This window comes from Numenius arquata, chromosome 1, assembly GCF_964106895.1.
Source record: "Numenius arquata chromosome 1, bNumArq3.hap1.1, whole genome shotgun sequence".
In the NCBI taxonomy this organism is placed as follows: domain Eukaryota; kingdom Metazoa; phylum Chordata; class Aves; order Charadriiformes; family Scolopacidae; genus Numenius; species Numenius arquata.
In genome coordinates, this window is record NC_133576.1 from 73,233,069 (window position 1) to 73,377,247 (window position 144,179).

Sequence of the window (144,179 nt, forward strand, 5' to 3'; positions counted from 1 at the left end):
ATGGTCAGTGGAGAAATGACCTGGGCACTGGGCTGTGCTTGCAGACCTGGTCTCAGACTGCTAAATTTTAGTCAGCTGAATCCCATCCAGGGAGTAAATATCCTTTTACAAGCACTGTAAACATGAACTCCTAATATCTCTTTAAGAATGCAGAATGTATGTGACTGTATAAAAGGCCTACATGTTATTATTTATATTTTGAGCTTAACTTTAATGTAATGTTAGTCATATTTGCTAAAGTGATTATAACCTTTGGCTTTGTCTAACACCAAGGCCGTCATGATACTTTAACAATAATAATACTCAGACTCTGCCTGTGATTGTTCTGGTGAAGTTAATTCCCACATAGAAACATTTATGGTGGCATACTATAATCTTTGCTATAGATTATCTAGGTGTAACTAGTTCAGCTTGGAAAAAAAAATTATTGCATCTGTAACTGAAATTAATCCGCATGTAAATCAGCCTTAAGTCTCTTCAGATTTTGAAGCCAGATTCTGCAATATGGTTTGCAGAAGGGAGGAGCAGATAGGACTGACCTTAGTTGTATTCCTCAGTAAACAGTCACATGCGATCAGAGTAGACAAAACTGTCTTCAAAGTGATGGAAAAAGAATAGATTAGTTTGGTAGAAGCTAGGGTATAACCAAAATTGTTAAAAAAACCCACCACTGCTTACTTACTGAGTTTATTTCACTGTACATTCTCGCTTTCCTATGAATTCTTCCTTCCGAAGCTCTCCTTCAGCACAATGCCAACATGCTTTCTATCCTAGCAAAAAAGTGCAGCTGTTTGCCTTTTCAGTCACACAATTAGTGACTGAGAAAGACTCAGCAGCATATTTTTTAAGCAGTTGTTCATTGTTTGTGTTTTGTTCCACTGAATTTTAACTCTGTTCCTTTAAACACAATTATGAGTAAATTTAAAGTATATTGACAGTTAGTCCCAGTTAGTTTCCTTCTATAACCTGCAACCAGAATTGGACAGGGGATATTTTTTTTTCAAAATAGTAGAAAGAGGATTTCAAATGTTCTTTCTCCTAGCTGTACTACCTGAGGCCCTTACCAATCTAAATTACTGTGTATGTCCTAAATAGGGAAAAAAGCAGAAAGCATCAGTGTTTAAGATTGTCAATGACCAAACAGTAGGAGGTCTGCAAAGTGTACATGATTTACTCATCAGAAGAGAAAGTAAAGACAGATTGTATGCATTAGAGTTCAAAATCACTGCAACAATGAGATGTATTTAGCACAATGAGTTTGTGGAAGTAAAGAAGTAGTAAGAAGAAATGCTTCCTATAAATGTTTACCATGACACAAAGATGTGATAAAAGAAAAAAGCAAATAACCTCTGCATCTCCGGTAAACTCCAAACTCTCATTTTCCCAGTTGGTCAACACATCTTTTCCTACAAGACAATTTTCAAAAATCAGTGGTCAGGAGTAATACAGAAGGTGCTCCATTCTGAAATGCATGTAATCATTCTAGGAGTATACAGCTCCTGAAAGAAAAGTTTTCATACTTTTTAGTTCAGCGGGCCATGGGTATCATGCATTTTGCACCAAGGAATGGAAATTCCTGCATATATATATCTATATATAGGGAAGGGATGCCATCCAGAGGGACCTGGACAGGCTTGAGAGGTGGGCCCGTGCAAATCGTATGAAGTTCAACCAAGCCAACTGCAAGGTTCTGTACCTGGGACATGGCAATCCCAGGCACAAATACAGGTTGGGCAGAGAATGGCTGGAGAGCAGCCCTGAGGAGAAGGACTTGGGAGCGCTCATGGATGAGAAGCTCCACATGAGCTTGCAATGTGCACTGGCAGTCCAGAAAGCCAACCACATCCTGAGCTGCATCAAAAGAAGCGTGGCCAGCAGGTCAAGGGAGGTGATTCTGCCCCTCTACTCTGCTCTAGTGAGACCCCACATGGAGTACTGTGTCCAGCTCTGGAGTCCTCAACACAGGAAGGACATGGACCTGTTGGAGTGGGTCCAGCAGAGGGCCATGAAAATGATCAGAGGGCTAGAGTACCTCTCCTATGAAGACAGGCTGAGAGAGCTGGGTTGTTCAGCCTGGAGAAGAGAAGGCCCTGGGGAGACCTTATAACAGACTTCCAGTACCTGAAGGGAGCCTACAGGAAAGGTGGGAAGGACTCTTTATCAGGGAGTGTAGTGATAGAACTAGGGGTAATGGTTTTAAACCAAAAGAGGGGAGATTTAGATTGGATACAAGAAAGAAATTCTTTACTGTGAGGGTGGTGAGACACTGGAACAGGTTGCCCAGAGAAGCTGTGGGTGCCCTATCTCTGGAAGTGTTCAAGACCAGGCTGGATGGGGCTTTGAGCGACCTGGTCTAGTGGGAGGTGTCCCTGCCCATGGCAAAGGGGTTGGAACTCGATGGTCTTTAAGGTCCCTTCCAACCTAAACCATTCTGTGATTCTATTCTATGATTTTATGTATCTCCATCTTTGTTTTTATAGAAATGTCTGTGCGGAATTTGCCTGCAACCATGCAGAAGGCCGTCTAAGCAGTTCCGCATCCCCTTCAAGCACTCTGCTATTGCTTCACAACATACACACACACACATTGTAGTCACTGCGTGTGGGTATACAAATTCATGTCTGCGGTGGGAGAGAGATGTGAGGCTCTGGGTGTTTGGCTGCTTTATAAATAATGAAGGAGAACATCTGTCCACTGGTAAATGTGGGAGAAGTGAAATTGATATCATAGCTCTGCCAACCTTTTAAGCACACCAGAGCCTCAGGGGCTGCGCTTGAAATTATTCTCTCTGGGTAAAGAAATACTTTCTCCTTCTCCTAAAATTTTTGTCATTTTATATAAGGTCTAGCCAAGACTGAAGCTTTGCTTGGTGTTGATTGGCTTAATGTGGAGGAAGATACAGTTCTTCCTCTGGGAAGCTGTTGCAAAAGATCTCTTACCATGCCTTTTCTCACCTGGGGAACTTTGCTAGGAAGGTGCAAATAGCCTTGTCCATGCTAAACTATGAGCTAGGGAAAAACTGTTTAGAACAGCCAAGGAAATATCAAAAAAATGATTTTTCTGCTGAAAATCAGAGAGAAAACTGAAAAGACAGAGAAATATTTGTCACAGTTCAAAAAGGGAGGAACTTTTATAAAATTACGTACCTACTTTGGTCTTGGTATGGAAAGGGTTGGGTTTTTTTTACCATTTGTTTTCTTCTCTACTTTCAGAAAGACAACCATTGTCAAAAGAAACAACAGTAGCTGCCCGCTTATAGAAGGGTTGCCCTTTTGCTTTGAAGGAAGTGACCATGCTGAAGCGCCTTTTTAAGACATCTTCCATTCTGAGCCTCAAAAAAGACCTTCTAACATGATCCTGGGTTTAAATAACAAAGATGAATTTGAGGTGATTGTTTGCTTGGTTTTGCTGCCCTGGAGTTAGCTGCAGAGCTGACCACTGGAAAGGCACAGTGCTGGAAAACATTCCTGTGCAGCAATACAGCGTTTCACACCTGCATAACTGTCCAAGAGATATCTCAGCTGAGTGAAGATCGCAAGAATCCTGAGATGATTTGACCTGTAATGGAGGGACGTTTCTGGGAAACTGCGGGAGGACTTCAGCACAGGGCACCTGGTGTCTCTGACCTTGCCTATCCGTGTGAAAGTCCGAAATGAACCACACTTGGACATACAACCTGAGCTTTGGTGCACCTACAGATCCTGTTGAGCCAAGGCCTGGACTGTCACGAAATGGGCACACAATAGTGGCTGTTTTTCTTGGATTTATTTTGTTTTTTGGTTTCTTGAACAACTTGATTGTCCTCATCCTCTTCTGCAAGTTTAAAACCCTCCGTAACCCAGTCAATATGCTCCTCCTGAACATCAGTATCAGTGACATGTTAGTGTGCATCTCAGGCACTACCCTCAGTTTTGCATCTAACATCCATGGCAAATGGATTGGAGGGGAGCATGGTTGTAGATGGTATGGCTTTGTCAATTCCTGCTTTGGTAAGAGTTCAATGATAATTCTCTTATCCTATTCTTTTTAACACTGGTGCGTGAAGCAACTCGATGAGCTAGCTGATTGCTGCTCAGTGGTAAACAGGAAGATGCTTAGATTGCCTTGTTATGGTGAAACACAAATGAAATGCATGGTTTAAAACACTTTATGAAAGAGTAGCACAGATCTGATAAATATTTCCTGACATAGCCTGGTTTTTTTGAAAGTAGTTGTTTTTAAGAGCTAAAAATGGCACCTAGAAAATCACTGAAAAGAGTTTAAGTATATGGACATATATAATACTTCCCTCTTTTTCAGGAAAATCTGTGCCGACACTGACCTACAGGCCCCTCAGTGCTGCTCCTGTCATGAACAAAGCCTCCTGAAAGTATTCCATTTACCATTTGTAATTATCTGTCAATCTATAATATGAATTCCCTCATGTCCCAGATAATGACAGTTTTCATCATTACATGCTTTCTGTTCTCCCCTAAAGCAAAATCTTTATTTTAAAATTACATGCTTGCAGATTCAATAACAAATTAAGTCATAGGAATAGGTTTGTCGGAAACAGTCAGAAGTGTGCATCAAAGTCACGGTAAAGTAGTGTTCAGCATTCTTCTCCTATTCAGACAAAACTTTTCCTGCAACCAGTATTTGCACTGCTAGATTTAGGTGTTATAACTAAAAATTATTTTAATTATTAAAAAAAAGATAAAAAAAAGCACAGTCAGAGGACTTCATTCCTCCAAGGTGCCCCGTCACTTTAAGAATTGCATCACCAAGGAATGACCCTTTCTGCATTTATTTCTACATTCAAAAAAAAGGTCCACTAAAGCATAAACTGGCCTGCGGGTGCACATCTAAATGTGTGATCCTTATCTTACCCACAATGGGGGATCTGGTGCAGCTCCCTCTTGCTGTAGGTCCTTGCTTTGCTGCCTCCAAGCCACCAGGACAGGATCAAGCGTATCCCTGGCTCTTCTTCCACCCTGGAGTTGCGGTGTGTCTCGGGCAGGCACTTTGGCATGGGAAGTGCTCCCACAACCCTTGATGTAGAGTCAGGCTGTGGATCTAAACCCACGTTTTCTACTTGAATTATAAGCTCTCGCTGTTTCCAATGATGTCGTCTCTGGTACCTTTCCATGCCGCAATGGCATGCTCCACTACTGACAGCTATCTCAGCCTGGCAGCAGCCAGCCCCTGGTAAACTGCTGCTTTGCCCAAAGTGAGCTCTCAGGAGTTAGCAGTGTTGTATAATATAAAACCACTGGCTTTAGCCATCCAAGAATAGATCCCTTTACCAACAATGCCTTGGCTTGTTTTGGTTTGGTCTGTGCAGAGCAGAACAACATGTCTTTTTCTTCCACGTTTCCTTTCCATTTTGGTGAATTTTATGAATTCCAGTATTTCAGTAACTAGTCTTCTCAGGGAGGAAAATTTTAGGACTATTTTTTCTCCATCATTTGATATAGCCTCTTTTTTATTATTTAGGGGTGGGATGGGAGAATAACATTTGAAGGGAGGGGAAAAAAGTTATGTGTTTAAATCATTAGAAAAAAAGTATGTTGAAGGTGCCCATTGACCCTGCTGGCTTCTGTCAGGATATCTGTGTGTTACTACCCTGGAAACTATGGAATTAAACCAGCAAATGGGTAAGTTTCTCCAGGGGTGACTTGCTTATGGAATAATTCTTCTAAGTCAGGTCTAAATCAGATGGATGGCAGGAGTGAAGATTTCTGTGCTATTATGATACCCGTGTTCATGTGAGAGTTTCTGGGATAATTCTTCAAATTGATTAGATCATCAAGGAACAAGCCAGCAAACAAAAGCACAAAACCCAGAATGCCAAAGGTGACCTCAGCTCCTCTGAGTGGTATTGGTGCTGTCAGCAGGGTGTCCTGGGTGGCTGAGGCAGCCTAAATGCAAGTTGTTATTGAACTGCTGGCATGGAAACTTCTCATGACAGTGTTAAAAAAATTCTTTTGCAATTATTTTCTCAAGGTCTTGCAGCACTCACAGCGTTTTTTCTTTCACTAGTGTGTATAAAGGGCATGCTGAAGAAGTTTGCTTACAGATTTATAATTAAAAAATGTTCACTCGAAAATAACATGAGTAAAAGAAAATAATCGTAAATGGTAGCATGTTGCCTAACATTTATGTCTATGGACAGATTATATCTGTCGATAAATACTATTATCCAGCAGGTTTTTTGCATTTTTTTTTTTTATTCCAAAGTGTGCTTAAAAAAGAGCTACTGTAGGTGTGCAGTGTGGTGATGGCTTTTCCAGGTCTTATAGCACTCGAAAACAAAATGCTTATATATAGAACTATTTAAATTTTTTTGCATTCAGTAAGCAACTGTTCACTCTGTGCTGTAAGCATCAGAGTGAACATGGATCCATTGAGTGGAATGGTTAATGTTTTTTTATGGCAATTGGGAAGTGATGTGAGCATTTTATTGAGACTTGCAGGTACTATAGCTAAAAGAAAAAAACAAATAGCATCTCATTCATTGTAGGATTATTTTCCTTGTCTTCTGTGGACTTCAGAAGAACTGTGTAAAACTTATCAAAGTCATTCAAAAACTCAAGAGGCATAAAATCAAGTATATTCTGTATCATAAGGTGATGGTTTAAGACCTTGCTGATTGATGCAGTGTAGTTATTGAGGGTAAGGAAGCTTCTTATCAGCAAGAGGATTTTTGACACCTAAGTAGTCCAGGCCTTTGGCCTGATCACTGTGACTACCTTGTGAGTCGCAAAGCTGATTAGATTTATAAACATAAATGCAAATCTACAAAGACTACAAAATACTGTATGAGGCTATGGTATAAAAGGAGCATGTAAGAACACAGAAATGGCATAACTATATAGACTGGGAGGATAACATTGTGTTGTTTACACTTTCTTTCAGTCCCTTAGCTATTCTTAAAAAAAAGATAAAATATCTTCTATTTGCTAAAAGTTAGCTTACCCTCCCTTGTGCCTCATGTCTCATTTTGGCTTGTCAAGGCTAAGAGGAGTGGTCCTAATGCTTGGGGTCCAGAACAGAGATGTGTAGTAGGAAAGGTAATTGAGAAGAAATGAAGTTCAACGTCAAGCTTGGTAAGAACAAACACTTCAATATTCTTATCTGTTCCTTTTTTTTCTCATGGGATAGATCCTATCCTAGCAGGATAAACACCAGTATAGGGTCAGGATTTTGGATGCTGTTACAGTAAGTTCACTGGCTTTGGTAGAATTGCACTCTCTTGTACCAAATGAAAGTATATACCTTTTTTTTTTTTATTATTTTATTTTAACTGCATTATTTTCCTAAATCATGAAGAAATTTCAAGTGGACAACTAATCTTAATGTATTAGGGAGTATTTGGTGATGTGTAAAACACACCTAAGCCAACTTCAAATTGTTAAAATATTTTAAAATGCAATTCATTCTTAAAAGGCTTCAGAGAAGGACTATATTTTAGTGGCTATTTTTTCCCCTCCAACTTCATTTTGTGATGCTATGAAAGCTTCCTTGTCCCTGTTTAAAACTAAACAGAGACTGAAGGTATTATCCCCCACGTCTGTGGCCTGGATGAAATCTGAGCCAGTGAAAGTAGGAAACTGAGATTTGTTTCAAATGTAAATGGATGATGAGACATCACTCTATTTTTTTTTCTCTAAAGTGTTTTACTTTTTTTTTTTAAATCACATAACTGCTGCCCTGGGAGGTGATCTGGAAAGCAGATCTGATTGTCCTCCCAGCAAAATCGACAGTGTAACATACATTGATGTCGCTTACTATGGAACTGAACTGTAGGTTCTTTACTAGGCAATCCACTGCCTACCCCAGGCACTTAAAAACCATGAGCCAAGAACCAGCACCAGGGGGTTGCCGTGGGTACAATGGAAAAAAATATGGACAAAGTGTAGGGTTTGGTTTATTTACTTGCTGCTTTCCACACATCTGCTTTGTGATTTCAAACCACTTACTGAAAGCAGAAGGTTTAGAAGCTGATGGGAAGTGCAGCTTCTGATCAATAAGCACATAATGGGGATTTTAAAGGGAACATTAAATATCCTGGGATATAGACCTGCTATGGAAGTGTAAGAGCTGTTGGGTCTTAATCTGAGGGAACGTTAGGGAGGGAGCTAGAGGAGGAACAGCATGGTCTGTTCCCATTGTAGATGATTTTACCCTGGTGCTTGTGCATGTTTGCAGCTCCGTCAACTAGGTCACTGCAGTGGAAACTGCACATGTCGCTGAGTTGGAGAAATGGATGGATTTGCTAAATTTGTTCCCATTACCCACCACTTAGCCACGGTTTGACAAGCTCATGGTGATACATTTAAGCAAACATAGAAGGGGACACAGGGACAGGACACATTTTCCCAGCTGAACTTTGAGTAAACTTTGCAAGCAAGCTGAAGTAAGAATTGTTAAATATATAAAGAAATTATTAACCATTAGATTTTAATTTAGGAAAAATACATTATTTAGTAACACACTCCCATAGAGACCATATATACACAAAGTGATATGCAGTCCTAAGATGAAGATTGTCATGCAGCTTTGACCATCTTGCATGGAATCTCTCCAGTGCCCTATTAAACTCTTCAAATCTCTGGACAAATGGAAACTTTCAGAAACATTTTATCTTTTTCCAAGCTAATTGCACTAATGTAGACTTCCCCAAGATGTAGGACAGGCAAAATTCAGGCTCAAATGACTTCTGGAGTTCATTTTCAGAATCTCTATTCCATGCCATATCAGGATTAAATATTAAATAGATTAATTCACATGGGAAAGATGAAGCTTTTTCTGGCTCAGGAAATCCACCACTAGATTCTGATGCTGGAAAAGTTTCAAGGCACATCACTAGCAAGGATATTTTTGTGACTGTTGAACTCTTAGCTCATGTTTTCAAGTGTCTCCTGGTTGTTTTTTCTTCCTTCATGGATCTGGCATTTTGCCTGAGAAGTTGATTCCAATATTTCATTTTTAGAAATGAATGAAGATTAGTGTTGTGATAGTGAACATCACTATGCAGGAGGACACAGAGATGGCTACGCCATGTGAAAGCTGCGTGATTCAAGACCATGTCTTCCTGCACAGTGTGCCATTTTTGTCCTGGATGTAGGGTAGGGCTACGTTCTTAAACCTGTTTTAATTGAAGTAAGGCACGTATATGTGTCTTTATGTCTGTTGATAAACCAAGGTCCTATCTAAATGAGAACTTTAATCTTTTTAGAAACCCCATAGTACTCAGCTACGTGGGTAGATAATCTTTTCAGTCATATTAAAGCAATTGTTGATTTATTCCCTTATAAACTGCCAGAGAACACACTGAATGAGAAATGGAGCTGCTCACAATTTTGTTTTACAGTTCAGCTGCCTTGTGACCTTAAAAAAAATAATTTTCTTCTTAATCTTTTGCCTTGATTTTATATGCTGGGGCTTAGACTCATTGCACTAAACTAAGGTACTTAGATTTAGAGTACAGACTTCTAACACTGGAAATGCTCTGCTTACGAGATGCAGTTGAGACCTCAAGTGAAATGAATGGCTCTTCTGTGGGAAGATACCTTTATTTCAAGGAGTAAAGACATAATCTCCCTTGGCTTGATCCTGCAAGAGCTCAAGCCTGAAGTTTTCTGAGCCTTGATACAGCAACTGCACACCTCCCAGGGCAACACCACTGTTAGCAGCTCCTCACCTGCTTACTGGACATGGATAGCTTCTTTTCCAGTGGCTTGGGATGAGATTAAAAGTGGTATTGCTATAAATAAAGCTGATAGCAAGCACAACTAATCAGTAATGTTTAAGAAAAATTAGATCTGCGTCAGGACCCAAAAATATTCTCTGTTTGAAGTGCATAGGCTTCGTTACACCTGCAGTCAACATGACCCACGCAAGCTTTCCTAGGTAGTTGTTCAGTATCAGAAATACTCTGCAACGGCAGAGGGAGGGGGGGAGGAGTCTGACTAATGGGAATAGGTCAAAGGTGCTTACAATTCCTTTATCTAAAAAAGGAGAAATTTTGTCATTGCCTAGAGGGCTTTACTTCTTCTAGTACAGTGTTACAACTGATGGTTTGTCATGAATTTTTCCGCTTTATTTCAAGCACCCAAGCACCTGGTATGTGTTAGATTGTATAGTAAATGACAACACAAAAGTACTTATTCAGGAGACATGTAATCTGAATTCCTCTTTGGCATCCCCTCTTTAGGGAAGCTGAAGTTCTTTTTATTTAAATAATTAATCAGTTAGATAGTGGTGGATTATTAAATACACTTCTGAGGGCAATATTTACATGGAAAAATGAAATGCTGAACCCTTTTGAGACAGATGAGAATCATCTGACTAGAACCAGACATTTTCCAATCCCCCAGGCTCTTTTATAATCAATAGAAAAACAAATTTGTACTGCCAGCATGCAAATTGTCTGACGTATTTGAGGTATTCTCCTGAGGGTGATACAAGCTATGCCCTACAAGTGCCCCTTTATCTCCACTGGCTACAAAAGGAGCCAAAGCTCAGGGGTAGATATTTGTGCTGTATCTTTCTGGGGTCATGAGATGTCCCTCACAAGTAGGGTGCTTATTGCTCTTTTTCTTATTCTGTCTTTTTCTTACTTTTGCTTATAATTCCCTCCCCGCTTCAGTATCCTCTTCCTGAATGTTGGGTTTATCATAGAATTGTAAAATAGTTTGGGTTGGAAGGCACCTTTAAAGGTCATCTAGTCCAACCACCCTGCAATGAGCAGTGACATCTTCAACTAGATCACGTTGCTCAGAGCCCCGTCCAACCTGACCTTGAATGTTTCCAGGGCATCTGCCACTTCTCTGGGCAATGCCTCTGCCAGTGTTTCACCACCCTCATCGTAAAAAATGTCTTCCTTATACTTATTCTGAATCTACCCTCTTTTAATTTAAAACCATCACCCCTTGTCCTATCACAACAGGGCCTGCTAAAAATTTTGTCCCCATCTTTCTTATAAGCCCCCTTTAAGTACTGAAAGGCCTCAAAGCCTTCTCTTCTCCAGCCTCCAACTCTCTCAGCCTGTCCTAGTAGGAGACAACAGTGTTCTATCACTCTCATCATTTTTGTGGCCCTCTTCTGGACCCACTCCAACAGGTCCATGTTTTTCTTGTGCTGAGGATCCCAGAGCTGGACACAGTATTCCAGGTGGTGTCTTACCAGAGCAGAGTAGAGGGGTAGAATCACCTTCTTCAACCTGTTGGCCACGCTTCTTTTGATGTAGCCCAGGATATGGTTGGCTTTCTGGGCTGCAAGCTTTTCATACACAGGTACCCCCAAGTCCTCCTCAGGGCTGCACTGAATGCCCTCAGCCTTCAGCCTGTATTGATACAGGCACCCACCCAGATGGCCTTTTTAACCTCTTGAGGTTCTTCAGTTTATTTCTAGTTCTTATAGGCATTAAATGTGGTACAATGTTGAAATCACTCAGAATAGTTGTCCAAGAGTGAGTATTTGGAAGACACTTGTGTTTCATGAAGAGGTGCCCAAGTCTTCCTTCAGAGTTTACAATCCCACACTCATCGTGTAGGGAAAATGCTGTCTATTCTTTTTACGGATAATTTGTAGTGCACAAGTGCTTGAAGCAGGGAATCAGCTTGGGCAAAAGTTTTGGAAAACCTGATGAAGAAGGAATCATGCTATCCAGAGAAAGCGGAAGTGGAAGATCTAATGTCGTACTTTGAACATTATTCCTGAAATCACAGACTTCACTCCGGTAGGTGCTTTAATACCAGTTTAGGATAGGAGAAGGTTTTGCCGTTGTTATGGCAGAGCATCACCTAACATCCATTCAATTTGCCTGTGTTTTTAAGTCATTGCAGACCATGGGTGTTGATGCTAGCAGTATTAGGTCAGATCCTATGGTGTGCAGTCGGTGTCTGTATCACCAGGCATGGTTGCTTCTCCTTTCCCTGGTCTGGGCAGCCCCAGCTGAGTCCCATCTCCATGCCATACTGCAGTGGGACTGTGGGGTGCACCAGAAACCCCCCATTTCCCTCCTCCTCACCCCTCCCAGCTTTCAGCACAGCTGAAATACAATCACATGGCTCAAACAGGAGCTGGAGCATGCTCTGAACAGGTTGCTGATCCCCATGTGCCCTCAGCTTAAACCAGCAGCCACGTGTAGGTTAAGTCATTGCATTTTCCCTTGGCTGCCATCCTTAACATTTTCTGCTGTGTTTTCTTGTATGACAATCTAGAGTCTATTTTCCTAATGCCTGACCAAAAGAAAACAGCAAAAAAGTGCAGAGATATCAACAGGGAGGGGTGGACAGCAGCTTGTGTACTTGTCACTGGAAAGAGGGATAGAAGGACTGAAGAATTCTGTAAGGTATTTGATAACTTCTTCAGCATTTTTTGTGCATAGCTGTCAGCTGTCCATGTAAAAAAAATATTCTGCCCATGCACAAAGTCTGTTTGTGTGCAAGTGACTACAAATTTCTGCCAGTGTTTTATGCTTCCTTACTGAGCAGCCATGCTTGCAGTTCAGTCACATACGTTTGGTTCTGGGACATCGCTCTAGGTTATGGCCACGTGTTGCGGAACACTAAGGGCTTTATGGAAGGAAGTACACAAATAACATCACTTAACATAGAGGCCTGGAATAGGAGCTTAAAGGCAAAGACCACATCGGATTTCTTGCAAAATTATCCTGACAGTGAATTGAGTCTAAAAGGTCATGGCTGTAAGCTGTGTTCGAGATGATGGAACAACATTTCTGTCGGAGTTAAGTTTAATCATTTGCATTTGCAGGGCCTTTTCCCTAATCCTGGGTCACAGCATTAACGCAGGCAAAGCTATGCCTGATGTTGGTTTTTCTATTACTTTAGGAAAAAGCGGAAACCAGCTGTGCCAGTAGTCAGGCCAAATACATGTGAAGAAATATGTTATTACAATGTAACTGGCTTTCTGGTCCCTCAGTGAGTAAAATGAAATAAACTAGAGCCCAGTAAAGAAGCAATATTTAGTCCAAAGAAGTATATTAGAGAACAATGGACTTTGCTTGTGAAAGTCTATTAAATCATGTTCAATTTAATGGTGTGTTTAATGATCTCTAGTAACTCTTAAGACCATCTGTGTGCTGGCACACCTGATCAGAATTTAATAATTTTTTGGAAAACTTTTAAATTTTCCTTGTAGTCCCTTGCGAGCGGGACTCTGAGGGAGAGAGGATATTACCTCTGGCTACTTAAATCCAAGTTATATACCTAGTGGCTTTTTCTTAACTCATGGTGTTCGTTTTCTATGTCCATGTCTTTTTAGGAAGCATTTAAGCAGAATGCTACATCTTCCAGTCCAGTAAGCAAATGAATAATTACAGGCTTTTCAGTGATAAAAGGGATCGATATAGTTTCAAATAATGACATAATAGTAGGTAATAACTGGCAATTCCATTTTCCCCCTTTTTCTCAGCCATGTCCAATACTTCACACTTAAAGTAATCACTAGGGGTGGTTTTTGTTTGGGGTTTTTTGTTTTTGTTTCTCTGTTAGTGTGTCTGCTACTTTTCTGATTAGAAATGCCTATTAAGATGAGAAAATAATTTGCAGTAGTTTGTTAAAGGAGTGTGCTGACATGGAAAAATAAGTTTCTTCAAAAACTGGAGCTATTCTGTTTACATTTATATTTTTCTAGGTATCAACACTAGCTGAGAAACTGTTTCTGAAGCCCGAGATTCAGTAAAAGTCTAATAAGTTAATAAACTACAGCCTCCACAGATTCACAGGCCACTTACTTACTGTTCCTGTTGACTTCACAGCTAACATAATTCACCACTTAAGTGACCCAGATGCCTCCTGTTCCTGGAAGGTTTGTGGGTTTGGTTTTGTTGGGGTTTTTTTATGGTTCTTTTTTTGATAGTAAGTCAAAATAACCTCTGGCTGCTGTAAATTTTTCCATAACTGATACAGGCAGGATGAACATTTGGTACCCGCGGACAGCAAATGCAAGGGAGCACTGCTCCGGGTAGATGGTTCCTTTCCCAGACATCCCAGCATTACTCTTCTGTGAAGTGTCCCTGTGCTTTGACTCCCGAGTGGTTTGGGACCTGGTTACCCCTCTCTCTCCCTGTGCCCTGCTGGCCCAGCGTGGATCAGAGGAGGCAGATGAGCCAGTGTTCACCCCATCCAAGGCTGAAGCTCCAGATTCCCTGGGGGTGCCTAACTCCCCTCTCATCTCTTGATGCTTCAGAGGGTAAAGCCTCTAATCAGGGTCACCTGGGCACCACCTTTAAAACTGCTGTGCCAGACTTCATGGCCTTTGGCTAGAGGTTTCTCGTGTCAGCTATCAGCATCAGGCTCAATTGCTGTGGGCAATTTCAGCCAATAACTCCTCCCAAAATGTAGCAAAATTACATTACTTCTCCTGTTCGTGGTATCTTAAGCCTATTTCACAGGCAGACACCTATATATTGGAAGTACAATCTCCTCCTATGGCCAGATAACAAACTTTTACTGTCCCTTATGCAAGTATAGCAGCCACAGTGCAGAAGGTTAGTAACTCACTGGGGTAAGCTATAAATCTTTGCATATGTTTCATAGTGTTTTATTAGAGGCAGATGTTTACTATGTGTTAATTTTCTAGTGTTGTTTTTCATTTGTATTTTCTATCCTGATTCTTCCCCCCCCACCCCACCCCCATTGTTTCTACTGGTTTCACTAATGCAATCCAGAGTAGAAATAGTAGATAACTATTGGAGGAAGGGATCAAAGGGAACAGGCTTCAGATGAGTCAATAGATGGAAACTGTTTTATGCTGAATTATTTTTGTAGTGATTTATAACAATAGAAGTTTGTTCAGGACCAAATAACAATCAGAAAAAAAGGCGAGAAAAAAGAAGACTTGATTATGAAATTTTTTTATAAGGAATAGTTTGATCATCTTTAAAATTCAACAACAATGTAAAACTTTGCTTAGATTTTGAATCTTAGAAATTATTAGAGTCCTAATCATTACTTAATTCACATACATGGCATTTTATTGCTGGATATCCAAGTGTTGTCTGAGTCTGGTACAGACCTCTGAGATAGTACTGAAATAGCACACTAACATCTGGCAAGATTTGCTTTGAGCTAAGGAATGTATGAATTTTGCAAAAACATAGATAATCCCCTTTAATTTGTCCTTATGAAAACTTAAGAACACACAGTGGGTGAATACGGTTCAGTCTGCATTAGACTTAATTCTTTGGTGCATATGCACACTGAAGCATTATTGTTTGCCAAATTTACAGTTTGTGGGTAATTTCTGTTCTGCGTTCAGGCTGTTCATGAAGTTACCAGGGGACCTCTTTACACTGAGACATTTAATCACCCTAATGAAATTATGCAAGCTGCTCGTTTGCAGCAGGCAGCACAAGGCGGAGTCTCCTGGAGCAGGGAATCTCGTGGGGTGGTCGGGAGTGTGAGCACCGCGTGGGAGCCTAATCGAGCTGTCTGCCTCGGTGGGAGTTCGGCAGGACTTAATTAGGAACAGTTCTTGGGTAGGAAGTAATATTGTAGGATGAGGAGTTACCAATTCTGCCTCTTAATGAGAAGGTGAAATGTCAACGTGGCATGTGGGTGTGTATTATGTATGTTTTCTACACTGACCACCATGCACAAAGAAGCTCTTCTCCATGCAAGTCTTTCTAAAAAGTCCCTGTGGTTTGCCTTAATTTATCTAAACTGCCAAATTTTGTCCAGTTTTGGTCTGCTCAGTTTTCAGAGAAAGGGTGTGTGGCAGCACAAGAGGGCAGAGGTCCAGCAATGACTGTATGAGGATGTTGAGAATTCCTTTACTGTGTGCATTTCCTAAAACTGAAAGTGTATTTCTATTTAATATCCTTGTGAGAGGCAAAGATTGCATCAGAGGAGTAGGTTGAAAGGCTGCCAGATAAATATGCCAGTCAGGATTTAAACGGACATTTTCTAATGGGTAGAAAGCAGGTTATGAGGCAAGACAAAGCCATAGCTTAATATTCTTTGTGATAAGAGCAGTAGACATGCCACCATCTGGTTTGCTCCATATAACAGTTTTTCTCTATTGGTTAGTGGATCAAGGGGTGTTTAACAAGGAATTTGAGGATGAGAATGAGTAGGAGTTCTACAAATGTTAATACCTTTCCTGGGGTTGCGGGCACTCGGATCTTTGGGAAAGAAATATTAATGGTAGATACAAGTAGGTAATGGCCTCTTACTGTGCTGTAATTGTTTCTTCTTAACATTTTAATAATAAAATAGTAGTTGTGCCTTGCAAAGTGTTGTGTATATCTGTACTAAGTTTTTGCCATTCAAAAATTTTGCGCAGCTAAGCTTCTAAAATGCTAAATTTAACATTAGGATAATGTTAGGATAACTCAGTGTTAGAATAACTATGGGTAAGCAGCATCCAATGATATTTTTCCAGTATATAGTCCCAGCAGCCTGTGATTTGTGGTGTGGGGACTTCACCCCTGAAGTAGTGCTCTTGAGTCTCATAGGTCTTCCTGGATTTATCTCCCAGGCTGCTTGCTTTCAGGAAAACTGCAAAAATTTGGTATGCACAATAATATGCTAAGGGGGTCCACTTATTAACTAAGTACTGTGCAAAAAAGAGTACCTTCCTGTTTGTTAATTCTAAGTCTGCAACCTGATGATTTAATTTGAAAACCCAGTTCTTGTATTATGAGAAATACTAAATAATCTTCCCCCATTTGCCTTTTCACATTTTCTCTTATTTTCTCTGTTTTCTTTTTCTAGTAATCCCTGATGTTTGCTTTTCTAAATGCTGCTGAGCGTTGCTGCTTAGTGGAAGTGGTTTGCATAAAGCTATCTATCCTAACTCTCTTTGCAGAGCAGTAAGTCAATCAGAAACAATTGCTGTGTATTTAAAGCTAGGACTGTTTTCCTCCACATATGGCAGTTTACACCGGTATTATATTTCATCTGCTCAGTGACTCAGTTTCATGCGGTTGTTCTGCAGTACTTTGCAGTCAGCTTCTGTTGATTTTGAGTTATTCATCGTAGTATAATGAGCAAACTTCACTCTTTACCATCTTTTCCAGACCATTTATTAATGTGATGAATAACCCAGGGCCTAGCACAGATCCATAGGGGACTTTGCTGGCCGCTGAGAAAACTAATTATTTTCTCCTGGTCTTTATTTCCTGCCTCTAATAAATTATTTATCCATGTGAAGATCTCTGTTATTGCGAGGCAGCTTACTATCCTTAAGAGCCTTTGGGCTAGTCAAAGCTGTTCAGAAATCTAAGTAGACTTTATCGAATGCATCACCCCTGGCTGCATGGCACTGCCAAGGACCTCTAATGAATTAGTGAGGGATGGCTTCCCTCCACGATAGCTATGCTGGCTTGTCCCAAAACATTGTACCTCCTTATATATCCACTGCTCTATTCTCTAGTGTAATTTCTATCCAGTGTTGCAGATTAGTCTCAACTGGATGAAATGTACTGCAAAGGATTTCTGTCTGCCTCAGTTACAAACCATTTCTTAATGGACATAGCAAAAGATTTCCTCTTCTGTGGTCCTTCTGAGGGGTTAAGGAACGGAGAATACCACTTCTTCTCATTGCACTGTCCTTTAGCCAGCAAAGTCATCTTGGATAGAGATAGGAGCAGCCTTCTCCAGTCTGTCATCCCACCATAGCATGTGAGGTTGTTGGGTTGGAAAACTGCTCAAGAAACTCTTGGCCCAAGGGCAGTGTAAAGACTGGTCTACATATTTTGACGTTGCATTCATATTATTAGTTTTATGGCTGGATGGGGCTTTGAGCAACCTGCTCTAGTGAGAGGTGTCCCTGTCCATGGCAGGGGGGTTGGAACTAGATGATCTTTAAGGTCCTTTCCAACTCTAGCCATTCTATGATTCTATGATATCGTTTATCACCAGTTAATAGTTAGTTATTTTAAAATGCAATTTGACCTCTAGACCTTATGGCAGAAACTTGACTCAGAAGAGTAGATATTTGTAGTGTGTTCCATCTCTAGGAATGGTAACTGCCAAAAAAACCCCAGATTATAGAATTTAAAAATCTCTAGAAACATACCTTTATTATTAAAAATGAGTAGTTGCATTCAGTGGAAAAGCAGAGGCTCATAGGAATGAAGTTAACTAGGTGTACTCTGGTGGAAGATTGGCTCCCTGGCTGGCAGATGATAATACATTGTAATTTCACCTCTTAGTTTGCTTGGTGCTAAATCCCGTATGTAGATAAACTCTGAGACTGTGTGCTACGTGTTACATCTGTGCAGATGCTCAGCGTGAAGGAAGGTCCTGGGAATCTCCCTCCAATTGGAAAGCAAAGGAGCAGTCCTGGCAGGAGATGGGGGTCCTGCAGGACAGCGTGGGCAGACCTGGGGATGCTGCCCTGTACCTGACCACCCTGAGCGCGTCCTCCTGCTATACCAGCACTGTACATCCATCTCTGCTTTCCACGTGCACACAAGCCCCTAAAACTTCTCCTGAGATGTTGCTGTACAGGAGCTCCATCTAGTGCTGATATTATTTCTTATTCTGACTCCTAAAGCAGCTGGATAAATACGCTGATATGGAGGCAGCCAGATTAGGAGGCTGAATTTACAAGTGCTAGCCTGCTTTCCAGAATGCAAAGGGATCCTGCATAACATATGGAAAGTGAGATTGAAATGAATATTCGGGGTTTTTTTGTACTGTACTGGTGTCATTGAGATGCAAAATAGAATTCTTTGCTATATTTATGCCACTGGGAGTAGTTGTTGGTTGGTTGGTTGGTTGATGGATAGGCATATTAATAACATAGCAGAAAAGCATAGTACTACTCAGTGGTGCACATTAAGTCACAAGATACACCTAAGAATTAAAATTGCCCTTAAAGCACAATGCATACACATTTAAAAATTCAGCGGGAGGGAGTTGGAGGGGAGGGGGAAAGAAAAAAAAACCACAACCCAATAATTCTTTACTATTTAAAGTAATACCTAGTGTCTGTATTAAAGATATCACCCAACACAAAAGGAAGGGTATGTCATACAAAGGAGGAAACAGATAAATGACTGTTGAGAAAAGAGTAAGAAAGATTTACCGAACGGGACCAGTAATGTTTGCTGACTGTTTTGTCCCAGCAGGCTTGGATGCAACAGTGATTTTGCAGTGATTTCCCTTTCAAGTGTAAAGTTAAACTGTGACTCCCATTAGAATTAAGCAGGAATAAAATTCTTTAGGGAAAGGAGTGATTGCCTGCTCTAATGGACTCATGACTACAAGTCATCTAAACAAAAGAAAGCAAATAATTACAGGCATTAGGTACATAGCGATTGGTGTATTTACTTCTATTCAAAGTGAATTGTTGATATTTGAAGTAGCTTGTGTTTTGAAAGCCTAGGATGCTAGCATTTAAAAACTGGTTGTAACTGCTAATGTGTAGCAAATGATAGTGGGAAATATTTTCTCAATTTCAAATCCATAGAAGTGCTTTTAATGCTTTAAAAATCAAAAGGAAATGGTTATCTGATCACTAACGTGGGAGCATTCAACTAGAATAAGATTCACCAAATGCAAGAATATTTGATTGATTTGACCATTTATTCTATGTTTATTATATAAATATTTAATAGGCATATCCAAATACAGCCAATAACATTTTGGAAGCACATTCCGTTCTCAGCTGCTTCTGCCAGTTATTGAGACATCCATTCATTCCTCTGCAGTTCATATAATTTATATTAGCCCTGAACTTATCAGGAGTTGTTATATTCACATTGTGATTTTGCTGTATCCTAAAATGATTTATTGTGATTTGTTTATTTGCTGAAGTATAGATACTGAGCTGTAAAGTTCAAGCAAGTCAGGCTAGTGCTGGTTGGTTGTCCACCGAGGCCAGTGCTCACTTTGAGTCTGTTCATCTGAACCCTGGAAAGTCTTCTAGGTTCAGTGGGCTTTCTTTTTAACCCTGGAAATGTTTGGGGTCTTCTGTCAAAATTTATTGGCAGCTGGATTTTGGCCACAAAAAAAAAAAGTATCTCTTTTTTGTTTGGGAGAGGAAAGGAAAAAGTGGATAATATTCTGGGGGCTAGGGAGGAAGGAACAGCAGCCACACATGTCTGCTACTGTCCAGACCTGATTGCATCCCTTCTGAATACTAATTTGTGGATCTCTTCTCAAAAAAATGAAAAAAAAAAAAAGTGCAAACCCAAAAACCTTGATAAAAATGGTTTTGTGAAATTCCGTATTCACAGTCTCTTACTTCTTTGTCTCTTGGACTTGCTCATTTGATGCTACTTTCCCACTAGCACCAGTGGCTGTGGAAGCAATTAACTAACTTAACAAACTTGACTGTGTTCTGTTAGTTTAGCTGAGTTTTTCTCATTCTGGGTTGCCTATCCCAGATTTTGCAGGCTGATCAACATTCTTATTGCCACTTGTGGCAATTCAGGTATTATGCAAGAAGAGGAGATGTAACCTGCAGAACCTCACTGGAGACAATATGAGAGAGGTTTTTCTCTATCTTGACTATAGGAGTGGAATGTATGTTATAATACTCAGAGCTAGAAAGCAAAATGGCGTAAGTTTGTTTTTTCTTTTTAAACAATTAATAAGTTTTGTTCGTTCTTCCCCCGTGATGCTGTGCCTCAGTAATTTCTCAGTAGTTTTTTGCAAAAGTGCATATTCTGTGGCGAGGTCAGTGATCAGGTCAACAAATCATAGAAATGCTCCCCACCTTCTGCACAGTTAGTCAGCTTTTGAAAGTTTCTGCTTTTATCATTATAATATTCTTACCTCCTCACCTGCAAGGAAGTCTCTGATGGCATCAACTGCTGTGGTGGAAATTACTGTATTTTTTGTGAAAGAAATGCTTTGACTTTAAGGTAAGCAGAGCTCAGGAGTTTTCCTTACTAGTATTATCGTGAACTAGTACATGAAAATGGAATCAAAGCTGATGATAGAACAAATTGTTCCATGTGCACTCTCATAAAGTCTCTGATGCTGTGGCAGGTGTTAGGTAAGGTGCTTTGGCCCAGAGCTGACAAAATTTTGCCTGAAGATTAAGCTACCATTAGAAAGAGAGCGTGTTGCTTTTTTCCTCTTGCTGCTTCCAAACCTCTCTTGTGAATACTAGACTTACAAATTGTATTTCATGCACAGTCCCTGAGGGGTGATATTAGGATATGTTTTCAGAAAGACTTCTAAGGAGATATAGAAGTGCAAATATGTTGGAAAGGTCATGTCTTTTAAGTTGTTTAAAATGTTTGTGTTTCATTTCCATGTGTGGAATGTTTTATTTCTGTAGAGAACTAATAGAAATGCTCTCATTTAAATTCAGGAAAGTTATTTCCCCTAAAATGGCACTGAGTCACTGATCAAACTAGTTTTGTATAACTCAATAACGTATTTATGTAATACCATTCAGTAACACAACTTGGAATTAAACTTGAAACCTTAAAATTGAGGTAGTAAAAGCCTTCATTTGAAGAGGGCTGTGTCTTACTGCTGCTGTTCTGTGTTTACGTCTAAGTTTACCTCAGCACAGGATTCCCCAATATTCCCAACTTGGGGTGCATTTAATCACAAAACCCTTTTCCTCCTGTTACATCTTACTTATCTCCATCTCATAGTGCTCATTTTAGCATATTCTCTAGCAGATTTACAATCTGAAACCTGGGGGATTAGAGAGAAGGGATCGCAGCTATGTTACATACAACACATAACATCATTGGTGCTGATGTTACGGACAACCTACCTGCTGCTGGCATTAGTTATTTACCAACACAGCATTTTTAGGCAGAGACCAGAGCATGCTTCTTCCTTCCCTGCAAATGTGCTTACCGCACTGTGCTCTTTCTTGTTTGCTGTCGCTCCGACTTCACTGTTCACTGTGGCATGGTGGCCTGTCTTCAACAGGAGGGTAGCAAGGGTAGCAAGTCTGTGATCTCCTTAACCACACATATACATGTATGGAGTGTTTTAAATATATGGAGCATCACCATTTTCTCTTCCTTCAGCAAGCCATTTGGAGCAGTGGTGGCCAGAGTTGCTGTTGGTTAACCTCTGCTGCTGGCAGGTTCCTCTGATGTTAGCACAGGGTTTGTAGATGGTATGTGGGAACCCCAGCACTTGCTATCCCCTTTATTTCTCCCCTGTGTTTTGTACATGGCTGGCAGATGGTCTGGTGCTCGCCTGGTGTGCACAGCCGGTTCCATCATGCCTTGAGTCTCAGTAGCATCAGCACGGCCAGGTGGACTCTGGTTCCCTGCCTTGCACCAGCCTTGCAGCCAGGTCTCACCGCGGCTTGGTCTCGACGGCCGGGGTTGGCCTGGCTGTGGGCTGTGGTGGCATCATGGACTTACTGTGGAGTTGCTGAGGTTGGTACAGGTGTAGTGTGCAAAGGGAAACAGGTGTAAACAGCAGAAGAAACTGCAGAAGAAGAGTTAGGTGAATGGCCTATGCAGGTAACGAAGAAAACTGCTCCCAACTGATAAGAGCAGAACACAACAGCCTGTGGATGGAGGAGTCTGTACCCCACTGAGGAGCATAGCATCGAGGGTACAGCATGTCACATCTGCCATTTCTTTCCCTGGTAGCTCACTGTGAAAGAGATGGTGCTGATGCAGGTGAGTATGTTCCAGGCAGATGTGCTTTCCACACGAGAAAATGCAAACAGGGAGCAGCAGCCTCGCCTGAGGCATACCAAGGTTCTTGTGGGCAGGATTTGTAAGCAGTGGACCACTTCATAACAACTGTGGGCTCCTAAAGTGTATGAAAGCTCTGTCCAAAACCCACTTTGTTGCCAGGGAGGTACCTACAAGTAAGAGGTTTGACGCAGTGATAGCCGGAATCCCTGGTTCTCCCTGTTGCACAAGAGATCCCAGACAGACTTCTTGAACACAGCCCTTTGTGGTTGTGAGAGTGTGAGGGGATGACAGCTTTGAGAGAATGACTGGTAGTGGGGTAAAATCAACCTGTGTGGAGATTGAGTGTGATAAAATCATCTTGACCTTTTGTGAGAGCTTGGATTTAGTTTTGCTCCATTAATATCTTGTTGAAGAAGGTGCTATCACATTCCTCCAAGGTAAGCCTAAGCTAAGCTAACCTCCTCCCTAAGCTTACCTGTGGCTTCTTTTCCTTGCACCTGGTCCTTGATAAGCCAAATACAGTGCAGGATGTACATTACGTCATGCAACTGTGACGCTCCAGGACTCTAATCAAGATGTAGGATGATGGCCTTCAAGAGCTTTAAGAGGGCAAATAAGTTAATAGTGAAAACGTTTACCCAGTGTAGACTGAATCTCTGGGATTCTCAGTTTTTTATAACCTACAGACCATCAGCAAGTTGTACCCCATTTCCAATTACTACATCAGTGAGCAGCGCAAACCAGCAAAAACTGGTACAAAAATGTAACTCTTAGTTGAGACTCAAGGGAGCAAAACAGTGATTTGCTTTGTCCTTCACCTAGAGCTGTACTCTGTGCTGTGCTGCCAGGAAGAAATGTACAGATCTTTAAATAAAGTAAATAATAGATAGTGCCTCAGATGGTGGTCCTATAAATGGATGCCTGCCCTGGTTTATGACTTCAAATTAAATTTCTTGCACTCTGCCCAATGCTACTAATTGCTGTGTAGAAAAGGCTCATGCCTCAGATGCGGCTTGTCTCAAAGTCACTTATTTCTGTGGTTAATTTTTGAATAATTATTTGTTCCTGTAATGCAATCTGAGTGGATTTTTGTGTCATCTTTCAGGACTGTTCAGTAAGAACCTCAGCTTTGTTCCTGTGTATGCATGATATGTTGGGGGAACAAATTACATTTCTTACTGTTATTGACTCCCATGGAGTTATTTGGCTAGGTACCAGCTTGAGGCCCTAAATATTTGGTGGAGGCAAATTCTATTTAGATGTGCAATTCCTGAATTTAATTTTGTTGCAATTTTAGAAAACATTACTCATTTGAAATTAATATATGCAGTCTACCCAGTCATAAATGTTGCTGCAAAATAAGAATGAAATGTTGGCATAAAGCATTGTGATTAGCTTTAAAATGATAATTATTTTCTTCTTTTTATAACTTACATTAATTTTTAAAATTCATTTTCTGGTTATTAAGACTACAGAGATTACGTTCAAGTCTTTCCCTCAGCCATAATTCTAAAGTATTTAATCGCTTTCTGTTTTAAAGCTGAGATTCTCACTAATTCCTGACTGAATTCCGCACTGACTGCAATAGGTGGGGTGTGAAATAGAGTACCAGATAACTGCAGGATTCCTGGCAAAGGCCACAAAACTTAAGTGCATATGACATTGAGATAATTCTATATACAAAAATAGGAGGCACAATGAAAAGTGAGAAATTTTATTCTATTTTATCCAAACCAGATTTCAAGAAGGGCATGAGGGAAGACTGAGGAAACTATGGACTTGTTGGTCTAACCTCAGTACCTGGAAAAATCATGGAGAAGATCATGCTGGGTGCTATTGAAAGGTGTATAAAGGGCGAGGCAATCATGAGGTTTTTTCTGGAAGCTCATTCGCTTACTGTTACACACCTGATCCCTGTTTTTCACTTCCACCCAGTGTCAAACTAAATACTGACACAAAACCTGGTTTTGCCTTTATTATGAAATGATGTTGTTTCAGTCCAACAAACTAGACCTGTGAATCTGCTATAATTGATCAAACGATAGCGGTATCTTCCCAGGATTCAACTATTGAACTGATAAAGGAGAGAGATTTTTTTAAAAAAATTACTTTTTAAATTAAAAACCTGAGGATGTTCTTAGCAGAGACATTGGAGCTGATAATCTATGACAATATTGGAATAGGCTTATTTCTTGATGTGCATTCTATATTGGTTTTTGTCCAGTCTTGGCTTCTGTGTTAAGGTGAAGGCCCTTCATCAGCAAGGTTGGACGTAGCTGCAGTGTTGGGGTGTAGAGGGTCAGGGCACATCTTGTGCCTTTGTGTACACTGCGCAAGGTCACACTAAGTAGACTGAGAGAGGGTTGCCACGGCCTCTTTTGGTTTTGTCTCTTCCTCACCTGGGTAATAGGTGTTTTCATCACTTGCAGCCAATTCAGTTAAATATATCTCACTGTTGGGAAAAAAAAAAAAAAAGTGTTTTTATTTTTAATGGCTCTTAATTTTCTGTCTTTCAAAGCAGAAGTTTCATTATTCCAAAGTACTGTAATTTTTTCTAAATAGTTAGCCTGGTTTAGTTTATTTTAACCACTGAACCACATTAAATTCTTTTGTTTTTTAGTATCTTTTATGAACTGCCCCTTCAGTCCTTTCCTCTTTTTCCCTTGTTGTTTTGAAAGCATTAGAAGTCAGTGCACAGTGGTGTTAATTTCAGTGTACTAAAAAGCTCAGGTATAGCATAGACCTTAAAGTCTTACTGTAACAAAAAGAAAAAGATAAATATTGATTTTTTTTTCTGAACTTTTTTGGTTTGGGATTCCATAAATTGCACTTCTTGTCCTCCAGAGAAAAATGTAGTTTGTGTCATGTCAGTGGAACTCAATAATAAAAGGTGAGTAAAGATGAAAAGGCTCCTGCCAAGATGTGTAATTAAGAATCTCCAGTGGTGTTCTGTGTAGAGAAGAAAAACGATTTGCTGTAATTTAAACGAAACTTTTGTGGTTTGTGTGCAATATATTCTTTACTGACATTGCTGTGGTCCTAGTTTAATAACTGAACATTAATTCTGTGCCAGTTAAAGACAGAACTCTTCTTTGGCTCAAAGCAACCAGTCCTGCATTCATGGCCAGTTATCTTCAGAGCCGCTCCATAAAGCTGTCTGTCATAAATACCAGCGTGAGAAAAGCTGAGTGTCTTTCTCGTATTAGGTAGTAGGGGAAAATGTGAAGAAGTGTGAACAAATGCTGTAAATCGTGACAATATGCACTGTAAGAAGCTGCCAGGCAGTAGCACAGCCACGGGGATGAGCAGGCGGAGCTGGCAGCGAGGCTCGACCTGAGATCCCAATGGCTAAAGTCTTAGCACGGCGCTTTGCTGAAGTTTGAACACCGCATTTGGGTTTTTGTAGGCAACACCGCACCCACAGGACTGTAGGATGTTCTCAACAAAAGTACACCTTGCCTGCTATCTCTTCAAAAGAGGAACATCATGCCATCAGAGGTAGAGCAAGGGTAATATAACCCTGCTGTAGACCACTCAGCTGGGAGGGGAGAGATTTCTTGTTCCCAAGACTGTTTTCTGTTAGTTTGTGATGCTGTAATCTGAAATCCAGAAAAAGATCTATATCACCTTAGTGAGGCCTAAGTTTCAAATATAAAATCTGTATTTTTGCATTAGGTACATACACAAGCTAAATGTTTTCAATAGCAAGAAGCTCTTTAATCAAACAGGTAAAAGCATGGAAAGAGGCAATACTAAGAAAGTGAAGATAAATAAGTGTGGGCTGGAAGCGAGAAGAGAGTGGTAGATTCTTTGTTCCCGAGTCTGTAATTCAGAACCTGCTACTTTTTTTCTATATTGAGATATGTGTTTAATGCAGGAATTGTGGCCAAGGGCTTTCAAGAGCTGTGTTCTGTAGGAAATCAGATTAGATGAGGGATGATCAGAAAGTCACCACTGCCTCTAAAATGGTGCGGCCTTAAAACAGGTTTAAAGTTAGACTCTTAAACTGTATAATTCAGCTGAATTTAGTGGAGCTGTGTCTTTTTACAGCTGCAAGTGTATCTACTTTTTTTAGGTCTGACTTCCTAGTAATATACAGAAAATAATTTAGTAGGTTCTTTTACCAAGAATTATGTTTTCTTCATCAAAAGTTGCCTTCTCCTCACACCCTTTTGCCTTCTCTTCCCCTGAGAAATAAGGCATCCTATTGCAGCCAGCAGAGCTTGCATTCCCCCTGGGTCCTTTGCCCATACCCAGCTCTGCACAAAGTGATTGCAAATTGTTGTCAGGATGGCAGGAATAGCTGCACCTGCATCCAGCTGTTAGGAAATGAGTTACTGAGTTTTAGGAGAAAGAGAAGCAAAATGCTGTGCCTGGGGAGAATATCCTACCATGCTCTGCGTGGGTATGTGTGTGGGGTGTTTTGCCCAGGTATAGGATATACTAGTACTATCCCCAGGGGAGTCTCTGACTCACCCCCATTCCACCCCTGGGAAGCAGCTACACGAGAAGCTGACAGTTAAATGGAGGAAAATGGATTGCAGCTGTGGATTCCCTGAACATCACCTTTTCTGTTAACAGGTTTGCTGGAAGTGGGTACAGCTTAAAACCAGAGAATTTTGGCAGGGTGTCTCTCAATGCTACTGTATAGTTGGCTGTTACTAATGGCAAGGATCAAGAAAGAAAGGAGGAAGGAGCTGGACCGACATAGGTCTATTCGGGTTTTTCATTTCACAGGACCAAAAGAAGGGGCCAGGAGATCATGGGAAAAGATGGTGTTAAATTTCTTCCAACAAACTACTTCTGTCATAAATTCTGGGAAGTGGCATCCAGTGTTCTGTCACCAAGAACTGTAAGGAAGCTTCAAGGAGAATAAAAACATAGGAAACAGCAAAAAAACCCCAAACCCATTGAATCATTGACTAAGAACCTGCCATGCAAATCCATAAAGATTTGAGAGGGGGTTGGGACCCCAAACCTTGATAAAGAGAGTGGAGATGTCCTACAACCCAGATTTTTCAGTCTTCCACTGGAAGATATAACTGATCTCTGACACCTAGGGCTCCATATTAACCTAAATCACTTTTAAACTTGATTATGTGATGTATATTTAAATAAAGTTACGACCTGCCATATCACATTCATGCCAAGGTTTTCTGTTGTTTCTATATACGAGTGGTCAGAACTGAAGCTATGTCTAGCAAAAGTGCAAAAGCTTCTTTCATTTTGAGGCTCCAAATATTTAATGTAAAGCTTTTTGCACGTATAATAGTCAATGCAATATTTAAAAATGCTCATGGATGTTAAAAATTGAATATTTCTTAGCAAGGGAATCTTTCAACATTTTATTAGGTCATGTAGAAAATGGCTTTCCCCTGGGTAATACTAAAACAGCTAAATCTGAAAACCTGCCTAGGAGAGGAATAGCTCTCAAGTATGAAATCTTCCAATGTAAGATAAATACAAGCTTAATAAAATTTGACATGGTGGACAGAGCAACCAGGTCCAGTGAGGATTTAAGCATAGAGAATAATGGAAATAATTTTCACTGTTGCTTCCAATAATATAATAAACAGAAAAGCACCTAATTTCTTGGGTTTTAATGGATACCGCACAAAATAATGAAAGTAATCATTTAAATTGCTTGGTTCATTGCAGGCATTGTGTCCCTGATTTCCCTGGCTGTTCTGTCCTATGAACGCTACAGCACTCTCACCCTGTGCAACAAGCGCAGCGCTGACTATCGGAAGGCATTGCTGGCAGTCGGCGGTTCATGGATTTATTCCCTGATCTGGACTGTGCCACCTCTGATCGGCTGGAGCAGTTACGGGATAGAAGGTGCGGGCACAAGCTGTTCAGTACGCTGGTCCTCTGAGTCAGCTGAGTCCACATCCTACATCATCTGTCTCTTCATATTCTGCTTGGTCATCCCTGTGATGGTCATGATGTACTGCTACGGTCGCCTCCTTTACGCTGTTAAACAGGTAAGCTAACCACTGTGTGCTAGTGATAGTGCAAATTCCTCGGAGACCTATGTTGCATTTCTCTTCTATCGAGTTTGGAAGCACTGGTGATAGAGAGCAAAACAACAAAGCAAAATGCAATTGAAAAGACCACAGAAATCCTCAAGGAAGGGGCGGGAGACCTTCACCAAGCTTTTTCATACTCCTGAAGCTCCAGTCAGAACAACCAGATAATATCCATATAAGTATGGACTTTGTGGTTTAGAAACACTGTGCTCCAGGAAAAACAGCATATCTGAGTGAAGGTTGTGTTTGTAATCATACCAACACTTACCTGTCTGTAAGACATGTTTACCTGTCTATAAATAAGACATCTCTGCAAACATTTCTTCCTGGTTTTGCATCATGACATTTTAGTAATTTCTGCTTCTTAATCTGTGGACACTTAACTCTATAGTAATGCAATTCTTCTACAATTTTCAGAATTATCCCTGGGATCAGCTTCTCCTTGTAATTCTAGGCCGCATTTAAAATTTTCCTTAAATGCTACTACCGCTACTACTACAGGTGCTACTACGCTGACACTCTGACTGGTTCAAGGGTTACTGCAGGTGTTCCAAAGCAAATGTTTCAAAAGACCCTGCCAGAGGGTGCGGTATTGTGAAGTTTGAATACTCTTGGGACAGTAATGAAATGGTTTAATGATGAGTGATGAGAAAGGGATAAGTATATAGGTGTTCTCTAAAAAGCAATTCTCTAAAGTGTTCAGATGAATTAACTAAAGGTGTTAAATGGGGGGGGGGGGGAAGCAGTAATTCCCTGAACAGAGGCTCTCATACAGAATTAAAGCGGATGCAGTTTACTTTTGATTAGTTGTAAGGAGTTAAGGTTGTGCCTTTTACAGAATTTGTCAAAACTTTCAGAACACTTGAAGCCCAGATGGGAAATCTTTCCCTAGTTGAGTGCTGAGCAGGCCATTAAAATCCCTTTGATGAATTCAAAGTAGTCCTCTTAATGGTATGCAATAGTAATATGGAAAAAATTTCTCTTGATTGTAAACCATTAAATTGAGTTGCAGACCATATTTAGTCCCTGGGCAGCAGTATCCTTTACCATCACCTTAAAAAAAGGAGCAGGATCTTGTGTGTGCTACTAGATGTGCTACTACTAATATGCAGAAGATACAACTTTCTTAAACTTTTGGCTCTTCTTTCCTTCAGCTCTCACTGACATTCTTGACAGCAGACATCACCCACAACATACAAATACTTATATGGATGACGCTTCTGTAGCGTGTGGTTTAGCTTCTAGGTCTACATATAGACTTGTGTTATTTTGTTCACCTTTTTAAAAATTCAGTTATATTAAAAGTAGTAGTAGATCTCACTGATAAGCCTGCTGGGTCTCAAGAAGTTGTGGCAAACATGCTGAGGGAACAAAGTATCATAGAAAAGATACGTGCGATCTATAGCCATTTTGTATTTAGACGTGGAGATTGGTAGACCGGGTGGAAGACTAGGGTGATTGAGGAAAAAATGGGAGAAAGAATAGCATTTTCTGCAATCCTCTCTCCTCCATCCTCCCTGCGCTTTCAAGAATGATCAGGAAGCCTCTGGGATGTTGAGGTTAGGGAAGCCTGAGAAATTTTGTGAGTGGTGGAAGTGAGAAAGAATCAAACCTGATTTCCCATAATGTGTTGGAGGGCAGGTCTCAGGAAACTAATGCTTGTGAGATGCAAAGGAACTCCAATGAGGATTAGGTCGTATCTCCTCTCTAAAGTTGTTATGACTCAGGGTCATAACAGCTGCCCGAGCATTTGTGAAGTCTTGACTAGCTAATCCCTAATTTTTTACACAAAGTATGTAATGTTTTTCTGGCATTTATAAAATATTTCCTTGATAGTTTATATTTCAGCATAAAGAATCTCAATCAGAAAACGCATCAGTCCTCAGCTTTCTGTGATGTATAAACCTCCAGTACCACAATCCTAAAATCTTGCATTTTATACATTTTCTGTGATGTATATATACATTCCCAAAGACCATATCATGACACAGTCCCTGAAATACAGACTTTTTTCCTCCGGTCTGAGGTCCTCTAACCTATTACTCCAGAATAAAACCTCTACTATTCTGTAGTAAACAGGGTAGATCATGACACACTTTAGCATTTCATATTTTAAACTGGAGGAGGAGATGAGCAAATAAATAAAAAATAAAAGTATAGTAGTTCTTACATAAAACTAGAAAAAGTAGGTAGGATAATAAAAAAAAAAAGAGAGGTAAGAGAGGTTATTACATCCATTGTAATGATGTTACTTTCTGCTGTGGGCAAAAAATTCATTATCTTGCAATATTCTGGCCTCATAGATTAAAGTCCTTCTATGACCCTCTGTGTAATATATTAGAAGAAATGTGGGAGCATTGCAAAAATACTAAGTGCATTATCCTAGCTTCAGCTGCTTGATAAATTTTCTAAAATATGCTTTTCATATTTTTGGAAGATACATAGAAGTTTTTATGTTAGAACATTGTAGCATTCGTGGTATTGCACCCAAGATCAAGAGTGCAGAAGTTATGCAGTTATTAATACTGCAATGTAAATTAATTGAAGCGGAAGAAATATCTTAATAGATTTGGGATAGTTAATGCAAGAATTGGCACAGTGCCTGCACTTTCTCTTTGCAGGGACAGTAATTATAGGTTTGCTTTTTCTCTTTTTCATCTCTAAATTTAGTCAGGTGCTGTAGCATTCTGTCACTTGAGGCCTTAATAGATTCTATGAATTCATCTGCAATCTGTGTAATGGTAAAAAACACAAGGATTTCAGTAATGCAGGTTTTATAAAAGATTGTCTTTTCAAGGAATTACAAGTCAATAGCATCCCTGTATGAATAATGTTAACAGCAAATGCCATTAAACAGTATTGCAACATGACTGTACTATTATCTCAGAGCTCTTGCCATTTATCAGGCTTGAAGCCCCTTCGGAATTGCTCAAGATATTTTCTTTAAAGGGTTTTTTCCAGAATGGCTTGTTCTGGAGGGTTGAGTTTGGTTCTGCAGATGGCCTTTGCTGTTGTCCTTGTGCGACACGCTTGGAGGACCCGAGTTCAGCCTGGCCCAAGAGGTGGGGCAGATTGAGCAAATCCCAGGAAAATGTTAGTTCTGAATAGTGAGAGCATTTCAGAGGTGCTAAGCAAAATAACGCTCAAAACAGAGAGCTGAGGAAAACCTGTGGTTTCAGAATCTGCTAGGGAACTTGGCAATGCATCAGAATTTAAGACATAGAGAAACACAAATATTTTATTAGACTTTTCTTCCCTTTGAGTCCATATTTTCACTCATGCTGATCTTGTTTCTTGTCTTTATGAAACCTGTTCTTCCATTCCTGCAGATGCTGAAATTCAGTTTCTTCTTTAAGTTAATTCAGTTTCTTCTTTAAGTTTTCCTTTAGAGATGATACATCTAATACCTGTTAATAGAAAGGAGCAAAGTTTTCTCCATCACAAAATATTATTCACATATATTTTATTCATGCACATTCTACAGAACAAGGGAAGGAACCTGAGAATAGTTTATTTCTCCTAGTGCAATTAGATTATTTTTTTCAGTTTTTGGCTTATAATGCTTCTCTGTGACTCTACCATTGTGTTCCCTCTGGAGAAATGTTCTTTATGAAGTCAGTGTCAGTTGTTTACACTTTGAAAAGTGGGCTCCCAAGTGTGGAATTACAGAGATTAGCATATGATCACTGTAGCGCAGAAGGCACAATATGATTAAAATCCTCCACTAAGGGGCCCAGAGAACTCATGAACCAGCCTAATGAAAATTAGTAAAACTTTTAAAAGGGATCTCTTCAGTCTGCATTATCTCCCACTTGCACATAAAAATCCTTCCTAAGGACAAGAAGAATCCCAGAACATTGTTTCAAGGTAAGTTTTCAGATTGGTTTTGTGGAGACTCTCATCTTGGCTCATCTCGTTGCCAGTCTTCTTTCATCAAAAGCTGTGCCTGAACAAAGCTCAGCATCTAGTTATGGGATGCAGCTAGGACATGGAAAACAATAAAAAGGATTGTAAGCAGAGCACAAAGAGTTAAACACATAGTGTAATACACATCTGACCATGTAGTTTTTGCTCAGTGCAATAGACCATGTGTTAAAGTGGGCAAAGGGTCAGCGGTCACACGGTCTCATGTGTGTTCTGAGTTCTGGAGTAGACTGACTTGTGACCAGACTTGATAGTACTACTGTGTTGGGTTTTTTTCTTTTTACTTGAGAACAGTGAGGAAAAAGTAGTTGGAAAACATTTATTACGTTTTTTCAAATCATTACCCTAGTCCTACTTTGACTTTGTTTTTTGACAAAAATCCAAGAAAAAAGTACTTGATGAAGATTTTAAGACTAACCCATATGAGACAGAGGTTGGCCTTGCCAGCATGTCTTGTCCTCCACCCTGTGGTGCACCTACTAATGCTTAATTCCTCATACACTGCTAGTTTAGCTACTGACCAAAATGTGGGTTCAGGTAGGGGAATTACCTATTTCCAGCTTGTGTTATTTCTTTTGAAAAGTGCCACGTGATTTCTGACTTCCATGTGTCATAGGAGAACCAAATCACCTTTTTATCCCATCCCCTGAACCTTTCTGAGTCTTGTCACCTTGTAGGGGAATGGGGACAGTGAGGGTTATGCTGCAGAGAGCTGCCTCTCTTTTACTTCTCTTCCAGACTTCAAATTACCAAATTTTTTAGTGGAGGAAAAGTGCTTCTGTCTCTTATTTAAGAAGTAATGCCCCAGCGTGAAATTGTGACTCAATTATAAGCCTGAAGAAACTAATTTTGAATTCTGTGTGGTGAGATTTCAACTCCAATATATTTTTAAAGTATTGGATATAAATGACAGTGGTGGTTTTAAAATCTCCCTTACCCACAAAGAAAGTCTGAGCGAAAAAGGAAAGAATCACAGAATCACCTAGGTTGGAAGGGACCCTTTAGGATCATCTAGTCCAACCAATGAAAAAAAAAAAACAAAAACAAAAAAACCACACACACACAACACACCACACACAACCCCCACACACACCACCACACCACCCAACACTAATCCATATCCCCAAGCACCATGTCAAATCCTCTCTTGAATACCTCCAGGGATGGTATGGATGGTATAACAAGATGAGATGTAGATTTTTATGACTTCTGATTTCTTAATCATGCTTTATGTCTGTACTATCTGGAACAGTTAAAAATATCTGTAAAAGCAATTATTGCATCATTATTCATTAAAGTAGTCAGGAAAAGATTATAAAGTAGAAGGATCACTCCTGTGACTGTTTCCAGTTCGCCAGCTCATTTGGAAATGATTGTTTGTAGGAAGACAACACATTAGGGCAGAATGCTTAGTGATTTAAACTGAAAAGAAATTATCTTCACATAATACAAAGAGTAGGATGGAAAAGTAATAATCGTTCCATCTCTCCTTCATATGCTTCATGCGTCTATTTATAGAGAAACTCAATTTTCTGAAACTTTATCTTTGATGGTACTGAAGTTATGACTTATGTTGAGAAAACTGATAAAGCAATTACATACCATTAACTGTATCTTCTAAAAGCCCTAAATAAAAACAGGTTTGTAGTCATAGGCCTCCTTTTAGAAGCAAAGCTTAAAATCTTTCTAGTTATTTAATGAAACAAAGCAGTCCTAAGAAATGTAATTCTGGTGAAGATGATGTAGACATGGTCCTATGATTCCTGTAGCTCATCTCTTTCAAATGTAAGTACATTTGGGATTTGACTTAACTTTAAATATATTTGACCCTAACTGCATCTATGCCCAGACAGCCAGCTATTCTCATTAGATAACTATATCTTGTTGGTTTTCAGCCCATGTTCATAAATTTCATTTCTTCCCTTTGGGTCTTCATGTATACTTCCTCTCCTAACTTCTGGTGGTATAGAGAACGAAAGATAAATAACTTTGCCTTTCCTTTATAAACCTTGCTGTAAAGATATAATAATTACATAGAATTCGCAAGCAAAAAAGGGATTCAATTTGCATATGAATGGATAGATGTTTTCTGTCACATCATAATGAGCATATGGGAACTTAATTGAAATGTAAGTCTCGTTACACTGAAAGAATTGGAATAAATCTTAGCAAAATGTAATGAAAGAGGTCTGCTGTATTATCAAATGTTAAAAAGTAATGTAATCACATAGCTTATAATCAGCATCATCACAAAAATCATCAAAATGGATATTTCCAGGTTTTCTGTACAGCCTCCAACTGTCACACAGTAGTCAATATTCAATATCTGCTTACTGAGCAGTTGTTTGACCTTTGCGAAATTCTACGCAGCTAAAACACAAAGCTGGTAACAGGCCGTTGGTTTTTTTCTTTTATTCTGTGATAACAACACTCAGGACATGCAGTTTTGTTGTTTGATTTGGGATTTTTGGTAGAAGAATGGGCTTTAAATTATGAGAGCAATTAGCATTCCTATATAATAGTATGTTTTCTCTGAATTTCTAGATAACTTCTCAAGTAGAAAAGCAAAGCAGCTGATTTTTGTTGTTGTTTCAAAGCAGAGGAGCACTGAAATCCATTGGGCTGCATATATTATGTATCAGTGATCAGCTCTTTGAAGACCTGGTTATTCTCAAGTTTCCTTGGCTTCTGCCATGATGAAATTTCTCAGAATCCTGTAGGTGAGGTGATATCTGGGACAGCTATTTTGAAAATTAGTAATAAAAAAGTCATGGAATACTTGAAAAAAGAAAAAAAAGGCAAAAAAAAAATGTTTTTCTTGCTATTTTGCATTAAGTTAGTTAATTCTGTTGAATATGTAATTTGTTTATAATCAGGTCACAATCTGTAAATGGTCTTGCATAAATATAAACTTCTTAGCATATCAACTCTTTTTCTGTTTAAATTTTTTCTGGTCACTTCTGTAACCACTCTTGTCTTCCACAGACCATGAGTCTTACTGCTTCCTTTTTCTCCTTTACCCTGATACCATTTTTTTTGCATACATAGATTTCTTCCTTCCACCTTTCAGGGAAGAGGTTTCCATAATTTTTTTCTTTTGATGGTTCTAAAATGCTGTGAATATACACAGATTTTTCCATTGCTTTGTAAATATGTTGCTACTATTCCTACTCTACAGAAGGAAAATTTGTAGTATTGAGAACTGTCGGAATTTAAGGCATTTTCAGCATCCATGTAGTCTAACGTTATTGACTACATCCCTCTGTGGTGAATAGAGAAAGTAAGTCACATCCAAGGAGGTTTTTCACGAAGTGGAAAACTTTTGTCAGCAGCAGACGTGTAAGATGAGTCCCACTAAAAGAAGTAAATTGTTGTATTACAACAAAACAAGGAAACAAGAAAATTATTTATTTTTGGAAAAAATTGTACCTGTTTTCAATGATTTAAAAAAAATGATATGATAGTTAAATGGTTATGCCATTATGTCCTTGTTATTTAATGCCAGGTCATAACATAAAATACAAGCGTAATGTAACTATCAAAACAAAATCTGTAGCATTTTGACACTGAATTTTGTCCCCATTTCATGAAGACTTTAAAAATACTTGTTTTCACTTTCATAAGCAATTTTCAGATGTCAGCATTCCGTATGTCAGAGAGTTCTATCATTACATTTCTGTTCAAGGACATTACAATGAAGCAAACACTGATTATTCCTGTTAGCTGCTTTTTTTACTTTTTATTTTAAATGGGAAGCCTTCTGGAATAAAAAGTTGCTTTGATTAGCTCAGAAGAAGATTTACAAGCACGCTTAATTTTTAAAGAGCTAACTTATTCTCTTTCATAACTATTAAGATTTGCCCAAGAGGTGAAAAGATTGTTATGTAGCTATCATGAAGACACAACAAATATAGCATTGATTTTGGGGGTTCACTGCTTTCTACTGGAAAAAGATTTCAGTTTTGTGCACTACATTTATACTGATTTTTATTGAAGGACTCTGTCCCAAGAGCACAAAATCCAGTGTTTTCTGTAACAGCAGAGAAAATGTGAAACCCTGAGAAATAAAGGAGATACCTAACATTTTTTTTTTTCTTTGTGTATAGCTGCAAGGCTTGTAATTTCAGCATCTCAGCTTTTAGGAGAATAAAGGTATGGTGAGTCAATCCAATATAAAATACTTTTCAAAGTGTTCAGATGACTTCAGCTGCTGTCAGGTCTTGCATAGACACGTCTACCCATGGGTTACAGATATGTTCACTCAGGGTTGTTCTCTGTATTTCTAATTAAAAAGTGTCGACTGACTGTTAAAGCACATGTGAACAGATCAGTCTTCATTTTTTGAGGACTGAGCAAACTGGAAGGGAAACAGGCATGAGAAAAGATTATGATCTTCTTTCCCTTGTGCTTGCATAAGCATAAATCATTAGTTAATTGTTTGTATTTTGCAGAGAAGCAGTAATACAACGTTGGCATAAATCAGGCACTGTACAAATTCATTGTAAATCAAGTTAATGGCTGGTCAGAAAATAGGATTTCATTGGGTTTGCCATTTTTCATTCTTTAGATAAACTAGGGAGGAAATAAGCCTGTCACAATCTTTAATAACAAGCTAATAGAAATTTAAGATCTGATGCTTTAATCTCTGGATGCATTATGTCCTCAAAGAACAGGCTGTGGTCTCACAAGTCTTTCAGTTTACAGCAAGTGGTGTACATCAATACTGAGCACTCACGATGTCTCAGCTCGGGGGGTGGTTTGGTAAAGGTTTCTCCTGATAAGTAAAAGCATAAGATATTTGTTTGCTCACCAGTTATAAAACTGGAAAGGTTAAGTGTACAGAAGGGTGTTCAGCAGGGTAAAGAATGTGATTTTTTGTACTTAACGTTTCAGCACTGAGAACTGAGCCGCACTTGCTTACTTTTTTGTATTTTAACTCCACTTAAGAGACCAACTTGTGACCACAGGCAGAATCCCTGGCAGAAGTATTGGAGCAAAGTAAATTGTCCTACGTGTAGCACCGTGCCCTGCTCAACCTGCATGTTTCCCCGAGAGAAACAGTTCTGAGGGTGTATCTGCAAAGGGATGTTGCTGTGCAGTGAAAAAGAACAAATGTGCAATGTTGAAGGGCTTCCTTCTCTGTTGACCACTACGCACTTGATATCACATTAACCATGCCATTGCGTGAGAGTACTTACGCCTGTCCCCAGCCAGTGCTGTCCAGGTGGGAAGTCAAAGCAGAAGGTGTTGGTTCAATGCACATAAACCATAATGTATATAGCAAAGTTTTCAGTCACAGTCCAAAATGTGTTCTGCTTTTTTTCCTGGTGATGCAAAGAGTATTAACAAGGGTGTTAGCTTTGACTTTTTCCACCCTTATTCCACCTCCACGTTAGAGCTGTGTTACTTGCAACTACAGGATTTGGCCACGGACATTTGTAATAGCTATTACCATTCATTAGTTCCTTGGTTTAGCCCCCCTTTCACTGCTGAAAATCCTGAGAGCTCAAGCTATAGTGCCTGAGGCTGTATAAGTTGGCACTAATACAGGGAAAGAATTTTACCTGAGAACTTAATCATGTAGTGAGGAACGATGGCATGCCTGTATGATATAACAAATCCACATGCTACAGAGATATGAAATGGATGCAAATGATGATTATGTGCTTAGAGAATGAAAATCAAAAGCAAGTAAAGGAAGAAAGGTAAATACATAAAATCTAGAACAAATATTGTTTCAAAGTTTCTAATCCATTGTTTCATTAGTTTATAATCCTACCGGCTAGATAGGATTTTTTGGCTAGCTCACTTGAATAACTTGCACATCTGCATAAGAACCTCTGCTTAAATACAGATTCAAGGTTTATGGCCAGAGGAATGCAATTGAGCTGTCAAGCTTTTATTATCTCAATAATAGAAATGTATTAAACTATATAAAGTTATGAGATTGATTGTACTTTTTTACCACAAATTTAGATTCACTAGCTACTTGGCACTAGAGCTGTTTCATCCCCAAGCAAAAGGTGAGAAAGCCCCGTTCATCTCTGTCCTAGATCTCTGATGTTTTCTGATCCTATAGCTTCAGCTTAACCTGACTAAAGCTAAGGTGGCCTAACCTACCTGTAATAGATACTGATTTTGCTCAACTTCTATTCATAATCTAATATTTGTATCACCTACTATATATTATATTTTATGGTGTATTCACCATTATGCCCTGCTAAAGAGTTACATGGTACATGTATGGTTCCTCTATGAAACCTACATTTACTTTCAATGGAGGCAAACCAATGAGTAACATGAATATAACAGACTAAATGAGAATAAGTACAACATTTTGGCAGTGATGCGAGGTTATGTTGTCTTCACAGTGTATACTTTAATACTTAACATTTACGTGAAGTGGGCAGGTCACTTTTTCAATTTGTACACACTTTAGAAGCAGAAGAAATTTTTTTGTGTGGTTTCTGCACCCAGGAGCATGCATGCAGATAACTATGCATGTTCGATGTTGCCATGTTTTCACATGGTCAGGGACCGTCCTTGGCCTTGAAGCAAATGGTACAAGCCTCCTTTAGCATCCTCTGGATCTTACATAGTGTCCCTGTGGACCTCAAGCATGGTAGTTCATATTCTATTTATTTTCCCGAATCAAAGTTTCTGAAATGACATGAGGGCTGCCTTCCAGCTCTTACAGCGTGGAGCTCTTACAGTGTGGAGCTGAGAGTTGATATGCTATGCCCTGATCTATATAACAGAGGTGTCGGTGAGTGCAAGTTTGCTGCACAAGTCAGAGGACTATGTAGAAAGGAGGGACCCAAACCTGATGCGGACTTGTCAATGCCAGCTACGGGGAGTTGTCACTAATGCTTTCTGTCTTTCACATAGTGGCTTGAGGGCATCCTCTTAGCGAGTGCTAAGGCAAATCTCTGCTGAGGAGCCAAGGATGCCAACAGTTAGGCAGGATGGATGATTGGGGACAAGAGCTTTATCTCACTTTGTGGAATGGTTTTATTTAGTAGTATAGAGATAGCTATTCATGCTTTTAAAAATATGTGCCTGCTCCATGTCTTTCTTTTCCATGGAGTTCTAATTTTCATTTTAATTTTAATGTGCATGTGAAGAAAACTAGAATTTTCTTCCTTAAAAGCAGGTTGTATAAAAAAGTTGATTGTGTGCACATGAATCTAAGTTTCTGGCTTTCTTCCTTGACTTCAGACAATTGTGGATACTATTTTAAATAGAGCTGATTAGCAAATAGACTTTCTGGTCTTATACCCAGTTTGAGATTTTTGATGGAGAGATTTCTTGTCTTGAGCAGGGTGGGGGAAGTACACAAAATCTTAACCTCACAATTTTTCACAGATCATGAAATCAGCAGTATTTTATTCTGACATAATCCTCCACTGGGACATTTTGATGTTGAAAATAAAATAATCTCCTCTTGACCCTGAAAGCACTGGTGCCTTTGTACAGTAGTTGCTTAGCCAAAATGATGTGGAACAAAAGGGCCTGGAAATCCTTGGAGCTGATGAGCTAAAATGCCTATGAGATCCAGCGTCCTGAATAAAATTGCTCTGTGAGGTAACTAGGCACTAAAAGCCCAGGCATTTTAGATCTCTGTCAGGCGCATTGTCAAGGAACAAGAGAGAGGCCCAGAGAAACCTGGGTACCACCAGAAATGTCTCAAATTTGCGTTTTTTCTGAATGCAGTTTCTGAATGAAGCTTCCCGGTGCAAAAATGTCACAGTAGGAGTAATTTTGACCTTAACTGATCCGTAATTTACTTCTTTGCAAATGAAACATTTCTATTGTTGCAGTGCAGTCTGCTTTTAAAATGCCAAGAAAGCTTCTGTGGTTCTACCTAAACCTTTTTCCACCTTCTCCACCTTCACTGCCTTGTTCAGTATGCATGATGTGATGAGGTAATAAATGTGCAGCTCTCACATAGTTCGTTGCCCTTGGGGTTTAACAAAGGTAAAGGTGAAAATACTGGTATTCAGCTTACTGAGCCTCATCAGTGTGGCAAAGAAATGCTGAAAAGTCACACTAATTTTCACATTATAATTATGCCTTCTGTCATGTTCATACAGTCAGTCCGAATAAGTATTACCACAGGGTGTTTTTTTTCCTTTGCTCTATAGTTGTTTTTTCCTTTGTTATTAAAATAAACAGCCGGGATATTTTCCTGAAATTCTTCCCCTTTACTAAGTCGTTGCTGCTTTGCACAGTACTTGGCTCTGTCTCACAGTGAGTCAGTGGAAATTAGCTTCTGTGTTCTGTAGTAAATCAAAACTGGGGTCATACTTCAATTTACAAGTATCTTACTGTGCAGCTGGCTCTACTTATTTCAGTGGGCCTGATGGTAAAGTGAGAGCCACTGTCACAAGTGAAAAATGATGGCAGAAATAGGGCCAATAATCTTTCAGACACACAGACTTATATTTCAGGTAGCATTTTATTAATCTGAGTCAATGAGAATAGATTGGCAATAGTCTGAGGGCCTTTAATTACTAGCCTTGATGGAATATAATCCTGCAGGACTCAATACCCAGTGTAACTCAGTTGGATTAAACACTGGGGCAATCAGCTGGCTGAAAATTAATATTGTTTTGGGACACGTGGTGGGGGATAAGGTAGGAAGGTGAGGATGGCGTGGGAGGAAGGGAGTACCGCCACTGCCTTGACAGCAGCAAAGACTCAGAGCAGCTTGTGCTGGACAGGCAAGCTGTGCCTGGGCAGATCCGGAGCAAACACGCTGTGTCCCGATGGACAGCAGCTTCCAGCAGAGTGAGAATGGTCCTCGTGAAGTATTTACAGTAGAGGCTTTGAGGCTTTTCTTTTTTTTTTTTTTTTTTTTTTAATTAAGTATGAACATATGGCTCTTCAAAACATCTGCAAGAAAAAGATACTGTTCAGGCACTTTGCACCCGACACTTGTTTTACAGGGAGCCTCCTTTGCTGAAGGACCAGTTGTCCAAACCTTCCCAGGAGAAATGATACCAATCTATCACACCACACAGAGTATTTTACACCTCTTCTTATCAGGCACGTTTCATTTGAATTTCTCTTAGTTAGTAATGCAGTTGTCAGACGAACTCTTCAACTGATTAATTGCAGAGATCTTCAACTTAAAAATCTCAGGAAGCCTTGTGCAGTAAATCAATATCCCTCTGGACAGGTAAATGATAGGAAAGAAAAAGATATCATCATAAGTAGCCAATTTTTCCTTTGGAGAAATATGCATAAAATGCATTACTCTCTCAAGTTATTTTTAAGAAGATGATGCTTAATCTGTTGACTCTCCAACTTTTCTATTTCATACAGTTTTCATTGTAACTTAACTACTGTCCCCTTTGTGGTCTGAATTCATTCTCCCTTTGTTATTACAAGATATAAAAGTAAAAAGAATGAACATTTACTCTTAATTTTTAATATGGAGGGGTCTGAGACTTCACTTTCCTGTTTGTTAAGCATCTTTTTTCCATGGTTCTTCTTTTAAAACATCTACATCATACGCATCTTGAAACAATGAACAACAGTCTCTGGCTTGAGGTAGAGTCATCTGAGTTTACAATGAAAGGGTGATTGTCTGACTTTCAGTAGCACAACTGACATCTGCTAAGCAGCTAGATTAATCACAGCTGAGCATGTGCTAGGGCTGCCTTTAGGGTATATTGCAGACCTTCTGCTGTACTTAAGAGAGGTAATCTAAATTCAAATGGGAGATCTGTCAACTAAACAGCTTCTCAGATAATAAAAGGCATGCAAGGTGTTTACTAAGGGGATCTAAGTAATATTGGACTGTTTTGTTTCTAGTCACATACAAGGCAGAAGAGGCACAGCTTTCCGGTGTTTCAGAAGGTTGTAACATCCATTTTATCTAGTAATGTAACACCTCACCTGAAACTGCCCCCAAAAAGAGAAGTTTCCATTTAGCTGAGATCTTGGTACTTATATCAGGTCTATTAAAGATTAAATATAAACAAAGTGTAAATAAAACCATTCTGCACAGAAGTAGAAATTAATAAATATTCCGAGCCTAAATTAATTATATATATATATATATATTTGAGCAAACATTCCTAAGATGAATGGAGTTTTCCCTATGCAGCAAACACTGAAGTATATGCATTTTTTTTATTTCTATTAGCAATCCCACTGGACATGTTTAAAAGTCAGTGAAACACTGCATGCAAGCTATTGCCTTGCACAGAAAATAGAATGAGTATTGCCACTAGCTTCTGATCGTAGATCTCCCGAGTTAAATACCAATAGCACTGTGCTCTGCTCTGATGCCTTCGGTAGAAGGTGGGCCTTGAAAAACACCTATCTCTGGAAAAGTTCACTCAACTATTTCACCTGGATATTGCTTTCTAGTTTCTCTATTGGTATGGCTTGCAAGTGCTCACTAAAAGCCTTTAAAGACCTTACCTGATACTTTTCTCTCTCGCTTGCTGAGCAAGTTCAGGATATTAGTTCAGTCTAAATGTCAAGTTGAAAGAACTGACTTTCACATCGTTTCAACCTGGCCTTTCTGCATCAATCTCTAAGCTCTTTATGAAGAAAATTTTTATCTGTGGTTGGCAATCTGGCCTTGCCCTTTTATTAATTGCATGTTACTCCTGGGAGCCTTTTCTTTTTTGCATGTTTTCTTTCACTGTTCAGTAGTGAAAAAGCTCTTCTGCCCTCCTCATGCTTCCGTGCTCCAGGATGGTCAAGGCTCAGTAGGTGCTTAGTCATGTCAGCCTGGCACATTGTGGATTTTCTCAACATAAGACTAAATGGATTCGCTTTGAGCTCCATTGCTTGCTGAGTAAGTTCAGGATGTTAATTCAGTCTAAATGTCAAGTTAAAAGAAATACGACTCCAGCCTGCTGAGTCATCTTGTTAACTCAGTATTCTTTTTACTCTGACCTTTCCTTAGGGAGGTACAGGAATTGCTCGATTAGTTTTGGTCTTTCCAGAAGAATGGTGGAATTTTATAAGACTACATCATCCTTTTCTCTCTGAGGTGATAAAATTCACACTGGACAGGCTTCATAATGCTTCTGACTATATCCATCCCTACTTACTCATTGCACTCTGAAATGAAAGTGTTGCTCAAAAGTGAACTGAATTTGCAATACCCACATTTAACAAAAACTGACTTGAAGGGGCCTGGGCTTATTAGCAAATCATTGCTAGAGTAGTTTGTATGTGGGTACTAACTGTCCCAGACATATGTTGGACCCCTTGAAATTGGAATTAGAGGGAAATCTGGAGAATTATTTAACCTGTGTTGCTTTTCCTGTATGTAATTGTGAAAAACCAGTATATCTAGAGCAAATTCAGGCTGTAAAGAAATATTATAGTAGTGCCAACCTCTTCCTTGGAAGATAAAGGACACATTTTGCAATTGGGAGTAGTATTAATTTGCAGATTGAGAGAGTGGAACATCTCTTGCTGCATGCAGGGATGCAGAATCTCCATCCTCAGCCTGTACTGACATCCCCAGTAGTTCTGTTACAGCCCCCCTTACCAGACCTGAAACCAAACGGTTATTATAGTAAATATCCATGGAGGTCATCAGCTGAGAAATGAGTGTAGTTGGTTGGGAAAGCAGGGGACGATGGCCAACAATGATTTTCTGAAGCAGGAAACCTGGGAACAAGCATAGCGAGTAGCTTTGGCAGTGGTGTGACACATCAAAGGTGGGGTGGGCAACACCATCTGTGGCACTGCTGGAGGGGAGGAACAGAGTTTGCAAGGCCTGTGAGGGCAGTAGGTGACAACAGCACCTGAGGTGCAGTTATTTGTGTAGAGAAAAGTAACTGTAGCATATATCATACATATACATAAATATTAGATGAAGGACTCTCATCGATCTTCAAAGAGGTCATGGAGTCAATTTGAGTAATTTCGTGAAAAATTCAGTTCTGTTCAGGAAAATCCAAAGAATAAGTGAGATGTTAGAAAGTACTAGGAAATAAGATTGAGAAAAACACCCCCAATGTTGTTATAGCATTGTGTAAACTTGAATATTGCAAGGAATTCTGGTCATCTATTTGAAAAGGATATAGGAGAATCAGAAAAGGCACAAAAAAAGGTACCAACTGCAATCAGAGGTACAGAAGTAGCTTTCAAGGAGAGATTAAACAGTGAGAGAAACATCCTTAGAAACCGACGTTCAAACATTATCATCCTTCAATTGTGGTGCTACATTTCAGAGTAGTTCCATGTTTTGACTCTTTGTCCTTCACTCTAGTGCTTGTGACATAGTTGTAAACGTTAAGAGGAACTGCTAGGAAATACAAGAAGGAAAGGTTGCTCATTAAGCTAGAATAGCTGCTATGAAAAACTAGAGGTTTTTACAAGCTGTGGTATGCTGATAATCCTCCTGAACAGGCTATGAGTCCAAGTCTGCCATACAAGTAAATAAAGGCATTGCCATGTACATGGAGTTTTAGTGATAAAATCAACTGGTCTCACTCACCTTCCAGGTTAAATTATAGCATTTAATCAGTACTTATAATTACCTGTATTTGCGATTCTAAATATAATCACTTCTTTTCGCTTAAGCTGTCTTCAGTTCCTGAGAAGTAACCTGTAAAGAAAAACAAAGCTTAAGAAGCTCTGTTTCTTTAAGATGGGTTTTCTACATTATTTTTGTTGTTGTTTTTGTTTACTTATTGTTCACATTATACTCACAGATCCTGTTTACTTTAGCAAAGAACTTTAATTTTACTTTTAAAGTAAAAAAAGTAAAATTAAACTTTACTTTAATTTACAGATTTATAATAATTCAACTCCAGAAAGGATTCTTAGATTATCTAGTCTTCCAGCCATGGCCAAAATGTTTCTCTGAGTTCATCCACATTCAAACTAATATGTGTTTGACAAAGCACAAGTCCATCATCCAGAAATGCATCCAGTTTTGTTTTAAGGAGATTAAGAAAGTTTCTACTACTTTCTTGGAAAGCCTGCTTCAGTGGTTAATCACTCCAGTTGGTAAAAAGGATGACCTTTATTTTGAAAATGTTGGGTTTTTTTCTCATTTCAGTTTCATGGCATTGGATATCAAGTACTGTATGAAATCCTGTAGTCTTGACGTTTTTTACAGCCAACTGGAAAACTACGACACTTAAGTAGTAATGTGTTTCCAGATTAAATACAATGGAAAACAGTATTTTTGTACTCAAACTTACTGTTTACTTTATAATTGTGACCAAGCCTATTTATTAAAATATTTAAGAGAAGAGATTTGTCTGTGAGGGATTTAATGCACTGACCCTTTCATCTCAGCAGAGAAAATTAATTCCAAAATGAATTCAGACAACTGATTATGAAAATGGCAGGAATGTTGCTTAGCATTTCCTTTATCTTTAAAGTAAAACCTATGATTAATTTTTTCAGAACTTTTAAATAAAAAAATCAACAAGCAAAAAGGATACAGACTCATACTGCTACATTGCTTCTTTTTCAGTATGCCCTTTGTAGAGGAAAAGATAACAGGCATAACTGCTATTGAGAAACCGATCACTGAGCTGACCAGCCACTTAATCACTGAGAATAATTAATTGGGACCAAAAAGAATTTTTTTTTTTTTTGAAAGAGAAGCCTAATAAGAGACACTCAACTTTTTCAAGCTGAAATCACAGACTTCAAGATTATTATTTGATCCAAGCTGGAAAGCAGCCTGTCCCGTATACAGACCCACTGAATTCTGTATGTAGACAATGTTTCAGGAGGAGGGTGTCAGCTCTGAATTTCCATATATAACTCCATAAGCAAGCAAGAGCTGATCATGTCACACTGAGTCCTTCTTCCCCATTCCCTTTCCCTTTTCTCCTCCATTCTCTCTCCTCCCCCATTTTCCCCTCCTCTTTCATCCTCTCCTATCCTTTTTTCTCCTTCTCTTTCCTGTTCATGTTCAGTCCACAGAAAGTGCTAATAACAATTCTTTTCATCTAAATTAATGTACATGTTAAGGTAATGTGGGAAAGTAACAGAAGATTGGCGAGGAGGACTGTAAACACGCTCAAGTGACTCGCATGTGGGGTGCTGGAAAACACATAAATCCCACTAATTGTTGTTTAGTTTTGTGTGCTCAACAAGTAGAACATCTGCACTTAGATAACGTAGGCCTGGGATGGACTCAGGGGCACCTTATCGAACACGCCTGAGATCCCTGCCCTGCTGTTGAAGAGATCAAAGCACAGCGGAAAACTCTGCCTGCCGGCATCCTTGAAATATAGGCCCAAACAGCAAGTGGGAGCTCTCTCACTCCCTTGCTAACAAGGACTCTCTTGCTAATAAGGACACTCTCTCGCTGTGCAGTGCCTGCGTCCCCTGCTTGCCTGACTCTGCCCAGGGGCTGCTTCAGAGATTCCCCGATCCATGAGGTATCGAGGTTAAATTTGTTCTTTGCCTTTAATCCGTGGTTTTGTGGTTGTTCCTGCATCGGCTCACATAGGTATAGCTGATCATGTTCGCTGACTGAATCATTCTCATGGCACTATATGTTTAGCCTCTACATGAAATTACTGTTAAATTGCTCCTGAAGGTAACCTGCAGCTGTATGAACTGATACCTTCTTAGATACAATCAGCGGTCTCACTGGCAGAAGACAAGTTTGCTGTCTGCTAAACTGCCACTTCAGTCTTACAGGATTTTAACCACCACACAGAAATATTAATATATGGTAAAGAATAGCCATCATCTAGTTTTAATTTATAAAACTCTGCTACTGCACCCTTAGGTCTGTCCCCTTGGGGTATGTCAGAATGCATGGCAAATAACTCAAATGAACCATTACAGTGTGGTAGCAATTTTTCTGCTTGGATACAAAATTTGGAATTTGTATTGATTGTTTTCAGCTGCCATTGGTGCTGTGTTATTCTTCTTGTTCCCCTATAACCCACAAAGCTGTGCTATCTGCAAAAATAATTTATAAAAGTGCTACCTTTTGTACAGCTGCAGAGTAACAACAATATAGTAATGCACTTGCTGTACACCCCCACCCCCCAAACTGAAAACAAATTTGAGGGAAAAACAATATTATTTAAAACTATGGTTGCAATAACAGCTACCTATCTCCCAGTCACCTTCTAAGAGGTTATTTTAGTCTTTTTCTTACTGAAATTGTTTCTTTGCCATAATAATGCTAATTTACAAGCTCAGAGCACTTGGAGCTATCAAGATTCAAAAGAATGAGTTGTATCAAAGCCAATATAACTTGATGGGATATTGGTGTTTTTCACTGTTTTCTTCCAAAGGGAGTGTGCCTATTGGAAACCAGTCATCTCCTATGTTTTACTTTACATATTATTACAGTTCACAGATAAAACTGAAATGGAGTTTGCTAACTAAGCAATTTTTGCAAAGTTGCACATTCTACTTTTAATGTGTAATATATTTCTCTTCCCTATCAACACCGTAATTCAGCGTCAGTATACTTTACAATTGTGCTTCAGCACTATCTGTATCGTGCTCTTTCTGCAGAGAAATGACAAGGATTTATCTAAGTGTGGTGAAGTTAACACAGCTCATCACTTTTACAAATGCTTGGCTTTCTCCTAGAAATGCCAGCAGGTCTCTAGCTGGGCTATTAGTGCTATAAAACTGCCACTTCTTCCCTAAGTGATGCTGGTGTCTCTATAGAAATCACTGCCTTAAAGTGAGCTTGGTGAACTTTATTTCAGTGAAGACCGGCGGCAGCCTGTTGAAAGTCAGCTGCAAATATTCTGTAGGTACCCCCTTCTCGGATGAATTCCCTGTGCTATGGGCAATTTTAACAATTGCCTGGCATTCATAGGCTTAGTACCTGCCTAACCTCATGTTCAAGGTAGTTACACAAAAATAACCTTGAGAGGAAAAAATAATCTTTCAGAAGTCTGCTTTTGTCTGTGCTCTTCATTGTGTGTGCACAAGATGAAATAATTGTGGCTGTTGCCATCAGAGGAGGATTAATGTATTTCCTTGATGTCGATAGCATACACATAAAAAATGTCATTCTAGGAAAAAATAGTATGTATAGAAGGTGAAGTAAAATATGAAGTCAGGGGTGTCTCTTCAGCATAAAATGACATATGTAGCATCTGTTATTCTGGAATGCAAGTAGATCATGGAAGGGGTTTCGTCTTAAAGATCCAGGAAAATCTTAGACACCAGTAGCTGAATTGTTCATAATCTCTAGTTTCTCTTAACTTTTTCATACTAACATAATATGGCAAAGTCTGCAATGAAAGCATTGTTCTCATCTGAATTCTATATGCGGTTCCCCTGGTGGTCTCCCTGGAGCATAGGGGAGCCCCAGCCGTGGTCCATCACCCTGGTATTCTGCTCCTGACAGTGAATATGGCAGATGCTGTCCAGGGAGTGTATGTGAATCTGCCCCCTCTCTGTAGCCCATTCCCCCAGGGTTCCTCAACATCCACTAACAAATATATTTGGTCTAATACTTCTTGCATTTTTACCTTAAATCAATCTAGATCCTCTAATATATCTGCTACAAATAATTCATGGGATCTTCCCAACATCTTTGGCAATGAAGACTGATGCAAGAAATTCACTACATTTCTGTCCTAGAGCCTTCTCGGTCCTGAGTACATCTTCTATACCTTGATCATGACATGGTCTTACCAGTTTTCTATATGGCTTCCTGTTTTTCTGCCTATTCAAAGAACATCGTAGTGCTTAGGCTGTTAACATCATTTGTAAAAAGAGAGGTGGAGAATGATATCCACTCATTTCAAGAAAGAGCAATCATACCAGTTATGGAAAAAAAAGGATTTATCAGAGAAGACTGTCTTTAGCTGGATAGCAATCCAGCATTCTGAGCATTTACTGCAGAAGTGTCAGCCAAGGAGTTCTGTTTCCCAAAGATCCATTACCTGGACACTTTCAACTGCCTCCTTTCTATAGATACTCCATTAAGTCATGGCTGGTCCACATCAACCAGAAGATAGAGGTTTGTCAACTTTATTCTTGCTCTCACTACTCTAAAAAAGGCTCCAGTCCCTTTGCAGTTGAATGTTCTGGGTCAGAACTTCCAACATGGGTTGGTCAAAAGTTGGCCAAATGAACTGTACTCATTTTCAGTAGCCTGGTCTAGTGGATAGAAGGGAAACTGTAGTTGTGATATAACTCAAGCTCTTGATACATGATATGCTTATAGCAACTAGGGAAATACTGTCTTAAAGGAGTCCCCAGAAGGTGCCCATTTCATGGAGCTCTGTCAGGTGCTTTCAGCATTTGCATTACCAATTTGGATGATGGAGCAGGAATCTATGTCTAAAACTGCCAGTGAACAGCAGGATTGGTCAAGGCAAGGGGAGAGTTTTGATTAGATGGGAGAAATCATATAGGATGGATAAACACAGGTTGGGAATCAGTAAAGTCTAAAGGATCTAATTTGAATAGTGAGTCACAATCAATCTGTGGGTTTGGGAACACAATATCTCTGCAAACAGAATAGATCTTATTGTGGGACAGGTCAGCAGAAGTGTGTAACACTTGACGTCGGGTGTGGTCTGTTCTGTGTGCTGGTTTTGTTAAACCAAGATAAGTAAACATTGAGAGCAAACGTGAACAGTTTTCAAGTGTAAAAACCCTGGTACTAAAGAAAAGCAGTTATAACTGATTGTGCTTGTACAACCTCACATTAATGGAAAGACCAAAGGAAGCAATTTCTAGAAATGAAGGTTTAGATCAGATGCTACATAAAAGATTTTTAAGGATATAAGTATTAAAATCATGGAGCAGGCCGTCCAGGGATATGAAACATCTTTCTATTAGACAGTAACTCTGAGGCTGGTCAAGAAATACTTGTCTTGCACTTGGAGTATACAGGGGAAGGGATGGACACCACCGAATCTCTTAAGAATCCTTCCAGCCCTCTGGTTGTATGATTTTAAATGCATTAAAATTCATGGAATTCCCAACATTTACTTGCAAAGATCGTAAAACAAATGCATTAAGGTAACAGTGCTAGATATGGCAATATGAAAATGAAATGATAGAAAAGCAGAGAAATTCAGTCCTTTGCCTCCACCAGCTGCTACTTATTTTAATGTCCATCTGACAAAGTAAAGTAAACTTTCAGAACACCAGATTTTTGAGTATGTAACAAGAGCTATAACCTAAAATTTTGCAGAAAGAGCTGGCTGTCATGTTTAGCATTTGTTTTCAGCTAGTTAGAGGATAATTTATGACATGTTTATTATACTTTGTAATGCATATGTAAGTGTTTCTGTTGTATTAGAAAACCTGTATTTCCTTTTCTTTTCAAATATTATATTCAATTTAAGAAGATAGACAAAGGACAAAATTTGGCTTAATCTGGAGTTGAAAAATCATGTCTGCTGGTAAAAATATAATTCAGAGACATATTAAAAAAACCCATACATACATATGTTTTGGCATGCTCCTTTGCTCTGTTTTGTAATGAAGTTTCTGACTGCAGGGAAGACACTTAGATGGCTCCACTTTAAGTTATCATTTGGTGTAAAATTGAAAGCAAAAAATGGCCTTTATATCTCCCTTCACCCATATGTATCCATAACTTGGAAGTTTTCATGCATCCTTGCTTCCACAGACTCCATCAGAGAGGACACAAGGGATAGAAATCAAGTCTCTCAGCAAGCCCATCCTTTCAAGTTGTAAGCATTTGGAAAGCTAGAATGTTTTGACCCGTACAAGAAAGCATTTTATTTTTGTTGATCTTCTTCCTAATTCTAACAAGAAATAGTGTTTAAAATCCAGCTTCCCATCTTTTCTGTATTTCGTAGAAGCCATAGTCTGTTTTTACCCATGTCGTACTGAATATCACATGCCTATGGAAAGAACATGTAAATGTTGGATCTCACACGTCTCTAAGTCAACTGGGCATGGATAGACTCTGGTGACTGCTTTTAGATTTGGCACTCCAGGGCTTGTTTTTCTGATCCCTTTCTTTCCATGTCATATTGCTGCCCTCCAGCTGCTTTACCCTATATCTGACACCTTCAAAATCCTTCCCATCATTTATACCTGTTTTTCTGGTGGCCTCTTGTCCCTTTGGGGGTAGCATGTCTTAAAAATCCTGTCAAAGTTCATGGATCTCTGCAAATAGTGAAGCTTGCCTTTCTGAAGTCATGATGATCATGGGTGTTGCAGGCCTGGACAAGTCCCACCCACAATTTCCTACACTTCGCTTTCATGTGGAGCATTGGTTGGCTGCCCATAGTGACCAGAATTCTCCCGTCTTAGAGAAGCTTTCTGTCAGTGGGTGTTTATTCAGACTGAGAGGTTTAACAGGCCCACTGTCTTCCCTTTTTGGTGGGCCCTGATGTGAAGAAGAATGCTGCTTCATGGAGGTGATCCTCAAAGTAGTGTTAGAGGGATAGTCAGAATAGATGTTCCCAGACTGAAGCCATGATTGTTCTCCTTCAAGGGTGCAAATGCTGTTAGGAGGGGCAGCATTACAAAGGCAGAGCCTATAGCACCAGACTAGGAAAAACCTCTATGGAGGAACCACTAGAAGAGGCCACATAATATACACTAGAGAATGGATGTTACTTCCTCCATGTCTAGTCATGTGTTCTTTCCTTACCTATTCCCTGATCTGTTTCCTCAGTTTTTTATGCTATCTTCCCCTTGCAGCATAAAATCTGTGGTCTAATATGAATACACCCATTCCAGTTTGAGGTTTTTATTTTGTGGGGACAGAAATAAAACTTTTAACAAGAAAAAGGAATTGTTTGTTGGTTTGTTGTTTGGTTTGTTTTTCTTTAAATGACTGTCTTTATTCCAGGTAGATTTAAAAATCAGCCAAAGTTCCTCGTACTCTGGTTATTTAGACTAGCCACTGAAGATACAGCTTCTGAATTCACAAAGCAGGAACAATTAGTAGTTTATTGAACAGAGTTTTTTCATAAGGTGGATTTGTTTTACTTGTATGGGAGCTTCTTCATGAATAATAAATCAAGAACTGAAAACTACTTTTCCATATTTGTTATACCTGTACCATCTTTATTGATAAGAAACAGGTTGGGGCCATCTCTATACATGCAATTCAGCCATATCTATATATATCCAATATACCATCAGCTTGTTCAAACTGACCGGAAGCAGGGGAAATATTTCTAATGTACTGCGTGACCCTAACTCGCTTAAAACCCAAGTGCCTCCTCACCATGCTGTCCCTGTGCTTGCAGCTTAGGTATGCCTGGCAGGCGGTGGGACTGTTTTGTATTCGCGTGCACACCATGTTCTGGAGACGCTCGTGTCCTCCTCACCCATCTAATGGGTAGGAGGTTTGGGGAGAGGATTGCAGGGTATTTAGTGTCGGCTTCAGTCTTGTTTAGTCCTGGGTTATTCTGTGTTTAATCACAAGCACAAATTGCTGCACAGTCAAAGACTGTGTAAATCACAGGGTAATGTATCAAGCTCATAAAATTTTCACAGTTTGGTTCTGCTTATCTTGCCTTTTTAGTAATCTAAAACAAATATGAAACTTTATGACAGTTTAAGTATAAGTTTCCTAACTGGAAGTCTTAAAATGATACATAATTTATAGAGGAATGTCTGTAGTACTCATGCTACAGAAAAGGAATTTATCTTCATTTTCTGTGAGCTAAGATAAATGCTTATAAACACCCAGGCTGGGAAGAACTCACTAAGCCGATTTCCCCTTGCTTACCTTCTGCAGCATATCAGAGTGAGGGCTAGAGGGACGTAACTTCTTCAGGTGCAACACAATCCTGGGTACACAATGTCCCAAGGGAAAAAAAAAAGCGTATACCTGAGCTTCAGTCTTATTGCTCAAATTTATTTCATCTAACTTAGAAGTTTACATGAATTTCTCCCTCCTATTTGTCATTCTGCGTTGAGAAAAAGGATGATGTGCTGTAGACTGAAATTAAAATTCAGGAGTGTGTCGAGGCTCCTGCTGAGAGAAGAGGGATTGAAAACATCCAGACTTTACAGGGTTGGGTTTGTTTTTGTTTGGTTTGTTTTTTACTGAATGCACCTGTGCCATGATAAGTGTATAACAATTTGAGGGGAAATGGTCTGTCATGAGTATGGAGGAGAACTATATCAGGCCAGTTTCAGCATAATTGCTATATTTTTAAAGATGCCAACGTGATGAAAGCTTTGAAACCACTTTGGATTTATATTCTGTGTAGAGTCTACGGAATTTGACAGGCAGATCCGAGCACATGTGTTAGGCTTATTTAAATATAAATAGCTACATGCCAAAGGCATACCCACATATCCTTAATGATGCCTGGAGTTATTTTATATGTCAGTAGAAATATTCAAGGGAGTGGGAGGGCATCCCTCAGTAAAGTATGGGAAAACGACCTCTCCCCAAGAAAAGGGGTAATTGTGGTTAGGTGCTAAAAGCCTGCTGATGCCTGAAAGATTTTAGAATTTAATTTCACTGCAAGGAGAGCAGCTACCAATCCAATGGAAAGGAAAGCTCAAGTTCTCGCCCACATGTGCTAGTCTGGTGAGAAGCAGTGTTAAATGGGAGTGAGAACTTTATATATGCCTGCAAAAATGGGTCTAGGGGAATACCCAAGCTCCAGTTTTAGGGAAAACATTAACCTGACACTTTTTTTTTTTTTTTTTTTTTATTTTCACGCCCCAGATTCAGGGGAAGTATTGATATTTAGTGTAGAAAAGGTTGTTAATCTCATTCAAGAGGTGAACAGGCCAGTGAGTCGTACTTGCATCATAGCGTTCTTCTCCAACCTTGGGTGACTCCTGTGTAAGTCTTTTCACACAATTATAGATGCGTGTGTGTGAATATATTATATAGTATATAATGTGTAGTGTGTATATATATGATGTATGGTGTATATATACATATACAGTATATGGTGTGTATAGATTTTTCACATATATACAAATATCTATACACATTAATACATACACTGCCTTTTTCAGCGAGAAGGGAGAGGTCATAAACCAAACTGCAAACACACCTGAAGGGTGGGGAGAAGGTTGTAACATGTTCTGATTCCAGCTGAGTAAGTTTGCCGATCTCAGCTGACATTTACTCTGACTCTTATATTTATTGTTCTTGCCAATTACAACACACAGGCTGTTATTTCCTGCTTCAGCTATATCAGTATTCCAGTCCTTTGAAGCATTATTTTTTGTCACTGTTGATTGAAGCCACTTTTCCTTTACACACGGGCCAATGTGCACTCCGTTTCCTATGTAGATGGTAACATTTTATTGCTTAGCATCACGTAGTAACTTTCAAACCTGGAAAGAAATTTTACACCTGTCAGTTCATCTCTTTTTGAAGAGTTCAACAATATTAGTGATTTTGCAGATATACATTCTGTATGGTGCTGTCTCTGGAAGAAAGTACACGGAAACCAAGAAGGAATTAATGTCTGATATTTTCCCCTTCTGCTCCAGAAATTCTTTGATGCAAAATACACTGAAGTCAGCTTTAAAAAACAGAAATATGTTTTCATTTTATTTTTCCCTTGACTTCAGCTAGGCTGTTAGGTAAGTCAAAGCCATGGCAAAAGTTATTAAAACAAAAAAACACCCCAAACCAGAAGTTGGTTATTGGAAAAGTAAATCTGTTAAAGGTATAATTAGTTGGCAAGCTTTTAAAAAAGAGGAGTCTTAAACTAAATTACTGGCTTGATTTTCTGAAAGTGGTCTCAGCACTTCCACCTTTATAAAAGCAAGGTGTGTTAGCTGCTTAGCAACACATGTAGTAATATTCTTATGTGTTATCTTTACAAAACTAGCTGCGTTTCTATTCTGTTATTGGAGAGTATCCCTCATACCTTCAGTTTTTCCTCCCCAAGGTGGAATTCTTCAGTTTTGCCATCATAGATGAACCCAGTATTATGTGCCATGGGTATAGGGTCATTCTCAGTCCTGGCTTGGTTCAGCAGCTGCCAAATCTCCTTCAGGAGTCTGTGTCGTATTTGCTGACAAAACATCCCTTTTATAATGTAATTCTAGTTTAATTCAACCATGCAACAAAACCTGCTTTTTGAGCTATCTACTCCACACCGTTGCAATAAAACCAGCCTACGCTTTTGTTGATATGTCTTACCATGAAACTCCTCTAACCATGGGATAGATAAATCTAGACACCAACAAGCTTAGTTAGTTCCCCAGAGCCTGCCCAGTGTCAGTTTTTTCCCAAGTCTCTAATTTTCCTCCTATCCCCCTGAAAAACACATAATTTTTTCTTTTTTTAATACTAGTTTTGGCAATGCTATCACTTTCTGGACATGTATACTAGTGTAAAATCCCAGGTTTACTGGGTCCTGTGCAATGAGAATAGGAGTAGCTGCCTCTCTGTCCCTTTTCTGCTCTGCTCTTTTTTTGGGTGAGGTTCAGTTTGCATAACCTTAGCCACCAAAAGATTAGGCCAAATTAGTCTTCTTGGCTTCTTCTGCAGTCAAAAGGAGGACAGTGGATCTGCTCAAGCCTTGTAGTTCTTGCTGCCAGGTGCTTGACAGCGGCAGTCTGGATGCTCCATACCAGGTCAGGAAGGATTCTAGCTTCCGGCCATCAGAAAATGTACCAAAACGTCCTTCTTGCCTGAAAAAGCTGCGGATAGACCTACAGGCAGGTAACTGCAACACTACCTATGTCCTGGGGCTGATGTTCAGCTACTTTGAATGAAAGGACCAGAAAAAACATCTGGTATTTGCTATCAGAGAGAGCCTGGTGACATTCAGTTCTTCTAGGGCTCTAAGCTTTTAATGCTAACCCCTGCATAGGGGCCATTGCCAGCTTTGACTTCATGGTTTTTCAGGCCAAAATAGGTGTCTTCCTTGATCAAGGAGAACTCATCCGCTTTGTAGCACATACTGGAAGCAGAGTAATGAATCCTGCCTTTAAAACTTTGAAGGACATCATCTGGTTTTGGGCTTATTCAGACCCAACATGTTCTTGCTGAGCCCATTGGTAGGGATGTCAGTTGGTGTGAGTCAAGGCCAGTTATAACATGCTCACTAGAACTGGCCTTGGACAAGCAATCAAATGCAAGCAAGTAATACAGTTTGTGATTGCTATCAGTTTGGGAAAACTAGACCTGATGGCTTCAAGGGAATGCCTTACTATCTATTACAGTCTCCCAAACTATCTAGGGAATTCGTATAAATAGGGTAAGTCATGTTAGACACATGAAACTTTGACAACCTTAATATTTTATAGCAGACAGTTTATTTTTATCATCTTTTTGATAGAAAATTAATTAGAGTTTAAATAACTTTGGACATAACATTTGATGCTTCTTTCATGCCTGGGTATTTTCAACTAGCTATATCTTCCAGATAGCAAACACACTTCACTGCCCTTTCAGTTTCCATTTTCCACATATCTTATTTCCTACACATCTTGGATTTGTTTCAGGCAAGTAAGTGCCATAGGAGTGTCACTGCCAATATCAGAGATAACAGCTCTGTGCGGTCCCACAATTACTGAAGGACATACATACAAATAGCATTTTTGAGAAGTGCATATCATCATATACAATATATCTGCTTAAATGAGCTGCCAGGGCTGATGGCTCTTCAGCATTATGGTGATTCTATTTCACCTCAGAAGCACTTTCTTTTCTTTATTTGGCATAGGTTTTAACATTTCCAAATTGCTTTACTTGTTGCTGTCAGACCTTTGGACCATTTAGTGAGTCAATCCCTATGCATGAGCCAGTTATTTGATGTGGGCTCCTTACAGCGTGCTGGAGGCAGAACGCTTCTCCTGGCTCTGTGCTTCCCGTACAAGAAACAGCAGCCCCAGCTGCTGGGGGAAGACGCTTGGGTCTGTCTGTCCCAGCTGCTGTAGGGGTAGGCACACTTTGCCTCTACTGCACGCTGGTGGGTTGCAAGGCATCTGCGGACCTCCCATGTCAGTGTTAGCCCATTGCTGAGCCCGAGGCACAGGGTCACTCATGGACAGGCTGAGCTTGTTGCTCATGGCCAAGCGCAGTGCATGCTCAGCTCTTGCACTGGAATTGGCTTGTGTCCTGCCAACTCAGTGCATGGGAAGCCCACGCTTCTGTTTTTGTAGCCATTGTCCTTGCTGGGTATGTCTGTAGCTATAGAGAAAAAGATTTAGTCCCCACTTGGGGAAGATATGAGTACCTGATGTATTTCTCCTTCTAAAACCAAACTGGTAATGCAAACCAAATGATAGCTGTGCATAAAACACCTTTAATTTTCTCATGCATACTGATGCTAGAAAATACAGAGTGAGGAAAGAAGGTCAGGATAAAACATGAGTTGTATGTGATGGAAGTGACACCATGAGCTGCTTGTTTAGTGCATGGGAATGTGTTCGCTGTGTAAGCCAAATTGCTGCTAAAAGCCCTTTAGCTAGTACAGTGAAAGAATTCCTGCAACTAAGAGGATTATAGTGTTCCTTAAGTCCACAATAGAACTTCACTGACATTAACAGCAATAGGAGTTAGGCTTCAAGGGCAGTGTACAAAGCCATAAGTTTTGTATTTAAAGCATAGCTTCACTTCACCTTGAGGCATTAAGGTGACTATTCCCATTTCAACAACAAAAAATCCCAATAAAGCCAGACTTCAGCTGATAAAATATCCTTCCTACGGACTTCAATTCCTAAACATAATAGTGACATTAAAGTAATTAACTGTAAAGCCCCTTGTGTGATTTTATGGCTTCCTCCTTCTGTATTTGTTGCTATTAACTCATTATGTGGCCCCAACTGAGCTAAGTGCTCATGTGCATGCTTTAATCTCAGTTCAGTCGGGGAACATATAAGTGTAAATGCCTTGTAGAGTCAGGGCCCATTGGATTCTAAGAAGACCTGAAGCAGATGTTTCTGTTTAGTCCCTGTTTCCACAGAGACTATACATCTCTTCACTGTCCACTCTTGTTTTGAACATAGCCACCTAAATGCTGATAAAAAAAGCATTTATTTTTAAGCCAGTGAGCCCTCTTTTCCCATAATTGTCTATCTATCTTAAACAACAAACAAAGTATTTAATCTATCTTAGTATTAATCCTTAGAGTATTGGTTCTGGAGTAGCCCACACTGAAAAGTAGATTACTTGGAGCTTCGGTTTCCTACAGCATTTTAGAGCTTTTCGTGCTTTGGACTGATTTTTTTTTTTTTTTTTTTACTTTTTTCCTTGTTTTTGCTTGAGAACAGAATTCATAGCGATTGGAGAGGAGAAAGCTTACCATAACTGACATTTGAGTCACTGCTTAGTTTGAGACACTCCTGCGTTTTGGTAGAGGGTTATTCATACCAATAAATGGAGAGCATTTCTAATTTTGTTTTGTTAGAAACACAGCAGAGATGGCTGTCTTACTTGACTGGTTCATGAAGGAAGAATGATCTTTTTCCAGCTTTTTCATCTACTGCAGCTTTTGCACTAAAAAGTCTAGGTCCCTTCTGTTCATTTCAAGAAGCTGTAGTAGACTAAATTTTCAAAGATTGGCAGACTTCCCTCAGATGATTATGAATATTTCATATTTTGGTAGTACTGTTGAATATTTGATCATGTCAAAACAAGCACTTATAACTGACACTTAAAGAGGTTGGCAACAAACACTGCTGCTCATAAATAGCCTTCTCTTTACTGTGCAGTTCTAAAGTAGTGAAGAAAACATGGTTATTTGAGTGTAAAATGTACAAAGACAGATCCAGAAATAATGCATCAGCCGTGATAAAAAAAAACAAAAAACACTTTGTACCCTGTTTCCATATTGCTTGTTTAGAGTGGGCTAGGTAAAGGACGATTACAGAATTCAGTATTTAGATGCACAGAGTATAATAATTGGTATTATTTTCCATCTTAATAAATAGCTGGAGAAAGAGAAACTGACTTGAAGGACAAAACACATAAATAGCCCCACTGATTTTTAAAATGCCATGATGTTCTTGTCCCCTTCTTGAAGTGGCTCTGGACTCTGGATTCTTACCGTATAGTCTCTCCGTCTAGTAGTTAGATGGATGGGATGCCATATATTCTTCACAACCTTTCAGGATGTTCACAACTGAAAATGACTGGGAGCTGTTAAAATATGAAGAAATGCTTTATGAGAGAAAGCATGTAGCTACATTAAGTAAGCTACATTAAGTAAGCTACATTAAGTAAGGAGGAGAGACTAGGGTAAATGCAAAAAAAGAAAACACAGGGGAATTCAATTAAAACAATCAAGTTAGATCTTCATCACTGAAGCTTTCCCTTCTTAATAAATAACTTTAGCCCAACTCCCTTGCCTTACATTTATTAAAAAAAAAACCCAACCAAACAAAAAAAACACCAGAAAAACCCCCCAAAACCAGCTTGCCCATGCATGATGGGGAGTATGCACAGTTGTACATGTTTGTGCCTCACACGGGTGACCTGGACATGTGCCTCTAGCACTGTGGGCCTTGCAGTCGCCGGCAAGAAGCAACAGCACCACCTCTGTGTACACCCATCCCACAGGTCTTTCCTGGCACCTGTGCCTTCTTCTGAGCAGGTGAAGTGCCACCCATACTCCCTTGGTCCCACCACTCATGGCCAGCTAAATCCAGAGGGAGCTGAACAGTAGGTCAAACTTTTGACTCTGGAGCACAGGAAGGGGCAGGCTGTCCCCTTAAGCAGGGCAGGGGCTCTGCCCCTTGCCCATGGCTCTACTATATGGAGCATTGTGGTGGGTCAGAAAATATTAAAAGCAGTAAATCCCTCACCAGAGGTAGGGAGATGCTGTCCTGTTTTTTCTGGTCTGGAAAGCTCCATTGTTTAACCTGAAAAAAGCCCATGAGCTCAGGTGTGATTGCCACCTGGCTGCTCCCTCCAGCAAAAGGCTGACTGGACCAGTTGACTTGGCAGTGGTGGGGTCTGGACTGACCCCTGCATTCCTAAATTGGGTAACCAGAACCTGTTACTCTAAAATCATTTACTGTGGCCCATAGTGATATTATTATTCTTTCCCATACCGTTGGGGAACAGTGTTCATGTGTTTGGAAGGTGCTGGTTAGCCTTCTGCAAGGAAAAGGACCAACTGGTTCTCTTTTCTCTGTCAGGTCAGCTAAGCTTCCTCTAGGTCATGGTTCTTCCTCTGTTATGTCAGGCCCACACATTTGCCTACACCCAGTCTGAGGCCGTTCTCTGAGGTTCCTAGCAGAGTACCTGCCACAGCAGATACTTGGGGTCCTTTTCTTAAACCTCCAATTTAACAAGCTCCACACTTAGAGCTAAAGCTGTTAGCATGCTTTTTCACTAACCCCCTTCATTTCCTGTTGTAAGCTCCTATTTTCAGTGGTTTATGACCCCCTCCAGACTTTGACTGGTGCTCTTGAAATTTTCTGTGCTGAGCTCCACATTTTCTTTTCCAATGCATGGAATAGCACTGCTGCCCATCACTTGGTGAGCGATGTATCTGCTGCATCTTGTCAGCTGGGAGGGGATGCAGCTTTTGAGGTCAGCCAAGCAATGTGTCGCTTGGGCCTTTTTTGAGGACATTTCTACCACTGTCATCCTTCTCACTGAATATCCCCTTGGCTTCTCCCATGCTCTGCGGCCTGTCGCATCTCATGTATCTGCTCAGCACACTGCTGTAATCATCTAACTAGTGGTGCCTTGCATGCCAGATTGAGTGGAAAAGGGAGTATTGGGTATGTACGCAAGAAGCAGCGTGGCTACAGGGCAAATCCAGATGAGAGCTAATTGTGCCAGTCTTACGCTCCGTGCCTCAGATTACACAAGCTTGCCTGTCACTGCCTCCCGCTGAGTTCTGGAAAACCAAACCACTTCTGCTGCTTCCCAGGATGAAAGTAGGGGAGACACACCATTTTCTCATGAAAAAAACCTCAGCACACACCACCCCCCACACTCCAAAACCTTTTCTTTTAAATATAGTGTATTCCCTACATTAGAAGAGTAGTCCCAAATTTGGCAGGAGATGGCCTTTGTCCCAGAGAAAACAGCTGAGTTTACAGCAAAGACTTGTTTTTTTAGCCATCCTAAATAAACACCTTTTGATCCCAGTGGGCCAGTATTTCTCGTGTCATATTTAAGGTGTGGTTTACATCTTCTATGTATTTTAAATGCATGTTATATACACCTTATACCTTCACATTTACAAACTTGACTATTCTAGAACATTATTTGAAACTATTTTTACCATCTTATGCTTTTCTATTATCAGCTGGCTGTCCAGACCCTAGCAGTTTCTGGTAGGCACTTCCATTTGACTACTGAAAATAGAGTGTAGCAATTGCATTAAATTGTCCAGTAGCTTTAAAATAAGAAATAAAGTAAGTTTAATGTTAAATTGCCTGCTGCTTTTTCATCTGCTAAACTGTGACCTTTCTGTAGATTACATGAACTTGAGCTGTGTTTTGCTGGAGGCCTTCCAGCACCTATAAACAGAGAACTTTTAGAGATAACACCTTCTAAAGGTAGTCTGTGAAGCTGCAAACACAATGAAACCGAGAGCGTGTACATAAATATAGCACGTGGTTTCAAAAACAAAACCCTGAGGGCAGTTCCTACAGAGTAGTCTAACACTTCTTGAAGTCTTTTGGCATTTCTTCCATTGTTAACATATCCCAGAATGTACCAGGGGAACACCACAACCACCTCGAGACTCCACCACTTGTCTTCACCACTATCAAAGCAGCCATGTTTGGGCTGAAGTGGTTTGGAGAGACAGAAGGAGCGTAGCAAACAAGACCACACGGTTCAGCTCTGTTTCCCAAGATGTGGCACGAGGCTAGGGGAAGGACAGTCACACAACAGCCCGACAGCATGCTTAGAGGCACCAAGATATATGACCCTTTTCCCAGTTGTGGAGCACAGTTGTGCAAGCACAACTCCAGCACCTCACATGTCCTGTGCATCAAGCCATCAGCATGCCATTGTCATCCTGGGGTATATATCTAATTAAAGCAGTAACTTTGATGCTGCGTTCTTCTGGTGGCCAGAACACCAAGAAAATGTGAGATTACTGACACTGAGGAAGGAGATGAGTTACCTAAGCATAAAACACAGTTAGCAGCTACAGCAGCTGTGGACATCAGATCAAAATCTAGAGAAGCTTTAAGTACATTTGAGGTTCATTGGAAGGGATGCCTCTAGAGGTCACTTGTGCTTTGGACTCATCATACGATACTTGTTCCCTTTGGAAAGCTGGGACATCAGATCACCTGGGATTTAGAGACATTAAAGAAGGACATACTTTATGATCCTTCCTTACTTCTGGTCCATTGCTTTCATTTCTTACTGCAATTCCATACTTTTAATCTTTACTTCACAACAGTGAGAATAGAAATGTACTTTTGGAAAAAAAAAAAGGTACTTTCAAAAAACCCTGAAGTTTTAATTTACTCATTCCCAGGATCTGGACTGTAAGTAAATCATATTATAGAATTATAATATGAGGCACATAAAAATCAAAACAATTGGCTATGTTGGTTTAATCATGGAATTGAAAGACTCTGTGAGCATGACAGATAACTAAGTTTGCTTTTCAATAGGTTTGTCTCATGACAAATGAGTTTTTAAACTCCATTATAGAAGGCTGCAGCGGAAGGTCACCCTTAATAGATACTGGGGACACATTATGAATGCCCTATTTCAGGAACAGCTGTGATCAGAGCTTTCTCCTTTTTAATTATCAGAAGAGGAAGATGAGAGGAAAAAAAATAAAAAAAAAAAATCAAACCAGAACCTAAACTACAGTGGATTCTCTGGTGTCTAATTTAAGTTCATTTATCATTGCATTTTTCTTCTTGATGAGAACATTAATAAGGATCCTTCTGCTGTAGTGACATGTGAAGAACTCAGTGTCAACGACCTCTGTCTTCCTAATAAGTTTTGAAACCTCAATCAAACTTACAAGGAAGATATTGGGACCAACAGACAGACAAATTTATTACCATATTGACACAGACACAGTGACAATGCAGGCCTCCCTTCTAAAGGAAACAAGCTAAAGATGTAAAAATAGAAGGATACATACCAAAATCCCATCCACAGTCATTTCAGTTTTGCACGTCTTTCCTTCCCTTCTTTCTGATCTATATTTTTTCTGTGCAGAGGGTAAACTCTTGCAAACTCTTCAGGACAGAGATATTATCTAAATACGGAGGGAAAATGTGCTGACTGATGCCTCTGCCTTTTTCGAAGATCTTTAACTGGATGCCAAGGGTAGCTGAGGCTTTGCATTCCTCAGTTGTAACATAGCTGGAGCTAACATTGTATCCTGGATTCTTCAGCCAGAGAAAATTCCTATTAGTCATGAAAAAATTAGTTGAAATAAGCAATACAGGATTGGACCATTATCTATTATTAATCCCTTTTCCAAGCTAAAGTAATTATGAAATAAACAAGTTCTCTTCTTGAAAAAAAAAAAAAATAGTCCCCAGTGTTTTCAGAAAGGAGGGATTTTATTCTGTAATTGCCTTTTTGCAGGAAATCGTTGGAAGACTAGACAGGAAAAATACTTGTTATTTTTTGGCAGACTAAGTTGGTACGTGTTTTATTTATTTTCAACAGGAACATTTCTACTGAAATTCCAGGTAAAGCCAACCACTCTAGAAGGCTAGAATCACAATTAACTGAAAACAGTGTCACCATATTATTTTGCTTTCCATATATGCTTACCCAGTCACTAAACATATTTTAACTCTCAGTCTTATGCACAAACACATATGTTATGCAAAAGCACCCACACCACAAAGAGGTAGGTAAAGCTCTGACTATTTCCACTGCATGTGCAAGTTGTACGCCATGCAGCAGTAGCTGACATTTGACTCAGGTGATTAGTGGCTTCCACCTTTATCTGTGTTCTATTCATTTACAGAGTAGTGTACATCAGTGTTCTCTTGCATCAGCTTAAACCCATTTGTTTCTAACTTTTTTTTTTTGGTTAGGTAGTGTTTGGATGCATTGCATTCCAGGGAGCTGCCTTTTTGCTTATTTATGTTTGTAGCTTTACAGGGGCTTAGGTCCCTTGGGTACAGTTTTCTCTCAAGTACCGCATTCAAGAGGCAAAAAGTTCTTGAAGTGGACATAAATTACATTTGGCTGAGCACAAGACTCAATTGATATACTTTAAACATTTGAATACTTCCTGAAATGCTGCTGGCACGCCTGGGTTTGCTAAATAGACGCGAGAGGGAAGTTGAGGAATTAACCATAGCCTCAGGAGACCAGTGTGCTGAGGCTTCATCTAGAGTCAGTGGAGAGACACTGGCTCCAAAATTAGCCTCCTTGCAGAGCTTGTTTTCCTCTGTTGGCTGCAAAGATGCTTGGGGAGACCAGCTTTGCTATTCTTTCTGAATGTTTCCTAAAAACTTTTTCGTAATCCCTGTAAAATGAGACTAAGTGCCCAAACCTGCTCTATATGCACCTAATCTTGTGCTGACTTCCATGGGCTTTGGATCGAACTTAATGGCCATCTTACAGAGCTACTGCATGGGAAGCTTGCTTTTAAATAGTGCTTGTGCACGGCATTGAGTGGGCATTTTATGTAGAGAATGAAGCTTTTTCCTCAGTTATCACCAATGTGCTCAGCGGTACAAACACACTGGAAAGTGTTCTGTAGTTGTATGTAGACAAATGCATTCACACCAAAGCTTAAAAATAAAAACTGGCTGTTATTTTAATGTTTAACCTCCAGCTTAGCTCATCTAGACTCCAAAAGGGCATGATGCGTTAGTCCAAGACAGCTCAAAGGAGAGTATATTTTGAAGCACAGACTATGATTTAATTACCTCCACAGAAGAGTTGGGTTTGCCCACAGACTGTTAACTACTCATAAATTAATCACAGCAAGATGAGCCGCTGTACCATCACATTCAAACTAATTGTTTAAATCTGTGCTTCCTGTTTACCCAGTTCCTCTCCATTTCCCCCAAAATAGCTGAACTATGTCAATATTTGGCACACTTTTTTAAGAGCACAAAACCCCTGTTTTTGATGATTATCAGGAGTCACTCCTTTTTATCAAAATGCTAAACTATGTGGAAAAAATAGTTTAGAAAGCATAAATTCTACCTCTTAAAACTTCATATAAGTGTTGTTTGCAAGGCTTATTTAGCGTCCCACTCTGAGTGTGACCATTGTCAATACTACACCAGACCAGCTGAGGCTTTGTCTAGCCAAGCCTTGAAAACGTCCAAGCACAGAGGTACTAAGCACTAGCACAGTCCTACTCTTACTCTGCAGTTTCCAGACCCCTAACAGAAAATGTTTCTGCTGGTTCCCTTGTGCTTTGTAAAGCTTCCACTTCTCAAGAAAGTCCTATGTACTGGAATAACTTGAGTGAAAATGTTGTACAGTTATACCAAACACCATATCTGAAAAGCAACTGGAGATGATCTACAAGCTATTAAGGACTAGATGCTAACTTCATCACCTTTCTGCTTTTGCTCCAGCCTCCACTGGTTTATGCTGGCACTTAGCATGATGTCTGCAGGGCTTCCCCTAGTCTCTGGTGAGACAGTGAAAGTGTTCCTACTGCATTCTCTCACTTCTGGGTTTGGCTCTGTTTTGCTTCTGGAACTAGAATGTTGATTAGCATTGCTGATCCAAGACCAATAGTCCCAGGTTCTAAAACAATAAATCTAACAGCTCCTTAAATCCTATCTTTTTTTTTCACCTTTCCCTAGGTTGGAAAAATCCACAAGAATGCTGCCCGCAGAAGAGAATACCATGTACTGTTCATGGTAATCACTACAGTTATCTGTTATCTCGTGTGTTGGATTCCCTATGGAGTTATAGCATTACTTGCAACATTTGGTAAGCCAGGTGTGGTGAGTCCAGTTGCAAGCATCATACCTTCCATCCTAGCAAAAAGCAGCACTGTTTGCAATCCAATTATCTACATACTTATGAATAAGCAGGTAAGACATATTATTTTTAAATTGTATTTCTGTTAGGCATTCTTGGCCACTGTGACTACCATAGATGTACCATAGATAGGACTACTGTCCTATAGATGTGTCTTTGGGAGAAGGGCATTCGAGGCTTGTCCAGACAATATCACTGGAGTCTTAGGGTGGAAGCATTTGCAGTCAACATAATATATTGCTAGGTAGGAAGAACAGATAAACATTTGCTTACTGAAATTGCTTGTGTTCTTCTGAGGACACACTGGGTGTTAATTTGTATGCTGCAGAGTTGCCAAAGGTATCGCTGTCTATTTACAAGAAGAATAGTCAAACATTTGGGGGGAGGAGGGAGAAAAGAGGGACAAGAAGAGGAAGGGTTTTCATGACCTTGAAAATGATATAAAGGAGGAGACCATTTGCAAATACTTAGCATTTTCGTGACAGCTCTCCTTGAAAACAAATGCTCGATGCAATTACAGTTTTTGTGGCCTTCTACATCCTTCCTGCTAAATTCCAAGGCCAGTTCTAACACTTCTACAATCCTAGATCCAGTTCAGGTCCCTCATTCCTGTAAATGGCATTTTTCAGTACACAAAAGTTGACTTCCTAATGTTACTGTGCTGACGATTCTGAGTCTAGAGTTTGATAATGACACATCTGTTATTTTTAAAAGTGTTTTACACTAAGATATTTAGAAAAGATGCATAATTTGTGAAAACATCTTATATTTTTTATTACATTATGTTAGTGGTTGTTCTCAATTTCCTTTCTTCGTTAAGTCCATTACACTGTTATAAAGCAAGTAAACCCCCTTTATCCTTCCTTGCTCAGTGTATCCTGGAGCCTACCCTTAGTATTTATCAACAGCAGCATTATATTATTGTGGAGTCTAGATAAGGGAAAAGTTGAATGTAACAGCCAAATATATTCCAATTCTGCTACAGCCTGAGATCATTCTTTGCCTGGTACATCAAACCTAAATTTTTTAAACAAGGAATGAATCTAGTCCTGGAGTTTGAGGGAAATAACTCAGGCAAGCCATGAAACCCCCCTGAAATCAGAAGAAAAAGGCACTATTGCCTTCCCCAAGACCAGGACTTCATTTCCAAAGTCTGGTTTGATCTAACGTTGACAAAGATAGAAAGCTCCATTTGAAAAGTGCTAATGCTGAAGCAAAAAACTAACTTTTTCTCCTTCCCCTTACCTTTTGCAATTCTTATGGAAACTTCTCAACAGCAGCATCTGTCTTGCTTCTTTACTCTCTGAGCACTTTGACTAACATCCTTGACTTCCACAAGATCATCTGAGCATGCTGTGATCACTGGAGCAGGCTATAACAGTCATCGCAAGTACATTTTGGCATTTTCTTTACATGTGGAGCTTATCCCAAATAGCAAGAGTATGGATGCCAGGGGAAAGATACAGCTCCTAAAACACATGAACTCAGGACAGAGCCTTGGGTGCCTACACACATCTCAGGAATAGAACCACATGCACAGTTACCTGTGCCGACAACCTGGCATCCACAGATACACACACAATTAAGGCATTAAGGCTGTTTTTATATTCTCAAAGTGCTCTAAGCAGTTATTGAGAACTGTGTATTCATAAGCATCAAAGGCTTATGAGCCAGTCACGCTGCTGTGGGTGTGCTGAGGCAAAAAACAAAGGCTCACTGTTGAGAAAAATTTGATTAGCAAGAATAAAACCAGGGTGCTTGCACATCACAGGAATGCAGCAAGCTGTGTAAAATCACTCTTTCCTTGCAGTAGCTGCCTCTTTTGGCTACAAAGAAAATGCTTCTGAGTGCTTGTTTCTTAATATTGGGTTTACTTTTGATCCAGTTCATCATTTCTTATAAGGAAAGATCAGTGTGGAATGATCAGTCTACATGGGGAAGATCTGTTAGGAAGGTTTTGAAGTAAGGCAGGCTGCTGGTTAGCAGCAGGAACGGTAAAGGCTGTGCAACGATTCAGGAGCACCATGGCAGGGAACTGGAAACAGTTTCTTATATGTCCTTCCTTCGACTCCAGTCACATGCAAGGCCAATGTATTACATTTCTCTCTTCGAACCCTGAGAATATTTCATTTGTTTCCCACTGCCTACTGTTCCACAGCTGCCACCAGTTAACAAAAAAATGCAAGAGGGCAAAGTCAAATCAGTCTTGGAGGTTGGATCGTTAGTTTCCAGCTGGTAGTCACTGTATGGGTTTGGGTTTTTTCATAGTTAGCTTCCTTATTGTTGCAGAAATCAAGACAAAAAAATCACTCCTGATGAGCAGCTCAGTCAGATTTGGGGTAAATACTTTTCATTGTAATAAAATCAAAATAATAGCTAGTGCCTAGCATTAATCTGCAGCTCTCATCTGCTGTGTCACTGTGTATTAGCAGTAAAAATAATTGTTTTTATCTGACACTGAAGAATGAGCTTCACTCAAGAAAGATACAACACATCCCTCCGTCTGTTCCCCTTCCTTTCGGAAAAGGCACAATAGTAACACCCTCATCCCCTGTGTCATCAGCATTCGCGGCACCTCAGCTACTCTATAGTTGTTCTCATTCTTTTTTGTAAATTTAACACCTCAGGAAAAGCTGTCTTCTTCCCAGCACTCAGCTTTTCTGGGCTTTGTGCTTAGTTGAGAATTGTCACAGCAGGCTGGTGCCTCCCAACATAGAAATTATCTGGCCTGCATTTTTCAGTCCTCTCTTTTTGAATGTGAGATGCCACAGGAGGCTATTTATTCCTGCATCTTCTAAATACACTGAGAACATATGGCTTGATTTTTAGTTCTCTGTACATAAGCTAACCTTTTTGCTTTCGGACTTGCCCTGAAGATTGCAAAACGGCATTGGTTGACTGCAGCTGTGCTGTTAGCTTCCAGCTATCATAAATCAATGTGGAATATCGCGGAACCATCGGCCTCTGAGTCAGCCTTAAAACTCATCCCACAGAGTACACGTTTAAATTAACTCTCAAGCAGGCCCTGAGTCACTTTCATGGTCGAAGAACCCCAGAGAAAAAGTTTTGTCTTTGCTGTTGTATTCTGCACTGACCTGAGGCGATAAAATGCTGGGGAAAATGATGAATTTCTTTCCAGTCGCAGGCACTGCTTCAGGTGGGATGGCTTGGGGCACACCGCTCTCCTTCCTTTGCTCTCCTCCAGGAGGACAGAGATGCACTGTTTAAGCTGGGCTGATAACATCATGCCGGGCAGACATTAAATTTTGTTGACAAAACTGTAAAGCACTAAACTGCCTGAGACTGAGTAAGGCAAAGCTGAAGGAGACAGCAGAGGAGGAGACTCTGCTTTCTTTGTTCTCTCACTATGGATGGCTCTTTTGCCCCTTGTCATCACAGCCTCCTGTGCCTAGGGAAGCCCTCCCCAAAGGGCAGGACCCCAAAAATGTGGGCCACAGCCAAGTACCATGACAGTTGGGCTGGCACTGACCCCCAGTTGCCAGGGCAAGCTGAGCAGGGTCAGCATGCTTAAGCTTTCAGTGCATCAGTCTTTTATAGTTATGCAGATTTTCTGTTTCATCTTCTCTTACCTCTTTCAGCATCTTTTATTCCCATCACAGCTCCCTGTCAAGTTCGCATTGTCTCTCTTCAAACTTCCACCCATGCAGCCACCCCAAAAAGATTTTTAATGACAGCTTCAACTACCTTCCTTTCACCCTGACAGAAACCTGCTTGTGTTACATGCAAGCAGGTATTAAGCATTCACCCAAGAAATACGGAGCTCCCCCGTAGCCATGGGCTTGTTGTTGAGGAGATGATTGCTCAGGAAATCTTGCTTTCATGTATTCCATAGAAAAGCACAGGGACCCCATCACAGAAGAGCTTTCTGGCTGGTGTAACTGTGCTTGAGGACATACTGCACTGAGAAGGGATCATTAGCTGGATAACATAACGGCGTGGAAGCTTTTGAGGTTAACCTTATCTTACATATCAGAGGTTCCTTTTTTATTCATACAGAAATAAAGATATTAATAACAAGTGCTTGAGAGGGTATGGTTATGGATGAGACACAGTGAGACTGAGTGAAGCTGCACTTGCTATTTCACATAATTTCAAGTTAGCCCACAGAGAAAACAGGAATTTGCTGCATTGATACTGACAGCCAAATTTAAGTCAAATTAAACTTGTATCACTCAAAGATTTGCAGAACCAATCACTTGGAAGCCACTGATCAGATTACAAGCCACAACCTTTGCTGGTATAAAATAGCCTTGCTCCACTGCAGCTCATGGGCTTCCTGCTAATTACTTCCACACGTTTAGTTGCTCAGGTAGTGCATCTGAGGCTCCCTAGACTACTGAAACTCAGGCTAGCACATTTAACACTGTTATGCATATTACAATTTGGAAAAAAGCCCACCCAAACCATGTGATCAGCAATGTGCTATTTCTGGTGTCAGAAAGTGCCTCTGAGCAAAAGTAAGGAGGGAAAGCGTGAAGGAAGGGACGTATTAGATGTGAGTAAAAGTCCCTGATTAGCAGTTTGATTTCTACTCTCTGTCTTCTTGTATTAAAATCATTGCACTTTTGAAAATAGAAGCTGACCCTGTCATTTTCCCCAAGGATTTGGAGAAGTGATGCTGAAAACAATATATACACTTACTTGAAAATAATTAATACTGTGACCTTTCCAAATTTATCATGTATTGGGGAGATGTGTCGGCTGGGTGAGGGAGAAACTAAATAGAAAGAATGAACAAACTAAGCCAATTACAAAGACTTTTTTTTTTTTTTTTCTTCTGCGGGCAATGAGATTTGAATAAAGATAATGTACTTAAGAGTGTTCCTCAATGAGACCTGGACCCAGGGCGTGCAACTGTGCTTCTTATGAGTGAGCACTTACTGTTGTTCCAATGGGTTTTATCTTCACTGTCCATGCACACAAGGTGAAGAAGCAGGGGAACATTGTTGAAATCTGATGTGTGATAAGCAGGAGTTTCCCCAGCAGGTTAGAACTGTGAGCAAAGGGAAAGGTGTTTTCGTATTATTTTGCTACATTAGGATGCATGATAGCACACCATCTAGAGAACTGGTACTGACTCAGATCACAAGTCGGACTCCTCCCAGGCATGCTGTGGCATTCCCCAGGAACCTGCACCACCACCACCAGCACCTGCCTCTCACCTAGTGGGTCACTACACATGCCAGCCCCCTCTCCCAGGGCCTTCATGGAACATCCCTGCTGCCAGATCAGGAACAAGGAGTCCTTCTTTCTTTAATGATAATCTGTCTGTGCCTCATATATGCAGTTTTCTAACAACCCTTTTCAGTCCTTCTTGATCTTACCTTATGCACTGACAGGGAGAAATGCGTACGCACTTTGGGAAACAGAGCTACATATATGATAAGTCATAAAAAAACCCAAAACCCCTTAATGTTTCCCAACTAGCTGTATAGCAGTTGTATTTTCACAGTCAATTTTCATGTGGTATTGTGCAATTTTCACTATTTCCAACAAAAGGTAATGTTTCATTTTTAATGCTGCAGGAACATGTGGATAAGTTAACGCTGTCTTTTGTGTGGTTTGTTTTTTTTAAGCTGCTCATTTTCCCACTTGGAAAACTATGATATTTTAGTTGCATGAGGACACAAAACTACAGATCTGGAAAGATAGTATACAATGCAGGGACAATTGTGCCAAGCCTAATTTTATGCACCAATTGGAACACACCTATCAAGTCCTGAAAAGAGACCCTATTTGTTTAGTTCATGCCCTTCTAGAGTTTTGTGGGCTTACTGTAAGATATATTGTCATACGCTGTTACAATTTTTCATTAAAATTAATGTATATGTTAATACTCATGATCTGTTTTTTTTCTCTCTTCACTGGTAGCTGGGCTGACTTTGAGTAAATAATAGCCAACATAAAGAAGCGATGTCCCATTACCTTCTCAGTCATCTGGAAATGGCAAGAATTTTTGTCCAAATAGAATTGCACACTCAAGCTCTTAAGTTGACAATGGGCAAAGTCAAAATGATCTTTTAGTGCAAAATACTCTAAGTAAAATACCATGGTACAGTTCAGAAGTGTTTTGACTTTATTTCTCTCCCAACATGCAGTGTTATGACTTTTTTAAGTTGAGAAGCAATGAGAAGAAAGGTCTCAAGGGCACCTTTGCTGCTGTCATAAGGTATAACTGCATTTTACACAGCGAGTTCAAAATTACTTTAGGAATTTATCTTGTAGCTCATGACAAAAAAGATCCATTCAGGAAAATAACCTGGGCATTTAACTAAAGGTCCCAAGCAACCCCAACCAGCCCTCATGCTGCCCCAGACTACATCGTTGGTACAACCTGCTTGAGTATGTTGACATGAGCTCAGCCATGTCTTGCCTGCTGTGTGGATGCTCTCTGGGGGCTGAACTGGCTTCAGCATCACAGAAGGGTTTAGGACTTGCTTCTTTATACCCAGGGCAAAAGCAGGAAGCAGGCAGCCAGGCCACCTCTCATGCAAGCAAAATATTAAATAAGGTTGGAAACCAATACACATGAATGAACACAAATCCAGGATAAGTACATGTGGTTCAGACTATATAACGACTTGCAACTTATGGCTAGGAAACACAGTAATGGAAATTAGATCCAGTTAAAATATATTCCTTCTGGAAACACAGAAAGCAAAGGGCAGCAATATCTATTTACTTTATATATGATTTCATACAGTATCTAATATGTTGATATCTCTTCCTGCATTGCTCTTTTCATAGCAGTGGAGAAACATGGAGTTTCACAGAAGTGGGAAGAGACCTCCACATTAGACAAGGGAAATGAACAGCTCAGAACAGGAAAATGCAACAAGTAGGGTTTGTAGCAAAGACAATGGGATCCTTTTGTAGTCCATATCCACCCTGCAAAAGAAAACAAGCGTTTCTGAAAGCCTCCAAAGAGAGTGAAGCTGAGGTCAAATTTGAAGTGACAAGCAGCACAAAAAGCAAGAGGGAGGATGTCTCAAGGGTCCGAATTGGAACCAATACTGTTTGATATCTGCATCAAAGACATAGGGGGATTGAGTGCACCCTCAGATGACACCAAACTGAGTGGTGCCATTGATATACTTGAGGGAAAGGAAGGGCCATCCAGAGGAACCTTGACAGGCTTGAGGAGCGGGCTTGTATGAATGTTATGAAGTTCAACAAGGCTAAGTGCAAGGTCCCACACCTGGCTTGGGGAAATCATCAGTATTAATATAGAATGGGGAATAAATGGATTGAGAGCAGCCTTGCGGTTCTGGTGGATGTAAAGCTGGACATGAGCTGTCAATGTGTGCTTGCAGCCCAGAAAGCCAACCGTATCCTGGGCTGCATAACAAGAGGCTTGGCCAGCAGGTGGAGGGAGGTGATTCTGCCCCTCTTCTCTGCTCTGGTGAGACCCCACCAGGAGTACTGCATCCAGCTCTGGGATCCCAGTACAAGAAAGACAGGGACCTGATAGAGCAAGTCCAGAAAGGGGCCATGAAAATGGTCAGAGGGCTGGAAGACTTCTCTACTGAAGAAAGACTGAGAGAGGTGGTGTTCACCCTGGAGAAGACACTGGGGAAACCTTGTTGTAGCCTTTCAATATATATAAAAGGGGCTTATAAGAAAGACAGATGGAGACTTTTTAGCAGGGCTGGGAGTGACAGGAAAAGGGGCAATGGTTTTAAACTGAAAGAAGGTAGACATACTGAATATAAAGAAGAAATTTTTTATGATGAGGTTGGTGACACACTGGAACAGGTTGCCCAGAGAAGTTGTGGATGCCCTATCATGGGAATTGCTTAATGCCAGGTTGGGGAGGGCTTTGAGCAACTTGGTCTAGTGAAAGGTGTCCCTGCACATGGCAGGGGGATTGGACTAGATGATCTTTAAAGGTCCCTTCCAACCCAAACCATTCTGTCATTCTATGATATAAAAAGTAATCTTGTCATATAACACACTTACTAGAGCTTTTCCCGTTTCTTCTACATATTCTGTAAACTTAGATGACTAACCTATTTCTTCAGAGGCTTAAGTGATCAGTGTCATTTAGAATAAACCCCTAGGCATGATGCAGGTAAACATATTGATCTATTTGGATGAGTCAGCTTTCAAAACAAAGTATAGTTGAAGCTCAACTGAAGAGGTCACATCCAGTCATTTCCAATCCTGCATTTTCATTGAGATTAGCTTAGAAAAGAGGGGCCATTGCCTTACCCATTTCCTGACAACCTTGCAGGTGATGCTGGTCAATGGAAAGGGTCATCATCACACTTACCCTAGCAGAGACAGGGAAATCGGAGCTAACTGCAGTGGTTGAATCACAGGAGATTAACATTTCTGCCTGTTTGACTCTTAGCAGGTAAATATCTGTAGGAAAAGATTTGACCTCTAAAATCAGTCACTATCCCAAAGGCAATAAAACAAGAAACTGTGTAAGGATTCAAAGAATCCGTAGAGTTGCAGATCTCAACTTTTCTCCAGTACAGGGAAAACAGCCTCAGTCAAATTGTTTGCACTTGCCTATCGTGATCAACCTATAGTTGTGCTGGACCTTCAGGACACCATTTACAACCAGCTATTTTTCGTACATTTCAACCTGTAACACTAAACCTGCAGGGTAGATTGAGAGATAAATGGAAGTTTCCAGTATCCAGAGGTTACCACAGAAACAAGGAATGTGGTATATTCACAGCTAAGAAAAAGGTGTTAGAATTCTTATAAGCAAGGCCCCTTGGTATCCTGTTTGCTCATGCAAGTATACACCAGCAGAAATACAGCCAAAGCGGTATTGCTTTGCTGTCTTCACATGTACATCTGTCCTCAAGGGAGAGCCTGTATGGTCAAGAGCTCGGTCAGTGCTAAGTGAAATGCAGGAAAGAAGGATAAGGTATTAATAATGACAGTGCTGTTTCTGACTTGCTGTTACAAGAAGAAGTTGGGTGAAAGCACTTGGTATTTTTGTATCTTTTTCTGAAAAGATTTCCAAGTTTGGAGTGGACAGTTAAGGTCCTACAAAGGTGTACAGGATCTACAGGTAGACTGAGCCTGTGCTGCTCTTCAAAATAGCATTGCCAAGCCACGCTGAGCTGATGTTATGGAACCTTCTGTTGCAGTGATCTCAGCTGCAATGACAGGTCAGGGATCAGACTGAATTTTAGCCCATGCCTTGGTCTGGCTGAGGTCAAGCATTAATTTAGCCTCAGAATTCCTCATTTTAATTCTAATGCTTCTGCTTTTCTATAATATGCCCACATTTTACAGGTAGGACTCCAGCTATGTGTTTGCTGCAACTTACCATTTCAAAGCTGAATGCAGGCATAGGTCAGCTGAAGAAAACAGAATCTCTAATGCAATGCAACAGATTATGTAAATAAAGAATTTAGTTGTTTTATGAAGACAATCAAATTCAACAGATGAAAAAGATTTGAAAAAGGAAGTGTAACCCTGGGGGTAACAGAACCTCTCACCTTCCTTTCCTGTTCAATCACTGAATAATATCTAGTGATATGGCTGTGACATGATACCAAAATTTTATCTAGAGCAGGATGTTTTTGTATGTTTTGTGTCAGCTGACATTACTTCCCATTGTTTTACTGTGTCTACCAGGTATATCTTTGTAGTCACGTATCCAGCTAACAATTGAAGCAACAATCATTTCAGATTAGGTGGATGGAGAAAAAAGCAAAATGAGATTTCCTAGTCAAAGAATATTTTTCAGCATTTACGTAACCTCCTCTAAACAGATATTATTAATTGAATTAATCCTCAGTATTCTTGTAAAGGAGGTAATTACTATCATCCTAGTTTTACAGCAGGAGAAATTTGAGGATCAAAGGTTAGAATACTGCTCAAAACCTCATGAAGTTGCATGGCAAGTCTCATTCAAATCTGTAGAGCTTTATTTTATAATTTAATCATGATTTCCTTATTCCTTCGGGGCAAAAAACCTGTTGTACTCAAGGAAATAACGGTTGCCACAGTATGGAAAACACAACATAAAACTATACTGGGGCTGTAATTCATCAGACTAAATCCTATTTCATAATAAACTGCATCATTTAATGCAATTCAGAAATTTGACAGTGTCCAAATGAAAACAAGTTTGGGGTTCCTTGTCTTTTGAAGTAGAAGCTGTTGCAGAGCTTTATTCCTCTGATGTTCAGTATATGACTTCCTTTGAAACTAAGTTTATCTGTAGCCAGTTTATAAACCTTTATTCTTCATTTACTCAAAGAGCCCTTCTTCCTTAGTAGTTGTCTTCTCTTCATACTGGAACACCACAAACAGATCACCTTCTGTCTCCATATTGCTAGGCTGAACAGTTTAGTTCTTTTCATTTCCTCCAGTGACCTAGGCTTCTCACTTAGGCTGATCTTTTCTCCCTGATATTCAGTGACAGGACATGTGGGAACAGTTCAGAGCTGTGTGAGAGGAGAATCAGACTAGGTATTAGGAAACATTTTTTCTGTCAGTATTTAAAAGGCATTTGGAAATGCTCTTAATAATGCACTTTAACTTTTGGTCAGCCCTGAAGCCATCAAGCAGTTGGACTAGATGACCATTGTAGGTCCTTTCCAACTGGAACTATTCTATTCTATCTTATCCTACTGATGTCAAATCTAAACACAGTTATGAACATCTTTAGTACTACTGATTGCTATACATAACCTAATGCTCAAAAGTATTCAGTGCTCTTGATACTGTGCAAATGTCTAGGACGAAGAATATGCTCAGTTGCTATCACTGCTGTGTAGTCATAGCGAAAGCAGTCCTGCAAAGGTCCTGTCTCATTAGATGCATTCCTTTGCTTTGTAGGCAGTGGGCCACTCTTGTGGCATGGGTATGTGGTGGCAAAAGCAACACTCTGGTGAATGACACATTGGCTTCATAGTGCCTTTATTTTCTATTTTTCCCTTGTAGTAACGCTTTTAGCTTTCTGAAATTATGAAAAATTCAAATAAAACACAATTATTCAAATTATAACCATTTTGGTAACCATACTTGGGACTGTGTATTTCATCGGGGAAAAAGCTTCTTAGGAGACCACTAGATATTAGTAGAGGACCAACACTTCAATGCATCAGGAGTTGTTTCTGTCTTGTTTGCAGTGCTTAACTCTCTGGATTATTAAGTTCAGAACCTGGACTGAAAACAAGAACATCAGCTTTACGGTGATTTCTTAAATCCCTTTATTCTATCTAAATTAGGACTGGATTTTCAGAAATGGGTGTTTAGAAATATGCAGAGGTTTATTATCTAGGGTACAACTATTCTATACTGAGTACTTTATGGATGACTGTGACGAACAGGAAAAACGACTTCACCGAGAGGTTCAAATTCACAATTTATTTGGACTTCACTCACAGGTCCAATACATTACTATTGCAGGTTCTATCTGTACAATGGCAATTACACTATTGCAATTTAAAAGCGATTCACAGAATACACTATTGCAACCTACAAGTGATCCCCCATCCCAAAAAGTAACAACACAAACCACAAGCGCGCTAGAAATTAATACCTTAAGAATACACCAATCACGATCTTAATAGCATGCCATATACCATATGTATGTTTCTTAATCATTTACCCTCTCTCTCAGGTAAGGTCGCTCAATCCCTGAGAAGTTACAGCGTCCTGAACAAGGGGGAGACGAATCTCCTACAGGCCAGCTGTTACGTTGGAAGATTCCCCATTTTTCTCCCCAAACCTTACGGTTTATATTTCCTTATTTGGTGGGGGTGCAGGATTATGCCTGAGTGGATTACACTATCTGGGATATTTACCTCTGGTGGTGTGGTGGCTCCTAAGTCTCTGTTGCCAATTTTGTGATGTCTAGCACTCAAAGTCAAGGGAATAGTGGTGGGATTTGACTCGGGGCATTTTGTTTAAGGCAGTTTGTTAAGGCTCCATTTGGTTTCGGTTCTTATTGTGATGCAATCTTGAGACAACCCCAGGTTGAGCCGTTTTCGCAGCTCCCCCCAAGTTATCTCTGCATAGACAAGGCAAGGCAGAGACGAAGCTGAGTCGGATGACAAGACCCTGCATCTCACCTATTGTGCTCTGAAACCGGTTTGGCTGGGTGCTCCCATACAATGGCCCTGCTTCAGATGTAATATTTTATCCCTTTAGGGGAAATACATAAGACCTTACAACTCACCCAGGGCTTTATAAGACTTCTGTGTATGCTGGCTTTAGACCAACAGGAATACACTACTAGGATTCAAAGGTTAACCAAAAACATACATAACTTGTCTTCCTTCTCACCTTCACTGCCTTCTCTCTCAGTGATGAGCAACCTTAAAATCAAGGGATTTCTATGCGAGTTATAAAACAAAAATACATGCAATTTTTTAACTTGTTGGGCAGTTTCCCAATAAAGCACTTTCTTGGTGCAAAATGTGGTTTATGCAAAATTAGAAGCTGTTAATTTTGCCAATTTTATTTTCAGCAGGGAAAGAAGTGAGGACAAAATGTCCCATTTCAGGCCAGATCTCCATGCCTAAGCCACTACACCTTGATTCCTGTCAAATGTATCTTTAGTGAAAAACACTGTCCTTCACCCAGGCAGATCAAGCTCCCTGACCAGACTGCATCCCCCATGCACCAGTGCAGGAACAGTGGTGGTTCAGCTAAGGGAGGACACGCAGTGTGATGTAACCCAGCCCAGAAATCTAATTTATATAGGAACACACAGAATAAAGCTGAACTGTAGTTCCCTAAGGCATCTGTCTGTAATTGGCTATTTTGACAGTCCGAGGCTTTGTGTGGATTTTTTTGATAATTTGTTTTGGTTTTGTCTCAGATAAGAAAGAAATTGGAGAAGAATTAAAAATTCCATCAGAACAGAAATTCTGATTTCTGAACCCAGTCGGTTCTGTTGCTGTATTGCTTACACATAAAACCAAACAACTGCTGCCAAAACACAATCACAAATCAAACCACCGATGGTAATTTCTAATTCTGTCTTGGGTAAAATCAATACCTAATTGGCTGCAAACCAGGATAAAAGTAAAACTGGAGAGACTTGGTTTCCATCCCTTATACCCACCACTTACCACACTGGAGCTCTCATTGCCTGAAAAACAGTGTGAGCTCTGTAACAAGAGCCCTCATCCAGCAGCAGAATGTGTATCTGGTAATTAAAAGGTTCTTCCAGCATTCCCATATCAGAGCACCTCCAGTATGTCATTCATAGCAACTGATGGAAAGATAATTTTGGAGAAAAGAAGCTGTAGCAACAGGGGAGGTGGTATGGGAATCTGGAGGAATGGAGGGCTCATAAGAACCTGCGTTTTAGCCAGAGGCAGAATGAAAGGTAGTGCTGAGGAAGACTCAGTAGATAAACGCCCAAGAGCTGCTGAAGTTTTTCTGTGTATGAGTGTTAGCAGAATGTAAGACAGTGACCCACCCTCAAGCAAAAAGTCCCTGAGTAATTCACACAGGAAGATAGCTGATGGTATTCTATTACAAAAATAACCTCATGAAAATAAGGCTTTGAATTTCCTTGCACAGTGTTCTTGGTCTCAGTCTAAGCAACACTCCGTAAGGAATATCAGGAAGAACTGTTTTCCCTAAATAAGCATTACACACATAGGCAAGGATAGGCAGCTAATAACCCACAGCAAAAAAGAACACAATAAGATCACATTTCTACAAGTATTTATTAATGCACTTTAGTCATAGTGGTATTGGGAAAGGAATATATCAGCATAAACTCATCACAGTCAGCTGGAGTCTTTCCTTCAAACCTTGTGGACTGATCCAGAGTCCACGGGTAAAGAACTGAAGAAACTGGGTAGGTAGAACAGCGTATCGACTATGACTAAATAAACACATATATTTTTCAAGTGTCAAAATACTTCTTGTTGTTATGCTTTGAACTTTCAGCAAAATGGGAGTTATTTCAAAATGATCTGGAATCACTCATACCATATTATAGTAGTAATAGACCTTTCATTTCTCCTCATGAAATAAAACGTTACTGTAGGGACTGGTAAATTTGCTGCCGCCTCTGTCAGTCAGGATCCATCAATCACACTGCAAAGCCCTAAACAATTCTGACTTAATGAAATGGGAATAGGAAATAAAGGCAGGAACCATTTTGTTGCTATCCACCAAAGTTCTTTCCCTGTTCTTGCTCCTCACATCGCTATAGAAAACTTTTCAAGTTTCTCTTAGGTAGAAGGAATTAACTTCACATATGCTACCCCTTTTATATACTGTATAGGTTTTAATAGCTCTATTTAAGGCCAGGGAAGAGCACATGCAATATAAATATGACAACTGGTCTTTTTTTCCTACAGCGAAAAACCCCATTGAAAGCAACAGCGCTGTCTTAAACCAATGTGCATAGAAGACATAGTAGCATTGTTAATGTTGTGCTTTCATATGCACAACCAGTGCCTTTGAAATTCAGCAGCCATGCTGGTTACGTTGAAGTATGGGAAAAGTTTCTCTTTTGTCTCCCCTAACAAAATAGTTTATGATCCCTGCGGATTTGATTTCTCATTTTGTTCACTTTACATGACAGAGCGTATTTCATGACAATTTATCTGAAAAGAGTACTTTTAAATGATCGAGGATTATCTGAATAGCATGCTATATCCATGAAAATAAGCTAGTGTTCCTCAGACATTGGTAAATGCTCTTTTGTTTCTGCCTTCCCTGCTCTTCTACCATGGAACAACTTCGTTAATATTATTTTGGTAACAGCTTACTGATTTGTTTTCTTCTCATCTCTACTGTTCTTGGGATGCTCCTGCTGCTCATTAAAACACCTAATGGCCTGATAGCTACTTCAGACCCATGCATTTATGAAGTCTAAATTAGGTCCATCAGATATCTAATAATTTCATTTGTATAAAAGAAAACAAGCACTAAAAGTAACTGAAAAACAACCCAACACCTCCAGCGAGGAATATTGCCAGGAAAGAAAAATAACATTGCTTGATCCAGTAGGAAGTTTCAGCAAATCCTCCAGTCCTCTGAAAAAGTAGGTTCAGAAACAGGCCCAAACCAGAACTTAACCCACCCTTCCTTCTTGATCACCTGCCCATACATCTGTCCTCCTTATGCTCAGGATATAGCACCTTATATGAGCCTTCTGGCTTACATGCCTCATGGGCAGCTAGGCTGGGCCTAGGGGTAGACCTCAGGCACTTTTAGCTTGCGCAAGAGACACATCTCATATTTCTTACCTTAACTTGCCAAAAATTCTTCCTATTATCCCTGCCTTAATCCAAGGCGTAGATACTTTGGATCAGGAATGCCACCTTGTCTACAAAACATCAGACTATTCGCAAGTCTTCTCTAGCTTCTCAAGGCATGTTCATATTACATTTCCTTGAACTGCTATAAGAATGACTAAACTATGCTTAAGCAAACAAACAAAAAAAGTCTTCTAGTTTTATAGAAAACAATCCCAAACCTCTTCCATTTCTGCCCACAAAAGACCTCATCTAACACAAGAGACATACCTGGAGCGTATAGTAGCAACAGAGCAGGATGCAGCAGAATACATCTCCTCTTCAGGACTGAGGGTGGGGGAAAAAACACTGTTTAGGAGGTGGGCCAGCAAAATATTTTATTAAGGAAACTCAGTTGCAGTCAGAGGACTGTCTGGGAGCGAAGCAATTAACAGCAGCTGACACAGCCTGGAGTCAGCACTGGTAGCAATTTTCCCCTCTGGCTGCTTCCACAGAATCAAGGCAGCTGTGATGTCTATTGTTTGTCCTCCTGAACCCCTCAGGGTTTTTGGAGACCTCTCACAAGCATATAAGGAGTTGTCGCTTCAGTAATTATCCCTTATCTGTCAGCATCCTGTAACCAAGAGGATATTTGATTCATATTTGTCTATGTGCAGAAACAGGTCACCAGAGGAAATGAGTTTTCTTATTTCAGTTACCATACAGATGACTATAAGCACTCAGAGGAGGTTGTTCAGAGTGTAGCAATGTAACCCCACAACTCTGCTGTCATTAGTCTTTTCTCAGTTTAATTTGTGGGATTCATGTGTTTACAAAGAAGCTGAGCCTCAGCAGAAGTCAATTACTGTTCATAACTCTACCTTTGTTCTTCATTTTAAGATCACATCCCACCACAATAAACCTGACAGCAGCAAGGTGAGCACTAACAGATGAGAAAACAAACAGCCAAAACCAATTAAGTGACTATTAGGAAAAGCAGCAATTCTGTCTTTGCATCTGGTATGGTACATCTTTCTAGCTGTTTCTTTCTCCTTCCTTCCTGTGACTTGGGACTCTTCCTTGGGACTTCCTTCCTTGGGACTCTTCTCCCAAAGGAATAACGACAGGACCAGAGGAAATGGTCTGAAGTTGCGGCAGGGGAGGTTTAGGTTAGATATTAGGAAGAATTACTTTACTGAGAGAGTGGTCAGGCACTGGAACAGCCTGCCCAGGGAGGTGGTGGAGTCGCCATCCCTGGAGGTATTTAAGAAATGTGTAGACATGGCACTTCAGGGCATGCTCTAGTGCCCGAGACTGTTGTTTTGTGTCTGTTTGTGGGTGGGCGTGGGGTGGGGTGTGGTTGTGGGTGTTTGGTTTGGTTTGGTTTTGGTGTTCTGGGATTTTTATTTTTTTTTTTTTTGTTGGTTGGACTCGATGATCTCAAAGGTCCCATCCAACCAAAAATATTCTGTGATTCTGTGCTTCATCATTCCTTGTATCTCCTCCTTCCTTCCCCTAGACCCCTTTCTTTACTTTTATAATTTTTAAGAATCCAACAATCCCACCAGCAATAGTTCCCCCTGTGATTTGTCACAACTTACTTGAACAGTCAGTTCTCTGGTGGCTACTCTGCCTCCAGGGAAAAAATCCCCACTAAATTACTGCGTTACAGTTAGTTCCCTGTAATTATAATTTAGTCAGTTAGCATTTCCATCAAACTTAATAAGCATTTACTTCAACATCAAGATATTTTTAGGAAAAGGAAATAACACTTCTAACTTGCCTTGGGTATCAAATCACGAAGCTCAGGGGTCAGGCTGTACTTAACATCTACAAAAGTGTAGTAATTTCTTTGAAGTGCTCTATCTGGAGTAGCTTACCATCGTAAGAAAGTAAAATCTAAATATTTAAAATAAGGAGAGATACATGTATGGAGTGGACACGGGTAGGCTTTGGGGGGGCAGCAGATAAATCCATCCTATTTTGATGAAACAATCAAATTATCCACTTGTCACCCTGGAAAGATCAAGATGCTGATAGAAGCGTAGACTTGAAGAATAGAAGTCCAACCAAACCACAGGTGTTAGTGATTGATGAAGTAATCCCACAGTAAACCACTACTTAATCATTGCCACAGGTGCAGCTTCCTGCAGAAGGTGGTGGCGGGTGTGATTATAGTAAGACTAGCTTCTCCCTCGCTTGTCTAGCTGTTCTTCAATGGGTTCATGCTGCAGTCAAGACAGCAAGTTGGAGCAATCTTTCTGAGACATGTTTTTCAGCCAGATCACAACAGGCGAGCTAATAATGCAGATAAACAGACCAAAATGCCTGAATGACGTTCGACCTGTCAGAAAACTATGCCCCTCAGAGCTGCTCTAGTGAAGCAGCTGACTTTTATGAATAAAAAAAGTAAAAGGTGCCTCCTTCAAAGGCATTGCTCAGAAAGAGATAGTCCAGTTTTGGGAATGAAACCTGAACAGGGGCTGCCTCCAAGGTTCCCTGAGATACTATCAGAAAGGTAATGTCACACCTCCTATAGCTGTCAGTGCTAAAGAATATGGGGTACACTAAGATGTTCTCTGTACCCGACGCAGTATATTTCATGAGTTTCAACCTCCTACTGAGATACTGGTTTGTATGCAGTGATACAAGAATATCCTCTCCCACGCCATAGACAATTTTACTGTGCGTTTTATCATATGAAATAAAATGATCATGGTTTTTTGTTGTTTTTTTTTAAATGAAAAAAGCAGAGTAAATGCAAAGTTGATGGATTTGAAAAGCATCAATTAGTTGCTTCATTCGTGCATGCCAGCATTCAGTTTATCCCCTAGTGTAGCTCATTGTTCTGAGTTTTCTGAGAGGTGCTAGTTGCATATCATGACATTTCGCAATTATCCCCTCAACATTGCCTGCCAGGAGGTGGTGTAATGCACAGGATGAGCTGCATGATTACTGGCTGCCAGGAGGTTATGTGATGGCAATCCCACTTTTAACTTTCCACTAGCTTTATTGTCGGCATGGACGCAAGGTGACTCCCTGGGATGAAAATAGTGACTATCACCTCCAGTGGCTCAACTCCAGCCACTCTGTAGTTCAAAGACTACCAAAAGCAGAAGAATGCCTCATGTTTAATGGTTGTAAGCAGACTTGTAGTGGTTAAATTATATGGCATTTCATCACGAACTGAATGGCAAGTTATGTTTTCCCTTTGGTAAGTTGTTTTTCATTTTAATTAATAATTGACAAAAAAAGCCTGTTATTAGTCCTTAAGACATGATTCTGGATTCCTTGAATGGGTGGCACAGCCATTTAGCTGAAGTTTACCAGCATTTTGAGCACAGCATCAAGTCACCAGAGTGTGACCTCCTTTGAGGGCTTGACTATACCAAGATCTTTACTACCAAACCTAGAGCAGTACGGTATATTCTCCCAGGGGAATCATAGAACACCTGCTTGGGTAGACATGCTCGTTTTAGAATAAAACTGGCTTTACAATATTTGCCTCTTTTCTTTAGTTTACTGTGAAAGCTATTTGTCAGCCTATCTGTCCATTTCCATTTGAGATTTCATCGCAATTGTGGGCAGAACCGACAGGCACCTTCCCTGTTTTGTGCCATCTGCAGTTCAGTGTCATTCACTCAGGGCAATACGAAAAGACCGGCACTCCTAAACAAATGAAAACAAATGTTTTATTTACAGGAAAAAATCTGTACACTGTGCATACATAAAAATATACAAAATCATAATAGAAAATATAAAAAGTGTTAAAATGTATACAAACACTGCTTAAAAATGTGACTCCTGTAAAATCTTAACTTTGTTATTAGAGTACACATTCATTTAAAAAAATCATCATACAAAATAATTCTCAAAGCTATTAAAAAAGTACACAGTCTATAATTGAATAGCTCAATGACTACGTATTATAAGAGTGATGAGATGGTATGGATACATGTAAGGTTTTTACACACAACTCTTATTTCAAGAACAAAACTCTGAATCTGATCACTAAGCCAGAGAGAAGAAATTTGCAGTGTCAAAATTCATTCACTGATGTAGGTATGCCCAGACACGGGCTACTTGAAATTTCAAACGGTTAAATCAGGTATCCTCCTTGTGTGTGAGAGGATAGCTCCCGGCAAAGATTCAGATGCTTTCTAATGACAGTCTTCTGAATCACCTACTTCAAAAACCAATTTCATTTATTCAATATGCATCAACTTTAGAGAGCATAAAGGGAAAAATAGTTGCCATTAATTTTTGCAGTCAATGCATTTAATATTCATTTCATGGTACATATCTGTCACTGTCCAAATGGCATTTTCCATCCTTAAAAACTGCTGAAGAAAAAGGAAATGAAAAAGAAAAACCCACTAAGGATTAGATTGGTCTACATGTCTTTTGAACTCCCGTTTCATTCAATCCATCTCTAAAATGACTGTGTTCAGTCTGTGCAACCATCGAGTGTAGACACTTGTCTTCATTTAGGAAAAAAAACCTGTCTCGGTTTTGCTGACTTTGGCAAGAGATCTACAGCAACAAGTTCAGAATTTGGATGTTTTCACCAAAGAAAGTGTCCTGACCAACAATATGCAATGATTTAGCTAAATTTGTACAGAGAGAGTGTAGATTAGAGTGTATAAATCACCCTCTCTCTCTCCAAAAGTAGATATTTCTTATATCATTGTAATTTCACTGACTTTACCAGAGTTTGAACAGCATAAAACTGCACAGCAAACTAAAAAAAGATGAAGTACTTTAATCCAAGGAATGACTGACTGAGCTGTGAACTTATGCTCAGGTAAGCTTTAGAACTATAAAGGAATGGAACAATAATTTATTCTAGCAAAAAAGTTTTTGGCTCAAAATGAGGCAAAATCTTTTTTTTTTTTCTTGAATAAACAGAAGAATACCTTGATTTAACCATCCAAAGACTGAGTGCATAAAATGATAGAGCACCACAAGTCAGAAAAGCTACAGAATTCACAGTGGAAAAAAGAGCAGAATGAAATTCAGCATAAACTCAGCACATTTCATTAGGCTGCTGCTGTGTTTCTGGTTTGTTTGAGCTAAGTGCAACTGTTGTCCACAGCACCAGGGCACAGAAATGAGGCTCAATAGCTTCTGAAGGCAACTTACTCCTACTTGTCAATAAAACTCTGTAAATTTAAAACCTCCATAATTTGCAACAAGTGTGAAGGGAGCTCAGGGCTCCACTAGCAAAGGCATTTGCTTGGCTGATGATGCACCTCAAGGGCCAGGTTTGGGCAAACCTCTCACCTATGGTGCCATTCCACTCTGTTAGGGGGCGACAGGCACATGGGAGAGCTACGATGCCACACCTGTACTTTCTCCCACCATCTGGGTGGGAAAATGCATTTCCTTTCACATTGTCTGCATTTAATATATGTATCTAAAACCAGCACTCTCATGAGTTACTATTATTAAAGTATGTGGTTCAGTGTTACCACACACTCATTCATTGTTTTAAATTTACTGAATGTGGTTCTTTTTTAAGATCTCTCTGCCCTCGTGAGGGATGGGAAAATGCCGATAAATGCAAAAATACTCGGTGGGCTCTTAAAAAGCCACCAACGCCAATGCCACAGAGTGTAAGCAATGGTGAGGGGAGCACCTCTGCAGGTCCTTTATGTTCTCTCTTTACTTCTGCCCCTTCCCCTCTTTCAGCAAGGGGACGTGAGCCCTCAATTACCAAATCAGGCTACGCTTGTGTCAAAAAATGAAGGAGGACAAGACGAAGTAGGAGAGTAAAATCTCTTTAAGCAGCCACAAGACGTTTGAGCAGGCAGACCAGTGAAACATCACAGTGGAAACCAGTATTGGAAAGCCACGCCAGAAATGCTTATTTTTTCAAGAAGGGCATCACAAGCTGGTCTTCCTCCTCTGTGAGCAAGCAAGCATTTGCAGGACAGCTCTGCAGCATCTTCTGAGATGACGGTGCTACAGCGCCCACATTTGCACTTGTGGAAGGAGCACTGACTGCCGTATAAATCAGGATACGGCAAAGAAAAAATTCATGCTGTGAGGGCTTGAATGCACACAGTCCCATAAATTAAAAATACACAATTCAATTTGTAACATCTCAGACCTGGTTCTGCATTGTTATTTAAACAATGTATTAAGTAGGTATGCTGAGCACTTGTTACGTGAAACTTTACCATTTGCCTTGTTCTGTACAACAGCTATGTTGGTTATTCTGACAAATTACTGAGGGAATAATACAACATAATCCTGCTGTGGGTAGTTGAATAATGCAGTTAGTATTTGTCTTCTTCACTAAAATCAAAGTTAAAGGTTAGTGGCTGCAGATCAATCAAAATTACATGCTTTTTTTTTTCTTTTCAGCACTTGAGAATTTCCAGCTTATGGAAAAGTAGGATATTCACTAGTCCTTGAAAACTTATCAACTCCCTTCCTTTACAAACATGAGGTCACTAAGCCAGCGTACAGGAAAGAGAGACATGTTTGACTGCACTGTTCAAATGTTTTGCAAACAGGGTACCAAACACCTGGAAAAATAGATTAGTTCTATGTAAGTTATCTATTCTCCACAAGATTAAGTAACAGTGTTATTAACTTTAAGAATAAAAGTTGCCACCATACATAACATTAAAAAGAAATCGGTGTGTAATATATCCAGAGTCTAAGGCTAGTATGAGTAAAACCTATTCATTTTGACATGTACCAAAATGAATTATGGATATAACTATCCACACAATAAAGAAGTACAGTTTTTAGATCATCTGGACATACTTTTGCCAACAAAAGGAATCATAAAGCTCAAATTAAGAGCCTACATGGAAAAAGAAAGTGAAGTCCTATGTAGGGGACATATTCTTCACTTTTGAGGAAGGGAAATCATCAGACCCAAAATGCATTGTGACAGAAAAACGATTCTGTGATTATACTTACATTACTATTGAAGAGGAAATAGTCATTAATATTGTATGCACTCAATTGCCTTTCTGTTGCTTAAGATAAAACACAAAAAATACTTTCCAACACAATCACTCAGATTTTCTTTTCAGTGGCTCTTTGAGCTGTTGGCCTTTTTACTGAATGGATATCAGTACGATATAGCTGTACTTTTGTATACATACGTTCCTGCTCAACTTACCCTAAGAGAAAGGGTGAAAAAAAAAAAACCCAAAACATTAACCTCCTGCCACTTGGAAAATCTGAAACTCAAAGTCTTGCCATGAAAAAGAATGCTTTAAATACATTAGCAACCAAGCAGATTTTTAGAAGTGCCTTAGAGAATCTTCTCATTGTGTGCTAGGAAGGAAAATATCAAATTATCTCCATATGCAATCCATAGTCATGCTTTTTGCAGACATTACAGCTTCTCTGGGGTATAGTCTTTCAAACGTTAAATAAAAAATGCTGATATGCTCTTCTTTTGTCAGAAAACTCATACTTTCTTAACAGCAGTAACTTGTGAACAAGTGAGTTTGATTTGGATCCTAATGAAATACCTAACAAATGATGTCTGTAACCCTGAATGCTATCTTTGCTGCAGAAAGGTGAGCTCCCCCTACGCTTGCTTTCAGTGTGATGCGTGAGTGCTGCACAGCCTCCCTTGCCTTTCTCTGGATCTTCTTTATCTGTGCAGACCAGGGGAAGGCATCATTTCCATCTCACTTACACCCTCTTGATAGGCCTCCCAGGGAAAGTATTTTCCTGAATGGGTTACGAATACGTTAGTTGCTCTCTAAAGAAATGAGACGTTTCTCTTTTCCCTCTGCAGTAATGGGGTGTCTGACATCAAAAGTATATCCAGTAGTTTAACTGGTTTAGTTGTGTGTACAGCCATTGCCATCTGACTTCATAGCCACCATAAGGCCCCCTGTACAGTTGGAGGCCTGTAACTATGGAGCCTACCTAGAAACGGGAATTAAAGTTTGCTCTAGTCAATGACTGCACAGCTCAGAGTAGTGATTGCTTCATTCTTGGAGAGTGTGAAAATCCCGTGGAACCATGAGAAATGCTGCATTGTTCAACTGGCTGCTCTGTACATGAACAATAGAGGCTGTTTCACAATGCCAGGTTTGACAGTTAAATAAGTTCATTAAAAAAAAGTTACAGTCTAGCATATGTGGCATAAGAGACCACTGACAAATTCTGACAGTCACACCCACAACAATACATTATATTTCTGCCTAAGTATGTCCTTTGCACCTTTCATGAGCTAAGCCTTTTTTTTTTTTCTTTAACTATTTGCAAAGCAGTAATAAATACTCAGGCTCAGAAAAGAAGTATTCCTCATGCCTGCTACTTAATTACAATTTATAGACTCAAGACTAGATTGGTCTAAGATACATTTTTCAAGTATTCTCTTCTTGTTTATAGTACGACAGTAGTACCTTATTGCACATTGTTTCTGAAAGACTCTCTTCTACAAGTGTGGGAAATTATTTCGTTGGGGGCATTTGACTGCTTTGAACCCTGGCAAAATGACTTTCCCCTTCCGATACAGATCATCCTGCAAACCTTTGTTCATCCTCTGCACTAACAGCTTCTCGTAGAGCAGTGGGTGGTAGGCCCCTAAGGTACAAGCTGCATCGTAGTAGAGTTCATGGTAGTGACATAGGTCGGTCTGTCGGACTGAAGGGATGTATTCATACACGTGCACTTCGTTACACATCGACATCATGATGAGGATACCTGGAGCAGACAGTGAAAATAAAAGTGAACCCCAGATTTCACCTTTCTCACAGAAATTTCCCTGCAGTCATCCAGTCTGTTTTTCTTTCCCGCTTTCCTTTGCTGTTGCACACCTTAGGTATTACTTCTGTAAAATCATTAAGTAACAGTTCCTTTTATTAGAGCAGCTTTCACTTGTTCCTTAAAAATAAAGACCGAGATCCCTGTAGAGTTGATGGAGTAGGAGAACACTCATAAGGAAAGAGTAAAAAGCCTAGAAAGGACTTGCATACCATCGTCAGCCTCCTTGATTGAGAAGAATGCTCTCTCCCACCTCCCGCTATTTACCCCATCCTGTCCATAAAACATCCCACACAAGAAGCAGGGATCTAGTGCAGATGCATGGTTTTTTTTTTTTTTTTGAGTCAACTCTTCACTTTTCTTGGTTTTCTTGTATATTATCAATTCTTGAAGCTATTTAGCAAGACAGACCAGGTCTTTACATTCACTTGAAGAATACAGAACACAAACATACACACACAGAGCAGTTGTCTGGTGTTTTTAAGGAGCTCTTGTAGGTACTTGTAGCACTTTCACAGCTAAACTCTGACCTGCCACCTACAGGAAATAAAAAAAAAATATTCCAGGTATGCCTATTCTATCCTACTCTGTGCTTTTGGGTATCTGTGTCTTGCAAATATTTACATACATACTAAACTTCAAGGCTATAAGCAATCTGACTGATTTCACCTTTCTTTTTTGTACTCCATGGCAAGGGGAAACAAGAACAGGAAAATGGGCCAGTATCATCCGTGTTTCTTTCCTTGACAACTTTTGGGTGGTTCATTCTGATCGTTGGCAATATCAGGGTATCAATATACTCCTTGAAACATCTCCACCTTATTACAATGTTGGTCTTTCTTAGTTTGGAATTGAACCAATTCCACATTTTCCATCGTGCTTCTCTCTAGGCAGGAGGATATGACCAAGAAGGCAGCCTAAGTACATGCAGAAGGGCATATAAAGAAACATCAGCCATGTAGTGGTGGACACCAAAGTTCACAGCTTCTGACAATTTTGTGAATAGTGGTGGACACCAAAGTTCACAGCTTCTGACAATTTTGTGAAGAGTATCATGAAGAGAGGCTGAGGAAGGTGAATTCCTTCTTAGAGAGGTGCTGTCACAAGGAAAAGCTCCTGACCACCTCCTGCTCAGCAAGGAGGAAGCCACAAAATGCCAACCCATTTTTCCCTGTCACATGTCAATGGCAATCACCAGTACTCTCAGTAGCGGTTAAGAAAGGCCATATGGAAAGTAATTTCCTGTTTAAAGCTGGGCAAAGGTTTGCTTTGATCTTAGATGCAGTCCTACGATGCTGTTACTCTCCATATTCCATGCTCAAGATTAAAACTAGACAGATTCAGGAGGAAGATAGGTGGCCTTATGCAAACTTTGTTTTCCTACAGCGCTATTGTAAATCTGTACTAACAGAAGGTCTTTACAGCTTTGAAACGAGAAAAGTCTTACTGTCACAGCTGCAGATTTTCAAAGGGACTAGTATCAGATATTGATCAACAGCACTGTCTAAATTGCAATACTTTCACATCAATCACAGCTTCTAGGAGCCTTTTCTGTTTCACATTGCCATGTGAAAGGAATATGATGAAGTAAGCCTTGAACACCTTTTTTTTTAAGATTTCACTTAAAAAAATAAAAAAATATATAGAAAATGTATTGAAATACTTGTTGCACTACTGGTATCCCTGTTTGTTGTATATGACTACCCTCAACTCCCAGAGGAGACAGCTGTATAACGTTGCTCACTTACAAATGAGAACTGATGTAATTGTTGTGGTTTTTTTCTATACAACAGCTTTGGAATCATAAAGCATCAAAGGTGTTTTGGGTAGATCTCACAAGTGAAATAAATTAACATAAAAAAATATTTTTGTTCGTTAATTAAGCAAAGCCATTTTCTGAAGTTTAGTTTGCAGTTTGGGAACACGGAGATTTCAATGGCTTGCTAATGAAAAGAACCTTATGTTCTCCCTGCTGTGTATCATTAGATTATCAAAATGATTTTTTCCCTGCCTGATGTGTGAAGTAACTGAAAACCAATTACTTCTGTGATTAAATCTTCTTTTATCATAAATGAAAGGTTCTGAAAATGTTTAAGATTGTTCTACAGCTTTACACTCTACAGAGTCTATGGTCTTAGAAAAGCTAAGCACATCAATTTCAAAGGAAAAGTCTACAAATATAAGTGAACTTTAGTCTTAAGCAGCAAGAAACGGATTCATGGAGAAAAAATATGTAATCCCTATTTGAGCAAAAAGTACAAGCTTAATAAACCATGTTTCCTCACCTCCAAGCTGTTACAGAGATGCTCTGAATTGTAGCCTGCCTAGCAACTACATCTAGAATTGTTTGTTTGTTTGTTGTTTCAGTTCTACAAATGCTTTCGTCAGCTTTTCCACTGCCAACCTCCTTCCTCCACTGATGGAGAGCCCACCTGCCACTCCAAGGTAACTGTTATCCAGCTGAATCAGAGGATGGACGGTGGAAACGTGTGCAACAATGAACCACGTCCAAAAACAGACAATAAAATGACTTCTCTCCTGCACCCAGAGCCAAACCTGGAGTCAATTTCAAAAGCTGTACCACCAACATCTTAGGAAAATTGGCTCTGATGGAAAGTGCAAGCCTTAACCTGAGCGTGTTTCATTTCACTGCCACATTACCCAGCTAACCTTAAAATTAATAAAGGAAGTTGCCATGTGTGGGATAGGAAAACTGTCAAGAACAACAATTGGGACTCTCTTATAAGTTCCTTAATAACAGTAAAGATGGCCACAGCATTGCAGGTATAGTTCAATAATGACAAAATTTTAAGCAATATCATTGACTTTCCTGTAAATTAGTTAATGGAGCACTTAGAAGTGGTAGAGTTTTAGTACTTAGTGATCTGTGGGTCAATGTCCTCCAGAATCAATCTAAAAGGCACGCGGGACTACCTAGTTTAGTGCCTTGCCTTTTCTGCCTTGTTCCATCCGGTCCATGTCTTGGGATTTCAGGTTAGGTTGCTCATAAATAACCATAATTTCTGACAGTCCACTCAAGTTTTTGCTCATGCTGGACAATGATATTGTGAGGGAGGAAAGACAGTTACTCCACAGGCTAGTTTCTGAGTGGTAACAGCTTATTTCCAGCATATCTTTGTGTTGAAGTCTAGGGTCAACAAACTGAAAGGTGAGCTAAGACAATGAGTAGAAATTACCACATAGAGAGGTGTCCCTGGGCTACAGAGGCTTATCTGTTCTGGTGGAAATGGGAGCACTCCTGAGACTTCCAGACCTGCTGCACATTTCAAATGCCCAAACCCTACTCTGGGGAAAAACAAGGAGCAGTGCCAGATTTCTTCTCCTTTAGCACCTCTAACACCACAGACCCCCAACCAAAGAGACCAACCAGCACTCCCATCCCAACCACTTATAGGCTAGATCCCAGGGCATGCAGTATTACATACTCAGTCTACATGAACCCGAGGAGGTAGATCCCTCCATTTAGCTGGACCCCAAACTCTCCCTTGGAATGATCTGGTCCAGCTGTTTCATTCAAAAACAGAAGGTGGGATAGCACTATATTACAGACAGAAGGGAGGGAAGGAAAAAAAAAAAAAGCCAAAAAAAAGTTCTTTTTAAAAAGAAGCTGTTTTCTTTGCGTGAATAGAGTCCTCGCTAAAATAGGGAATAAATGTGCCTTAGAGGATGTGAACCCTCCTTCACAGAGGACAGCCCTAGTGTTGTAGAACCATTACTGAAATCTAAGTTCACAAAACACATGAATCAACTGTCTTTAGAAGAACAGCAGCAGTTTAAACCCAGTCTGTGTATTATGATACATTCAGTTTTCATTCTCTTTACTTTCTAACACCAAGTCTGGCTTGTTTTCTTTAAGTCCCTAAAACAGGGCTGCCAACAGAGCTCCCCGGGCTACGGGTCTCACTTTCCAGCCTATGTTTTTTAGTACCACTGTAACTCAGTTTCTCTCTTTGCTTGGTGTTAACAACATTGCAGCGAGTTACTGACATCTGTACCCAGCAGGTATAAGCGTGCCAAGCTATCTATATTTTCATCTACCTCACAACTCAGTTTCCACATCTTCCCTTCTCTCCCCCACTTACCTACAGTGATCTTTTGATTATTTTTTTTTTAAATTATTAATAGCTTTTTGGCACTTACATGATCCGCAAAATATTTTAACAATTACGTTTGGACTTTTATGTTTTGGATGCAATCACAAAGATAAAGAAGAGGTGTGCACCTGACCGCTTGCTGACTTGACCTTCCTTCTGTTAACCTGTTTTGCTTCCCAGTCTGCTCTGCGAAGTGCTACCTCACTTCCCATTTGTTATCCCATTTGCTATATTTACACATCTCTTTCTGTACTATCGCTTCCTATGTTTCTCTTCTGTGGCTGAATCTCTTCACATTTCCTCCCACACATATTAACCTGTAGTTTCCAAGTTGACTTCTTTTCCCTATAATGCCCACAGAGTACATGCCTATGTAATTATTTCTTTTGTGCATGTACTTTTCACATCACTGCTCAATTCAGTATCATCTGCAAGTTTGTTTCATATCTCAGCACTCCTCATCAGCATCAGTATGAATGAAATTTCCATATGCTACACTTCAATATTTGTCTTTGTTCACAGTGCTTAAGTTAATTTTCAGTCAATGCATAATTACTACATATAAAACAGCACAGACTGGCTTACACCTGACCTAAGGAGACATTAATGAGCATGATGAGATAGTCATTATCCCAACACCTTATAGTCTGGACAGAATTGATCTGAGGTGTTCATGCCCATCTCTGACCTAGTTGGTCTAAAGCACTCTTTATGCAGGAGACAGGCACAATTCATCTGACTTAATTTTGGTTCTCTACTTTAGGATGGAATGAATTGTTCCCTCTAAGTGTTGTTCCTCTCCAGTGACTAGGCAGAAACTGAAAATAAGAATCTGGCTTTTGCTACCAAGCACCTTCTCCTCTGCTCTCCCAGATCAGACACTTTTGGAGCTTTATCAAAAAATAATGTAATTGGCTTTTCCAGGAGAACTGTGAGAAGACATGAAAACAAGATGCGATTCATCTCACCAGATGAGCTGACTGGTGCAGCTACCCACACCTCAGATAGGTATCACAGGCTCCTTTGTTATCAGTAGAAGAAAGCGTACGCTTTTAGAAAGCAGTGCATGACTACTCATCTCAGAGTAGACATTCAAAAATGGATCATACAAGTCATATACCAGAAATTCCTGTTTCTTTCTATTGACTGTAGGGGAAGCCTAAGTGGCAGCACAGAAATCTGTACTGCATGAGTTCTACCTGCACTCCCAGTACAGGATGAAAATTTCACATGTAGAGGGGAACACAGGTCTCATAGCCATATTTAAGAGCTGCCTATTTTTTTTTCCTCTAATAAGTCTGAGGCTGATTAACACAAATACACACCTGCTCTGAAGACATCTAAAGCTAGGTGGCATGAGTCTTGCTCTCTGACTGACCTAGCCATGGACCATAAACATAAGTCAATTTTATGTGCAAGCATTCAGATGAAAGGAGATGGCTTTTTTTTATACTCATAAGGATTAAGGTACGGGAACAGGAGTGAAAGCAGAGAATTAAAAAATATTTAGGGAAGTCCAGAGGATATGCACAACTTAAGAAAAAGTAAAACCTGAAAGGGAAAGCCTACAAACTATCTATTACAGCACGCAAACATCAAAAAAGGTGAAGTACTCCTTAGAATGAATGCCATCAGTGAAGTCCATGGGGCACAACACAAAGTCTGCTTTTCATCAGTGGGTGGTAAAAAAGATCAGTAAAAACTAGATTAACTAGATTAATTGCATTAATCTAGTAGTAGCAGTATTACTATCGTGCCTAGGGGATTTAGTCAAGAAACTGTTAAGCTCCAGTACAAACCAGCAGAAATATTGCCAGTCTGAGTGATGAGGTTGCCATGAGATCTGTGGAAGGGTCTGGAGGGAACTGTGCGGGCAGTTCAGAGTCCCCTCAGAGCAGGCACGACTTTGAAGTTAGATCAGGTTGCTTGGGGTCCTGTCCAGCCCAGTACTAAGTATCTTCAAGGATGGAAATGGACCAGTTGAATCCTTTCAGAAGTTAATGAAAGCATGCAAAAATACATATTGTAGGCATGACTCTGAAACCAGCACGCAGGAGTGAAAGTGATCATCAGACCCATTCTCTTCCAGATCTGATGCTTAAGCTTTAGAACTTTTAGATCTTAAATATCCGATCTAAATTTCATAGTAAGGAAAATGTCAGGGTATTTGGTATGATTTTAGCTTTGGCAAACATGATTGGAGCAACAATACATTCAAAATGTCAACTGAAGATACTTCTGTATAGGCCACTCTAATTTAATTCTAATTCCCTTCCTGGATTTTCTAAAGTCCCATTTGGATTACAACTGTGAAAATGGAAAAAATGCAAAATAATTCTGCCTGTGTGGAGAAAAGTTGTTTTACGGTAGACCATTCAAGTATGTGCTTTATGAATGCTTTATAGTTGACTGACAATGTTCCTGAATATTGAATTGGACTAAGAAAAAGGATTGTGAGCATAGAATATTCTTTTAAAAATATTTTAAAGCATATTATTACAATGTAATGATGTGGCTGTCAGAGAAAGTCAACCTGCAAGTTTGTTATAACAGTACAATATTAGATGCTAATGAAGTATTATGTATTTCAAAACATTATGTATTAGTATTTCAAAACCCTTAGAAAGATGAGTTACTTTTTCTCCCTATTTCGCAGATATCTATTGTGTCAGGAAGTGTTGGGTATGATTTAAACTCAGTCCAATTGGCACAAATAAAACCCCTGAGTTTTTACAATCTGCGCTGCAAACATTTAAACCCGAATTAAATTAAGATTAAATTCCTTGCATGGATGGTTTATACAAATGAACATATACTATGGATTCTAATCAAAAGGAGAAAATGTTTTTCAATTTGTTCTTGGCAATTTTAATAACTGGAGAGGTTTTGAATTTCCAACATGCATCTTTTGTACAGTACAATTAGACTTTGTGGTTAGCACAGTAATTTAAAAAGAATGTTCTCTAGTTTGCCAGTAAATAAAATATAGTTTAATATACCTGAATACAACAGATGCTGTATGAAAGCATCTAGAATAATAAGTGTAATTCAAACATTCAGCAAGAAGTCACCATCATTTTAACAAAATGTAAGAGATGCTGAAAACATTTAAATACACATAATCTGATTATTATACCCATAATGTGTCTCATTTCACACACCACCACAAATTCAGTTACAGAAAAGAATTCAGCTAGACACACTAGTAAGTTTATGTTTGATTATCTGTTCTCTTGAAATCATTACAAATAAACATAAAGCATTTAGAATGTATGGGTTTCTATATGTTAGTCTATTTCTATGGTCTCTTGATTGGATTTCAGGTAACACAGGAAAATCTGTCACTCCTTGAAACCAGGCCAAATGTGCCTCAGTTATTCTTTGGAACATATAGTAAAAGTAGCTCTGGCTTTTTAAAATACTATGTTTCTAAAAAAGGGTTCTCTGTTTAGTTCATGAACTATAACAAATACTAACCACAAGAAAACCAAATATTTATTAACGAATTTAACTGTCACCAAATGGCCATCTGTCTAAGCTTAATAAATTGTGCAATACTTGTCATCTTTGATGTACAGACACTCGCATTATATAGTAGACCTAGAAAATGACATATTTATCACTTAATGCTGAATGCAAAAAGCTGTACATTAATCACAATAATATATTCTGTAATATGAGCGTAGACTGGAAAATGCTGACCAGTAATATCATACAATTTTAAATGTATTATTCAAATTTACACTAGAATAGTAAAGATTTATTTATGTGATTTGGGGTGCTGCAAGAGGAGAGTTTGCTCTTTTATTGCTGTATTTCAGGAAGTAGGAGATGCTCAAATTTCAGAGTGTTTTTTATTAGAATAAGAAGAATTTAAAGCTTATGTATTTGGTGGTATTATTTGTTTGTGTGATAATACTTGAACAAAACTGAGCTGCAAAGAGTAAGCACTATGCTTTTCCATCACCAACTGCTGGCAGACAGCTGAGTAAGTAACAGTAATAAAGGCAACTCTTAATATGTTGAATTGTTTCTTTCAGTTCATGCAAGTGTATTTTTTCTAAGGAGAGCTGGAGCTCAGCTGCATTCTTCTATTCAACATGCTCTCTGAAGCCATTTTAAATTTAAGTTCTTAGTCATACAATGATCTACCAGTATTGCACTGTAATGATAGTCTTGCTTGTACTATTGTCTCGATGCATGCAAATGAAGATTAAAATAATGTTATCAACTATTAATGACGCATAACTGTTAAATCTGTAATGTCAACTGTAAAGCCTCAAACAAGCCTTTCCTTCTCCCAACAATAAAGTAATCTGGGCTTAGTTATAATTTTGTGTGCAGTGGTTCATGTGTTATACTAAAAGCTACAACACATAGCAAAGACTACCACCTACACAGACAACTTAAAATGTAAAAATCTGCACAGACCACGTTTTGATTTGTGAGTAAAAAGAATACTGCAGTCAGAGCTTTCAACTAGCTTTTTAAAAAGACAAAAGCTGCTGGGTATAAAAGGGTATATAAAAGTGAATTTCAAGTAAAACCACCTCAGAAGAGGTAAGCTAGCAAAGTGTACCAATGGACTACAGTGAGTAGAAGTTCATGGCAAATCCAGTTAGTAACAAGGGACAGGAGCAAAATCTTCATAGAAAAGTCTGTATATAATCTAGACATTATTAAAGGCTCCCAAACCTTCTGAATGCTAACGTATCATCCCATCCAACCCACACAGAATTTCTTGAGACACTCAGGGAATCTGTTTTAGTCTTGATCTTCAGATGACAAAAATGTAAGGTTAGAACTAGGTGGTTTACATAGGCTACCAAGGAGGGTATAGGAACAGTTTTCTTACAGCAGAATGGTAAAAATAGAGACTGCCGATTTATACACAATCGGCCTCAATTAAAAAGTGAGCTTTGCTATGTCCAGAAAGAGGGGAGGAAGACTGAGTTCATATTTCACAGTGAAAAATGTATTAGTAGGAAGTGAACAGGTAACACTTATTTCTGCTGCCAAAAGATAGGGCAAATTTGTCCCTAATAACCGTGACATTTTCTCAACTGTCAATTTAGGATTCGCCAGTGGAATCCAAATCCGAGATTTGGTGGTTGGATGCTTACATTTTTTCTGAGAAAAATGGGCTAGATCAAAGTCCAAGGCGAGATGTAAACATATCGACACTGTAACAAACCCAATTTTCAGGTAAATGTGAACCAACAAATTTAACTGCAAAAAGCCCCATGGCAATTGCCTAATGCTAACGCACAATGATGAGAGAACACACAGAGTTTTGTTTAAAAGCATGAAGGTGGCAGCTTCAAAAATGATGCAAAAATATGCAAGAATGGGTTCTCAAAGCTCATCTCAGGATTAGATTAGGGAGACAAAGAGTAAATCATTTATAATGAGGAGTGACATTAGCTAAGATACGACATACCACATAAGGCAAAGTTACAAGCCAGGGGAAGTCCACTCAGTGTCTCAGAAAACAAGGCAAAAAAAGAATCCTAGATTAAAATAAAAGGTTTGTTTTACTTCGGTGAACATTTGCCCACAAAAAAAACCCCAAAAAACTCTTGTGTTTTCTTAGTCATTATTCAGAGTCTTTGAGATGGATCCGCTACAAAATACCCCAGTAAAGGATAACTTGTCTGTGCCAAGTTAATCCTTCCTAGACATAGCATACCCCTAGAAGTAACACCTAACAAACGGGATGTAATTTGACAGGCGTACTTTCAGTGATGTCTTGAACTTAACACCTATCACTAGGTAGGGTAGAAAACAATGTTCAAGTAATAACAATTTTAGTGGAAAAGACTGCGGTCAAACGTGGGCTTGTATGTAGCCTCGTTAAGGTGCAGCCTGACACTGGGGACGGATGGGCTACTGTGAGCTGACACCCGGTTTGGAAGAAAACCAAAGTCAGGAACATAGAATCACAGAATGGTTAGAGTTGGAAGGGACCTTAAAGATCACCTAGTTCCAACCCCCCTGCCGTGGGCAGGGACACCTCCCACTAGACCAGGTTGCTCAAAGCCCCATCTACAGGTCAGAACCACATCTACAGGTCAGAACCCGATGGAGAGGAGAAACTCTGTTATTGGAGGAAGCTGATCTGTGTTGGGTAATATTCATCTCACCTGGTTTTAGACCTCCATAGTGTCTGTGTTGCATGTTACCATTTCAGAAGTTGCTGGAAGCAGTGACATATTTAAAAGGCTTAAAACAGTAAGTGAACATACACAAAATGTGGTATTACTAAAACATTCTAGACTTGTGCCTTATTTTATACGCAGCCTGTAGAGCACAACCCATCCTGTTCTGTTCCACACTTCTCTCCCCATCCTCTCCTCTCCTTTGCAACAGCTGGGACACACACTGTGCTTCCCTCACCTCAACTACCAGCTATTGCAGTGCTATTGCCTCTCCTCAGCAACATGCCGGCGCAGAGCCCATGTACATGGGGTTTTGGGGAACCAGTGGCTCCAGGAGGGAGTTAAGCCAAGATAGGGCATCCCATACCCCAAAGGAAGGACAAAAAATGTTCTTCTCCCTAGCCGCCACATGGTGGAGAAACCAGGGAAAAAAGATCCTAACTCTTCTCACTCTCTCATTCCCCTAAAGTCACAGCATGCCAGAGACTACCTCTTCCCCACAAATGACCCAGTGGCCCCTTTCCCAAGACTTAATAATATTGTGACTTAAGTACTTTAATACAGCTATTAATAATGTTAAAAGATTCCCCTGACAGCAATCACTGCTGAAGGATGGTGACTCACTGCTGCAGAAGAACACCATGAGAACACATTCCACCAAGCATCCTTCCTTTAGAAAGACTCTGTTTCTTATAAATAGTGCTAAGTGACAGAAATAGATATAATTGTCAGGTGAAAAATGTTAATGCTGAAGAAACAGTCTAAGAACACCCTAAAACATTCCTGACATTCCTGAAAGGACATAGTCTGATGTTTCCATGTTTTAGCTTATACATTTGTCCAATTTTTAGACTGAGGCTAAAGAGGGTTACAAAGCTTGAAACAAAAGTGCTTCACTTGATCCAGAACTACTTTTTTTTAATCTTTTCCATGTTACTGGCAGCAACAGAGATGTGAGGAACTGCTGTTCTTCCTCCAAGTAACCACAGCTCACAGAGGGCTACCTGTCTTTCTACCGGTGTGAAGTGGACAAACCAGATCTTGTGTAGAGTCTGTATTCATTCTAATTGCAGAGCATTGCACACAGACTTGCAATAAGTTATGCTAATAAAGTGATTCTAATCACTATGGTCCATGCCATAAAGCCAAAAAGGGCTTAGATTCAGAGATGCTGGTCCCTCTGTGTGTGAAAATTCATACCTGCTATTTAACAATGGCCTATCTTCCTTCATATAGCTGTTTTGAGCACAATGGTATTAGCAGTGTGGCCATCTAATAAGCCATTTTCCCATATCTTCTTGAAATTCAGACACTCACATTTTATGATGGTCATCATTTACACAATCTTTCTATTAACTTTATAGATCTTATAAGAATCAGATGAACATTCAGGATACGCTTTTCATGCAGGTGCACTCAGTTGTGTCTAGCAGCTTCGGTTCCAACTGGATATTTGCTCCATGAAATTGTTGAGAGACACCTGATCTGAGGACCAACATGACTTTTCAGATTTCTGCCAAGATGTATTATATCCTTTATGATTTATCTTGCCCTTTATGTCCACCTTCAACAATATGCAGTCTGTTTCTGTGCTGTATCCCATTACACATGCATGCAATGCATAGGCATCCACTCAATAAGGTTGCTAAAATAGGAAGCCTCTCCCTATTAAAATATTTAAAATGCATCTATACGAACAGTAGCTAGCTACCAAATGAGGTGGATATGACTCCCAATAAGCTTATCTTACTGCCTTGTTTTCTTAAAGCTAATAATAGCATTACCAAAATGTCTAAGCATCTCCTTTGGAAAAGAACAATTTAAATAAAAATCCCAGTAGAGGTGAAGGAGTCAAATTTGCATCTGTATACACAGAGTATATTTATCTCTACAGCTTTTGTTGTTAATGTTTTCGCTTGTTTAATGATTGATATTTTCAAAGCATTCTCTGCTTGAAGGATATTTTTTTGTCAGGGACATTTAGATTTGGGGTTGAAGATTACTGTTCTATTCGTATAGTGAAATTAACTCTACTTCTTCAAAGAAAGCTTCTGAAGTCTTTCTTATATATGGTGGAAGTACAGATTGACACCACAATGATCCTCTTCATTATTCTTTTGATCAGCAGCTGTTAACCTATTTTTATCAACAACTTCTTTACTCAACCTATTTTTATCAACAACTTCTTTACTCCAATAAATGCTTTTGCAAAATGTGAATGCTGCTGGTGAGATCACTCCACATGAGCAGACTTCTCCTTATGAATTTTTACAAGCACATTCCAAAAATCTCACTTCAAGAAGTAAACAACTGCCAAGCCATCCTCCTACAACACACAAGGCCTCCTCCTCTTTCCAGTTACGTTCCAGGTAAGCACAACCCGCTCAGGTCATAGATGGGCATCTCCCAGACACCTTTACATCATCCTGCTGGGCCTTTGGTGGGATCAACAATGTCCCAGGATGCCATTACTGTATACAGAGCCCAGGAAAAGTGCTCAGATCTGCCTTTCCCATGTAAGATACAACCTCAGATATCTTCACTTTCAGATTCAGATAGAAAGAATGATAAGAGCATTTTCTGCCTGCAGCAAATACATAAATCAATATCACAATGTCAAACCAGAAAGGATGGAGTTTCCAAAGTGCAAGATGGTATTTGGAGCACTGTTGCTCTCTGTGCATCTAGAAGCACGAGCAAGGAAGACCCTGCCTTGCTGCTCTGACTAGTTGCATGCTTTAGACATTCACGATCAGGACCTGCTATGCATCAGGTAAGTTGTTATGTTGTATGAACTGTGGACACAGTGCAAGATTATTGCCCAAGAAATACTAAGGAAGGAGCAAAAAATACAGTGAAACTACTCCTTCCAAGCATAAGAAGAAGGGAGATGCTTTGGGCACTTTAAGACTGAGCACTGGAAGCCATGACAGGGCATGGGAAACCCCATTCCTCGACCTGTGTAGGGAATACAGCTTGGCCTGTCAGACTGCATCAGTGATTTCATCCTCTCTGTGTGACCTGCCACATGCTTTCACTTGTCTGATGCATCTCTGCTCTATGATCCCAACAAAGAACTTCAGAATCGAGTAGGTTCTCAATAAATAAATTAATATGGAATAGTAGAAATTTCTCACAGATGTATGTATGTTTTGTAAATCTGGTATGCATACTGAAGGGCAAGAAAGCAGAAAATTAAATTCACCCAACTATTTCATAGTTCTCATACCGTGTGTTTTAGCTAGCCACTGTTTCTCTACAGAGCACCAAGAACAAATAGTACATGTATATGGACTTGATCCTCATGCAATGTACATATTTACAATTTTTATATGTATTTTTTAAATCTAACATGTCTACTGGGCCCCTCTTTTATACACCTACCAATAAAACCTGAAGAAGGAGGGTTGGGCTGTATCTTCTCTTTAGTGTTCTCCTGAATGATGTCCCAGAGCTGCCATATAAACTTTGGATGGAGAATGTAAAATGGCTGGTTTGGATTCTTCCTCCGATGCTGTACGTAGGGAGTGAACAGATTGTAGTCTGGCTTCTTATACCACTGTAAGGAAAACAGTAAAAATTTTTATAATCTTACGGTATCTAATGTGTTTTGAACACTACATGCAAAATAATGTGAACTCGTTTCATCCAGGTTCTTCAGAACAGAAGCAAAGGTAGCAAAGCAGGTGGATGCTTGTCCTAGAAAGCCAGTCCTCGCTCTGGGTTAGTCTTGCTTCCTTTCTTCATACAGAGACTCCCAATAAACAATTCACTGCAGCAGGATGGGCCAACCTCATCTCCCACTCACAGGCCCGCGTTAAACAAGGGGTTCAAAGAGCCTTGACACAAGACCTGGGCGAGGGGGTGAACCTTCCTCTGAAAGTGCCCCTGTCCCTGCTGGTGGCAGCAGCAGCACGTGAAGCAGCCTGACAGCAGCCTGCGTAGGAGACAGGCAGCCTCTGGCATCTGTTGCTAAGGGAGTTGAGCAGATGAAGGTTTACTTTCTACTTTGCAGCCTGCTCATCTCTGAGCTCCCCTTGCCAAGAACCATCAGATCAACTGGTCCACTGGAGCTGCAGCACCAGCCAAAGCAGAGACTCCCCCAGTGACAACCAGATGGACGTCTGCTGCTCTCAGCAAGGGGGCGGACTGCGGGGCACAGATGGCTGTGGGGGAGTGGACACACAGGGAAGACTGGTGGGGAGGAGGCCTGAGAAATGAGGAAGGCGCCAAGAGAAATTTTCATTAGGGTGTTGCATTTTGTCTGGGAAGGCAGCAGGGAAGGTGGGAAAAAATGGATGCAATTCTTCACCTTTCCTGATAAAACCTCCTTTTGAAATCTAGCAATGTTCCCTCCTTGGCAAGCACATAGAAAACTCACTGTTACATGAAGCAGTATTTTATCAAAAAACCCCATTATCCATCTATCCTAGCATCTTAGAGCAGTCCATTCCAGCACAAGTGCTGGCTACTAAAAAGCTTTTGACCAATAAACCAATTTTGACCAATTTATGCAGAAATAGCCTTCCCCACTCCTTAGATGAACACAGACTTTGGGGTTCCTTGTGACAAGTGAGAACCAGGAGACTGATGTACTAAATACATTTATTTTTCCAGCGATTTCATACTGGTTGGGAAGAAAAGAGCAAGCAGATACCTTACCACATTCAGATTTGCAGAGTAGGGGGCAGGATCCCATGCTACTAAGATAACATCTTTGTACAAGGAGCTGTCGACAAAGTGATGGTTTGGGTTGGTGAGAATCTGCAAACACACATGCAAAGAATTGCACAATTGTTAAAGGCAAGTGGGACCCAGAAAAATGGCAAAATCCTTCTCTGAAATGAACAGTCCCCCCCACGCTGCTGTTTTTTCTGCTTTAATTCTGGTTGATTTTAAGCAACTTGTTTTGCTAAAAGAAATATATATAAAATGAGTCTAGCCGTAAACAGCACTCATGACAGTTTGAAGTAGCAGTATGCTGAATTACTGCTCTCCATCTGTAAGAGATGTGATGGGACCACTTGAGATGTTGCATAATTGTATATCAACATTACTGTGTATACTGGAACTTCAAAATGAAAGCTCCAGTATTTCAGACTGCAGGATCCTCTTCTTGGACACAGAGCAGCTTACTTTGAAGGGCTACAGCCCTCAAGGATAATGTCTTCCCCCTCACCCTCCCATTTTGATTGCTTTCTCATTTCAACAGCAAGACGGTCTCATTTCAGCTGTAAAGACCAGTATACCTAGAAAAATAATTCCAGGAACAAGCATGTGATAGGGCTATTTTTGAAGTAACTGTCATATTGCTCTGATCTACTGCTCTCATAATACTCCCTCCTGCATCTCCTGGTACTCTGCCTGATCCTCCTGCCCCACTCAAGTTTCCTTTTCACTCCTGCTGGCTTATCCCTTCCTGGACTCTCCATGCCTAACCAGATCTCTCTGATCCCTGGTGCATCCAATCTCAGGCAGGATTGAGCCGAATGATTTCAGCATTGGTTGAAACAGCATGAATTTGGCTCAGCTGTTAAACTAATCAACATTCCAGACAAATAAATTCATACTAATTTTCATTTCCCTTTAGGATCCAATGAGCCATATTTGATTATGCATATTTTTCTTCAGAAAAATATTGTTGCCATAGCAATATTCTTCCTACCATAAACTTTGAGCTTAATGACTTTCCATCAGCCTTCTACAACAAGAACAGAATTAGTCGTGCTGCCATCAACATCCCTAGCTCCATTTCTCAGAGCCGTTTTCGCCTGAGAACTTAAACTCCTTTTTTGAGAGTACAGAGTAAACAGAGCAAAAGGTCAAGCTTTTAAAAGCTGGGTTCTACAGTTATCACACAAAGGAGCTCTTACTTGCCTTTCAGTAAGCAAGAGTCCTTTGGAGGTGTTGTCCACACAAATTTCACTCTTAGTGAGCCTGCATTCATATGTATGAGATGAGTTTCTTCTCGAATAACAACATCTGTTGTGGCTGCACTGGCTTCCTTCATGTCCTTTGGGCTTTCACAGCAGAGAATAAAAGGGAAGAAGAGGGCCACAGCAGCCTTTTCATCAACTGAATGCAGGAATTTCCAACAGCGAGGAGGGAAGGAGGGTCAGTAACCTGTATGAGTAACCCATTTCAGTATTGGTAGGGAAAGGAACGTCTACCAAGCGGGCTGTGCAGATTTCTCTCCCAGGGAGGGGAAGGCCAGTTTCTCAACAGGTGGCCAGAGCATCATGGGTGGCTTCTGATCTCTTTGAAGAAGCAGAAACGTGGTGAGAATGTTTCTGAGGACACTGTGTGAGCTGACCTCACCTGAATTTTAGCCATGTCCTGTGTTTTCTTGAGAGGCCTTGTGGAGAGCAAGCAATGTACAGCACAGCAGAGAAGACCATGGGACCCTCCATTACCACCCAGGCAGGAGTGCACTGCAGCAGCTCTGGGAGCCAGGAGGACCCCAGCCTGCTGTGAGCAGCAGAGAGCAGCTAATTTACCTGTTTAGTCTCTCTGAATTTTCTGGGGAGCCAACAAAGCTCAGATCAGTCCCTGGAGGCATTCCTCTCTTCTCCTACAGGGAGCCTTGTGACACTAGCCAACTAAATAAAGTTTCTAAACCTTCTTCCTTGCCTGGCACAGGAGTTCAGGCATGGTCAGAAACCAGGGTGTTTGGGCTAACAGTAAAAAAAAAGAACAGTCCAAAAAAAAAAAAAAAAGAAGAAAAAGAGATTAAAAAAGAGAAGTAAAATAAATGACATTAAGATCTATGTTCTCTGATACCTTGACTTCAGCACTAAATCCAGAGTAAGATATTTCTGCATTCTTCCCTGAACAAGAGAAAGGGGGCCTATTTGACCCAGATCACTTAAAAAATCCAGTCTGTCCTACAGCCTCCCAAAGAGCTACAAAACGAGTGTGAAGGAAATGACAGTGAACAGTCCTCTCTGCGTTGGCAAAGAACAGGAACTTATACACACAGAAAAGAGACCCACAAGGATGAACTTTGCGTGGGCAGTCACTCAGAGAAGAGGTAGGAAAAATGAATTCATAAGAATAAGAATTTTGCTCTCATTCAGCAAGAATAAGTATGTACAGAGCATGCTAGATAGCCAATCATACTACTGGTGTTGACTAACTCACCATTTCAATATGTCATAAAATTTCACAGTAATTCAACAGTTGCTTTTTGGCTGCATTTCAGAAAGAGGAAAGAGGCTTGGTTTGCCCAAGACCAGAGTTCAGGTTTTTTTTCAAAAATGAAAAACTACTCTTAACCATAAGGTGTCACTATAGCTCAATGCACAATTATTTGTTGACACCCACATGCAGAAAATCCCATTTTCTGTTTCCATTCAGATGAACAAACTCACCTTACAAGTATTATCCAGTGTACATTAAAGTTTTTATACTAGTTCATTCCAAATTTTTCAAGAATTATAACTTGCCTAAAGCTATGTATTAAGACAACTCAGTTCCCAATTCTTTCACCTTCCAGAGAGGAAATAATTGGGGAACTGGAGAATATAAGAAAAGAGCTTTCGGATCCCCACAGCCTGGATTTTGTGAAGATCCTGGAGGCAGTGTGGTGAAGGTCTTCTGTACAGACAGCTCTGGCATCCTGCAGAGCCTTTACAGATGTAGGACACATGAGAAGCTTTACAAACCAATTCTTTGAAACAAGGATATCAAGTGACTACTGCAATCAATCTACGCTGACAGCAGTGTGAACACCGCTGTAAGGGAGAACTTTTACCTATTCTACACCACGACTGTTAAATCACTAGCTGTTTCCCAGATTACCCAACTCTTTCTCAGAAGTTATTAATTTAATGTCATATTGTACAGGAATGACATTGACTTGAATCCACAAAAGGAAGATCTTACCTGAGAGTTAATGATCCGCATGGTTGTTTTATTTCCAACATCTTTTTCATAGCCGCGTGTTGGAGCAGAATTAAATCTTAGGACGGCATCATGAGAATCTAGAGGCATAAATGAGGAAGTAAATTGTTTTTAACAATAATATAGAACAGTAAAATAAATAAATCATCTAAACTAACATAAAACTTACAGATTTCTCCTAATCTTGATATTCTAAGGACAATAAACATTCTACTGTGCGCAAATAAAAATCCTCTTGCATCTGCCATATGTTATTAACATTATTAAAATCCACCATAAAAAAGTTCAGAATCATCTATTAATTTAGCTTGTGATGCTTAAATGTTTCTCTTAATTGGATAAACTTAGTGTGGGAAGTTTATTAGTACACCCACTACACACAATTGCTCGCTATTTCTATTGTAAAATTTACATAGAATTACTCCATGCAAAAGCATGTTAATTGCACATTTGAATGAATAACAATGCTTAACTATAAGCTTGTGCATCACAGTATTTTATAATACCTGAAAATCTCCGACTACCTCAAACCTATTAGGCATACCGTGTACTTATTTTCTCAAGGTCAGTACAAGTCTTAAAGAGCCTCTGTAGGGAATTCGGCCCACAAACCTGCTCACACACAGAAACCTGAGAAACCCTTGGTAGCAAAGATCTAATAGAGCTGAACTGTCAAAGTTTCCCCATGAGCTGTTGACCTCGGAGTCATGCAGAATAGAAAACAGCTATAGGTCAAGTATGGGTCAAGGGCAGACACTATGTGCAGGCCTCCACTGGATGAAAGATAATCACCCTCCCAGTGCTTCTGTTAAGGGGATTTCAAAGCCCAAAAGGTGTGAGGGAGAGTAAAACATTATATCCATTGTCCAGAATGACAGTCTCTGTCAATAGTCCTCTATTTGGTATACTTTAGTCCCTTCTATTGATGGAAGCAGAGAATACGATCAGGCCAAAAAGGGCATATAATGCCTTAACCCATAAGTAATTTATACAGCTGTTTATCTCTAGCCACTTAAAATGTAGAGGACTCAGAAGTTTCCAAAGATAACCAACATGCTTCAATGGAGTTCAGGCCTGACCCTATCAAACTGGAGTCTTCCGCCTTTTCACACCTTAACTTCAGACTTGTTGCACTCCAGACAAGAAACTGTTGTGTGATATGAAGCCGTCAGTCCAATCTCAGCCACACTTGCTTGCTTAAACATGCTGTCTGAAAAGACAGCTTTTTGCCAAATGTCTACCAAGACCAACTCCTCAGAAGCTAAGAAGGAGTGGAGGCTTTTTCTGTGTCCCTGTGCAGGGACAACCCTAGCCTCAACACTTAGCCTTCATCTGCCTAAACATAAGCACCTTGATTGCATAGGAGTTAGAGGACATGAAGTCAATAGAAGCTGCAGGTACTCCACATTTTTGGAGAAGGAAAAAAAAAACAAAGGTCCTTTTTGAAACCTGCTTATGAATTTAAGAATGTAAATTTGGACTTGTTTTTGACAACCTTTTGATGATCTGTTGACTGAGAACTGGGAATCGGGTTGGGAAATGGGAATTTTATGGTTCATAACTTGAGAGACAGTATGCTGTATTTCATTTCCAACATTACTCATGCTGGATCTTCATATCAAGAGTAAACATCTTTTCCTTCACCATAAAATATATGATCAGGACACAGCCTAACACTGATAACAGCTGGTTTTAAGTCAACTGATTTTAATTTTAGTATTTGGAGATAACAATTTTAAAGACACAAAAAGTTTGGGGTTTCATCGCAGATCCCTTCCTGATGATGCCAAAATAACTGGGTCTCCCATTAAACAGCATGGTCACGATGGGCGTGTTTGCTGCACTTGCACAGTATTTTCATACCTAGTTTCATTCAAAAACAATCTGAGGTGGAAGGGAGATGGGCAAAAGACAGAACACAAATTAACATTTCTGTCTGCGTTTCTAATAGGAGCACAGAAGAGGGAGCTAAAGGGCTGTGAAGAGAAAGGTCCTCTGCTGCTGCTCCCTTAAAGCCTCTTTTTCTTTTGGGAGGATAAATAGTAAAAGCCTTTTGCCTGCAGCAACCTCCTCAACCAAGGCTGTACAGCCCACAGCTGAAAAACTAGAACTCATACATGGGGGGGTTTTACCCACTCCCTAATGTGCTGAGTTTGCCACGCCTCAGTGGATATGGAGGAGACCAGCACGAGTGCCAGGCTGACTCCATACAGCAGCACCACCGGCCGCCCAAGGTGCCTCCAAACTGGCAGGTTTGCTTGCATTTTTAACCAAGAGCTGGTAGTCCTGGTGACAACTTTGGGAGAGGACAGTCTTCTCTTAGACCTGTGCAGGCACAAGGGAAAAGAGCATCTTGAACAGTCTGATCTTTCTCTTCCCGGTCAGACTCTTCTCACTTTTCCAAAAACTATAAGGGAGATAGAAAGGCACGGCCAAGAGCTTGGCCATGCCTTGGCCAACCACGGCCAAGAGCTCGGCTGTAACACATCCTATCTGGACTCTGTAGGGGAAGCATAACTTCTTCCCCATGGGACAAACAGATGCTGGAGCATCCATTTTCCATTAAGTGGGAAATGCTGGCATGGTATCTTCAGTATATCAGCACTTCCCAGGAGCTGCACTGTCCACGAAGACCCATAGGTCTGGGATGGCTGTAAGCAGTCAGTTGCCCCCCTCCCCCAGTTCTGGGCCACATTCTCTTATCACTCATAAGCACTTGACCTCGGCCTGGAAGACACTTAGAAAAAAAATTTCTGTGACTCCTGCTACCCCACACACTTTCCTGTACAACAGGTAGGAGGAGATCTGAAACTTCAGTGCAGGCCTTACCAAACAGCACCTCCTTCCTCTAGGTGTCATCAGATGACAATTTCCCAATTAAATCAAAAACTCTTCCTCAGAGAATAGCATGAGCTTTCTGTGCCCAGAGTGCTCCTGAGAGAATGGATACACACAGGAGCATACGGGCCCCAGGCACCATGTCAAGCACCAAAGTCCACACCTCAACTGCACCCGAATATGTCATGACATACGCTGTAATATATAAATATAAAAGTATGTCACAGTGTGCTATGGATTCTCCAGTACAGCACTAATCTGTACCAGTGTAAATTGGGTGTACTGGGGAACACTGACAGAAGATTGTGTTTCAGCCAAGGATAACACATTGGAGAAGAGAGGAACCGTTTAGCTATTTCACCCCAAAGATTTCTAAATCAGTGGGGCTTCCTGTGAAACTGGGGGTTACCCTGGTGTTACCCTTTAGCTGAAGGCTGGCTGGGCATCCATGCTGTGCTGGCAGCCTATTAGAGTAGTTTGATAATGATAGCAGCTTTAATGAAGCAGGTACTGGGATGTGAAGTCCTGGAAGATGGGAGGATTAATAAGTACATATCAAAAGGTTTTTATAGAGAGCTGAAGGAGATAACTCTTCTTGCTCCAGAAGCAAGTTTGAGGCATACATTTCATCCTTCTTTCATAGCTCTTAGCATACTGCACATGTACTACTAAAATGAGGAACTACTGAGATATTAAAATGAGTAGTAATACTTATTTTTGGAAAAAAAAAAATAATCTAAAAAACCTGACCTGGATTAGTTATATGGCTCCACAATCCTCTTCTGAACAACTACCACAAAACTCCCACCTTTAAGTGGGGAATTCTGTGTAACATTGATAGCTCAGAACATCTGTAACCTCACTGACTCAGTGCAGCAATGGAAAAATGAATGGGAGGAGATACTTCAACTCATTTAAATTCACTCTTGGAAAAGAGGTCAGGGAACTTGGCCTCAGCACATGGGGCTGCTCCCGTGTCTGAATTCTGTATGTCTGTGAACTCAAAACACGCAAGAGATGAAGAGGATGCTCTACTGTTTCTTGGCATGGAGACAAAGTTCAGTCTGGCATAGTAACACCACAAGCAGTTTCTCTATGAGCCACCACGAAATATAGATAGGTACAATACAGCTTTGCAGAATAAAACCTGAACGTGGCCCTAATCTCCTGAAGAAATAAACATATGTTGCAGCAAAATGTCAAATATGGCAGATGTGATAAAACCAGTGCCTCCGTTATACTACAAGCTGTAATATGATAAGAAGGCATCATTGTTTTCTTTAAATCAAATTATGACTTCAGGCCTGATGTTCCTTTCAGTTATATTGTCCTGAAAGGGAACAGCTTCACTGAAATCCATAAGCTCACACTCATATAACACTGGTGAGTGAGACCAACCAGCTTCACAGACCTGTGCTTGAGAAGAATGAACGTTTTGAAAGACAAACATGAATACACACATGTACATATATATGCACGTGAACACATGCATTTCACCCACCTATTTCATCCCCTAGAGAGGAGTTCAGTATTGCACCAGCAGACATAACTACAGCACAGCTCCCAAAACCATGTGTATACAATTTGCCCAGTGGAATCTGGGGAACGTGCTTTTCCCATCCAAGAGCGGAGAAGGGAGCCTCCTTGCCATCTATTGTTTTCACATTCACCCTTTCTTTCAGCTCGCAGAATAGCTGGTCTCCTGTCAACTTGGAGTTTCGTTTCCCCTTGAACCGCACCCCATGCTTATTGGTGCTCAAATAATCTTTCATCGCCTTCTGCAGTCGAGGGTTTAGCATCTTGGAAGAGACATCCCCTTTCCAAAGCTTGTAAAGAAAGGATTTCGACATTGTGGGATATAACCCATCCCAATCATCAGATTCATCAAGCAGCTGGCTTCTCCTGTGCTTTATGCTCCTCCTCCTCATTCTTCTCTGATGGCTCCAGTTGTTCTGTAAAATATTTACTTTTGGATTATCCTCATCAGCTGAGATGAATTTTGCTATCTCTTGTAGGTGGTTGTGTGGACGAGGTTGACCAGCAGCAAATAAATAATCGTCATTTACTTGGTAGAAAGCACTTTTTGATTTTCTTCCTATCTGGGATGGAAAAAATTCATCTTCATTCCTAAAGGCATCTTCCAAATCAGTCCATTTCTTAATACTTCCAGTCCCCGACTTAAATGTACCTAAGAGATCTTCATTAAGAAGTACCTCGTTCCCATCGATGGTTTCAGAGAATGATGGATCATGTATGGCTCCCATGATGACTCTCTGCTTGCCCTGAAGGGGCAGAAGCCTCTTAGTTTCAATGTAAGAAAAGGAACTGGGAACTGGTTCAGCAGTGTTGCTATCTGTAAAATAGATGAATATCACCAGAAAAAGCAGACCCCATGCAAAGATCCCAAACAGCATGAGTTGTTTCCATTGCTTCAAGTTAGGTTTCATGGCAATGCCTTTACCAGCTCCTCTGTGCCTTGAAGTATTGGTGAAGGAAAATGAAACCTGGAAAGAACATCAAATATTAATCAAGAATGGCTCTAAAAATAGATGCAATTCAGAAATATCTTAACACGCTTTGATAGAAGGCGCAGAATTAATCTCCAAGCTGTAGCACGGAGGACTCAGAAGCAGAAACAAACTCCGGAGCCTGCAGACACTGTAGGAGTGACACGCTTTGGCTGTAACCACACAGTGACAGCTGCTAGCTACAAAAGAAGCTGGTGGCCAGTTTCTACAGTAACACTGGATCCTGCCTTCAGGGAGATCATGTGCCTGCCTGCTTCTGCTATACAGAGTGTAGCATTAAGAGAGTGAAAGCAAAACCCATGCCCGGCTGTATGCACAGTGGGGACAATATCAGCTGTCTTCTCTTTTGCCACTGCAAGTCCTTACGCAGTGGGACTGCAAGCCTGTCCCCAAAGGGACCAGGGAGGGAGCACAAACTCTTAGCTGGACAGTCCTCCTCTGTTCCCAGCCCTGAGAAGGCAGTGTTCTGTGGGTATCATCGAGGGGAAGCAGGGAATGACATCACACCGGTGGGGTGGAGGGGAGCCTTTTCTTTTCCTCAGCTGGTATGAACTGGCACAGCATCAGTGGGCCACATCCTAGGAAGAAATTCTTACCTGTGAGGGTGGTGAGACACTGGAACAGGTTGCCCAGGGAAGCTGTGGATGCCCCATCCCTGGAAGTGTTCAAGACCAGGCTGGATGGGGCTTTGAGCAACCTGGTCTAGTGGGAGGTGTCCCGGCCCATGGCAGGGGGGTTGGAACTTGATGATATTTAAGGTCCCTTCCAACTCTAACCATTCTATGAGTCTATGATTTGCTGGGGAGTGCAGCCCAGGATCAGACCCAAATAAGAAAGCAACTGTTGTACCTCTGCTATGGATGCTGCACGCACACTGAGGTGGCATGAAGGAGTTCTGCACGTTGAGGCATGAGGGGTTTGCATTTTCCAAAAAGGGAGATGGATGGCACAACTAACTAAATACATGCCTTTAAGATAATGCTAGAGATTTACATAAAGGGGGTGGATTGGCAATGTCAGACCTAGACTTGGAAATCTGTGCTCTACTAATACCTGGGGATTTTGGACAGCTTGTGCGTTATTGGAGGGATGCACGGTCCAAAATGAAATAAAGTCTGACTGAGGGGGCTGCGTTCCAAGGAAAATACACTAACACATTGCCAGACCATCACGCACACTATGCCCTTACACGAACTCACTTGCTTAATCAAGTGGTGTGGGCACTAGTGGCAAAGCTGGCCATATGAAAGTCTGGTCATACCTCATATCCCTTATCATTCACCTCCCTGAACCGTAGTTTTTGTCAGCCTCAGTCGCTACACTGCAGTGGAACTCAGTGTACCACTTAGTGACAGATCACTTACCTGATCTGGATTAAAAATAAACCCCTTCTTCTGGAGTTTTGTATCTAACCCCATTTGTTTCAATGACTGCTTAATGGTGGAACTTAAGAGCCACTTGTACCAGCTGTGATCAGAAAAGGGAAAAACAGGGTTGGGGCCGGCTTGGGTTTCATTAACAGCTTGCACCCCAGGAGCCACCATCTCATCACACTGCATCCAAACACCACACACAGCTTACACATTGCTGATAACACGCTGCCTGCTTATACCTGACCCCCATGAGGGACCAAAACCACAGTCACCAGACGCTATCCCCTTTCTGCAAGCTGCTAAAGTACATCAATGCTGAGTGCAAAGTTTAGACCAAAGCTGTAACTAAGGTTGTGTTTTCACATCAAAAAGAAACCAGCAATAACAGTGCTGTAAGGCATTCTCTGCTCTGTCCCTCGTTCCTGCACTGTGCCTCCGCCACCGCCAACACCCCTGTGTACAGAGCTGGCATCTTACAAACTGGACCGGTAAACTGATACAGCAGGGGGTTAGCGTGTTGAAATATATGTTAGGTTTTTTTGCTTTAACTGGGTCAGCTCTTTTATCCACTTCAGTGTGGTCACACATCCAGTTGTTTCAGCACAAACGAGGAGAGATTGCCTACCACAATGCAGAGGCGAGAACAAACCGCAGGTGGTATTAGCCAGGATACTTCAGGCTAGCATTTCTGCTGACCTCCTGGGAACGCGAGGCCACAGCATTGCATTTCCAAACACAGCCTATTTTAATGATCTAGACAAAGCCTAGAACATTAAAAACAGCAAGCTGACTTTGGGACTCAAGGCAGTGTCCAAACAGAGCGAGAGGATTCATGTCACACTTGAATGACCAAATTTCATTGCAAACACATTCCATTTCTAATACACTGAAAAAAAAATATTCATGAGTGCGATAACCCTGTGCTCCATGCATGTTTCCATGTGGTTTCTGCGAGCCAAGCCAAAAAAAAAGCTATTACTCCAACTGACCCATTTCCTACTTGCTCTCTGCTGCTGCTGCAAGATTGCTCTCTGCAGCACCTCGATGCTCCCCCCGGCCCCTTCCAATTTTAGATCACTACAAGAGACGTCCTGTGGGAGTTAACTGACAGTGTATGACTGTTGTGCAACTTAGGTTTGTCCTGAAGTTATTGCAACCTGTGTTCAGTGTTCAGATGGTTTGCATTTTTAAATCAGCATTCTTCACCCGTCTGAACTGCTTTCATCCCTTTTTATAATTTTTCCTGCTGTGTTTCCCCAGCACTTTTCAACACGTGGCTTCCAAACCACTGTGTAAGTTAGACTCTGCTCCGTCAGATATTTCTCCTGCTGAATATACACTTCTTACAGGATCCGCAAAGGAAGCATCTTGCAGAATCTTTTTAACAGACAAGCTTGCAGGAAGTCAAAGCTATAAAGGCAGAGGTCACTAACATGCTCCGCTGAGTCACATAAAAAGTCCAAACACAATTTAAACATAATCCATAGCAAAAATCTCACTTTTTTTCCTCAATTTTTCCAAGTTTTGTTGATCTTATAACCAGAAGTTGGTCAGAAATAGAAAGGGTTTACTCTAAATTCAGGTGTGAGACTGTGAAAGTTTCTAATTGTCTGTGATCACATGTGCAGCAGACTGCCTCAGCATGAAGAATTAGCCCAGACTCCTAAATTTGATATTCCGGTTACAATCTGAAAAAAGAATGAGTTGCATTATTAATTATTTTTAAATCAAAGCGAATGAATTTCCCCCCCCAACACTTAGAATGTCATAAAAGCACACTCGCCTTGGTCAGTGTGCACATATGAGCATGCATACGATTGCCTTTTCCATGCAGCAAAAAAATGAACTGTGTGAAACAAAAAATCGGCATACAGCAGTATATTTGTCAACACTGCAAACAAAAGGAGAGGCACCAGTGAGAATAAATCCAAAAACTTTACACATTAACTACTGCAGAAGCTTATCTACAATCCCTTGTTGCAAGTGGGGCCTCAAAAAGGATACTCAGATCTCTTGAAGACCAGAGCTATGCAGGCAAATCTATGTGCTGCTTTAATGTTTTTTGCTCACAAGAAAAGCCTTGTCCTCCAGCTGCACAGCTAAGCTGGAAGCAAATTCAAGGTCATTACTGTATTAGTTGCAAGGGGACCCCTACAACCTCACAGGATCTTGAAGGCTGTGTGTGGAAAGCTGCAGTAAGGCCAGAGAAATACCCGTTTATCTTATCTCCCTCTGCACTAAACATGCAGTCCTCTCCCCCGCAGCTTCTCACATCTCACAGTCCCCGGCTTTGGGAACGTCTGGGAGGAGAGGGCAGCCCCTCCACAACCTTCCAACCCCCCCCCCCCCTCCGTTGGCAGCAGACCCCTCCGCTGCTCACTGGGGAATCCTCCCTTGGTACCACCTGGGGATGTGCTTGGGCTCATGCCCTGAGTTCCTGAAAGAAGCACAACTCAATTGTAAAGAGAAAAACATTTGTGTAGAAACCCAGAAATTATGATCTTAATGAATTACACTGGCTAAATAAAGAAAACCAGGTGGTTTCATAGATGTAATTATTGAAGTCCACTGGATGCTTCAGGAAGAAACTTCCATCTCTCTCACTTGTGCTCATCACACAGCTTTCAAGCTGCCAAAGCAATTCTACCCAAATTTTAAAAATTTCATTAACATTGTTTATTGTCTCCAACTTCACCACCCCAGCTGTAATAATCCTCCCTACTTACAAACAATGAGACTGCTGGAGTCAAAGCTCCAGCTAGGGAGGACCAGAGGAATAAGTCTGCATCTGGGGAAAGCCCCCAAGACTTAACCCTACCGAGGTTCCTGTCCAGCAGAACTAATAAAGCTTGTTTGCCCCCAGTAGCTGATGATCTCATTTTGCTACATATCTCCTATCTGATGGGCTTTTCCAATCATTAACTGATTTAAGCTCTAAGTACCATATGGAGAGGGGCTTTCTTCTGACCCAGCCAGGTTATTTGCATGAAAGCCATGGAAAGCATGAGGCAAGGTACAAACCAGTGAAGTGGGCAGAAAGGGGAGACAATTTATTTGCTTAACAGAAGTACTAGCAGCAGCTATGAAAAAGAAAGGCAATCCCCAAGAGTATCTTTGAAGCATCCCAGGAAATAAAGCCAATTCCCCAGTGGAAACTGAAGGCCAATATTCCAAAAGCAGCACCCATTTATGGGAAATTTCATTTCGCTATGCTAAGATGCAAGAAACCAAAGTGTTCCCCCTCCCCTTCTATAGTCCATTGTTTTGCAACAAGGAGCACTTTTAATTTTTCTAAAGTAGGCCTCCTGACTATTTCTTAAATGAGAAGAGATGGATGACGGAGATTTTTTTTTTTATTCCTTTGAAACATTCCTCCCTTTCAACACTGTCTATTGTTAAATTAATTTGTACAGACCCCAGCAGCTCAGAGGTCAGGATGGTTCAAGTTGATGTTCTAAGCTGTGCACTGTTATGTTAAATAGGGTTTTTCTTGGCTGCAGCTTTGCAGCGAGAAGGTCACCTCGGGGTTATTTGGGGTAGCAAATGTTAGCTGTGGGCAACCGTTCCCAAAGGGCTGGGAATCAGACCAGGGTTTATTTGATGGAAAGCTTAGGGGGCCTGAACAGATAGCAAATGCTCCTTTAGTTTGCTTCATCTCTTAGTCAGCTAATTCCAGGGTATTAAGAAACCTCTGGCATAGGGCAAGACAGCTGGAGGCTGCATTTCCAGGGTGGGGAAACACACTCATCCTCTCATGTGGGAAGTGCCAAATTGGTTTTAGTATTATCACATCATTTCTGCGGCGCGAGCCATACAGTAGGCAGCAACAGACAGGCAAGCCTGTGGGGAGTGGTGACTGCCAAAAGATGTATATTAGTCTGTTGATGGCCTGGGCACTTGTCTTATTGGTTGTGATTAAGCCTCCTAATTAATGAATCTCTTTTGGACAACTTCCTTGTTAGTCCCAATAAATCTGGCTCCTTCCTTCAATGTTATTTTCAGAGGAGTCAAGCTGCATTTGGTATTATTTGTGGCAACATAAGAGAATGTCTTCTGAAACAAAGAAGAAATAGCCAAACAACTCAGAAGTAGCATTTTTTAATTTTTCATTTTTTTTTTCTTCAATATTGCTCAGTGCCTTTTTAACCTACATTTAGGCATCTTCTTAGGGAAGATTCCTTGGGAGGTATGCAGATGATGGTATTGCTAATCCGAATCACTTGTTCAATGTGAGCCAAGCATCCCAAGCCAGGGCATTTGGGAAGCGGAGTCTCAGGTTCTTCTTTACTTCTGGGGATGCAGGCAGGCAACATGCCTGCTCTCAGGTTTTCTGATAAAACCTAGGATATCAAGTTAAAAGGGGTGGAGGTAGAATAGCTTTTTTAAAATTATTTTTTATTTTTACTAATGACCCATTTCCAGGAGCTTAGGCTGGAAGAAAATTACCAAATATAGTGAGACTTGCAGTAAAACTCACTCGAGCTGGCAACCCAGCAGCTGGAGAAATGCTCAGTGGGGCTTCTGCCAAGGAACGTGTCCTAGATTATTCTGTAGGAGCATGGGGACTTAGATACATAAATCTGCAGGCTTTAGTGGGAGGTCAAAGCTATCTTCTATGCATCTGATACCCACTCTCCACGCTCCATCATCAAGTTCAAGCTGCCTGGCATGGAAGCCTGCTATCACTTTCCTACAGCCCACAGTGCCGCCTGCACAGCCCAGGGACCACATACAGGTTACGCGAGTGTGGGCTGACAGGAGGGAAGTAAAAATAACCACACCAGCTCTTAGCCTTCACATGCAGATTCTCCCACTGCCAGTGGAAATGTTCATCACAGCATCAAGGGCCAGGGAAAAGCTGGCTTCGCAGCAACTGACTGCACCTCTTGGGTCAACCTCCACCTACCCAACTCGCAGCATCTTTTCTCACAAGCTATGACAGCAGCTCTCACTCTTGATACACACTGAGATTCAACGCTCCCGCCAGAATTTCCTCCCAGACTTCAGGTCAGGGGAGACAACGGAACTTCTTTATCTTTTAAAGACTGGTTATGAGCTGGTCACAGTCTTGTTACCGTAACTGAGGGTTTCTATATAAATGCACTTTCTATCACTGCATGTGAAATTCAGCACAACTTCAGCGTAAATCACTTCCAGACTCTTCAATCAAAGCTACAAAGGGGAAGAAGCGTCACAGGGTTGTGCTGAAAATAAGTAATTTTCACAACATAACTCAACTCAGCCCCTACAGCCTCTCAAGGAGCCTCTCACATAGCCATGTACCACCTGCACTCAGCTTTACCTACTTCTGACCCCTTTTTTTGCCATTTGTTCTTACCATACCTTTGCTGTGCCCTGGCCCCTGTTCACACCAAGATGCAAAGGTTCAAGGCTCCTTCAAGTTGCAGCAAATATCAGCAGTGCTTGGTTGCCCCACAGGATATGGGTGCAGAAACCACCACTTCAGCCATAGTCCCTAGCATGACCTCCCAAACAAATAGTAGAGCAGCAGCTAAGGTATTATCTTTTTGCAGAACGACCAGCTGGCTGTTTTGGACAGGTTTTGTCATATTTCAGCGGCCACAGCACTGCCTCTTGATCCAAGCACCAGGAAAAAAAAAACAAACTCATATCTACATCAGTATAAAACCACTGCAAATATCCAAAGAGAGTGCAAGTCACTTTTCCAAAGTGAAATTCAGAATGCCACTGGACAATCACAGAAGGATCCAGCTTTGTACAATCCCCATGCCACCTGGCTACACTCTTCACACCTCAGTAGTTCTTACTTGCGCATCCTCTGTTCCTACATAACCACCTTATTAATGTATTTACTTTTATTGCTGAGGTGAGGTCAATGAGGAGGAAGCGAGCACGCCAACACAGAGAGGAAGGCGCAAGGACCGGGGGAGGTTGGCAGGAGGCTGGGCCGGGCGGGAAGGAAGCCCAGCTGCAGAGCAGCGTGGAGGGCAGGAAGGCAGGGACGAGCAGCAGAAAGACTGAAGAGAAATCATGTTCAAAGAGCAAAACACCACCTGCCAGAGGCTGGGACATCTCAGCACCAAGAGGGTGAGAGCTGGAAGGAAAAACTTCCTCCCACCAGAACAATCACATCCTTCCCTCCGATCACCTCCTTCCATCCGGGAAAGCAGCAAGTGATCCCTGCTCCTCCTGAGGGCAGGCTCTGGCCCAGAGCATCCTACCCTGTATCTCCCAACCAACTGATGGGAAAGAGGCCACCAGGCTCCTGCAACAGACAGGAGGTCTGGGTGAGCAGCAGGACCCACACTGTGTCTTCTCCCCTTCCTTCTGGGCAGCCCTTCCCAGGTCAATGTGCTGCTGCTTCCCACCATCCCTCTGCCTGGGAAAGGGGACCCTGGGGGAGGCACCAACGGTGCTCCTCAGAGGTGGAGGATGGCCCTTGATCCCCTCCCACGCTGTGCACCAGGACACCCTCCGACTGAGTTTTGCAGTGGATTAGCATCCAAAATAGCTTCACCTATTTTCCCCTCTTCGAATGTCCCTTCACACCCCATGCAGAGATGCTCCAAACTACGGGCACAGTTTGGTGCCTGAAGACCCACAGCACAAGCAGGAGTTACTACGCATCTTAAGCACAGTCTGGCTTTCTGTGGGACTGATCCTTCCCTGCCCATAGGAGAAGGTTTTCATCCCTTTCCCGCTCCAAAAGCACAGTTTGGGAGCTGCCCATACCTATGTTCTGATGTCATGTGTAATTGAACATGATGGCAGGAATCACTTAATGCCCCAAAAAAAAGAGAGAGAGATGCAGAGAAATGGATAGTCTACTCAGTGTCTAATAAAGCATAAGAAAAAAAAAATCCAGCCAACATACATAACTGTATTTGGTTCCCCTCCCTCTTTTCAAGGGACAGCTTTTGATATCGTACTTGCAAAAACACATAATTCAAAAAAGGAAGGAAGTGCTTTGAGGGTTTTTTATTTAAAGCTTGACAGGATAAACGAATCACAGTCTCATTAAATCACACAAATCTCAGGCTGCACACAAGACTAAACCACGAGAAATAGGACGTTACAAATCCTCATGCAGTTCTACACTTCCAGCACAACAGCTCATTTTATTTCTGCTCTTGGCAAGGTTAGAATAAAAGGCTTCTTTTCTTTGCTCCATAAATGTTTTTAGATGCTATATTACTTGAACTTAACACAGCAGTAATTGCACTGAAAAAGGGCAATCTGAATTGCTTCCTGAAAGAAGGAAACGTTTATACTAACACGCGCAGGAACAGAGAGCGCAGTTACAAAAGGTCTGTTTCAATCCTATCACAAAAAACTTGACCAAACTCACAAATTTTTCCAGGCTGAAACGGTTGGAGAATTTTGATTTTCCACTCTAAATCAAATCAGAGATTTACTGATTATCATTATCTCATTATAGAAGTGAATTTTACATCCGCAGAATATGTTTCTACTGTATGTTTCAATCAAGCAAGTCCTATAGGCACTGTTTTTTGCTTTGCTTTTTATTACTAACTTTTTTATTAGACTCTAGTTTGTCTTTTTACATTTGTTCCAGAAAGCAAGCAAGCCCTTGTTTTAAAACTCTAAAAAAGAACAATAGTAAATAAATTGTCCCCTATTTCTCAGCTCTATCTCAGTGCCAATTCTTATTTTTTATGTTAGTAACATAATTTTAAGAGAGCATTTAGAAAATTATCATTGTTAATGTCTCATTTCTATATACTTATATACATACATACAAAAAACATGCTTTCTATAGGCTTATTTGCTCTAGGCTAAAAGCTTGAATGAAAAGTTTCACCCTGGAAGAATGCCTGCCAAACTGAAGGATGAAGTCAGTTTAGCCCTTGTTACATTACAAATACAATCCAGAACTGAAGTTTCCTGGACTGGAACAATTTTTTCCCCTTTTTTGTATATTTTAATACTTAACATGACTATGCTGATGATAAGCCAACCTACACTAGCTGGGATGTTTTGTTTGGCTTCATAAAGCAAAATAAAGTGGTATTAGTATTTAAGTTCTTTTTTTTTAGCGTTTCTTTTTCTCCTCCATTCTGGCACCGTTTTATGCATGGCTCAGGGCAATATTAGTTTAAACTATGACTAGATCAACACAAATCTCTTCTGTGGGGGATACAGCTGTTTGTAACCTGACACAAACCACTGGAACCTGAATCCTACCTGTCTGGAAATTTTGCAGAGAAACAGGATCTCTAAGAACTACCATCATGAAAACAGTATGAGGAATAGTGACAATTAAATCAAGGTTGTTGGTTGGATTCTTCATAGCTTTCTCCTTCGTGCAGTCATTAGTGCCCATGTGCAGCGCACAAGAAATCTTCTCTCCCAGTGCTGGCCATTCACTCTCTACAAGTACAAATGACTTTACAAGGTGGAAGAAAAAAATTTAGGGTCTCTGAAAGCTCTGACACAATTAAAATAGTGAGAAACTGAGGTAAGTGAGAGGCAAGACAGAGCTGGCTAGTTTGCAAGATTATTTGCATTAGTTGCTTTTTGTTATAAAAGTTGAAGTGATGGGATAAGATTCTGAGCCCATCCTTAATGACTACAACTGTGAAATTACCATTTGAGGTTAATTTTTACCACCATAACAGACAATGGAATCTAAAACCTTGTATTTTGAGATCTACAGGCTACTACAGATAAATTTGTGAAAGAGTAAATGCTTTTCTTACTAAGACACTTGGCAGAGGTTGTTGCCATGCCTTTACCTCTAGAGGAAAGTCTCCATTTGAAGTCTTTGAAGTCTGAAGCTGATCAGCATACATGTAATATACTCCCTTCCTTCAATTCTTCAACAGGTGGGATTCTCAAATTTTAATTAAAATATTTGTTAGTATTTCAAATGCTGGCTACATCTTTTTTTGGTTTTCAGCCAACAGGCAGGCCTTTGAAATATCACTGATTTCATAAAAAGCTCTCCTTCTAAGACTGCTGTTAAGTAGGCAAGACATGCAAACCCCCTGCCTATCTTCTGCACCCTCTGCTTAAAAAATGCAGATGCGTCTGCTTAGAAGATGTGGATGAAGCGCATCCTCTTGCCCGTCACAGAGCGCAGCCGCCCTCTCAGCAAGATGTCAGACATGCCTGAATTTCTCTTTCTCCCTCTTCTCCCTTGCTGCACGGCTGGCAACTCAGCACCCATGAGACCAGACCCACTCCTGGCTGTGGTAAGAAGTAGCTGGGGTCTGCCCACGCTCCCCTAGCACACCCGCCTGCTTGCTGTCCTGGGGAGCATCTTCCGAGCCAGTCCTTGCTTCTCTTCAGGTTCGTGGCCTTCCCAGAAAACGTGAGTCTTCCCTCGTCATGGCACCATCTGCCACTTAGGAAGGCTATTGGCAATGCTCGAGCCAACCATATGGAGAATCAGGAAAGAAGTTTGCGAGGACAGAGGTAAACTTTTATGTGGTTTTGCCCCTTATTGCCTAGCATAATACAGCCCCAATCCATGTCTGCAGCTTTTAAGAGCTAAAGGCAGAGGGCAAGTAATAAAGCGAAGCCAATTCACTGCCCTAAATCAATCAGAAGAAGGTTTTCTCTGCCAACATAAAAAGAGACTGTTCCCAAAAAGAAATCTTTGTTTTAACATAGATTCATTCCTTAGCAACACCCAATCCTGTCAAACCTATTCAGTTGATGGGGTTTAGTCTTGCTTCAATCCTGTTCAGACACTAAATAAATGGAAAAACCCACATTGAGTCTGATCTAAAAGATAATGCTTAACGTTTCTAACGTTTTCACAAGTCTTTCTTTTATTTCTTGAAATCTATGCTTCTAGTTAGCATATGCTAGTAGAGATGTTTTACTAAGTTAAAACTGCTATAGCAGGTATAGGGTATATTACACAGAATGACTGCAAGCAAAGCAAAATTTTCCGACATATGATGTTGGGGTTTTTTTACTTTTGGAGAAAAACGCATTGAAGTTCACGCTAAATAGGGGTATAAAAATGTGGAAAGATATACTGGCAGCAATCATAAATGACGCCAAGCACTGATGAGACTCTTGTTCTGGTCTTCAGTTGTCTTCAATCTACTCCAAACTTCTCAGATTTTTCAGTATCTGTGCAAAACATTCTGTTGTGCCCACTCTGCTGTCTTAAAAGAGTGAAACTCTTGCGCATCTGTATTTGGACATGAGGTAGTATAGCAAAGTCCTGGTAATCCACACTTAATGGCAGGAAACCTGCCACTAGTAGTAAACCTACCAATCACCAAACCCAGTTTGGTGATGATTAAACAAAATTTACCAATCCAACAAACCAAAAGGAACCTATATAGGACTAGTGTATTTCTTTAATTCATTGTAACTCGCACTTCATTTTAAAGCATTGTACAATTTCATAGTACTTCTAGTAACTATAGTGAATTGTATTATATAAAAACCCCAAATATGAAATCTGGTATTACCTCTAACAGACCCTGGAGGGTCACGAGAGACACCAGGTTATTCCCAGGGAGGAATGGCACAGCTCTGTGTGTTCTCATCACCCCACCCCTGCACTGATACAAAGCTACAGGAGAATCCTGTAGCATCTGACTATCCTGAAGTGACATGTAAGTTGAGGAATACAAATATATTAAGATGAATTTACAAGCAGTGGTAGACTGATCTACTTACAAACCGCATTTATTTAAACATATCTTGTACCTCACATTCTGCTTTTCCACTTAAAGAGTCCAATTCTGCAGCAGCCACAGAAGCTGGGTTTTCACAGAAGCTTTAGCATAAGAAAATGAGCACCACTGAACTTTTCTTAAACAAGCAGTAGTTACAGATTTTTTCTTTCTTCTAACTACTTTTTGAGATTGCTAAATCTCTTCAGATTGCTCCGAAAGCAGCAGAAATTATTAACAGTGAACTAATTTATGATGAAATGGACTTATCATACTAACTACTGATAATTTTTTTAAGCTTTAATTGTTCAAATTTGATACAGCTCTTTAAGAATCCTATCCAATGTGCTTTCACAATTCTCAATGGACAGTATTTATCTGACTTATTTACTAATTACTTCCAAATTACAAGCGTCCCTCAGGTCTGAATCATTTTTGATGAAAGAATGAGCAGACTTACATAGTTTTATACCATGAGGGAAGAGAAATGAAAGGAAAAGTATTTGTATGGCTCAGATCAAACAAACAGAAAGCCTGATTTCTTTAAGTTTACCACCACATGCAGGTAACAATTTTGTCTGTTAAACCTTCCACATCACCATCATGTCAAGAACTCTGCTTAGTTTTTTTAGTAAGTGGAGATAACCATTAAAACCTATGGCAAAAGCAGCACTCCAGACTGCAGATACTGTAAATGGCACCATGTCCATAAAGAACCCGAGTGTGGACAAGCACATGAAGAATAATCACATTTTTTCAAGCCACTTAAATAGAACATGCCCAAGGGCATGCTGTAGAGGACCCCACATCTCCGTCAGTGGGTAACATACACAGTTTCCTTTCCAGGAGTCAGAGAATTCAAGTTTATGTGAATTCTAATATATGACTTTTCTGCCAAGCACACTACTGTAAGAAACAGGCACATCGGTGTCTTTAGTTTAAAATCAATTTCACTTGGTCTGGGCATCAGAGAATCGGGGAAAAAATAGACTTTTAGTATATGACATTAGCTTTCTAAAAGCACTGTCTTTCTTGGAAAATGTAACATTGTTAATATAATACATACTTTATGTACTCTGCGTACTCTCTCTCCAGCTACTGTTTCTCCAACATTCCAGCCAGTGACTGGTGACTCCAAACTACAGGCGTGTGTTTCCTCCAGCATCACCATGTCACTATAACCACCTCCTGATTTCTAAAACCACAGAAGTAGCATCCCTCTTCTGAACCATCTCCAAGACCTATGAACCAGTCACCGCTGCTGCCAAGTCTTGACCCAATCTGTCTTTATCTTCACGACACTTTTATTCAGCATGCCTGTTTCCAAGTCGCTTGACGTTTTCCTGAGTACTTCCTGAGTACATGGGACTTGCAATTTTCTTCTTTTGTAACATCACTTCAGCTGGATGGAAAATCAGGGGAATCTTTTAGTTAAAAAGGTATTGCATTTCAAAGAACAAAAATATAGCTCTTTTATTTAGCGGGTCTGAACGAAAAATTCAGTTTTGGTTTATATCCCCAAACCACAGTGGAACTGATGTGGTATCAAATACTACTTTTTGAGAAACTTGGACAGTGGGGTAACGAGCAACTCTCTTGTTGCTCTGCTGTTATTGACCAAACTTCTGCTTTATAGCTGATTCCAAACAATTGGGGTGGGGTGGAAATTGCATATAAAGAGGCTGACTTCAATCCAGTGGTAAGGAAAGGAAGACTTCATACTCTATCACATATACTTACTGGGTCCATTCTACACTTACGATACAGTTTTGAGTCACAAAACTCCCAATAGTGTCCATCTACAGCTATTTGTTGTCTTTGCATAGCTGTATCATTGCCTGGCTATTTATGTTCCTGCTCATTTACTTAAAATGTTAGAAGCCAGCAAATAAGGAAATAATATCAAGGATTTAATGAAGGGTATTTTAACTATTTTAAGTGTCATACCCTTTCACTATTCTTTAGAAAATAAGCGAGCAAATTCAGAAACAAGTTAAAATGGCATTAACAAAAAGCAAACTACTGTGGAAAGAGGACTTTGTTGAACTTCTTTCTTGAGCTGGATCAGATATCTGTCTTAGCCATGCTGAATTTCTCAGCAGTCAAGGCTATGAATTACTGTTGGCTGTTTGACTGATTAGACATGGTGCTGGCATGCCTGAGACCTTCAAAACACAGCAGGGGTTACTGCAGCAGTAGACAATACTATAATATTGCAGTATTACAGGCTATGCAGTTTTCTATGCCTTCGCTCAGCTTGTGCAACGGGGTTTATGAGACTCCTCAGGAACTTTCATCTGCAAGCACGGGATGGAGTAGCACCAGTAGTAACTCAAAGTTTTGCAGCTCTGCAGTCTGAAGAGTGCGGGCACACTATTTCTAGAAATGCCAAGAAGATAAAAATTCATTGAGGTGTTGTCCTCCATCGAGGCCCTGCTTACTGAAGAAATCATTCAGGGAGGCTCTATATGCAGAGCACTACAGTGCTGTACAGTGATGCTTTAGCTAGCGCAGGAATCAAAAATGCATCCTCATATCTGTATATTTTGCTTTGCATTTCCTCTTTGCCGGCTACAGTTTTGGTGCTATGACCACCTGCAGAATTCTCAGGGCACTTTCAACTGCAACTAGTTACTGTTTTACAAAAATAAAGAGCCTCTGTGTCACACATGACAAATGCCAAGTTCCACCCATAGAGTGTACTCTAGCTGTGCCCTTATTTATCTCGTGACGACCTTGCAAGACCAACATATATTCCAGTGACTGCAAGGCTTAATTATTTTAATGCCGTGGTCCAGGAGTTTTCAGCCGGGTTTCTCTACTGCTCGCAGCTTTTGCAGACTGTAGCAGTATATCTGATCACTGGTTTAAGTAGCTGTGATCACATTACACCCATCCCACAACTCTTCGCATTGGCTGCCTATACAGTGGCAGATTGATTTTTAGCTGGCTCTGTTGGTCTTTTTAGTGCTCCTAATAATAAAACACCTGAGCAAATAGAAAACTCTCTCATAGGTATTTTATGCAGACACCCCTTTTCAGAAATTAACCTGTAATAACCTACCGTATCTTGACAGACAATTGCATGTTTGGTGTGGGGTGTGTGAGGCAAGACGTGGCAATGTCCCTCTGCTACAGATGCTAGCACCAGTACAGATGGCAAACAGGACAAAGACATGGAGCACCTCCTGGCCTCCTGAGCTGCAGAGCTCAGCAGGTGCTGGGTGATCCTGCCTGAAAGGGGGTCCTACCAAACAGTGATCAACAGCACCTTGTCTCTTCCAGGAGCAGCACCTCCTGACTTGTGCAGAGTCTCTCCTGGCGCTTTTAAATTCCAGCCCTGGAAAGAAAAATACAGTCGAGCAGTGACTTCAAACACTCTCAGCCCCAGCCTCAGGGTGAGGGCTCATTCCAGCTTGACATCTGTTCCAGCCCTGCTCAATCTGTCTATAAAGTGACTCAGTCAAATTAATTCAGTGTCTTTAAATACAGCGTATTTAGAGACCTTTGCTCATTTGGCTCCATCTAACAATAGCAAGTATCTGCAATGGCATGCTTTGGCCTTCACATCGTTCAGAGAACAGCCCTCAGAGCAGAGGAAAGGGCTGGTGCACAACCAGGTCTCAATCTTATACAGAATTAAGTCACATCTAAGGCCCCTAACTTGAAAATTAAAAAGCACTTCCAGGCCCACAAACCTTTTCTTTGTATTTTCTAATGCCTATCTGCCAGAATTGCAAAATTTCAGATAGGTATTTCAGGCTACATGTTTAGAGATCATGAAGAGCAGCTCAAGAGCACACATGGAGAACACTGATCCCAATCTTTGGCTATTGGCACCTTCAAGGCTTTCCACAGCAGGAGCTGCCATTAGGGAAACCCGGAATGACAAGACGGCCATCAACCAGCAACATCTTTAACCTGGAGGTGAGAGTATAAGTAGGCCAACAGAGACACTCTCTTCTACCAAGCAGAAAGGGAAAAGCTCTATTAAACAGTGAGCTCTCAAACAAGACACTCCAAAAACCTCTCCAGTGATAGTCAGGTGGGAGCAGGACTCTTAACTGTGGTTCCTTCTCCAGTGGATACAGGACAAATGCTTCTGTCTTACCACATATGCCTGTACACAGCCATGCACAATCTGGCTCCAAGTTATACTGCTCTGAATTTACCCTTTTAAAAAACCCACAATTAAAATAAATAGGAAAATTACAAATCAGCCTGAACAAGAAATAGCAGTGAACAATTAAGATGGAATGAATATCAACTATGCAGAAATATTTGTAATGGAGAGATTAGCTTTCTATAATAAAATCCAGTTTTAACCTTCATAACTTCAACAAAGTAAAACCCAGTCACATGAAATTTCACAGTCATGGTCTTGTGCCAAGGAAAGCTTCTCTGGAAAGTCTGAGGTAGATCAGCCAAGGCATCTTGGAGATATGAGAGTTCCAGAAAAGTGAGGTGTTCTTCATTTCTTGGACTGTTTCCTAATTTTTTTTGGCTCATCATAACTTAAAAATGGTTGGCTTAGACATTCCAAATTTGCTTGGCTACTACTGGCGCCTTTGACTAGTTGCAGGCTATTTTATTACTGAATGTGGGTTTGTGCAAATTCTGAGCGCTGCAGTTGTTAACACCACATGTTGGCTTGTATGTCCTGTAGGCAAGCCAGCCTGGCCCACTGCGGGCTCCTCAATCACCTCATCAGCTGTGCTCCGGAGGCAGCGCCAAAGCCCAGGACTCTTCCCTCAGGTCCAACTGGGTGTAAGAACTTGGCTGGGCGTTACAGTCTCCGTGGGGGAGCTACGTTTCACCAGGCTGGAGAGGAATGGTCCCAAGGTGCTTCCAAGCCTTGCCAGTACCAAAGTGCCTCTCTTGGAAAGGTAAGCATACACCAGGCACAGATGGTTTCCTCCCCAGACTTACTGTCATCCTACTACTCCCTCAGTCCATACTTAGCCTTACTCTCTGATGTAGACAAGAATTTTCCCAGGGAACATTCACGTAACTCCCAAGCACCCCCTCCCCCAATGGATTACTGATCCAATCTGTTTTCCATTTTCATTTCCACGGTGATTGCAAACTCTGCGCTGGAGTCTGGGTGCTTCTTCTGCAGCTTATTCCCTCTCTGCTCCATTCCCTCGGTCTCCAAGGCCCTCTTCCAGACTGGGAGCCTCATACACGTAGACATAACATACCTCATTAGACTTCTGGGCAGAAAAACCCAGGGGGAGGATTTCAGCCCTTGAGAAATAAATTTCCCCTGAGCAAATTAAAAGCTTTGATGAACCCTGGAAAGACTGTGGGTAAGGAACTCACTCCTGGTGGGGACTGCTCTGTTCACAATCTTGATTTTGATAACAGATACTATGGCAACCTCATGCATCTCTTGACACAGCCTTCAGCATGGTCAACTACTTTAAACAACTCCCCTTAATCTTTGATATTTCCTTTGACGATGACTGTCACCTGCCCAGTTGCCATGAAAACAAGCAGTGCACAGGTGATCAGTGGTGGAAAACATTACAACATTAAAACCACTTCTTGGTGAAGTATGTTTCTACACAGAAAGTGCCTCAGTTACAAAGAGACCTATTCTTTTTGAGATGCACACACGCATGACTCCCATTCACAGGAGCTACACGAGTGCATCCAAAGTAGAATAGGCTTGAAAGTGTCTACATTTACCAAACACTGATCCCACACAGAAGTGCTTTTTGAGAATGACTGAAATACTGCATCTTACTTTTGCTCTTCAGAAACAAAAGATCCACAACCAATACCACGACCACGTCGCCTACACTTAAAAAAAAAAAAAGTGACGTGCACAAAAAAATCCATAAATTATCTACCTAGTAGATAGTAAGAACTGAGGTTTTTTCCACATTTCTCATCCAATTGCAGAGTTATCAGAGCTCTTTTACTTGTACTGGCTTCATATATCTGTTCTGCCACCTCTTAAATGCAGATAATCTACCTCTGCTCTTCTCAGGAGAGACCCTGCAAAGCGCAGCCAAGTTTCACAAAATCCAAGCCCTGTGCTGGGTCGGCACAAACCCACAGAGCGCCAAGGCAAGCTGCAGGAGGAGGACTTCTCTTGGTCCCCCACGGAGCTCAAACAGCCTCTACTGCCCTTTGGGAAGGGGTGCTACCCCACTCCACCTCACCGGCCACTGTGTCAGCTAATGAAAAGAGCATGAGGAGGATTCTGCATGCGCTTTCCTCCCCCTCTCAATCCACAGAGGGCCAGTCACAGTCTGACCCTAACTTAACACTCGGGCTGTAAACTTACTTAACACTTGTAGGAGAATTTATTTTTTTCAAACATACTGATGGCAGCATATGGCCCATCGACAGGTTTATTATTATAAGACACTTTTTTCCACCAGGTTATAGTCTTTTTTATAAACATATGTTTCAGCACATAATAAAATCCCTAAGAACTGTTTCTGAAACATAATCACTATGCAGGCACAGAAACTACTTTTCAAGGTTTGTCAAGATAATGAAAGAAACAATCTTTTAGGAGACTTCCAGTTTTCTAAATGTCTTTTTCTAAAGGTCTTTTAAATCTAAGGGTGCCGAGAGTCATGCATGTTAAACAAAACCCCAAAAAAAAGAAAGAAAAAGAAAAGTGAGTTCTCTTTGTTAATGCCACATTATTCTCCATTTTGTCAAAGCAATCATTTTTATACTTAGTAAAACTTCTCCTTCCGCTAAGTAGACCTTTTAACTATGCTTTAAATCAGAACATGTGTTTTATGGGTGAACGATACGCTTCTGAAAAAGAGGTGGCATATTATAAAGAAAATGTCAACAGCACACAGCTACAGCCATGCAAACTCATCAGTGTAAAACCACCCCTGATATTCTGTGCCCTTCAGCTGTGCTGATAAAAAAAGGTTTGTGTGTGGAGTCAAGGTAGTTAAATCATGGCCTTGCATCCATCTGCAAGACTACATCCAAGTTAAATGTCTAAAAACATGTCACTGCTTGATTTTCCTATAAACTGCATTTGTGTTCTTAAGAAACAACACTTTTTGACTGTCAGCTATAATGCAATTTCTACGCTAGCACCACAATCTTTAGAAAAAAAAGAATCACATAGTGTACACTGCTTCAAAAAATTCCTGCACTCCTCTTATTCTTAACGCTTCCTCTGTAATGCCTCATGATATATTTAGCCCAAGCGGGCTTTGTTTTAAAACCACCTTCTTCAATACATCAAAATACGACCCAACTCACGTGTGTTTGCTAAGAGCTTTGTTTCCTGCTACTCAAGTTTACTGTCTCCTGTTGAAAAGGAGCCTGCAGCTGGAATACAAACTAGGGCTCACAGGGCTCTAGATCCAAAGCCTTAAACTTAAAGGCAGTGCAAGACCATTCCTTGATTTTACAGGACCGGGTATCAGGCCTGTACTTCACTGAAGACACTAGAGGCCTTCCAGACTGTATGATACAATACATCAAATACTCTTTAACCACTAGAAAAAAAAACAAACATTGCAACCCCTTTTGGACATTTCTTTGGCATTTGGGGTATTGTGGGGGAGAAAGAGCACTTCTGAGTTCCACCACACCACACACACACCCCCCGTGACACTCCCCACAAAACATGTATGTTTTAAGACACTGGAAAAAATAATCAGTCACCAGCACATTTGAAGCTTAAAGTAAAAAAAAAAAAAATCCCTATTTTTATCATAGGCATACTGTTATAATTGGCATGTGTGAGCTTGCATTCAAAGAAAACTCATTTGTTAAAATTAATCACCGACTTCTCAGCCAATTTGTCAGAAACTACTATCAAGTCTGGACATGATTAGCTTCACTGGGAGATACAGTGTGCCCTCTATAATGCTTCCACAGGATGAAAACCTAAGCCCCGGGAAGCTTTTGAATATTTTGCGAGCAACTTATTCAGATGGAGCCAGGATCTCATGGATGCTGCTGTGCGCTCTACTTTTTTTCTGCTTTTATGGATTTAGCCTTTCTAGGAGAGACAGGCCAATAGCTCCGACAATAAAACCCGCTCTTTCTCCACCAGCAGGCAGAGGACGATTAGCAATTGCACATCCCGACGCGGTGTTTGGAAGCACTTAACTGGCGGGATGGGTTTGAGGCTGAGCTGAGGCGTGATGTGCTTGTTAGCCACTCTAAGGAGTCTTTCGACAAGGGGGCTGGCTCCACACATCTAATTGCGGTAGCTGCTCCTATGATGTGGAAACCTGTCTATTAGGAAACAGATTTCACAGGTGACTAAACAGCCATCAGATGGTAACAGCTTTTATTTGTTACTGACCTCCGTTCCCTGCCGCAGCGGAAGGGTGAAAGGCCCGATATCCCATTGCCAGGCCAGAAACAAACACCTCCTCCTCTGTGTACAAAATTTTAAAATACTGACAATATTTTTTCAGATTTGCAATGCATTGTGTTGAAATAGCATTCCGAACTAGCATCTTCCTACTTAGGAACCAGCCTCATAAAAGAATGTTACATTCTGCACTACTTGGTTATGCAAATATCTGAAAAGTGAGGGCATAACGGACCGTGACTGTAGAGCACGTCATTACATTTTTATATGCAAACAGTGTTTACTTAGGTCTCCATCCCTCAAACAGAACACTATGGGCAGAAGAGACTTGGTATTTCAGAGAGAGAGGATCAGAGCCTTTGCTGAGGGACAGACAAGACAGCGACCAGACCAAAAGTAGTCCCTGCCAGTGGCAGACTGAAAGGCAACTCCACCACCAAAATTAAATACAGACCTTAGGATAGCACAGCTACTTTAAACTAAGGATCCTATAAAGATCCCTCGTCAAATTTTACACCCTCCAGACCTTTGGCTCCATCAATGACATAATGAATTCACAAAGTTGCAGAACAAATCACCCCATCTCACTAAGTCCTCTACATGTGGTGGGCCACATATCTTCCACCCAGACAGATAGGTATCACAAGGGAAGAAGAAACTTTCCACAGTTAACAGCCATTTGTGTGTTCAGTCCCCAGCAAGCACTCGGACTCCCCTCGCAACCCTAGCAATAGACCACCCTAATCTTGGATAGTAGTCATACAACTTAATACAATAAACAGTGGATTGAACAAAACCTGCGGTGAATACTACTCCAGTGACAAACGCAGAGCTATGCAATGAATAACATTACTTTTCATTTCCATTTAGATTTCTGACTTGCAACCTTCCAGAAAGCACAATGCAGTAGCACACGCAACCAGTCGTATCTCCAACAGTCGTGTCTCTCATGAAACGTAACAGCAATCCAGGCCACCGCATCCCACAGCCCAGCTCTGCTCCATTTCCCCAGCTCCCACCGAACCTCTGGCCATCTTCAGCAGCATGGAAGATGTGGCTTCTCCAAAGTGACTGGCATCAAAAGAGGACTTTGAAGGCCTGTAGACCAATAGGCTCTGTCAAAGCATCTGTCAGGAGCAAGTTCCCAAGGTCAAGGACCCCCATCAAGAACACTGGCAACAGCTCCCTGACATTTAACACTTCAAGCGTTTATCCGCCTGGAAGTAGGCAATCTTTGAAAAATGTGTACAGCAAACATAACAATTTTGGCATGCTTTGCCCTCAAGGCCAACTGTCAAAGCACTGTTTCTAGCCCCTGTAAAATTTTCAGACCAAATAAAAATGAATCTGAATTTCTTTTCAAAATTGCTTTTCTCAGAGTGTCATTGATGAAGAAAATCAGTTTTCTATGGTTGTACCATAGAAAAGACTGGATCTAAACCAGAAAATGCTCATAAGACCCATCACAAATATCAGGGTTTTTTACATTATTCTCAGGTATAATATGTTAGTTGTAGTCAGCTTTTCGTATGATCTTGTACCCTAAATATGGCACCATGAGTTCTAATAAATTCCATTTATTATGGAATTAATATATACGATTAAGCACATGAAGCAGGGGTTGCTGTATCTGAACCCTTTACTCTAAGTTCTTTGTGGCGCAGATTTCATCCCATGCCACAAACTTATACATTCTTAAAACAATTGTCAAGACACACAATGTCACTGGAAGAAACACTCTCAACTTCAGTAACCATTTAAAAACTTCCAGAAAAAAAAATCATAAATTGCATCTTTCTCATTTGTGTCATGGTTTAGTGGATACCCAAATACAAATGATAGAGTTTTAAAGAAGATCAAAACATATTACCATATGAGCGCATGCTGAGCAATTGCTCTGAATTACTACCTGCAAAATCAGAATGCAACTGTTTTTAGTTATGCAAATTGGAAATGTAGTGGCACGAGTGCAAATGAGAGTCTAAAAAGTGCAAAGTTCAGGAAAAAGCCACGCATGCAGATGCTCCAAAAATAACCATGGTCAGATAAAAGTCTGAAAGCAATTATTTGGGCCAAATATTGTACACAGACCACTGCACTAAGCTTCTATAATTAAACAAGACAAAAGTTCAGACGGTGCCTAATAAGCCATTTACTACATTAATTATATTCAAGCGTGGCAGTCTAATGCCTGGTAATAACTAACAACAAGGGAAATAATTTAAAGAAAAAGGTATCTGATGTTGTAAATTTCTTTCTTTTTCATTCATCAGTATCAGTGTTACTCGGCAGCCTTTCTAACACACTTCAAACGCACGAAAGGGATACTGCTTAGTGTCAGGAAGAACTATTTAAGGGTTGTAAACCTTAACTCTGAGAAAGACAACAGCCTTACTCGACAAAAATGATTTCTCCACTATGAAAGCGGCAGCAAAGCCAGATTTTCCATTCCTTGAATCAAGTCCTTATGCCTTTGTTCCAAAGTTGCGGTGTCACAGGGGCGCCCAGTCTTTTTGTAGCAGCAACAGCATCTCAACAGATCTTCACTGATCAAGTTTTCCCACTGACTCTATTCCCTGGATTTGCCTTTACACCGATCATGCAGCATTTGTATACATCTGCAATTTTAACAGTATTTGCAGTGATTTCTTATCAAGATAATTAATATTAGAGAGGTATTTAATATATTTTGGCTTCTTTTAATGCCATTAGTAGCTAAATACATGGAAAATGAGCCAACACCATATGCCCAAGCACCTCTCTGTAGACCACCAGCCAATTGCTTAGCAAATACAGAGAAGTTCCCAAAACACAATCTGAAAATTACTGCAGAGAGATTTGCATACAATTTCTGATGGACCAGTAGCATTCCAACAACTTATGCAAAATCCAGCATGCTCCGCTAGTGTATGCAGTAACTAGCATACACCACATCAATTCACAACGCAAGCATTAGGATGCTACCAACAGGATGCTGTTTTATCTCATTTCACTAATCCAAAATAGAACAAAAAAAAAAAAATCAAATTCTGTAGGATTACGATTATTTTCTATTTTGCTTTCTTAATTTTAAATCCATCTTATTTGCGCACAACTCTATGTTTAATCTAAGAGGGCATATAACAATCATTTTGCAGATTTCAAAGAAGAATGGAGATAAGGTGAACATATAACTTTATCCAGAATGTCTTTCCACTGGGACGTTTACATACACAATCCTAACATCCCCCTAAGTTCCTTTTATAAAGTTTTTATAACACTTTCTCTATTGTTTTGTCTTTTCCTTTCCTCAGTTAGAAAACATATCACAAAACATAGATGTGGAGGTCTGCAACTTTGCAGCAAACCTCTAACATTTTGTATACATCCTCCAGCTCTGAATGTGCAGCGTGGACAATGCTGGGAAATCCTGTCCTCTGCCCAGATAAACCATGGAAGAAAAAGAGTTCTCCAACTACCACATCAGGAGTTGTGGAGGTCCTAAACGCCATCGCAGAAGGCTTCTGCCTAGGAATAGTTCAAAGTCTTCATTTACAAGATCTCAAAGCTAGCACTTTCCCAGCAAATGGCAAGTGGAGCCCTGCCTGCTTCAGCATAGGTGTCTGCCAAGAAGCTCCTCTGTTACCAGCTGCAGAATTGGTGCCGAATACCCTTGGGTTTGAATACGCAGGCAGGACCTCACCTCCAGACCCTTTATCACAGCTTCTCATTCAGCAACAAATACCACATCTCTTCCCAACAGCTTTTGGTCTTAGCAAGACACATACAAAACCAGTACGTAGCCACCACAGGATTTCCAGTCAAACAGTATTTTAACCGGAAAGCGCATATAAAGGAAAAATACCTCTAAACTTTACTTCAAATTTAAAATAATAATAAAAAAGCCTGTTAAAAAAAAAAAAAAACCCAAACCTGCAAAAGCTTCATCTTTAAATGGAAGAAATGTAGTAATTCTTTTCCCATATCCAAAAGTCTCACACTATCAAACCCAGCTGAATTATTTTTACATGAGTTTTCCAAACAAAAAAAAAAATCCAACATACATATATGTGTATTACAATTACCTGGATGCAGACACCACGCCTGGAAAGTTTCATTGCAAAGGGTTAAAGTTCAGAAAGTTTGCAAGACTGAAAAAAGAAAATCAGATTGAAAACCGAGCAAAAACCTTAACCTTGAGGTTTGGTGCTGCCTCCTACCTATCACTTAACATTTCTCTCCACATGAAGAAATGCCTAAACCCTACTCCAACAGTTATCAACTAAATTACTTCAACGAGTAACCTCATCAATTTTTTTTCTAGTACCAACTGAAACACATTACCATGACAGAATAAACTACAAACGGTAGTTGAGTATTAGAGATGATAATGTTCCCAATAAAATATATAAGCAGATGACAAAAGTGTTCTACACTGCTTATTAGAGGTAAATACGCAGAGACCTTTTCTTCCCTTTGAGAATGTCGATTTTTATATGCTAATACGACTGCCTAACTATTTATAAGTGCAATCTGCTAAAGCAAATATAGAACTAATAGAATAGCCTTTGAATAGCAACCCCCCCCCCAAAAAAAAAAAAGGTCTCATTTAAATTCCTGGAAAGCACTGCTTCTCTAAACACATCTATTCGAGCTCCCTTGAGCAGGCGAACCTCGCTAAAAACACGCCCTATACGCTCCCCGCCTGAAAACTGTGAAGCTAAGAAGCCACTAAGCCATGCCACCGGGAATCCATATGGCTTCACGTATAGGATTTTCCTTCCAGCAAACGCTGCACAGTAGAAGCCCTCCCTCTCACCACCCTCTCCCCCCCCAAAAAACCCCAAAGAAAGTCCTTTCCGCCCGGGGGTGCCCCTACATACCGACGGGGCTCTCAGGGCTCTCTGGGGTGCCTGCCCCCCGAGGTGCAGCAGCCGGGGCGACGCGGGGGCTCCGCCTCGCCGCTTCCCACGAGTGGCCTCTCCCCCCGCATGCTGGTGGCCACCGCTCGCACAAAGCGCAGGGGGCGGCCGCCACCGGGGGGGGTGGGGGGAGGTGGGGGGTAGGAAGACGGACAGACGGACGGAGGGGGGAGCGAGCGGCAACCCGGCTCCCGCCGGATCGCAGCGGCACTAGCGCCGGGAGGTGACACGAGCAGCGGCGCGGCACCGCCCACCTCCCCCCCCCCCCCCCGCCCCCCCGCCCCGGGAGCCGCCCCCCCACCCGCCCCCGCCGCTGCCGGCAGCCGGCCGAGCCGCCCCCCCCGCCCCGCCCCGGTGATGGTGGGGGGGGACGCCCCCGTTACCTCGTCGGGCGGGGCCGGGCGCTACGGCGGCGGGGCGGGAGGCTGCGCTGGCGGCCGGGCGGAGGGTTGGGGTGCCGCCTGCCTGGGGCCGGGGCCGCGGCGGGGCGGACATGGCGGGGCTGCCCCGGGGCCGTGCCGCGCTGTCCCGGCTCATTGTTCGGCGAAGGGCAGCGGCGGCGGGAGGGGCGGCCCCGGCGGGAGGGGCGGGGGCTGCGGCGGGAGGAGGCCAGCCCCGCACCGTCCCCGGCGTGGGCAGGGGGGGCTGGGGGCAGCGCCGCATCTTCCCCGCGTGGGGTGGGGGTAGGGGGAAGTGCGCGGAGCCGGAGGCAGCGGGAGCACCTTCCCCCGCGCTGGCCGGGGGACGGATGCAGGGGGATGGGATGGATGCTGCGCCTTCGGGGGTTTGTGCCGGAGAAGTTCAAAGCGGGAGGGAAGGGTGGGAGGTGGGCGAGCGGGGGCCGGGCCGGCGGCTTCTCCCTTCGCCTCCCCCGGCTCCGGCGCCGCGGGGGGCGGCCGAGCTGTGGCACCGGGACCCCCCGGCAAGAGAGGTCTCCGGAAAGTTGAAGGCACGGTCTTGTACCCAGCCCTCCCCCTTGAGCCGGGGTGGTGGGACGCTCGCACCCACGCGGCGTGGAAGCGCCGCAGCCGAGCTTTGACTCTTTTAAGATTAGGCTGCGTTAATTAAGGAAATATTTTAAGCTTAAAGGTCTCCTGAGAAAGGAAAGCATTAACTCGCTCCTAAAGCGGGTAGGAAAACAATGCGATACAGGGCTGTTGGATCAGCGAGCACAAAGGAAGCGAGAGATCAAACAGATGCTGGAGGAACTACGGTTAATGGTCCCCCCACCGCCGGACCCAGGCGACACCCATCGCTCCTGTCGTACTTCCAGTGTCGTTCCAGCGGCACAGAGAAAGAGAAGTGTTTGCAGTGCAATCGTCGCTATCCTTTCGCAGCTCGCTGAAGAGCTAAAAATACCTTAAAGCATGTTTTACTGTCTTTGTTCAGATTTGAATGGTAGTTTACTTTGCAAATAGTCCAAGGAAGTCTTCGCTTACAAATAATCAGTACAATGATAGATAACCTTTATTGTGCTGAATCTGTGCTCCGACTTAAGCATCTGTGTAAATGCATCTGAGACTGTAGCTTCTTTGTGCCCATGTTTGTAAGGTGTAAGAGATGATTGGAACAACGTGCCTGCAAAAGGCATGCCTTCAAAGCTATGAGTCAAGTGTCAAAAGCAAAACAGTTAGTACTGAAGTAAAAAAAAAGACACAATTTGCTAAATTAAGAGATACATCACAGGGATGTGAAACACCAAATACAATCAAGAATAGGCTAACAGTTTAAAAAAAAATACCATTTTTCAAATAACACTCCACACCAAAAGCAAATAATGGTTGTAAATCCCAGAGAAGTCCATCCACTTACTTACTCCATTTAACTAAGAAGTTTCATGAATTGCAAAGCAATTAATAAATAAAAATAACTTTTTTCCCCTCAGCCTAGGACATTGTGAAAACAAATTTCAAACCTAGAGCTAATTTCTTCAAAAATATAAAAATCCTCATGTATCAGTGTGACATGATGTGATGCAAATGAGTTGTCTTACATATGTGTGATAAAGGCAACAAAAATGCTTTTGAAAACGACTGTGATGTAGATATATCCACAGATTGGTTCTATGGACACACTGCTGCTTGAGGCATACTCCTGTATAGAGTTCATTCAAAAATCTAAATTTATAAACATAATTAGCAATTAAGGGATGCATATTTTCTCAGTAATTTTTTTTTTCCCAGTCTTGCTGCATCTGTCTATAAAATGGTGTGCTGGCTCATACAATAAACCATAAGCATTTGTTTTAAGAAACAAAGTAAAAGGTAGATACTGCTTACTCAATTTTTTTTTAATTTATTTAATTAGTTTTAAAGTAGGAATCTAAATTTGTAGACCTCTACAGACTTTTCCATCTGTTACTATTTTAAAATATGCTGTTCTTTAGTAGGCTCATTTTTAATATACCAGTGAAATAGAATTTCAATTTGGTATAGGATGTAAATGAATGGCATAATTAAGTGAATATTACAGGGAAGCTGGTAGCATTAAGATCTTCTGCATGGGAATCTGAGATTGGTGCAACACAGTATTAGGAGAGCTTGTCACCCAAAAACTTCCCTCTTTCAGCAAAACACTTCCAGAATGGGTGGTTGGATTGGTGACAAATAACACTGGTTGAGAACAATTTTTATTAACTGCAGTAGGAGTCTTCCCTACGCATTTAAATGTAAAATTTATCTGCAGAAGGCAGGTGGAGTTAGTCTGCAATCCAATAAGGTTTGCTTCTGTCTCTGACATTTTGCGTTTGGTTTGGGCTCTGAACTCCAAAACGGAAGAGCTCTGCATCCTGTATTTCTGACCATTGGCCTGATTCTGTCTTCAGTTTCAGTGCTGTAATAGCGTCCCTAGACACCAGGAAAGTGAATTGGGATAAGGCTGATGAGATCAGCATCAGGCCCCTGTGACATCGGAGCAGCCTGGGGAAGGGTTTGAGATCAGAGAACAAAGTAATTGCTGGCAAGTCCAGAATGGTAAAGAATTTACTTTCATACGTTCACAGCTTGAAGAATTTGTCTTTTATATAAATTGATAACAATAGGGTAAAGTTACACACAGTTGCTGTTGCTTTGTTATTGAGTTTGACTACTGGTATAGATGCATCTATCACTTTGTTTTGTTACAGTGTTGGAGCAGTGCATATAAATAAAGGGGATAAATAACCTAATTTACTATGAGCAAGAGTCACAGTATATTAAAAACTGTGACACAGGGAAAGCTTTTGCCTCTCCTGGAAAAAGTTTTATAACAGATCTTTGTAGTCATCATTTAAACCGGCAGGGTGCAGTACACAAAGGTCCCTAAAGCCCAGGCACAAACACATTCAACTTTTTCAAAATATATCCTTGGCTAATATGGCTCCACTGATGTAAAAGGGAATTTTCCCATTGACTTTACCGAAGCTGAATTTCACCCAAGTGATTGCAATTTTATTTCAGAACTATTCTGGTTTTGAACAAAAGAGGTGCTCTTAAGGTTACGTTAATGAGTAAGCCCTGGGTCCCCGCAGATCATCCATCTCCCACTTCTCACAATTCCCTAAGATAGTTTTCTGCCATTAATCCTTGAGGGGATGTGTTAGGTGGGTTATTGCTCTCTCTTTGCAAACCCTGAGACAGCTTGAGGGTGCATGCTGTCCCTGTTTGGGGCAGGGAAGGAAGGAGCATGCCTGTTCCCTGCAGCACCGTGGGAGGCGGTGGGTCTCCTAGCTCTTCAGCAGCACTGCCTCCCCTCTGGCCGGCCATTCCCGTCCCACTGCATCCAGAGGGACTTGAAGTTGTCACATGCTGTGTTTCTTGTTAGTGCTGACCTGCCTTTTGTTTCTAATCATCAAGCAGGTTTTTAATAAGCTGGAGTTACTGTTGTTGGCTTCTGCACACCTCAGATGCATTTCGGTGTTGTAGCTGTTCAGATGCAGACGTGAATTTAGGATCGGAGCCTACAGAGCTCAATTAACAACTCTCCCTTAGGAGACAGTGTGGCCTGGTTTCCTTTTCTCATATCATCTTGTGGCAGGTGATTGGTAGAAGTGCTTCCTCTCCAAAGCAAGCTGTTTTTTTGCCCTTCAGAAACATTCTGTTGAAATCCTCCCCGACTCAGTGGTGAGGTGGTTTGGTTTCAGATGCGTACGTACATTTGGCTGGGCTGACAGGGCCTGTCGCATTCCGGCTGGTGGATACTGGTGTGTGTCCAAGGTGTTTCTAAGAGCTCCTTTTGTTTGCACAGAACAGCCGGGGGAAAAAAAGAAGGGGAGGGTGTTTGCCAGCATGGCATAGATGATCTCTGAAAGAAATGTGCGTCCTGTTGCGTGTGTGTCCGGAGAGCCAGCCCAGTTGCAGGCCAGCATTTGTTGCATCTCGGCAAGGTGCAGTAGGAGATGCAGTGCGTGTTAATTTGGATCCTGCCACCACCTGTACGCTCCACCATCTCTGAGGCAGCCCTGGAACTCAAAGGTATGAGGGGCACAGTTTCTTTCTAGTTTTCTCTGCTCTTGAGGGAAAGTGCTAACTTACTGCTGACCTGACCTGTATTAATAAATAATTCTTATCCTTCAGTGCTGGCTCAGATGTGGAAGCCGGTAAGCAGAGTCACAGCCAATTCTTTGCTTTTCTCTCCCTCATGTTTGCCTTAAGAAGGAAACAGACTTCCACGTCCACAGCATGGACTTCCAACCACACCGGAGTCACCTATCCATTTACTCCCTTGCATGTGCAAGTCCCCTCTGTGACCTCCTCATCAAGGAGCCAGATTCATAAGAAACAGTAACGAGATGAAATGAAAAGACAAAGGTGCCTGAGCTATCTTCAGCTTGGATTTTTCTGCCAATTGTCACGTTATTGCAGAAGTCATCTCCAAGCTTCAAAAAAGATGAACTTCAGCTGCATCTGTAAAACAGATGAATAACAGGGTGGGGACTTAAACATGAGCAGGGCAGGGAGCTCCCTTCTCTCCCCTTTGGTGCTCCGTCCCACCAACCTCAGTTGACGTCCTCTAGACAGTGTTTTTGTGGCACTGCACGAACGTTATAGGCAGTCGTACAGTTAAAGCCACAAACATTGCAAATCTCTGTCCCTCACATTAAGAAGATCGCCACAAAGCCTTCACAAGCAAAAGACTGTAGCATCCT

The 144,179-nt window shown here is 40.7% G+C and overlaps 2 protein-coding genes across 2 annotated transcripts; one reads left to right on the forward strand and one right to left on the reverse strand.

Annotated features, from left to right (window-relative positions):
* The first annotated feature begins 3,643 nt into the window (after positions 1-3,643).
* Positions 3,644-92,874, forward strand: LOC141465683 (pinopsin-like). Its single transcript, XM_074149248.1, has 4 exons — positions 3,644-3,989; positions 28,253-28,578; positions 66,145-66,378; positions 92,647-92,874. The coding sequence occupies exons 1-4, from the start codon at positions 3,653-3,655 to the stop codon at positions 92,872-92,874; spliced, it is 1,125 nt and encodes a 374-aa protein (XP_074005349.1). The 5' UTR covers positions 3,644-3,652.
* On the reverse strand, positions 89,767-113,790 carry ST6GAL2 (ST6 beta-galactoside alpha-2,6-sialyltransferase 2). The gene is made up of 5 exons (XM_074149236.1): positions 112,794-113,790; positions 108,437-108,534; positions 105,215-105,316; positions 103,937-104,111; positions 89,767-90,219 (listed from the first exon to the last, which is right to left on the reverse strand). The coding sequence occupies exons 1-5, from the start codon at positions 113,737-113,739 to the stop codon at positions 89,951-89,953; spliced, it is 1,590 nt and encodes a 529-aa protein (XP_074005337.1). The 5' UTR covers positions 113,740-113,790; the 3' UTR covers positions 89,767-89,950.
* Between the last annotated feature and the right edge of the window lie 30,389 nt (positions 113,791-144,179).

What these genes read in the sequence shown, in the direction of transcription:
- LOC141465683 (XM_074149248.1), top strand. Translation starts at nt 3,653, where the DNA reads ATGAACCACACTTGGACATACAACCTGAGCTTTGGTGCACCTACAGAT. An exon ending in TCCTTTACGCTGTTAAACAG is followed by an intron (nt 28,579 to 66,144) that starts GTAAGCTAACCA and finishes ACCTTTCCCTAG; the next exon opens with GTTGGAAAAATCCACAAGAA. An exon ending in ACATACTTATGAATAAGCAG is followed by an intron (nt 66,379 to 92,646) that starts GTAAGACATATT and finishes TTGTTGTTTCAG; the next exon opens with TTCTACAAATGCTTTCGTCA.
- ST6GAL2 (XM_074149236.1), bottom strand. Translation starts at nt 113,739, where the DNA reads ATGAAACCTAACTTGAAGCAATGGAAACAACTCATGCTGTTTGGGATC. An exon ending in CTCTCTAGGGGATGAAATAG is followed by an intron (nt 108,535 to 112,793) that starts GTGGGTGAAATG and finishes TTATGCCTCTAG; the next exon opens with ATTCTCATGATGCCGTCCTA. An exon ending in TCCTTCTTCAGGTTTTATTG is followed by an intron (nt 90,220 to 103,936) that starts GTAGGTGTATAA and finishes TGTCTGCTCCAG; the next exon opens with GTATCCTCATCATGATGTCG.